Source organism: Rosa rugosa, chromosome 4 (genome assembly GCF_958449725.1).
Source record: "Rosa rugosa chromosome 4, drRosRugo1.1, whole genome shotgun sequence".
Classification (NCBI taxonomy): domain Eukaryota; kingdom Viridiplantae; phylum Streptophyta; class Magnoliopsida; order Rosales; family Rosaceae; genus Rosa; species Rosa rugosa.
The window spans coordinates 42048756-42170570 of record NC_084823.1 but is presented as its reverse complement, the minus strand read 5'-3'; the positions used below and the strand labels follow the sequence as shown (position 1 = coordinate 42170570).

The 121815-nt window shown below is 39.2% G+C and overlaps 13 protein-coding genes, 3 long non-coding RNA genes and 1 pseudogene across 21 annotated transcripts; 8 read left to right on the top strand and 9 right to left on the bottom strand.

Annotated features, from left to right (window-relative positions):
* Positions 1–4446: 4446 nt before the first annotated feature.
* Positions 4447–9847, bottom strand: LOC133744839 (heat shock cognate 70 kDa protein-like). The gene is made up of 2 exons (XM_062172873.1): positions 9634–9847; positions 4447–6092 (listed from the first exon to the last, which is right to left on the bottom strand). Exons 1-2 carry the CDS (start codon positions 9845–9847, stop codon positions 4447–4449), a joined length of 1860 nt encoding a protein of 619 aa, XP_062028857.1.
* LOC133743475 (uncharacterized) lies at positions 6607–9272 on the bottom strand. 3 transcript variants are annotated; one of them, XR_009863138.1, is made up of 5 exons: positions 8446–9272; positions 7790–7873; positions 7343–7599; positions 7067–7136; positions 6607–6915 (listed from the first exon to the last, which is right to left on the bottom strand). It is a non-coding gene; the product is annotated as an uncharacterized LOC133743475 (long non-coding RNA). The 3 variants fall into 3 exon arrangements; XR_009863139.1 differs by having other exon boundaries at positions 7343–7522; XR_009863137.1 differs by having other exon boundaries at positions 7343–7873.
* Positions 9848–10442: 595 nt separating the features above from the next.
* Positions 10443–13094, top strand: LOC133745964 (uncharacterized). The gene is made up of 8 exons (XM_062174121.1): positions 10443–10832; positions 11089–11148; positions 11259–11341; positions 11887–11951; positions 12037–12070; positions 12227–12297; positions 12419–12554; positions 12678–13094. Exons 1-7 carry the CDS (start codon positions 10580–10582, stop codon positions 12507–12509), a joined length of 657 nt encoding a protein of 218 aa, XP_062030105.1. The 5' UTR covers positions 10443–10579; the 3' UTR covers positions 12510–12554; positions 12678–13094.
* A 57-nt stretch (positions 13095–13151) lies between these two features.
* Positions 13152–14363, bottom strand: LOC133745965 (uncharacterized). The gene is made up of 2 exons (XM_062174122.1): positions 14113–14363; positions 13152–14023 (listed from the first exon to the last, which is right to left on the bottom strand). Exons 1-2 carry the CDS (start codon positions 14170–14172, stop codon positions 13427–13429), a joined length of 657 nt encoding a protein of 218 aa, XP_062030106.1. The 5' UTR covers positions 14173–14363; the 3' UTR covers positions 13152–13426.
* A 5434-nt stretch (positions 14364–19797) lies between these two features.
* On the bottom strand, positions 19798–20369 carry LOC133744838 (ras-related protein RAB1BV-like). Its single transcript, XM_062172872.1, has one exon. The coding sequence runs from the start codon at positions 20293–20295 to the stop codon at positions 19798–19800; it is 498 nt and encodes a 165-aa protein (XP_062028856.1). The 5' UTR covers positions 20296–20369.
* Positions 20370–26624: 6255 nt separating this feature from the next.
* On the top strand, positions 26625–29838 carry LOC133742500 (putative transferase At4g12130, mitochondrial). Of its 2 annotated transcripts, none has more exons than XM_062170180.1 (6): positions 26625–26813; positions 27390–27894; positions 28345–28598; positions 28704–28802; positions 29075–29233; positions 29318–29838. In XM_062170180.1, the coding sequence occupies exons 2-6, from the start codon at positions 27443–27445 to the stop codon at positions 29554–29556; spliced, it is 1203 nt and encodes a 400-aa protein (XP_062026164.1). In that variant the 5' UTR covers positions 26625–26813; positions 27390–27442; the 3' UTR covers positions 29557–29838. The 2 variants fall into 2 exon arrangements, with proteins under 2 accessions (XP_062026164.1, XP_062026163.1); XM_062170179.1 differs by having other exon boundaries at positions 26627–26813; positions 29312–29838.
* Positions 29839–29946: 108 nt separating this feature from the next.
* On the bottom strand, positions 29947–33272 carry LOC133742499 (somatic embryogenesis receptor kinase 4). Its single transcript, XM_062170178.1, has 4 exons — positions 32622–33272; positions 32004–32264; positions 31005–31898; positions 29947–30802 (listed from the first exon to the last, which is right to left on the bottom strand). The coding sequence occupies exons 1-4, from the start codon at positions 33052–33054 to the stop codon at positions 30324–30326; spliced, it is 2067 nt and encodes a 688-aa protein (XP_062026162.1). The 5' UTR covers positions 33055–33272; the 3' UTR covers positions 29947–30323.
* Positions 33273–38409: 5137 nt separating this feature from the next.
* Positions 38410–39171, top strand: LOC133706861 (probable calcium-binding protein CML13). The gene has a single exon (XM_062132411.1). The coding sequence runs from the start codon at positions 38521–38523 to the stop codon at positions 38962–38964; it is 444 nt and encodes a 147-aa protein (XP_061988395.1). The 5' UTR covers positions 38410–38520; the 3' UTR covers positions 38965–39171.
* A 1708-nt stretch (positions 39172–40879) lies between these two features.
* On the bottom strand, positions 40880–46951 carry LOC133745284 (uncharacterized). Of its 2 annotated transcripts, XM_062173341.1 has the most exons (8): positions 46720–46950; positions 46232–46357; positions 45199–45297; positions 44345–44487; positions 43300–43408; positions 42300–42407; positions 41506–41646; positions 40880–41383 (listed from the first exon to the last, which is right to left on the bottom strand). In XM_062173341.1, exons 1-8 carry the CDS (start codon positions 46789–46791, stop codon positions 40946–40948), a joined length of 1236 nt encoding a protein of 411 aa, XP_062029325.1. In that variant the 5' UTR covers positions 46792–46950; the 3' UTR covers positions 40880–40945. The 2 variants fall into 2 exon arrangements, with proteins under 2 accessions (XP_062029325.1, XP_062029326.1); XM_062173342.1 differs by lacking the exon at positions 42300–42407 and having other exon boundaries at positions 46720–46951.
* A 1157-nt stretch (positions 46952–48108) lies between these two features.
* Positions 48109–51180, top strand: LOC133745285 (uncharacterized). 2 transcript variants are annotated; one of them, XM_062173344.1, is made up of 2 exons: positions 48109–49738; positions 50092–51180. In XM_062173344.1, exon 1 carries the CDS (start codon positions 48292–48294, stop codon positions 49393–49395), a length of 1104 nt encoding a protein of 367 aa, XP_062029328.1. In that variant the 5' UTR covers positions 48109–48291; the 3' UTR covers positions 49396–49738; positions 50092–51180. The 2 variants fall into 2 exon arrangements, with proteins under 2 accessions (XP_062029328.1, XP_062029327.1); XM_062173343.1 differs by having other exon boundaries at positions 50085–51180.
* Positions 51181–53410: 2230 nt separating this feature from the next.
* LOC133745283 (UDP-glucuronate 4-epimerase 3-like) lies at positions 53411–55295 on the bottom strand. The gene has a single exon (XM_062173340.1). It carries the CDS (start codon positions 55089–55091, stop codon positions 53781–53783), a length of 1311 nt encoding a protein of 436 aa, XP_062029324.1. The 5' UTR covers positions 55092–55295; the 3' UTR covers positions 53411–53780.
* A 22450-nt stretch (positions 55296–77745) lies between these two features.
* On the top strand, positions 77746–80984 carry LOC133746361 (amine oxidase [copper-containing] gamma 2-like). Its single transcript, XM_062174542.1, has 4 exons — positions 77746–79166; positions 79374–79487; positions 79841–80388; positions 80503–80984. Exons 1-4 carry the CDS (start codon positions 77793–77795, stop codon positions 80717–80719), a joined length of 2253 nt encoding a protein of 750 aa, XP_062030526.1. The 5' UTR covers positions 77746–77792; the 3' UTR covers positions 80720–80984.
* A 615-nt stretch (positions 80985–81599) lies between these two features.
* Positions 81600–84896, top strand: LOC133746362 (amine oxidase [copper-containing] gamma 2-like). The gene is made up of 4 exons (XM_062174543.1): positions 81600–83095; positions 83340–83453; positions 83819–84366; positions 84529–84896. The coding sequence occupies exons 1-4, from the start codon at positions 81767–81769 to the stop codon at positions 84737–84739; spliced, it is 2202 nt and encodes a 733-aa protein (XP_062030527.1). The 5' UTR covers positions 81600–81766; the 3' UTR covers positions 84740–84896.
* A 4540-nt stretch (positions 84897–89436) lies between these two features.
* On the bottom strand, positions 89437–102848 carry LOC133746363 (labd-13Z-ene-9,15,16-triol synthase, chloroplastic-like). The gene is made up of 2 exons (XM_062174544.1): positions 101845–102848; positions 89437–90265 (listed from the first exon to the last, which is right to left on the bottom strand). The coding sequence occupies exons 1-2, from the start codon at positions 102799–102801 to the stop codon at positions 89633–89635; spliced, it is 1590 nt and encodes a 529-aa protein (XP_062030528.1). The 5' UTR covers positions 102802–102848; the 3' UTR covers positions 89437–89632.
* On the top strand, positions 92829–95022 carry LOC133746371 (uncharacterized). Its single transcript, XR_009864097.1, has 3 exons — positions 92829–93053; positions 93607–93685; positions 94734–95022. It is a non-coding gene; the product is annotated as an uncharacterized LOC133746371 (long non-coding RNA).
* On the top strand, positions 99009–101718 carry LOC133746372 (uncharacterized). Its single transcript, XR_009864098.1, has 3 exons — positions 99009–99755; positions 100309–100387; positions 101448–101718. It is a non-coding gene; the product is annotated as an uncharacterized LOC133746372 (long non-coding RNA).
* Positions 102849–121022: 18174 nt separating the features above from the next.
* LOC133746364 (flavonoid 3'-monooxygenase CYP75B137-like) overlaps positions 121023–121815 on the bottom strand; it is a 1926-nt pseudogene continuing 1133 nt past the window's right edge.

The following is a 121815-nucleotide window of genomic DNA, read 5'->3' as shown; positions in this document are numbered from 1 at the left end:
TAATATATAGTAGCTATCCTAAACACCAAACAACTGAGCATGAATGAATGCTCCATTATAACACAATTCCATCACTAAGCAACCAATAACTGCTAAGTATTCTTCAACTCAAAACATCTGCATATCCAACTAATGGAAAGTATCACAACTACTAGTCAAATACTCGTAACGACTTTAGATACAAGCATTGGTCAAACACCATGACCCCAACAACCAACGACTACAATGCACATAAGGATACTGTTTTTTTTGTGGAAACCATCCTCAATAACTCCACCAGAGTTTAATCCAAAGGTTCCCATTCCTCAAAGGTTATAACTCAAAGAAGCTACACAAACTCCACCACTTCACTTACAAAGTCAACCTATGCCATGATCACTTAACATACTACCCTTATTAAAGGTAACATAAGTATCTCCCAAATTACATCACTACACTCGTACACCAATATAGTCTTGAGAATTCTGTCTCATAATCTCTCACACTCCTATCATCTTGAGTTGGTGAGATCAATTCTCTTTTCAACTATTCCTAGGGTCTCAATCTCTTTCACCATTTCAACCCAAGAATAACATCCATCACATCAACTACAGGTAGACTAGGCAACTCAACCTCTAATGCCTCCACCTCATCCTCAACTGTCTCCATAGAAAGATCCTGTCCCTACATCAGACTCGACCTCTACCTCACCGACTCATCAGAGTTAAATCCAGAGGTTCCTATTCCTCGAAGATCACAACTCGCGGAAACTAAACTTATTCTAATACGAGCTTAGTAGACAACTCTACCGTCCTACGGACTTACACGTTGTCTAGACCCCATACTAAGACATACCCAATGATTATACCAGTACCGAAGAGTATATGATGGGGATCCGCTGCAGACGGGCCATCACTCGGGAGGTACTGATTATCACCAAATATGTACCTTACGCTCTGATACCAAACTGTCACGCCCCGAATTTTGAATAATCAATTCAAATCCGAAACATGAATAATAACAAATTACAACTAACATCCTGAATTTTTTTCTCACAAACAACCACACTTCACAACTCTCAAATTTACAATAACCCAAATCCTCAAGTTGTTTATTACAGCACACTCCCACCAAATCAAATTGTAATGCTCAAATGAGCTTAACTCGCCTCACTATTACAATTGCTGTAAAACTATAACCATTGCTCTAACCGCACGATCACCGTCCTGGTTCTCCTGTCCTGTAGGATTACCCGCTACACAATTTGAATAGTGTACCGGGAGTTGCAACAACACAAAACCCGGTAAGCTTTTTACAGCCAGTATGAGTAAACAAGAAAGAACTGTTGATTTATTAAATTACAATTCAAGTAAAATTCAACAGTATTACGTCTGCAAAGAGACATCAAACCACTCATGGAAAACCACAAGGAATACATTTTCACAATCCTCAAATCACAATACACCACACTGGTCCTGCAAACACCCAACCCACATAACACCACTCTGGTCCATCCCAATAACACGTTAGAGCTCTAACTGCCTCGTTACCTCTGACACCTTGGCCTAGGGTCAAGCAACGGCAAAAATACTTCGGTTAACACTATAACCGTCGCGCTTTGGACATCCCCATCCTCAGCACCATATACTTCGGTTAATAATAAACCGTCGCACTTTGGACATCCCCGTCCTCGGTACACAACTTCGGTTAATAATAAACCGTCGCACTTTGGACATCCCCGTCCTCAGTACACAACTTCGGTTAATAATAAACCGTCGCACTTTGGACATCCCCGTCCTCAGTACACAAACACTCCGGTTATCCATAACCGTCAAACTTCGGACACCTCGTCCTCAGAATCCTACATTCTCCAACTCTATACATACTCCAATGTAAATCATGAATATTAACAAGAACTCATCCATCATGATCATCACATATAAATATGATAAGTCAAATTTCAAACCATAATAAATAAATCATCACAATTCCACACTCTTCAATGTCACACCATTCCACATATAATCACGTAAATATATATATATATATACGTAATCACCCACTCAGGAATGACCACTAATACCAACTATAGTTCACACAAGAAAATCATGAAATTCATTTTGTATAATTAAATCATTTTACTTACCTATGGACCGTAGTTGATCAAGTCCATATGATTTAAAACAAATATTTATTCCATAAATATTTTCACACAATTACTACAGAAAATAAAGTAATTAAAGGTACTCGGTTCGTAATATGAACCACGTGAGGTTTACTCACCTCTAAATTCCCGCTGCGTCTTCTTAACAGCTCAAAATACAATTTCACGAATCGTCCGCCAAATCAAACCGTCGATCACCTAATCAAACATGACCTTAACTTAGCCAATAACTCAAAAACATAATCAAACGACAATCCAACGGTCGGATTGAAATTACATGATGATCCAACGGTCGGATCCTCACGGATCGCCTTCCTAATCACTGTTTTGCATTTATACGAAGATCCAACGGTCGGATCTTCGTCCATGACCACACAAAGCCACTGGGACAGTCATAAGATCATCATATCAAAACTACAAGTCCATCTGACGGTCCTAACTTCACAGATCACAAATCTAACGATCGAAATCGATCTAAACTTAAAAATTCATAACTTAATCATACGATATCCAAAAATTGCGTATAATATATCGAAATGATCGTATTGAAATATAGAATCTGAAAATGTACAGAAACCATATTTTTGATCCCCGGAGGTGGCCGGAAAGGGCCGCCGGAGTTAGTGGCAGAGCCGCCGCCGACCACCACCAATGGTGTCGGGGCCGGGCTGCTCTTCTTCCTCTCATCATGCTTGACAACTTTCATAACTAGCACGAAGTCTGAAAATGACCGGAAGGGGTCGAAAATTACCTTGAACAGTATGAAGGTGGCCGGAATTTTCCAGAAACCGGCGAGAAACTGCAGAAAACGGCGAGCTCCAATTCGACGTAAAAACGTCAATTTAAGGCTTCGATTCCTTCTGAAGAGTTGTTAAGAAACTCAAGAAGAACTCACTGGTTCAAGAATCACAGAAAAATATGGTCTGTAGCTCGAGATATACCGATCGAAAGCTTCGGTGGTCGGAAAAATTCCAGAATTTTGCAGAATCCGGCAAGGCTCGATTTCGGTTTCGGTCGAGCGAGAGAGAGAAAGAAGAAAAAAAAAAAAGAGAAAAAGAAAAAGAAGGAAGGAGACCCGGAGGAAAGGAAAAGGAAAAGGAAAAGGAAGAAAAAGAAATTTCTAAAAGAGAATCCGAGGAAAAGAGATTATAAAAAGAATCTCATATTTCCAAAATTCGTAACATAATCGTACGAACTCCAAAAATTTCGTTCGACATATGCACGCGATCATATCGACGAGCTCTACAACTTTTATGAAGGAAGTTTTTCCCAAATTCCGTACGTAGAAAAGTCGATTTTTCTTGAATCGCACAATTCGAGCTTTTGTTAAAACGAATATTTCGAAACTTCGATAATTCAAAAAGTTGAATTATTTCGGGTAATATTCGTGCAAAAGCACTTTAATCAATTCGCACAATTTCACGAGACGAAATGGAAAATTGCGGGTATTACAGAGATTGAGTAATTTGTACGTTGGTTTTTAGCTTGCTCTCTAAACTCTGCTATGTTTTTGCACTAAATATTTGACTCAAGTCAAAAATATTTTTTGTAAGCATAGTTTAGGTTTAGTTTTGGCAAGCTCTTTGAATAATTGAGCAAGATTTGTAACAGTGAATGATACCGGGTGTCCATATGAACCGTTTGTATGTGCCGTTCTGGCCATTCTATCAATGGAATGGAATTCATTTGAACTAAAAAAAAAAAAGTAACGGAGGAGCTATAGTACGCGCCGTAGTAGAGTGAAAGACAAAAAGTGACTATGACATATGCTAATCTCGGAAGGTTGTATTATTGCCTGCTTAATAAAACCAGGACTAGCCTCTCTCGCTCTCTCGGCCTCTATTCTCTTAACCTACTCCATTTGCTATCATCTCTCTCTTGACAAAGGGCAGTGCAATAAAGATTTGAATTCACGTACTGGAACTATTTGAAATGGAGACTGGTTGCTATCCTTACTCTATATAGTCCTCTTCCCCTTCTTAAGATTTGATTTGACGCAGTTAGCACAGACGAAGCTCTCTAGAGAAAATTTTTGGCACATAAAACCCATGACTTTTTCCAAATTAAATTCACTAAGATGTGATCAACCTGACTTCACAATATATTTTTCAAAAAAACTGTTCTTACTATTCAATTCATGGCTACTGGCTAGAAAAGCTACTGATCGAAACCAAATATCACCCCCTAAGAAATATCAAGCTACGTACTAAGAACATCAAAATAAACGTACACGTACTGAGAACACCATAACTAATTAGAGAGTACTTTTTATCATCATCCAATATCCATAAGCACCCTAGCTACTACATATTCTTTGCAATTATTCGATTGTAAGTGTTTTCAAGCTTTTGCCTCTTATCCTCATATTCTTCACATTCAGCAAGTTGATCCTGATTCTCTTCAAGCCAATGATGAACCTTTCTAAGCGCAACTTCAATTTTCTTCTTGTGCCCTCGACTGAGATCTTGGAGCTCATCAGAAGAAACCATGTCCTTAATTGTATGCATATAGTCGACCAATGCAAACTTAGCCTCCATTTTCTTCTTATTCTCCTCGTCCTCTAACTTGTACTTCTCTGCCTCCTGCATCATCCGCTCGATCTCCTCCTTAGATAGGTTGCCTTTGCTGTTATTGGTAATTGTGGTCTTGCTCTTATTCCCTGTCGATTTTTCCGCAGCAGACACAACCAGAATTCCATCGGAATCGATCTCCATGCAAACTGTGATCTGAGCTACTCCCCTAGCAGCAGGTTGGATCCCTTCGAGCCTAAATGTACCCAACAATCTGTTGTCTCGGGCTCTTGGTCTTTCACCCTCGTACACTCTATAATTTATACATGTTTGTCCATCTTGGACGGTTTTAGAAGCTCTTTCTTTCTTGGTGGGAATGGTACTGTTTCTTGGGATCACAACCTTCATCTCTCCGGTAAAACGCTCTGTACCAAGTGAAAATGGAGTGACATCCAACAAGACCAAGTCCTGTACCTTCTCAATATTGCTTTCACCACTCAAAATTGCAGCTTGTACAGAGGCACCATATGCAACTGCTTCATCCGGATTGATGCTCTTGCAAAGTTCCTTGCCATTAAAAAAGTCTTGCAATAGTTTTTGTACCTTTGGAATTCTAGTAGAGCCGCCCACAAGAACGACATCATCAATAATGCTCTTGTCCATTTTAGCATCCTTCAAACATTTATTCACAGGTTCCATACATTTTTTAAATAGATCCAGGTTGATCTCCTCAAATTTTGCTCTCGTTATTGTGGTGTGAAAATCAATACCCTCGAAAAAAGAATCAAGTTGAATGGTGGTTTCAACTGTGGAAGAAAGAGCTCTCTTTGCTCTCTCACAAGACGTTCTCAATCTCCTCAATGCTTTGGGATTATTGTTAATGTCCTTTTCATGCTTCCTTTTGAACTCTTGCACAAAATGGTTCACCATTCTATTATCAAAATCTTCACCCCCAAGATGTGTATCTCCGGCAGTAGCTTTCACCTCAAAAACTCCCTCTTCAATTCTGAGAAGGGAAACATCAAATGTACCACCACCAAGATCAAAAATAAGAACATTCTTTCCATCAACAATGGATTCTTTTCTGTCAAGACCATAGGCAATGGCAGCAGCTGTTGGCTCATTGAGGATACGCATAACATTCATGCCTGCAATTACACCTGCATCCCTTGTGGCTTTACGCTGAAGGTCATTAAAGTATGCTGGGACAGTTATAACAACATTATTGACATCCAATCCGATGTAAGCCACTGCAATTTCTCGCATCTTAACGAGAACCATTGAAGATATCTCCTCGGCCGTAAACTGCTTCTCTTCATTCTTATAGTTGACCACAATCATTGGCTTGTTCTCCACATCACATACCTTGAAAGGCCAAAATCTCATGTCACTCTTAAGAGAAGCATCATTGAATCTCCTACCAATCAAGCGCTTTGCATCTAAAACAATACAAAAGAAACAGTTGGTTACCAGAATGTTAGTAAAATGAAGTAGTTATGTGCAGGTTGAGAGTATATGCTCACTACAAGAAAAAACATGTTTAACAACTTGCAATTCACGTTGTCAATCACTTTTGACAACGTTTGGCGCATGTTGTAGATGCCAGAGTCATTAAAAGTCCACAAGTCCTTAACATCGCGCTTTGCACGTTGTCAAAAAGAGGCAAAGCACGTTGTTGTAATTATTCAACAATGAGCTCTACACGTTGTCATAAACTTTCGACAACGTTTTAAGCACATGTTGTAAGTTTTAACAACACTCTCAGCATGTTGTCTTTAGTTTTCGACAGCATACATGGTATGTTGTCATATTACTGAATACGTTGTTATAATGTTTCAATATATACTATTGCACCCAATTTGCTGGGTTCTTTCCTTTACCTTTCTCGATAATTCTGTAAACATTCACCATTACTGAGCACATTCCCATGCCAATATTAGTAGACTAACCATGTAAAAGAAAAATATACATTTCATTAAGAGTACCATATTGTCTAATACATATATTCCTTACAAAAAATGCAAGACATACATATATTCCTTACAAAAAATGCAAGACAAAGTACTGCATCCTTTGTGGATCATTGGTAATTGACAAAACAAGCATTGTTATGACTACAAATATCAGAAATTACGAGGAAGTTCAATAGATCCTATCGGGTTCTAATGCTCTGTGCAGTTTTTCCAGCAACTTCAAGAATCCTAGCAGCTGGTTTGGCCAACGAAACCTGTAATATCTAAAGCTACGCCTGCGCGATAGATACTGAAAACATGAAAGCATTGTCCAACAGTCAGGAAACTAACACCAATCATCTGTGGGTTTTAGGTTATTAAATCGATTAACCTGTGGAGTGACATTTAAAAGGAAACAAAGATAATTAGTTTATTATTACTGCAGCCCAGCAATAAATTACCTTAGAGCACAACAGGAAGACCATGATTCTCAACTCCATTGATCGGTGGTTGAAGAAGACCTCTGAGTCCCTTGAAATCGATATATTGAAAACAATTAAATAAACATTTGCATCTAATAGACTAATCCACAAACTGATATACCATTTACATACCTCAATGACTTATTTGATTACACATTTGGAGTGAGATGCTGTACATCTCATGAAGTAGTTGCCTAGCAGATAAGTTTTACTCACTCACTCAAGAAAGCCTAACAGATAAGTTCTAATATGTACCTTAAACATCTCATGACGAAGTTGCGAGTATAATGCCTCATAAGGATCTCTTGTAGAGACTCCAAGCTAGCAATTTTATGTGCAATTGTCAATGGCATTCTGGCACTGCCACTGTGTACAGAGACTTGAAACGTTGTGCCTTATGATATCACAAAGTAGCTTAAATCTGTAGTCACGACTCTGGAATGACCCACAACAACCCAATTGACATTAGTGGATACAGTTTCCGAGCTCCATCTAGGGAGGTGACGCAGAGACTTCAAGAACAAGATAATAGATACAGTTCAAGAAAGTTATAATGTGAAGCCAAGTATAAAAGAACACAATATAAAAACTATAAAAACGGACACAAAAAGAACCAAAGCAACAAAAAACTGTAATTTCCATAACCCAGAGATTGGTTCAAGAAAGTACAGTAGTACAGTAATGGGTGTCACTGGGCAATACCATTTCAAAGTTAAGGGCATTCAGTTGCCGAGGCCTGTTCAATGTCAACGTCCTCGCAAAGAAATCCTCTCGTACCAAAACCACCTATCAGAAAACAAAGAACAAACTACAAGCTTCAGAAACCAAACACAATAGTTCAATACAGCACAGATGGCAAATTGCTAAATTACTTGGTAACCATTGGAAGTAAAAAGTACTAAATAACCCGAAACCTCACAAAACCTAACCTACTCTAGCCGAATTAAGTTACCAACACGTGGAAATTCAATGATTAATTGACAACAGCAGCAAATACAAACACACACATATGTAGTCGAAATTCTACGCTAAGCTATACATGCATTACAAGAATCAATTGTCCACATGAACATCCATTTTAAGTCTGCAATGTCTCATACTCACATCCTTTAATCGAATTTTTACATAAAATTCACTATCTAGCATGAATCATCTTTATTTTCAATGCACGCCAAGTGTTCGACAAAATGCCAAATCAGGAAGAACAAGCAAACATGAACAAGCAAATGAATAGCAGTATTTTGCATCTGCGAGACTAAAACCTGAGTTCTTCAAACAATTTTCAATCTAAACAATATGATGATGAAATTGAAGGTGCGAAACAGTAGAACAGCTAATATGAAGAAAGAAAGAAGTACCTTCGTAGCCGTAACACCGGAAATTTGGCCGTCGAAATGCGTCAAAGATTGACAACCGAGGTCGGCAACTAGAGTGGAGTCGGTGGCGCGGTCGACGGAGCCGAGGCAGAGGATGAACTGGTAAGGACGTAGCCGACGCTGGGCGGCGCGTGGGAGGTACTGAGGGATTGGAGGAGCACAACCAAAGGCAAACTCGACCCTACCGTCGGCTGAGCGGGACGTGCTCGACGGCGGCGACGCCGGATAAGCAGTCTTGCTCCATAGAGAAGTCGTCGATGCAATTGAGAGTGACGACAGAGGGAAGCGATCGTTTCGGGTGGTTTAGGGTTTGAGAGTTGAGAGCTCCAGAGCTCAATTCTTCAAGCCCAGGATTTTATATGTTTTGGGTCTCTGATGGATCATCACCTTTTTTTTTTTTTTTTCGAGAAAGATTGAGATGTGTTTTTACTGACTTCAGTCAACGGGTCCTTTTGTTTTTCGTCAATTTTTTTTTTTTAAGGGCCTTGACAGTTGAGCACAAATGCACAATTGTCTGCTATTTTTTTTCTTTTATCTCAAAGTTTCGACAACGTTCACTGCACGTTGTTGTTTTAAAAATATTTAACAACGTGCACTCCTGCTTGTTGATACATTAATTGACAACTTGCAGACAACAACGTACAAAGTGAGTTGTCGATAACTAAATTAACAACATGCAAATGACGCATGTAGTGGTAAATAATTTAATACAATGCTCTTTCTGCGCATGTTGTAGAAGATTAGAAGTGACAACGAGCATTTATAGCATGTTGTAGATATGATGTTGTCGTAGACTATTTTTCTTGTAGTGGCTGGTCCTAGGTAGGATATATATCCATCAGTGCAAACCTTGATATGCAGGTCCTAAGTTGATTACTTCATATGTATATATGCATATAACATGGAAGCATAAAAATATAACTCAATATATAATTACCGGTTATGAAAGAATTTATATCTCTGGAATACACTTTACATTAATATTAAGCAAGTAAAAGAGGTAACAACCAAAAACCCAGACAAAGTGATGAACAACTTATAATTTGGAAGGCTATCAACTTATATGAGCATATTAAGTATAATTGAAACCACAACAACATCATTCGAATTAATGAAACTGCGTGGGTATATATTAGAGGTAGTTAATTATATTCGTAAGGAAGAACATACCAAAAACAGTGTTGATAGGGTTCATGGAGGCTTGGTTTTTGGCGGCATCACCAATTAAACGTCTAGTGTCTGTAAAAGCAACATAAGATGGTGTCGTTCTGTTGCCCTGGTCATTGGCTATGATCTCAACACGGCCGTGTTGCCAGACACCAACGCATGAATAGGTTGTTCCAAGGTCGATACCAATCGCTGGACCCTCGCCTTTTGCAACCATAGCCATTGTATATATGGTGAAAGCTTAATCAAAGAAGAAACCAGCTGTCTGTGCTACCGCCTATCTGTGTGATGGATTGATATAAGACTATATAAAGATTTGAGAAATCGATGCAGCATGTATTACTCCTGTAATACATGCTTAGTCCTAAAGCATTTAGGATATAGCAATTATATTCCCCTTTTTCACCAGAACAAAAGAATCCTAAATGACACAAGAGAGTTATATGTTGAAACAAATTATACAGAATTCGAATTTTGCTCCAAGTTCTATTACTTGGTTAGCTTCATGTACTAATTATTTTTACTAATATTTAGCATAATTTATTTGCAACGATTTTATGCTAATTTGGAAAACGACATTTAATGCGTGATTTAAATGTTAACATCCAACAAAAATCTCAGATTTTTCACGCAATTGCTGGTGCAAAAAAATTCCTACAACATTCTCTATTATACAAGAGAAGTTGCAACATCAAACCATACCATATTTCCCCAACCTTTTCAGACCAAAAAAAAAAAAAACTATACCATAAATTTTAAATAAAAGTAATTTTATTTTAGATAATTTATTGTCTAAACGTACTAGTCAGTAGTGGGCGTTTGTTATTAGCCACACTATTCACTAAAACCCAGACCCCAAATTTCAGTTAGAACCAGAAGAGTGAAGCCAGAAAAACCGAAAATCGAAGCCACACACTATAAAAGCGGTTAGGGTTTCTTCACAGCAACAATGGCGGTTCTGAGAACCGCAACGGCCATGATGCTCAGGCATTTCTCTCACCCATCCATGTTCTTCTTACCATCAAGCCCCACCTCTCTGCTTCGCTCCACTGCCGGAATCAGCATCCGGTGCGCCGCCTCCGACTCCGGCGCCGGGGGGAAGAAGGTCTCCGCTCGGCTCTCTCAGGTCAACCAGCTCTTGCAAGAAGCCGAGGAGCGTGCTCTCTCCGCCGATAACCTCCCCGCCCCTAAAATCACATTAGGTTGGTTAGATTACTACTTCGCTCTGTTTCTTTCAAAGAAATTGATAGGAATCGAGGTTTTGGATCATTTTCTCTTCGGAGGATTTTAGTTCTTGTTGTAGAATTGTTAATAAACTTGAAGATAATGGAAGCGATTCAACTAAATTGAGTAGATTACTGTGTAATTGCGTTCTTGATTTTGGTTTAATTTAGAGAAAATGGTGCAGATTAGTGTAGAAGTTGAGTTTTCTGTGTTGTGTGTTTGACATGTGTGAAGATCATGTAACTGTGAGTTTCGCAAGAAGTGGAGGACCTGGAGGACAGAATGTGAACAAATGTATGTAAACTTCTATCTCTTTTATGTCATGGATTGTATTTTTGAATTTTCTGTACCTTCGACTCGGTTATGATCGAGTTATTATGTCATTTTTGCTTTTGATTGTACAGTGAACACTAAGGTGGACATGCGATTCAATGTTAAAAATGCGTATTGGCTAAGTGACAGGATCAAGGAGAGGATTTTGCAAATGGTTTGTTGCTATCATTTCTTATGATTTTGTTCTTATGGAAACTGAGATCATTATGTTTGTAGGACTGAGGGTAGTAGTAGTAATCATTACTAACTGGTCATGGATATATGATTTAACGGATAAGAGTGGCGGCTGTATTATGCTTAGAAACATAAGAGGGACCTGGAGGAAATTCCTGCACTAGAATATCACTAATTTGGAAAAGAAATTAAGAACTGATGTAATGGTCCTAACCTGACCAATGTGTTCTTATCAATTTCAATGATGATTGTTGTTCTCTAGCTTTTGTGATGTGTGTCATGTTTACAACATCTGCTGCCAAAGGTGTTTCATACATTAAAACACATACGCTAACTTTGAGAGAATCCAGGGGAGCGAGAGGTAGAGTGAAGGGGTTAGGATAGTGTACTCTAGAACTGTTATGCAGAGTTGATTTTTTATGTGTCCCACATCTTGACTGTGAATGTCTCCTTTCTGTTGTGAATGATTGGCAAACTGTCTTTCTGTCCGTCTAACCTCAATTTCTTTGGCCTGGTAATGAACAGGAGAAGAACCGAATCAACAAGGATGGGGAGCTTGTGATTTCTTCAACCAGGACTCGTACACAGAAGTAAGTTTCTTCCTCTTCCCTTTATGTCATAATCCTCTCATGTTTTTTTCACTGCATATGGCTTGATACAATCTTTCTTCCTTAGGGGTAACATTGAAGATGCTTTGGAGAAACTTCAGGTACTAAACATCGATGTCTATCAGTAGTGTTCATGTGAAATGGTAAATTATGGCTACTGCTTTGATGCTTGAGCATAAGATGATTGGCTCAATTTGGGGAAAAGTTTTCCTAGCTTTCCCCATTCCCCAATTAAGTCTAATTAATCAGTAAAACAGGCAATTATTGATGCTGCTTCGTATGTTCCACCTCCTCCCTCAGAAGAGCAAAAGAAGAAGATCGCTAAAATGTGAGAGCTTAACTGTCTTTGCAAATTCTTTACCTCTAGTTTTGTCCCATATCTTTCAAATTGTACTGTGTATTTTTATTGTGCTGGATGTGGGCTCTGATTTTATAGTGGGATTTTGCAGGGCTGCTATTGGAGAACAGAAACGCCTCAAAAGCAAGAAGGTACTTTCAGACAAGAAGGCATTTAGAAGAACTCGTGACAGTTGGGACTGACTGGTCCATGCTGTGTGATCCTCTTAATATGGGAAGTTTGTATATGTGAGTGCACTCTCTCCTCTCTCGCAATTTAGTATTCCACATCATTCATTAAGTTATTACTATCTTGCTTTGGTGACTAAATATCTGATCTGCCCTGCATGTTTGAAATTTTGATTGTTGTAGAGGGCTATATGGAGAAACAATTCAAGTGATGGAGAAACAAATCAAGAATTAGGAATACATTGTCCATGAGTGACGGTTCAACAGCAAAGGTTTTTTTTAATGTTAGAATGTTAGATGACTATTGCTAAGGTTCTTAAAGATGATAGTTATTGCCAAACCCCGTTTCAAAAAAAAAAATGATAGTTATTGGTTGTACTTCCTCTGAACCACCTCTTGTGTTACAATGATTGAGAGTCAATGTCTTAGGGCTTCTATTTGCTTTCAAGAGCCTCATCAAGTACTGAATTGTAAAATCCTGGTGCATGTTCTACGTCTCCAGGACCTGAAATTCTTCTTAATGGTGACCTTGGTTCATTAACAGTGTAATACTTGGTTAATTTGCTCCTGTATCCAACTATCCATTATGATGTCTCTCAATTCTGATTTCTGATTTGATTGCGAAAATCGAGTCCTGTGGTTATCGGTTTTGGAGAATGATGAGAGATTTCTGATTCATTTCTATAAGAGAATTATATACAAGTCTTTGGGAAAGACTGTATGGTACAAAGACAAGTTTATGTACATTGTATCATCAAACTAAAGAAAAAAAGGAATTCTATCCCTCAGATATATTTTAGTGACAGCCTGACAGGTACGTGTCACTATAAGTCCTTCAGGTTGAGGTTGCAGGCTTGCCCCGGCAATGGTGTAGCGTAACCAAGCTCTCACCTAAACTTTTGTAACCAAAAAAAAAAAAAAAAAGATATATTTTACTTTCTGATAACATGTTCCTCCCCAGATCGTTGATCGAAATGTTTGATCCATCTCTTCTTCTCTACCTTGCTTGACCCCGAATTCCCTCCACTGCTGGATACATGAGCCATATCTAAACCCTTCCCTACAGGCAAGAACACAGTACGGACCACCCTTCTTGATCCACAATCAATAACGCTCCTCCATCTGAAACTAGAATCGCTTTTTGAATTGGCATTTTTGCAAACCAAAACCGCACCACTCTGATTCAACCTCGCCTGCCTTAGAACCCTAGCATAGTCTTTACGCTTGCAATCCACAACCATGAAATCTATTCCCGCAAGCTCAGACATGACCTCCTCTGGCTCACCCACAAGCACTTCTGGGTTCATGTCTGCTGCTTCTTTCATGGCTGTGATGAACTCTGACCTTGCGTTCTCGTCCGCGACTACACACACGTGCCGTCCGCACGTGTGCCGGCTGGCGATTTCGAGGCCAATGCTGGTGGCAATGGCTCCTCCTTGTGACCATGTCTCGACTATCAACTTAGCATTCCAGCCTGCTGCCATGGCTGAAACAAGCTCTGCCACCCCGGATTCATTAAAAACTTGGCACTGCAATCAAAATCCAGATCAAATCAATCAAAAAATCCAAAACCCACATCAAATATATAAAAAAGAAAGACAAAAATCAGGTTGCTTACCGATCGAACGGTGTCGATGTAGGCTTTAGTGGCTGTTTCAGGGGACCAAATTAGCTTCATTCTTCTTATTCTTCTTCTTCCGGGCTCTGGAATCTTCTGGGTTTTCGCTTTTATGAGGGTTCTGTTTTGTTTTGGTGAAATGGGTTTTTGTTGAAACGGAGGTTTTGGTTGTGAAGATGTGCTTTTCTTTGTTGGCAAGCTATGGATATATGATTATGGGAATGGAGGAGCAGTTCAAGTTGGCCTTTTTATCATAGAGAGCGAGAGCGAGAGAGAGAGAAGGAAGGACAGCAAAGGTCCTACAAGTACAAAGGATACCCGTTGACCATTGACTTTGTTAGCCACTGACGCGCATGACCAACGTGTGAGATTGGAATTGGTAGCTAATTAGCTATGGATTTCAATGAATTACTGTGTGTTTATCTGCTGGTGTTGTTAAGCACCAACCTGGTTTTTAGTGGCTTTTCTATTTTAAGCCGCTTTGGATTGAATTCACAGGTTGGAAGAAAAATATTGCAACCTTGGTCGCAATTCCATTTCACATGTTAAGTAACTGAAGAAACGTTTTGGTTCAAACCAAATCCTAAAAATGTGGATGTTAACCGATCATTTTCAAATTTTCAAATGATAGCATATTTTGATATTTAGAGTCGGTGTGATCTAATTTTTATACCATGTAATGCATTCAATCGGTAAGAAAGAAAAAGAAAAAAACATATAAAGCTCTGTGATTGTGGACGATGCTAGTTCAACAATAAATGAGGCGTTTATTCACTTGTATTTTATAATTTATACAAAGAAAAATATAGAGAATTACTTAGTGAGAATACGCAAATTCGTGTTGAGCCTGCAATAGGGACACCTTCTTTTTGTTTTTGTTTTTTTGTTTTGTTAAGGTTTAGTAGCAATATCTGTGTTAAGATATCTTGACAAAGGTTTAAAATCAAATGATATGTTTAGGACCACATATGTTCCTATGAAGGGGTGTATTAAATCGGAGACGAGAATATTGAAGTTTGATAAGGCGTTGAACGAATAACCTCAAAAAAAGTAAACAGCGATGATTCAACAAATGGAAAATTAACATACCTAAAATAAAGTAAACAACGACGAAAAGTAAATAGCGACGATTCAACAAACGAAAAATTGACATATTTCAAAAAAAGTAAACAACGACGATTCAACAAACGAAAAATTGACATACCGCATTTTCATCTACCCAAATCTAAAACAATTTATGGAAACCGCCCACTGATATTAGAAGGACCCCATTTTGCCTTAATAAAGCTGTATCTCACTAATCCCTGATTTTCTTCCTGAAAATGATGGCCGCCCCATAAAATAACCAATGCCCTAACGCTTGCCCTTCAGCCTTCTTATCACAAACCTGGTTTTTATATTCGAAACCAGAAAAAAGTCCATACTTGTACGACACCAAGAAAGCCATTTTTGTCAATTATGAAATACCATGTTGATTAAACCAAATCATGAGATGTTGAATATCGAATTCGATCGCAATTGTTTTTATAATTTTCAATGCCACTGTTTAGCCTCCAAAACTTTCTTAATTCATTTGACTCCCCAAAATAAGAAAACGAAACAATACCAAGTTGCATCAGTGATTATGTAATAGTTTTTGTGCAGTGTGAAAATGAGAGGAAATGGTCAGATATTAGGGGAGAGGAGGAGGAGTTGAGTTTGAGGTCAGTGTCTTCATCCTCCACCTTCCTTTGACGTCAATCTTTATCACTTCACGCTTGTTAATTGGATGGTGTGGCCGCCACGTCACTACTCGACCAGTTCTCTTGCTGACATGGACACACCCTTGCTTGCTATCCAAATCTGTTTCCATTTTTGATCCTTGTGTTAGGTTTTTAGGGTTTTGCAGAGGAGGCCAACTACCCCGAAGGGAAAAAAACGGTTACAGGGTAGTTAATCATCACGAGGCCTCATGACTCTTAAACATCCGTGGTTAAAATTTGTTCTTTGTTTGTCTTCCATACGTTAATTTAGTGTTAAATTATGCATGTGGGTGGCGCATACATACTTAGATTTATCGCTTGAGACTTGAATTTTACTCTCCCGCACGCAACTACATTAGCTAAAAACTAAGAAACTAAATGAGTAAAACGTTTACAATCTAAAATACATGTAAATATCATTTTGTATGTCTTACGTGTAATAAATCATCTTTTTTTATTTATTTATAAATAACAGTTTAATGCGTATAGAAAGCCATTATCTTACCGTTGTACTCTTGAAAAAAAGACAAACGTATTGCAAGGTAGGCCAATTAATATTAGTAAATACCGAATATTCGAACTCAAATATAAGACGATCGCTGCTCGAAATCACTAAAGTTACAAAGATTCAAAAGCTACTACAGAATGTGCTAAAACTAATAAACATAAATGCTTAACTCCTTAGTTTCTTAAGCAATTTCTAGTACATTTACATTTAATTGCAAAGAAGTGAAGAACAGCACGCAAAAGAGTACAGCTAATTAAAAGCACCTAATACGATAAAAAGGTAGACGTAGGCGTGTTGAAAAAATTTTGCAGTCCCCAATACGGTAGTTGTACTTCTTCCACAAGAGAGTGCGCGCCCAAGAAATTAACTGGACAAATCAAGGAAGCTGCAATGAAGCTGAAGCTAGCTCCATATTCAGTAATTTCTGGAGCCGGCCTGAAGTTGAATTAATTGATCTCAATTCTCAAGGTCATGCACACTGCCTTCTAGATATTTTCGAACCAAATCAACCACAAGGGATTGAAGTTTGGAATCGAAGAGTTCGAAGTTTGTGTCCCTTCTTTCATTAATAGCAATTCTCTCCTAGCCTCCTAGGAGGAAATTATTCTATGCACCACGGTGCAAAAGACCCAATACTTCCTTAATATTTATAATTAATATTTTTATTAATAATCTAAGAGTGTATTTAATATAATCTAACCATCCATTTATGTCGGTGCACTGAATCCTCCCCCATGTCTATGCATGATAAGTCTATGACTTACGAGTAATTTCAATTTTCAGGTAAAGATATATATATTTCAGATGTTAAGACAATATTTAAATGTTCTACACTCGATCAATTTTGGGTAACATAAAATTTGTTCACTCAAGTGTATAATACTCAGCGATAGTCATAAAAAGCTTCTACGTGCATCTAACAAAGCATTTTAACCTTTTGTTCTGAAACAAGAAGTCCCACGAACTGGGATTCATTGGGTCATTTTCAAGCTAAAAGGAATATGCAAGAAAATTTAAGAAATTACCACGATCTAAAGTCATGATACCTTTTGGATCAGGTTGTATAATTTTTTCCATAGTTTCTTGACTTTCTTCCCACATATATTGATATCATGATTGATATAAACTTATAAAGTTGGCTCCATCCAATATAGTGATGATTAGGTGAACTTTCCTCGAAATTATAACCTAGATGCAGGTATGGAAAGGATTAGTGCTACTATACTTTACTTGCATTGCAATCTAATATAAGATTTCGTTAAGCACGATAACTATATATAGTTATCTAATTAATAAGGATGCTCTTGTTAGTCAACCCTAGCTTTTAAGGCTCATGCATGACTATAGGGATGAAATCTGCTGTCTCCAAAAATACTGTGCCAAACCAGTCCCCATGCATTCATTGGTCCACAAAGAATAAAATATGGAACAAAAGATTAAGAAAATATTTTCTTAATCTTTATGGACCAATGAATGCATGGGGACAGGTTTGGCACAGGGTATTAGGGACAGCAGATTTCTTCCCATGACTATAGCCCCTGATATGATTAAACTTCTAATTGGACAAAGAAAACTTCTAATTAATGATAACTAACCTTCTCCTTTTTTTTTTTTTTTTTTTTTTCCTTTTGCAGCTTCTACTAATTTACTTTTAAATTATTAATCAGTCGACCTAAAACGTGATATAGAATTTGGTACATGAATGTATAGTTGTATACAGTCCATTTGGATGTCTGATTATATTTAAATATTGAATACAAGGGATTCCTATTGAAATTCAATACAAGCAAACTACAAGCCTCCGAACAATTAGTTAAAAATTCAAATACTAAAAAAATAAATACGGTCATATACAACACAAGATACTAAACTTTTTATGTCCTAATTGGTTATGAGGATTGACGTTTAATAAATTAAACTTTATGACTAACTTTTAGTTAGAAATTAAGAGATGAAGAGAAATTGAAAAAAAAAAAAAAAAAAACTAAGAGTGGAGTATCACAGTATGCCTCAAGAGTCCAAGTTCTGAGGTCTAAAGGAAAATCCACTACGTCTGCACTTCAAGATAAAAAAGATCCCATTTTGAAGCCGACCCAATTAACGTGATCCATCCAAATTAGTTCTCCATCGTGTTATCATGTATGCCTGGTTCATTTCATTTCAGCTACTTTCATCGAAGACCTTAATCTATATAGTTCAAAAATTATTTAGTCCTATTAGATTCCAGCTACATAATATTTTGTGCATGTCTATACGTGATGAGTATGTTAATTACGACTCAAATTCAATTGTCTCTTATTGTAAACGTATATAATAATTGTCTATTTCAGTATTTTTAAATAAGAACAATTAATATCGTCAGAAACTCAGGGTGTGAGACAAAAGAAAATATTTGTAACATCTAATATGTGTTCCCAAGTGTTGTATTACTTTACACGCAACCTTTTAGGTACAGGAATCTCTTTCTCATGAATTAATCCAATTTCATACTACTCCAAAAGGCCTTTTGTTTATTAAACAGATGGTTCATGATTATTCTTTCCATCTTTCTGCATTTCTCTTCTCTTCTATTCTTTCTCAACCTCATTCTGTTTAATAAACGCACTATACGCATCTCAGCTATTTAATGAACACCCTTTTAACTTGAAAAAATTATAAGATCGAGGAATCCACCTACTTTGCTCCTGCGGAGAAGAAAAGATAATTGGTTTCCATAATTGTTTGCTTCTCCATTTAATACCCTTTAATTTGGACCATATTAATGCATGAAGTTGGCAAAGTACCATGCAGCACTTCATCTCTTTCGAGCCAAATATACTTACAGTAAAACATAGCAGGGCCTCTGCAAGGGATGAAATCTGCTGTCCCCAAAAATACTGTGCCAAACCAGTCCCCATGCATTCATTGGTCCACAAGAATAAAATATGGAACAAAAGATTAAGAAAATATTTTCTTAATCTTTATGGACCAATGAATGCATGGGGACAGGTTTGGCACAGGGTATTAGGGACAACAGATTTCTCTCCCCTCTGGAACTCATTCCTCAGTATATTACGTATATATTAGATAAAATTCCCATGCATTTAACTTGCATATCTGTTATGCACTTAACAAGAAATTACTTTAGGGTTTCTTTTACTCTCTTTTTCACAAATCACAATTACTATAAATTTAGCCTTTAAAGCCTTCTTTCCTGGTCTTGAATTCCATATAAGAGAAGCAAAATCAACAGCATTATGTAATTAAGGTATGAATAATTATCATTGTATAAACAGCATTTAGGATTTTTTTTTTCAATTAACAAAAATAAACTAATAAATGCCATTAATTGATGACAACGAATTGTTTGAAAAAAGGAAAAGGAAGAAAAAAAAAAAACAAATTGTTTGAGAAGAGAAAACCAAAGCAACTCAGCAAGATGACCTCTGTGTAATCTTAAGTGCACGAGGCTAATGCAAAGAAAACGTCTTCAACATTCTTGTTCGTCTTTGCACTGGTTTCCAAGAACATGATGTCGCACACATCCGCAAGAGTTTGACCTCTAGCTCTTGATACAGCCCTTTTGCTCTCATCATCCATGTCCGCCTTGTTCCCCACCAGTACCTTCTTCACATTGTTAGAAGAAGAATGTATGTTTTTACGAATCCAGTCTCTAACGTGCTGAAATGATGACTCATTCGTAACATCATACACCAACAAAATACCATCAGCTGCCTCGTAGCAAGCTCTTGTGATTTTTTTGAATAATCGTTCCTGACTGTTTGTGTCACAGATTTGCAGTTTGACCCATTCGTTGTCCATCTCGATGGTCTTCACACTAAGGTCTATCCCTATAGGTATATCCGAGAATCGAAGAAGTAGACTGGTCTTCCCAACGCCACTATCGCCAAGGAGGAGGAGCTTCTTGAAATGATCATAAGGCGGTGCTGCCATTAATATTGAAAGAGAAAGAAGATGACTACTTGTAAAGGTAATTACCTCGGGAGAGCGTTTTATGGAGTAAAACAACTATAGCAAAGAATATGAGAAAATTTGGACTGAAAATAGAATCCAAAGGGTGCCCTTATTTAAGCGTTCACATAATCATGAGTAGACTTGGAAAAGGAAACTAACCCATTTCCGAAACCTATTCGAAATCCTACTCTCACATGGAAAAATAAACCTTAATAAGAGAACATTAATAAAGAAAAGAAACTTATTCTTGCCAAAAAAAAAAAAAAAAATCTTATGCTTGTAATCGGTTCTCATTGCTTGTTCGGAACTCTTCCTCCACCGGCCATCTCGTCTTTGACAAAGCTGGCAAGCTAGGAGAATCCTCTTAGGCTAAGCATCCGAATTCTAAGGATGATAGAAAAATCAATGATCTTTCCTTTTCTAATTGTCACTGGCTGAATTAGGGTTTTCATTTTAGTTTTTTTCTACTTGGGAGCCTCCATTTCGTGTTGCTGTTGGTTTGCAGACATGCAAGACGGTGTTCTGATCTCGACATGTCTTGGCGGTTACAGATGCTGGTTTGTGGAATTCGCAAGCTGGTTGCCGACGACACTTGTCTCCTTTGTTTCATTTAGATTTGCAGATGATACACCACGAGTTCTCAATTTTGAAACTCGATCGGTCATATGATCATACCCTTGTTCATTTGGATCCGGTGGAGGATTGGTGGTCTTCCGAGGGTGGCGGTGGACAGCGGCTGTTTGGCTTGAATGAGATTTTCGAAATACAGAAGATGCATGGTTCCATCATTGCGGTTGCAGGCGGTTATGCTCATTGGGGTTCCATCATTTCCAAACTAGGGAATTGGAGGTCGGACTTCTACTAGGTGATTGACAAATTCAGGGATGAGAGTTGAGGACACCTTCATGTTGTTTTGGCCAGCTGCAACACTGTAATGCCAACATCTTCCATCTGATAGTGATGAATCTTCTAGTACCACCTGCTAATTTGTGGTTGATCTCTGAGCTGCACTTGGTAATGATTTCGAGAAGTTTGTGGTGATTTGATTTGGTAATTGCTCTCACCAAAGTTAAGAAGGAAGCAGTTCAGGACCCAATTAGAACACTGGAGTACTTGTTTTGTGGTTACAAGGTGGGAAAGTTTGTTTGCTTTAACCAAAAGAGGAATTCTGTTTTGTCACCACCAAGTCACAATACCAGACAAATTAAACCCACCATGTCACTCCGACACTCCACTACTTCTTTGTGATCAATTGCTCCACGTACTCAAATCAATATGATTTCTTCTTATTCCTCCACTGCACTTGTCATTAGAATTGATTGCATCAATTGATTCATTTTACTCCGGCCAGATATCATTGATGTTCCTCTTCCTCATTAATCATTGTTAATTCATCACCTATCCAATCATCTCAAGGCATTTACTCCTCTCTTCAGTACCTCCTGGCCTTTTGACTTTGCATGTTGAGTGGTTTTCTTTCTTGAATATTTACCAAAGTAAAGTAGTAAATTAAACCATGCTTATATCACATTGTCAAGTGCCTTTTGTGGAATTTTACTATATGCACTGCACTTGGATGCCTAACAAGGTCCCGGTGTGCTTTTTAGGTAGAGATTTAACGGCCATGGGAGTTGGTTCATTTGGCACACAATTGATTTTTGGGCGTGTCTTCATACTTTCATAGTGTTAAAGGGAGCTCTTTGCCGCAATGTCGTTGTGCGTTAGGTTATCTGTGGAAGACTTTCTAATGGCCCAGCACAATCGTGAAGCTGCTATATTGAGTTCAAAAATGGAGTCTTCCTCTATAATCATGAGTTCATGACAGACTAATGTTAATTCAATACTTAATATTAATTACAATGACAAAAAAAAAATTTCAAACTTCAAAAAGACATTGATTAACACCAAATCAGTTAGAAATTTCGTATTCTGTCAATTGAAACACAATTTGAATAAAAATGATCTTGGCATGGTTTTGCACGTTGGGAAGTGTCATGGGGAAACCCGTGGAAATGTGGAATGCAAAGACAATTGACATGCTGAAATATGTTAAACCTTGTTAACACTATTTTTTCTTAAGATTCACTTGTAACATAAGTTCACGATTCGTAGAGCATGATTTTCTACAACATACTCTAATTAACGGAACATCAAAGTCTCAAACAAATTTTTATTTTATGAATTTTATTTTATTTTTTATTTTAAAAATTGATAAAAAATTTGGGTTTTTGTCCATTTACCCCATTTCTAAGGATTTTTTTCCCACTTACCCCATTAAGTTTTTTTAATTCTCTCTTACCCAATACACTCTAAGGGAGTCTTCCCTAATACCCCATTAAGATTTTTTTTTTGTTTTTAAATTTTTTTTAATACCATTTTACCCCTTACCCCTTTGTTATTTAGAGAGAGAGAGAAAAAAAATGAAAGAGAGAGAAACCATAGGAGACTTCGCCGGAGCCTGTCACCGGCCGTCTGAATCCGGCCGCCGGATTCCGGTCACCAGCAAAAGTTAGCCGGAATCCGACGAAAATCTCACCGGAAAGTTTTTTTGCACCCAATAGACATCTATTGCCCCCTAATAGACGTCTATTGCCCCCAATAGATGACTATCAGTCATGTATTGCCCCCCAATAGACGTCTATTGCCCCCCAATAGAACTTTCTGTTTGGACCCAAAATGAATATTTTGGTCTGACAAGGCACGTGTTGGAGAAATTGAGCCAATGTCAGTGGCTCAAGCTATATATTGTCGACAAGTTCGAAATATATATTTAGAGGCTAAATAAAGCCTACTATGAAAGCATGGAAGCATGGAAACATGAAAAGTCAACTTTAGCACATTTTCCTACTTCGGCTAGGAGAAACCGAGCTAAACAAGGAAGTAGGGTTGGCAGACTAACCAAATGAAATCGAAATGTGCTGAAACTTTCCAGATCCATTCTAGACAGCCCAAGGATCATTTATTATGAAGAGTGCAAGAGCTTTTTTGAGTGGAAGGCCTTCAAACAATCAGCCCAATTTTCTACAGAAGCAAAACTGGAAAACTGGACCTGTAAGAGGTCCAGCAGCATTTTCGGCCCAACCACATGGAATAAAAATCTGAAAATTTTTCAGGATGATCTACACTCATAGTGGAACATTTCATATGAAGAAGTCGAAGGCATATAATGAAGTCTTGTTGGAGAAATAATTGAAGGAATAAAGGGGCAGAAACTGACCTAAAACCAGCTCAATATTCACATGTTCATGTTTCCTACCCACATGAAGAAAGCTAGATGCTTTTCTCTTTTTCCTTGGATATATTTTTCTTCTACAATCTCTTTAATAGATCATCACCACTTCCATGTTGCTGCACCTTCATGCTTTGCTTTCATTTCATCTTTTCTCTATCTTTTTCATATTTTACAAGTGAACTTAGATCTACTTTCATTATTTTTCTTCCACTCATCATTTCACTCTTCTTTTTCTTCCCTATATAAACACCTTCTCCTCTCATTCTAAAATAGACATTCACATTCAACAACAACATCTCTAAGACGATCTAAGTTCTCTCTAGAGCAAACCTCTCTAAGAGCAACTCCTCTCCCTCTCCTTCTCTTTCTCTTACCGGTGATCACACTCCTAGTCCTAGTCTTCTCAGAAGCCGACTTTCAGTGCCACCAAACCCTCTGTCAACGTGCTTCGGTCCTAGTCTCCTCGGGAGCCGACGGTAGTGCCGCGACCACAACGGTTACGGAACCAGCCAAGCAAGGGTAACGCCCTAGCAACCCAGCCAAGCTAAAGTCACGCTTTAGCAAGTTCTCCTCACTTCCCGGTGGCTCTCGCTCTGCTCGATCTACAACATCGAGTATCGATTTGGTGATTTTCAAGAAGCTCAGCAAAAGTCCTCACCACGAGGCACAAAGAATCCCACGACGAGGTTGGTGCTCTCCTCGTCCACAATTGCTTGAAAGAAGTCAGGTCAAGGGACATCCCCGACGACCGCACCCAAACGGTGCTGGCACGCCCGCGCAGAAAAGAGACTGTTGACCAGCTGCAACACAATTCTGGAGCCAAACACTTTCCGTAGCCGGAATAGGAACTAATCTTCCTAAAATTAGACAGATAAAACTTTGATTAAAGAAAAAAATGAATAAATTATATCAATTTTAAGACGTCTATTGCCTCCCAATAGACGTCTATTGCCCCCCAATAGACGTTTCGATTACCGAAATGAGAACTAATTTTTCTAAAATTACACAAATATAACTTTGATTAAAGAAAAAAAAGAGGAGATTACATCAATTCAAAACGTCTATTCCCCCCCCAATATAATCTTCTTTTTTTTCTTCCTTTTTGGACCTTCTGCCCCCATTGAGAGAATAGCCCAATATTATACAATCAAAGATGATTAACAATAGCCCAATATTCAGGAGAATCCATTAAGAGACAAAGCACAACTGACAATGGGAAGCTAGCCAATAGATAATTAAGCAATAAGAGACCTGGGCATTAAAGGTGCAAAGTACCAAATAAACTCTTTCTCCCCACCAAACTCTCTCTCCATTTAATCACGAAGGCCACCCAGAGAAAAAAACCAATTTGCCGCCTACATTTTGTCAGCAACGAAATCACACACACAGTCACACACTTGCAAAAGCCAAAGCAGCAATGAATAGAATCACAGACCAAGCATGAACAAGCTTCTTATCCTCCGGCAGATCCTCATTCAAAAAGCTCAACTTCCTGCGCAGCTTCATCTCTCTCTTCCCCAAATACGACTCCTTCACCTTCTTGAAGCTTCGCCGAGCACCGAGTCCGCTGAGGACGACGATGACGAGGAGATGGTGGTCTGAGATTCATCAGAGTCTGTGTCCTCCTCCCCCGATGAAGACGACGCCGTCGCCCACGACATGGTGACGGAGAGAGTCTGCCGGTGACGGATCGTGTTGGGGAGAGAGAGAGAGATTTGTACACCGGTAGGATGGAGAGAGACAGAGTGGCAGTGGTTGTAGATTAATAATTAGATTGAGGGTAGAAAAGTTATTTTGCTTCAAATTGTGTTAGTGGGAATAAAAATCTGTTATTGGGGTAAGGAGGATAATTTTTGCTCATTTTGGTGATTTGGGTCAAGAACCCAAAAAATTTTGCATCATTATTTTGAGTTTCTTGAGTTCAATAAGTGCTTAAAACTCATTATTTAAGGGTGGAAAAATTTTGCAGAACAAATATTAACATGCTATTTTGGCAAAAAAATTATGTACTATAATCCGCAATTTTGGGTAGAAATCATAGTTCTAGAGAAGATTTTTGTTTCCTTTTTTCTTTAAATTATAGAGTTAAATTTTGTATGCCTCAAGACTAGAGGTGGCAAATGGGCCACTAAGCACGAGCACGGCACGGGCCCGGCACGCTTAAAAGCGGCCCGGCACGGCTCAAGCCCGATAGTGGCCCGGCCCGGCCCGAGCCCGTAATGGGCCCGGCACGGCCCGAGCACGACATATTGTGGGCCGGCCCGTTACAAACACAAAATTTCATTTTGTTTTTAAAAATATTAAAAAACTACAATGATGAGATTTGAATATAAGACCTTTTATTTAAAATATCATGACAATTCCACCAATGCTTTCTTTTATATTGTCAAAATAATGAAACAAAACATTATATCCTTGTTTTGACATAAGTATTTTTTCTAAATATTAAATATATGTTTATTAATAAAGACTAATCTCATAATAATACAACTATAGAATGAAGGAAAGAATAATAGATACTAAATCTTCATTATATTAATAAAGATTAATCTCACAATAATATACTAAAAACAATATATTTTGAGTTTTTTCTTTCTTTCTTTCTTATAGTGGAATATAAAAAATTATTTGAAATCTAATCTTAAAAAACTAAGATTAAGAAAAACGTTGTAGAACTTAATTTATTTTAATTTTCTAAATAGTTAAATAAAATTAATTTTTATTCGTTCAAATTAAGATTTTTAAATTGTGCTTTATAGTGGGTAGGCACGAGCACGGCCCGTTATTGACCCGGCACGAGCACGGCCCGACACGATATGGGCTCGAGCCATGGGCCGGGCCGGGCTTAATGTTTAAGTAAATGGGCCGGCACGAGCCCGACACGATAATAAATGGGCCGGCCCAAGCACGGCACGGAGCACGACTAGGCCCGCTTAAAATGGGCCGGGCCGGGCCGGCCCGTTTGCCACCTCTAACTCAAGACTTTGAGGTTCGAAGTCCACAACGTCTCTTCTCAAAAAAAAAAAAAAAAAAAAGGAAGAAAAAAAGAGAGAGGTCTACAACGTCTGCAACCAAAGAAGCCCATTTTGATCCAACCACTCTTTCCCTCTCTCTCTAATCACCTGGTTCCATTCACCCACGACTCCCATCGAACACCCACCACCGCCTTTTAACTACACGCGGCAAAACCTCCATAGCCCACCTGTGACCACCTCTTCTTCTTCGCTATTGAAGCTTTCTCCCTCTTCCCTCAGTCTCACGCCTTGTAAGTTCTTTTTCTCTTTTCTTTGCTGATTGCTTCAAATTGGGTGTTTCATTTCTGGGTTCATTTTATTTGCTGGTTAGTTCTATGTTTGATCTTGGTTCAGTTCTGGGGTTTTAAGTTTGGTTTTAGCTTAGACTGCTAGTAGTAACATTAGTCTAGTTTCAATGCGTATGTTCGTTAATCAGGTTTCATCTATTTTTCTATTCGCATTCAGATTTCGCTTCATACAAATTCATAGTAAGTTTATTCACCACTGGAATTATGGTGCTGGTTAATAAAAACAAAGAGGGGATTGCTGGGGTTTAAAGATTAATGTCTATAAGTTTGTATATCTTTTAAACTGAGTAGAATGTGTAACATCTACTCCCGGGGTTTTAGTTCTGTGTCCCCATGTTGTATGGCTTAGGCTCCCATTGGATTCCAGCCCCAAAAACATGTTTGCATAAGTAGGAAACTTGAGCTTACTGAATCACTATTGTTTTTTATGTACTTAGTATATTCGTTTCTCTGTATGACATTGTATAGTTCTAAGAAACGCTGCCAAAACTTCAATAATCTTTTTTTTTTGTTTACTAGGGAAAATAGTTAGCTTAGAAGTACATTCCATCTGATCTTGGTTGCCCCTGAGGATGCAGCGTCTGAAACTTCCACTACGGTTTCCCAAATCCATTCCTTATGGTTACAGAGCCTTCCACGATAAGACGCAGCTGGAGAATGTCGGGCCGCTGGCTTCAATCCTCAAGTCCCGGGCAGTGGTTCGGTTCCGAGGTCCAGATACAGTTAAGTTCCTTCAGGGGCTGTTGACAAATGATGTAAGGAGGTTTGGTGAACCCTTGAGTGAGAAGACCTCAACATTGGTCACACCCAATTTATCCTCGGAGTCCATACCACCTATGTATGCCGCGCTATTAACACCTCAGGGAAGATTCTTATATGATTTCGTCTTGTATGGCCTGCCTAGGCCGGATGCCAAGCTTAATAGGGCTGGGTCGGGACCTGGGGCAGACCCAGATGAGCCGTTGGAGGTCTTTGCTGATGTAGATGCTTCAGTCTTGGACGAACTCTTGAGCACCTTAAAGAAGTGAGTTTGTGTTCACTCTACAGCTGTGCTTCACTTAATTAAACTACTTTTATTCAGGTTTTTTTACATGCTTTGTGGTTTTCATTTTTAAGTTAGTTTTGATTAGAATGTGGTTGCATATATATATATATATATCGTATGCATGATAAGTTGGAATGGCTATTCAGAGGTCATTTGTGTATCTCCAAAACTTGATCTGTTATACTGTAACCAAAAAAAGTCTGTTAAGAGGGTTTGTCATCAGTCTAATCTCTTCATTGTTAAGTTTTATTGAATTTCGCCTCAGCCAATATAGCTTAGAGCTAAATAATGATTACTTTTAGTACTGATTAAGTCATGCCCTATGCTTAGTACTCTAGCTTAAATACTTGAGAAATATGATCCAAGCCAATTCACATTCGTTTGATGCTTCTGATTTATGAGCCTCACATGCTTCCCTATCTTTTGCAGATACCGTTTGAGGGCTAAGGTTGACATTGAGAATGTGGCAGACGAGTTACATTGCTGGCAGCGTTATGGGGGAAAGCTATCTAAGAAGGACTCCTCTGTAGAAGAACCAGAAGCTGCTAGTGTTGGCTGGGGTGCTGGTGTTGATCGCTTAGGCATGTCAACTTCACGTGGAGAGCCTTGTGGATGGCAGTGGTTTAAGGATCCGAGATTGGATTGCCTTGGTTTCAGGGGGATCTTCCCGTCTAATACAACACGTGAGCTTTGTAACCCTTGATGCTTTGTAGAGTTGATGTGTTTAAACTTTATAGCATCACAAGCTTGCTTGTTGGCTAAGCTACTCTTTTTCCATTTCATTATAGCACCTTTGGTTGAAGCTGACAAAGAAACAGATGAACAAAACTACCTTCTATGGAGAATAGAAAATGGTGTTGCAGAAGGATCAACCGAGATCCCTAAAGGTACATTTTTTACTTTCTGTTGAGGACATTCTTGATTTTCCAATAACTGCAAGATCTCTAACTTATTGTGCGAAATGCAAATATAGTTGATTGCTAACTGTTTGGTCCATGTTCTGTGTCTCCTTGAAATACCGTACCTGGGATTATTCTATTGTGTTTGAAATTGTCTAGCCAAGTTTGTCTTAACTACATATCGATATGTTTGCTTGTTACCAGTTTCTGCTTCTACTTCTGTTTGATATCCAGTCTGAATTTGTTATCATCATGATTAGGTGAGGCAATTCCTCTAGAATATAACCTGGTGGCTCTAAATGCAATTAGCTTTGACAAAGGGTGTTATGTGGGCCAAGAGCTTGTTGCTCGAACACACCACAGAGGGGTCATTCGCAAACGCCTGCTTCCTCTAAAATTTCTCAAGGATAGCGGAGAAGGTAATCAAACTTCCTGTAAAAATTTCAAATTTTTATTTTGTCCAAATATCCCAGCCCTTACCTGTATATGTTCTTCAGAAGCAGAGCAGAAGGTTGCCCCTGGCTCCGAAGTGATTGATAGTGTTTCTGACAAGAAAATTGGTACTGTCACAACTCAACTTGGATGTCGTGGACTTGGTGTCTTGCGTTTGGATGAAGCTTTTAAAGGATCAAGTACATTAACCATACGAGGCCAGGACGACGTGAAGGTCGAGCCTATTAGACCCGATTGGTGGCCGCCTGAATGGTTGCAAGAACATCAGCGTCGAAGTGCAGCTGCTTAAAATTAGTCGCTTTGTATGGGCTTCCTTGATCCTGCAAGTCGTTGTTGTGGTTCTAATACCTTCATTGATTTTGTTGAAAGAAAATAAGGGACGTGTTGTCCTGTTTCAAGAAAGATGAGGTTGTATATTTAAGCTTACTCATCTTTAGAGCTTACAACAATGGAGTTTCACAGTCGATATGCCACTAGTCAGTTGATTTCAACTCATTTGTTGACTACACAAGGTTGTTAATGATTAGTGCTGTTAGTAGTTTGAGATAAAATGCTAGTTTGAAAACCCCGATTCTCAGTTTTGTATGTTTACTTCATATGGCAGTTCCTTGTTCACTAAAGCTTTTTGAATTCAGGCGACGTCAAATGAAGTGGTATCTGTACATTCTGATCAAAAGCATGAAAAATTATCCCACATAACTAGGAAAAAATTCTCCGTAGCTAGCAAGATCACGATTTTATTAGTAATTATTTAAGCACAGTGATACATACATATTAGGCAATCAGCACCATCCTAAAATGAATGAGAAACCATGTTATAGGCGTTTTACACGAGTAACTAGCAGCCAACTTCTTTTCTATGCTTTGAACATATTACAGTGATTTCAAGGAAGTTCTGTTTCCCAAGATCTGCTTTCCACCACCTCTGGTTTCGATGAAGCCTGTATATTGTTCAACCTGCTTACTGAGCTCTATTCTCCACTGATGGTGACACTATTGAGGCCGAAGTTTGGTGGTCAATACCTGCATTGTGTGGAAAATACAAGTAGGATATCACTAACTTGCTGTAAGGTTGCTCAGCTCCTGGATCACTGTCTGCATTGTTGGCCTTTGGTCAGGATGCTCATGGGTGCACACTAGTCCGAGTTTTCCCAGTGCAGCTGCTTCAGGTTCTGAGAATTGCCCTTTTAGATTGGTGTCGACAAATTCTTCATATCTGCATGATTCTGCAGCCAGTCGCATCGAAGTGTTGAGTTGTAGATTCCCTGATATAACTTGGAGGACAATGACTCCAAATGCATATACATCACTTTTCTCAGTGAAACGACCAGTGGTGATATATTCAGGAGCTAGGTATCCCATTGCAGCACTTGTCTTCAGAGTGGAGAAGACAATGTCATCAGCTAGCAGCTTAGGAAGGCCAGAGTCCGAAATCAATGGCTTAAATTGCTTATCAAGGAGAACCTTTTCAACAGAGATGTTTTGATGAATCATGGCCGGTTTGTTTTCTTCACTGCCGTGCAAGTATCCAATACCTGGTTGCAAAAGAACCAATACCACAATAAACACACTGAATGACTAAAACTGGCAGGTCATTCTTTTCCCTGGACTCACATGGAACTCAGTTTTCAAGGTTTTCAGAGAGAGAACAATGAATGAAGTACTGATCATGAAAATATAAAGAAAAAACATAATAACATTGTAGATAAAATATTATTCCAGAGATACATGACTCACCTTTTGCAATGCCATTTAAGACAGAAACTCTCTTGGACCAGTCAAGGACTTGGTTCTTTCCATCGATTACATCGAGATATTGAGAGAGGTTTCCATTAGGAGCAAAATCATAGATAAGGAAGCATTCACCTCTGCCCCTAGAGCAGCAGAAACCTTTCAGCTTGACAAGGTTTTCATGAGTTAGCGAAAATACTAAGTGCAGTCCCTTCACAAATTCAGCTTCCTCAGACTTGCAGCTGGTCACATTAATGCTCTTAACAGCTACAAGAGAACCATCTCTCAGAACTCCTTTATAGACAGAAGAGAATTTGCTCTTCCCTAACAGGTTCACCTCGGAGAAGTACTGTGTTGCAGACTCCACATCTTCCATGTTGAACCAATAGCTTTTGAGATACTCCTGGGAGAAGGAGAAACCAAGGCCATTTTGCCCATCGGCCAAGGGATCCCATGCATTAGAGTACTCAAGACTCACTAGTGGAGAGGGACTTCTCCTGTAGAACTCCTTGGCCTGATCAGTGCTAAGCTGGCCATCAGAAGGATCACAAGTATTCCCAATCTTTTGTTTCTTTCGTCTGTTCCGCACAAGAGCCAGAAATACACCCCCAGCCAATGTGACAATGAGTGCAATAACTCCTGCAATTACAGCAGCTTGCGGAAATTTGGTCGACTTTTTGCAATTGTTTTGGTTGCAATGGGTGTTGATATCTACTGACTCAGGGTTGGCATTTGGAGGAGCAGTAACAACTGTTTTATTCAAGTTTGGTCCTAGTGGTAGTCCATCATCATTCACTCTGTCCGTGTCAAAAGATGTGCAAATTCTCAGTGTAGAAAATCCAACTCCACATAGGCCTGAGTTGTTTGCAGACTTGAATCCTTCATTTAATCTCTTGAAAGCTTTCATTGGAAACAATCAAAAATTCAATTAGAAAAAAACAGACTCATGTCAAGAAAAAAGCAAAACTGAAGATGAAATTGAGTGAGGATGGAATGCAGTCTTACCAGGAGAGACCACTCCAGAAAGAGAATTATTTCGGATATCTAAGAGTTCCAAAGATGGTATACTAGCTAGCTTTGCAGGAATTGTACCAAAGAACTTATTGAAGCCCAGATCAAGCCTTTTGAGCATCCCTAAGTTCCCCAAGCTTGCAGGAATCTGACCAGATATTCTGTTATACTGCAAAGCAAGAACACTTAACCTCTTCAAGGACCCCATCTGTGTAGGTATGCTCCCATTCAGCTGGTTACAACATAGCTGTAAAACTGCAAAGATCAAGAGACAAATTCATTATATGTAGATCGCTAAACCAATAAGAACGTAGATCTAAATTAACAATTGAATATTGTAAATCCAAGAACATGCATATATTGAATGACTCATAACTAGATACAAATCATACAATACAAAGTGAAAACAGAAAAGAATTCAAATAAGCAAATTGAGCTTAGAGCCTTAGAAATACATGGCAAATTTTCTTTTTCTCAACTTCTGGTCTAAAGGAGAAAATACATTTAAAAAACAACCCAACTATGCTAATTACTGTATTCTCTTTGGGAAAGATCAAAGCTTTTCACCACTAAAAGCTTAAAACAATATGTGCAAACAGAGTAACCACCAACCTTGAAGACTAGTCATGTTCCCAATCTCACGGGGTATACCCCCAGAGAGATTATTCACATTGAGATAGAGATCAGTAAGCCCAGTTAGAGCTCCAATCTCTTTCGGAATCTTCCCTGACAAGTTATTATAATGCAAGTACAGACCGGACAAGCACCGGAGCTCGGCCACCGCCGGCGAAAGCCGACCCGAAAGACCCTTCCCCTGCAAAGAAACATTAGCCACTTTGCTCTTCTCATTACACGCCACACCTTCAAATGTTCCACTACACGGATCACCATGTTCAGTCCATGAACTCAAGTACTTGCCTTCTGGGTCAAGAGAGGCCTTCAGCTGCAGCAGTGCTCCGAGCTCTGCATTTCCACAAACTCGCGGTGGAGGGGTAAAAACCCCGAGCACAACAAACAGAGCAATGAGAAAACGAATCGAACCCATTTGCGGTTTCGGCTCAAAGACTCGGACTTTCTTTGAGATTCTTGCTTAGTCAGAGTGAGAAACTCATAAGTCGGTGAAAGCCAAAAGCTTTGGGTTTCTTTTTTGTCAGGTAGTATATTTCTCTGTCAGCAACTTATTGCCAAGAGGACGATGTGAGATGAAAAAGAGGAAGACTAGTTTTCAAACGGAGAGTGCAATAACTGGAACCTTTTGAGTTGCTGACAGGTTCACATTTGAGGATCGGATTTGGGATTACAGTTGTCCATGGTAGGCGCGACCTTTTGGCGCATTTTCTATCGTAGATTTTTGGAGAAAGGTTCATGATTGGTTTTTGGTCCCGTGAAACCTCCATTACTGTCTCCTCCTGCTATAAAAAGGAATGCAGTAATTTCTTTTCCTCATTTCCCTCTCTTTTTATCTTTCGATTAAAAGCAACTTTTATTTTCTTCGGTGATAAAGGAATAAATACATGCATTTCTAAGCAAATAATTCTAGCTGGCTATCTTTTCCCGATTTCTCTTTTATACCCTAATTGATTTAGAATTTATGCAAGAGTTAAAAAAGGTTCTGAAATCGAGTTAAGTAGTTGGCATCTCATTAAAGCACATTTCAGATATTGAAAACAAAATGTGAAAATCTTATATGATTTAAATTGTATGTCTTATAAGAGCATCTTTAGCAATGCTAGTCATTTTAAAGTTAAATATTAGCCAAAGTATCTAAAAAGTTATTTTGACTAGCCACTTTAGAAATATGTCTGCATCAGTGCTCTCTATTTTAACTAGTTTTGAATTTATATTATTTTTTAAATGAAGATTAAATAGTTTAAATGTATTTATAAATTACATAAAATAACTCGAAAGAAATGTTTTAAATTATAGATAGCCTCATCTCGCTCTCTATATTTAGGAGCGAGATAGCTAAAAGTTATAATAGAGAGCCACCATAATTTAAAACATTCATTTTTAGTCATTTTATGTAATTTATAAATGCATTTAAACTATTTAATCTTCATTTAAAAAATAATATAAAGCACTGATGCAGACATATTTCTATAATGGCTAGCCAAAATGACTTTTTAACTACTTTAACTAAAATTTGACTTAAAAATAGCTAGTAATATTGCTAAAGATGTTCTTAGGAGTCTGATGCAACTGCAAAAATAGTTTTCTAGCTAAACATGCTCTTCAAAATAGCTAAGAAACCAAAATAAAGAGTCTGCTAAACATGCTCTAATAACCACACATAAGACTAAACCGTGGATCTCTTGCTAAACAAACTTTTTCAAATCGTCTACGACAGCCAGTAAATCTTGAAAAGTGGCGATCATGGCTGTAATGAGTAAAGTATAAGGCAGTTGCTTTCTTTAGTGTGTTTAGACTCACTCACTGACCCCATCATCATGCTAACGTAATATTATATGTCACAAAAATTTAACAATGCATGTACTCATGCTTTCCCGCGTTATATGCAAACAGAGAACTAATTTTAAGTTAACCCAGATTTCAAACATAGAATAATCATTGTTCCTTCGTCATTTAGGATTTTAGGGTTTCGTTATTCTTTGTTCTTTTGGCGACTTGAAATTAAAATGAGAAAGCTAGTTACAGATATTCTCTTCCAGTTTAAGAAGTACTGTGCTAATTGCCTCACAAGTCAATAGGGCGAGACCTAACTCTATCTTACAACATGATTCTGCACATGGCCTATAGCCTTGTTGGAATAGACTAATCTCTATCTCAGTGCCTCCTACACGTTTCGAATGAAGAATTCAAAACCCAGATTGGGGAAAACGAAATGAAGAAGAAATTAAGTGGGGATTGAATTGAAATGAAATAATAATGCTGTCAATATATAGCCAAAAACTTGCTCTCATGCAGCATCATACAAGTACAACTAGGTAAGTAAGGAGGTATTTTTATATAACTTGTTTTTACGGTTGGGGACAAATAAAACACTTTCCTAAACCTTGGATTCCCTTTTCCTCTACTCTTTAATCATAGATAGAAATTTAGCGCATCAAAATCTTGATTTTAAAAATACCATCTACGTACCTACAGAAATTATAAACTAAAAGAATTCTCTTCTTTTTGTTCTTTGTTAGTACAAAGAACCGACAATGATATCTGAATCTTCATCCACATATGGATCAGTAAGTTGTGTCATTACATTCACAGTACCTCGTCATTGAAACAATAAACAGAGAGGAATAGGATTCAGAGTTTGAATGTATGGTTTTTCGGGGCAGTGAACAGGAAGAGAAGGAAGGCAGAAACATTATGGCTTAGGTTGGAAGGTTGGAGAGGCAATATGTCTAAACTTGTGGATATGCAATGTCCAGCAATGTAAAGGCAGGAAGATATATATATAGCTATTCAGAATCCCTAGCTAGCTAAGTAAATGGAAGAGATAAGGGCATGGTTGCACGCGGCTGCCCCCATTGCAAGGGTGGTCCAATAAACCATATGATTGAGCTGTGAATACCAGAAACCGATAAAATCAAAAATTGTTTAGCTGTGTTGTCATTAATGTCATTGTATTTTGTACTAAAATCGACTAGCACCATTAAGGGTATTGTACGTAAGTAATTGTACGTAGGATTTAACTCGTCTACGTACGGTCTATCTTAAGAGTCTATCATATTGTATCCCCGCAAGTGTTTATGTATGTGGATGAAGTATGTAGTTGACTCGTAGAAATCAACAAGTAAGAAATACTTGAGTATGACTGAATAAAAGCATCCATTTTTCTAGAACTTGTAATGTAAGTTGAGAAGTGGGATCACTCTCTAGTCCAGGTTGCTTTCCTTCTTCATATACAAATTACCAGTGCAATAATCACGGCTCCAATCCTCCTATGAAGTCTTAGAAATCTAGGATTTCAATGGCTTGTAGAATATTTTGCTTCAATTATCTGTTGCTTCCTGATATAATCCACTTGACCCGTCAGAGCTTGTTCTTGGAAAATAGTACTGTCCCGCTAACATTCAATCAATACCTTCTGCATGCTTGAAAGTTTTCCGGTGACCACCTAGAATTGACTGACTTCAATGTATAGTCTTCTTAAATGCTCATTTGAATTGTCATTTTTCCCCGGTCAAGATTTGACTTGGCTAGCCCGCAGCCCCACACATATATATATGACTCATCACTTCCAGTATCCAATAAGTGAGAAACAAAGAAAAAGATGAAAGAAAAACGAGCGGATGACATCCCCAAGAAGCTGCAGAGGTGTTTCTCAGAGAGAGCTCGTTCGACATGAAGGTATTTTATTTACACCGTGGGCATGCCTCACCACCATCATAAGTGACTATCGAATACAAGACTTCTCTTGCACAACATTCACAAGCTCACTCAAGAGATTTGCTTGACACCTTACCATCTCGACACTTTTCAAGGATGAAAAAAAAAAAATAGTAACAACATTTCTATCAGGGTCGATCTTGGTGTAGCATTTTAAGTTTAAAGTAGATCATTATGTTCAATTATTCAATGATGAACAAAGAATGAAGGAATAAATCATTTATGCTTGGTAAGAAAATAAAAAATAATGATCCAAAGTGACAGTACTCGAGTAGCCACTGCCAGGTTGCTAAAGTACTTATTGGATCTGATCTTTAGAGAGATCGATATGTGCCGAAGTTTTCATCTTTCTTGTTACCCTCCTTTTCAATATTGTGCTTTAACCTTTTAACACCCACTTAGAATTGTCTCTTATAAATTATATGAGGCAGATAGCCGGTGACCGTTGTTGGAAAGAAAATACTCAAAATAGTGCATGTCCATTTTGAATTTTGATTGAAGTTTATATACTCAAAACTTGTCCGCAATTTGCGATATGATCAATTGAGATAAATAGAAAAGCATGGGGGCAGTGGGCCCACATCAGAAAAACAATTTCTATGAGAATGACAGGGATCTAATTTTTAACCAAGTCAAATGTTGTGTGATGATCTATCTATATTTTACAGTTTGCAAGTTCATATTGAATTGATAGATCATACATAAATATACGTCACATCACTTATATTTAATAGGTTAAGGGATTTGATTAGGCATAAAGAGGAAAAGGTCCAACATGAAAGCTATTTCTCACTGTTCCTTCCTTGGGTGGAGATAGTATAGTCACTATAGTGCATCAAGAAAACCCAAGCATGAAGCATATGATTGAAAGAAACAATTGGAACTCTTGGGGCACTTGGGCCTAAACTTCAGATAATTGGGTTGGTTAGCATCTACATCCGCTCATTTCATTTTCAAAGGTCCACCACTCTTTAATTCAGGATGGAGTGGGATAGAGATTCTAAATTCAAATTTTTGATGAGTGTGGTGTGCTACACCACAACTCATCATAACATAAAAGAGTAGTTTAAAGGTTAGTTCCAATCTTAGAACTCATGGATGGTGCTAATTTATTATCTTATGGCCTTATGCTGTTAATTGTTTCCACACACAGTCTAGTAGCATTTCTCTTCCTCTTTAAAGAAAAATGGTGATTCAAATGATATATGAGTAACAATTATCATGTATTATTTAACAAAATACGATATAGAGTTTGTCGGGTTTAATCATTTATTCCTATAAGCAAGTTTTCCAGTTTAATTTCACCGTCTCGAAAACTCATTTGGTAACACTTTTATTTTTTGCTTCCTTTGTGTTTTTTCTTTTTCTCATTACCATGATGACATAGGAGAACTATGAAAATAATCATACTTAACAAATATTTCAGATGATTTGTTATGGTGAATACTTGTGGAAAAGATTGAAGGGTTAGTTGCAGTAAGATGTGACCATAGTCCTCAAGTTTTTGTAGGTAGGAGCTTCAAAATAATTGATTGACAGTATCAACATTGTTTGCTCAATTCCTTGCCGGAATTTTGCCAAAAAGAAAATAATCCTTAGCTGATTATACTATTAACTGTTCAAGATACTAATTAAGAAGTTGGCAGCTGACTTTCAAGTCATACATGTTTATTGCAAGATGAATTCTGTTGATGACGCTATTGGTATCCGATTTCACTATGCAAATAACTCGAAAGATTTCAGTGCAGATTTCTTTCAAGTATTTACTATTTAGCGTTCAACTTTGATCAAACAGGAAAGGAACTGTGCTCGAGTTTATTTAATAGTTATTTTTGTTTGTTTTCTTTTCCACACATATAAGTAAACCATGATGGTATAATCAAAAAAAAAAAAAAAAGTAAACCATGATGGTGTTAAAGTAGTTCATCGTTGGAAAACGGTGAACGACGTAATTATTCTATATGGTAATTGGCCCATCCTGGTCGAAACGACGCCGTTGGAAGCGCTCTCTCAATAATTTTCGCTTCCCTGTTCAAAATCCCAAAAAGGCTTCCTGCCATTCTCATTTTTTTTCCAGAGAGAGAGAAACTGAAACAGAGAGAGGAGAAAGAAAGAAAGAGAAACGACCCGAACCCGAAAACCCGAATCGGAAAAGCTTGGAAAAATGGGGAAGGATCTGAGCGACGATCAAGTCAACTCGATGAAGGAGGCCTTCACGCTCTTCGACACGGACAACGACGGCAAGATCGCCCCGTCGGAATTGGGGATCCTAATGCGGTCCCTGGGCGGCAACCCGACCCAGGCCCAACTCAAATCCATAGTCGCCGAGGAGAAGCTGACGGCCCCCTTCGACTTCAAACGCTTCCTGGAGCTGATGGGGAAGCACATGAAGCCGGAGCCCTTCGATCGCCAGCTCCGCGACGCCTTCAAGGTCCTCGACAAGGACGCCACCGGCTTCGTCTCCGTGTCGGAGCTCCGGCACATCCTCACCAGCATCGGCGAGAAATTGGAGCCGTCGGAGTTCGACGAGTGGATCCGGGAGGTCGATGTGGGCAAAGATGGCAAGATCAAATACGAGGACTTCATCGCCAGAATGGTCGCCAAGTGAGGATCTTTTTGACGAATCGAATCTTGGTTTAAGTGTCTCTCTGTGCTAAGTAATGTGTGCGTTTGTTTCTGAATGTTGTGGAAATGTTTAGGGTTTGTTTTCGGTTTTTTTTTTTTTTTTGGTTTGTGATGAATTGAATTGTGTATTGATGGCTTTATGGAATCTAATCTGGATTTGATGGAGTATAATTGTTGATTGCTTTTTGTTTTTGTTGGTGTTTTGGTTAAATTTGCAGATCATTTACTGGTAATGCATGTAGTTTGCATTAGGCATTAATGGTAGAGATTCGCAATGCTGGATTGATTTAATGCATGTGGAGTGTTATAGGGTAGAGAATGATGAAAGAATAAGACAGTATATTGGGTTTCTAGGATTTCATTTCTGGACTAGTGTGATTCAGTAGGCATGTTTGTTCTTTGGTTATTCTGGAGTTATTGTTCACTATGCTATTAAGTTTTTCCTTGTGAAGATGGCATTGGTTTGGATATTGGATCATCCATCTAGTAGTTGATAGACTGATGCATGTCCCTGTTTATTTCGCAAAATGGAAAGGATTCAATTACCCAATGGAAGCGAAAAGCGAACCCCGAGAGTATCGGGGGTTTCAATTTCCTTCTTTTTGGGGCATCTGCTTTCCGTGGCAGTAGGTTTCTTTTTCCCAAGTTTGCACTCACCAAACACGGGAGGAGAATCAGCCTGCAATTTCCGTTAATCAGCCTTCAATTCCTTTCCGATTCCTGCTCTTCTAATTTGTGAACCAATTGCAGGCCCTAAAAGCCTTCAATCTGGTGTTTATTGCCTGTTATGGACAGTGGAAAATATTATGTGGGTCACCGGAGGACCTGGAGTTGAGTCATGGGTAGGTCAGGTGTTAGACAGAGGTTGTAAGATCTTGAATTGAAATTTTGAAGCTTAACGTGTCGATTAAGTGCTAGGGTGTAAAATGTTGTATACTGCTTGCATTGAATGTCAATTTTAGGTATGGTGTGCTTGAACTGAAGAGGGGGATGTGATATGAGTACTACTGTTTGTGAGATTAGAGGAGGGGGAATTCAAACTTGGAAATCGGATAATAGGCTAAATGCACTTTACATACTGAGAGCATCAAGCCCCTGTTGTACATTTGAAGTTATAGTCTGAAGAAATTGTCATAGTCTGTCAAAGTCATATCTCAAAGAATTGCCTCATTTTGGTTGTTGTTGCTTTACATTTCAAAACGCCGCCCTAAGCCTGAACAAAACTACAAGAGAATGAGGTATATGGAGCTTCCTTATATGCTCATATGTGGTTCAACTTTATACATCACTCAGACAGCAAGTCTCATCCATATCTTGGAACTCTGCAGTACGTTGAATACTGTTTGAACATCGATGCACAAATATTAGAGGCTTTTAGACCATCCCAGCTCAAATGCCAGGAGATGAGTGCTGGCTGTGAATCATCTAAAGGCATGGGGCAATAAGTAGCTTTGGCCCCAAAACCCAGTTTAAAAGTTGAGAAAATAAAGAAGAGACTTTCTGCTTCTATGAAACAAATAAACAAAGAATGAAAAGATTAACCAGAGCCGCAATGGAGAGACCATGAAGCTCTCACCCGTTTGGAAATTATCAGTTAACCACGGAAACAACTCTGGCTGCACAGACTTGCGTTCTACTCATCGCCTTGGGAGGCATATCTCATTCATTTGTAGTTCAGTTCGTAGAGGGAAAGCAACAAAACAATATATTTACACCTTTCTTGCTACCCCTAATTCGACAGATAGCTTGACTTGTATGAATCTTGTGCCAATGTGCCATGATCATTTCTCTCCAAGGTATTTATTTGTAAATTTGCCCTCATACTAAAGAACAAGAGATAATGAAGAGAAAGCATTCAAAGAAATACTTGTGTAAAGGAAGAAATGCGACAGCATCAGTGAGACCAAACTTATCTTGAACAATTACACAAACAAGAAACAGCAACAATGTCAAGATGTTCCAATTTACAAGACTTGTCTAAGCTTCTGATTACAGTTCAAACTAATGTACAACGATCCCACACATAAAGAAAGCAAATGAATAGCAAACGTTTCCCATAATCGCATTACTATTTCAGGGGGTACAGTGTGTTGTTGCTTAAAGAATTCAGAAAGCAAGGAAACGACCACGTCTTCATTACTCAAGGGGCAAAACTTTGCATTGTTGACAAGCTGGTCGTCTAAGCTATGAGATTCTGAACTTTCTGGGGGTGGTGGGATCTGACTTTCTTCATTAGAACTTTCTGAATTTCCCTGATCATCCTTGGATGGATCATCCGGATCTTTTTTGTCCTGATCTTTTTTCTCATTCTCTTCACTGGAGGTCCCACCACCACTACCTCCCTTCGAGATGCCCGGAACCAAGTCAGGTCGAGCTTCCACACCAACTCGTCTTAGGTGTAGCTGTCCGTGTCAAAGACACCAGTATAAATTAGGGTAATATTGATAAATAGTTAAAGGTAACCAACAAAAAGCGAGACTTGTATAAGCACGAGACTTGTACAAACAACATGGAAATTCTTTACCTGAAGATGTAAGTTGACTTCATCTGGGCGTGAAAGAAATGGAAAATCTCCCCCCGTCTTTAATTGTGCACGCCTTGCTTCGGGGTACCTTTCACTCAGTTGATCTTTGAGTTGTTGAGGAATCGCACTGTAGTCATTTGTCTTCATTTATAGGAAGGAACAAAAAGTTTCAGCTGTCAGCTTGAACTTATAAACTTGTCAAGCAAGCTAGATAAAAGATAACCATTTAATAGTTACACCATTAATGCAAGAAAGTCACAGAAGGGATTCAGCATATAAACATGCATGCAAAGCTGAAATTGCAGCCATAAAGATTCGTATTTAACCACTGACGTGATATGCACAGCTGGTTTCTTTATGTTCATATAATCAGGATGAAGTCCAAAGATCAAATATAACGAGATTGTTGCACAGATGGTTGCAACATTTATTTAATGATTTGTTTCCATGCTAACTACTTAACTGAGCAGGCTTAGCAGCATGTTGAGATATGTATTTACCATGACAAACTTGCTATGAAAAAGTTTCTATCACAAGTAAAAAGGGCTGGAGTAGGTTTTCTGGTGAATTTGTTAAGCTACTCCCAGTATACAAAAAAGAATAAAGTAAAAAATTAAAAAAGTAGGAGGGGAAAGAATAGGAATTTATACAAAATTTTAGAATCCTAGCAAAAAGAGAACAAAATTTTGAATCAGTTGAAAATCAAAGGGATACAATACCTAAACAATCACTTTTTCTAGAAACAAGAATCGTAAATGCATTCATATGTGGCAACATAGATCCAGATAACATACATCCATTATAGTGATGAATGAGTCTGTGAGCAAAAGAGGTCCAACTTGTGCAGCATCAGCTGTTAAAGTCAACCTGGAGGCCAGGTCTTCCCTTGAGAGTGTTTCAACCTGATTTAAAATTAGTTTAGTCATAAATTAAACAGCTTAACAAAACTTCAGCTTCTATAATCTTCTTTGTGCAATTAGAATAACATCCCTGATATTGACTTTCAACCACATAATCACATGTAAAACTTCTTCTTTTATTTTTTGAAAATGCATAAATTTGACCTTTCATAGCACAAAACTAAAGATATCAAACTTTAAAAAATCATCACACTCATTATACATTTTTTATGATATTTATAAGCTTTCATCAGGAGCTATCATCTATTATTAAGCAGGACAAATGGTGGATGCTGAATATTGAGATATCTTTTCAAACAAAATTTCGTAGTGAAATTCTCTTTGCAACTTTTACTTTCAACAAACATATTTCATAATGTCAATTTTAGGGTTTATTTGATTATTATATAGAGTAACACTTAAAATAATTAACAGAAACCAGGGACATAGCTGACATCAGTGTAGTTTTCTAGCTTCTTTTCATATATGTTCATATAAAATTCAATCAAATAAAATACTAAAAATTAATGAGGGCAAACTGAAAGTTATGGAATTATTTAAGGAGTTGAGTGTGATTTGGGTGCAATAAAACCACCTAATCTGCCTACAGAATGTCAAGAATTTTATCAAAAACCAAAGTGGAGCTTAAATCCAAAGCCTAGCACAAGATTGCTCAGTTCTATTGTTATCTCAGCATTTTCGCTTTGTCTATTGAATCAAGGCCAACTAAGTTAACAAAGAGAATTGCTGAGCAGACAGCCTGACACTAGAGGAAAAGCTATCTTTATAAAGAACTACGGTGAGAAAAAATGAAATTTACAGAAGAATCCAGAGCAGATTGCATTTAGGACTAATATGGACAGCCATAATGAACAAGATGAGAAAGCCTCTCTACCTGAGAAACAACAAAGTCCACTGAATCCGCAATAAATGGCTCGTGGGGGCCATCACGAATTCCTGATAAGACGTATCTTTTCAGCAAAAAAGAGGGGGTCCAACTGACGCTGCATAAGACAATACTATAATCAGGCAAGTTATATAAAGCTTCCCAGTATGATTTATTCAAAACTCAGTAAAACTATCCATTAGAGTGGGTATATAGATAGTTTCAATCAAATCAATCCCTTCAATCAATTTCCTTTTAAGGTGAAATGCAAATTAGTCCATGAAAGCAGGGAGGAGTTAAAAGGTAAAAGATCAGTAATTCCCAGTCCCCCAAGTCTCCAACACACTCTACCCTCTTCACTAAAAGAAAAGAATCTGGTTGCATTTCTACAAAAATAAAGTCCACGGTATGTTGCTAGATATGTTTATCTAAGTGGTAGTGGTACAGAGAGCCAGGTCATCATGGCTTGCACATCCAGAAAGAATGTGAGAATTGGCATGCCTAACAAGTAACAACACATTTAACAAGAAAACCGCAAATTTATTTAGTAAAATAAAATTAAAAATTTGTTTGAAGAGAATCCAATTGTATAATCAAGGAATCGTTTGTATTGAAATTGATGAATCTAACTAGAGAAGATAGTGCCAGGAAAGTTTTTACTGTTCCTAAAATAGAAAACTAACCTTAAATCCAAAACCACAGGATCATTTCATATTCAATTTTGAAGAATTATGACTAGAAAATGAACTTCTAAATGCCAAACCACACTTCGAGCACCACTACAACCCTTGCCAGGTCATCCCAGGGTCTGATGACTAATAAAGAACCGGAGTACGGAACACTAAATCATAAACATAAAGCTTAACGTTCAACCTATTGTGTGACCACTCATAAAAAAATTTACAAATTAATAGCAAATTTTGGATTCCTCGTAGCCTTAACAAGTTATCAGGATGTATATTGCCCTACCACCGTTCCAGTATTGGAACACAGCAAAAGTACTTATCTCCACCTATACTGATTAGTGTAAAAAGTTCAAATATGAAACACATACATGGGAGCCCATGGCATTGCTGCAGAGAAGTCGCGTGTGTCCAGAAAGGTATTTGATAGTATCAACGATCGAACCCGTCTTGGACGATGCTGAGCAAAAAGTTGAGCCAAAAAGCCCCCAAGGGATGTACCATAGAGATGTATCTGTTAGAAGTTGGAATAGGATTGATCAGTCAACCTAAGCTGAGTTAACATCAACTAATGCCACATCAAATTTCACACTTAGCTCAAGTAATGTATCAAGAATATATGCACTGTTATAAAGTAAAGTTCTTCAAGTAAACAGACTACATTGTCATGCACAGCATCTTTTAACTTTCCCCAATCACATTTCACCCATTTAGATAAGCATCCAATATACAGTGCATCACTTTTTTTCAATGGTCAATCTTACAAATTTCTCTAGTGATCTACTTCTACTTTACGAGATCAGTTGATTACAGTCAATAGTATTATCAAACATGCTTCCCATCTGATATAAATTGAAGTAATGCATTAATCTGGATAAATCATTTTGTTTAAGCTTTAAAATGTTAGTGGATGATATTTACTAAAGAATGATGTTATTTGGCCTAGAAACCAAGACATTGTTAGCTGACACCCAAAGTCATAATCTACCAACCCTCCACAAGCTACCAATCAGAGATCTCCTTAGTACTTTACAGTCTGGAATCGTTCGTATAATCCAAAAGTACTTATTGACAAGATGCGGAAGCTATTTTTGAATCAAGAAAGTCAGACATTTTCTTAGTGAAACCAAATTGAAGATATCAGTGATATCAGACAAAATTACACTGACAGGAGATGGAAAATTTGGCAGAATTTAAGTGCGCTAAAAGTAAACACAGTGCTTACATGATGAACATCAATAGCATCCAAGAACTTTTCAAATGCTTGAATCCATTCTTGATGATTCCATACACGTGGAATATCAACAGAAATGACCCTGTAACCCTGCATAATTGGACCCAAAACAAAAAAAGTTTATACGGATGTAAAGATTCATTATACGGAGCTTGAGAATGTTTACTAGCTACACCATGCATATAGACAAAGCGGTGGGGAGGGGGATTAAATACAGATAGTTTTTGTTTGTACAGGTAAAGATCAATGTTCTTATAAGGGGAAAAGCAGAGTACACAGAAAGTATAGTGAGACAGCAAAATTAAAAGGAACTAGCTACTCTAGTTGTACAAGTAACTCAGCTACACAAGGAAACAAAAGGAACTAGCTAGAATAGTCATACTTTATAATATATGGTGGAAAATAGAACAAACACACGAGCTGAATAGAAGAGACACCAAAAACAAGGCCTGAGGTTTAGCAGAAGTAATTTCATCCATAGAAGGCAACAAAGTAAGTAGTAACCAACAAGACAAATTCGAATAATACATACTGCATAGGCAAAACATATCATCAGAGAGTACCGTACACAAATTATAGGTTGGTAGATTAGGGACAGTTAATGATATATTCAACCACACTACTGTTATGATCTGATAGTGGATATATCTCAGCTGAGACATCGATTGCCAAACAACTCTAGATATATATGAGCCTGTTTGTTCTACTTTCTATTCATTTGTGGATGCAACTCCTGGGAAAAATTATGCTTCTCGTGCAATATATGCATGGATTGAACGTTTAACCCAAAACACAACTCGTACATGAAGTGATGAAACTTAATGTATACTGGCAAGGTAGCAACTAAACTGCCAAAACTAAAGCCCAATGGAAGTCAAACGTGCATTCTGGTCGATGAGTACTTGAGAACAAAACGAAAATCTAAGTGCCTCTTTTAATGAAGAAAAGAAAATCAAAGTCAAATATGCTTTGTAAAGACTTAAGTGACAGATACAATGAAGACATCATAATAGACGACGTATACCTTCATGGACAATGCCATGATCTGCTTGTAACAGACATCTGCTGTCCCTGCTGTTCCAGGAAGACATATAAGTGGAGTTACTGCTTTCGGACCAAAATCATAGTATCGCCACTGCTTTGTGCCAATCTGCAGATACACACAGTAATTCAATACAAACCAACACATCAAGTCACCACCAAAATTGAACACACCAATAATTCAATAAGCAGAAAGCTCTACAGATAAAAAAGGAGAAAACTTTCCACTTCAAAACCCCACAATTCGACAGAATTAAAACCCTTCACATCAAAAAACACAAACTTGACGCAAACCCATGTCACATAGTTCTGACAATTACAAGAAAAACATAAACTTGATTGCAGAAAGTGAGACTAAAACAGTAATAGCAAAACCCAATATGAAAATGAAGCTAAAGAGTCAACCTTTACATAAAAAATGTGGAGAAAAATGAAAAGGGTGATCGAGAAGTAGAGGTTTGAAGAACATACTGGGATCTTGTGAAGAGGGACCTGGGACTTGAAGTAGATGTAATCTCCGGGCGCCGAGTAGACGCCTTTCATTGCTAGTATCTATGTGAGCCCAAACCCAAAGCCTCCCATATCACAAAGCAAGACCCATTATTCGATTCTGATCGATCAGACTCTCTCTCTCTCTCTCTCTCTGTCTGGTTGGTTTGTTTGGTTGCTCGTCCTCGTTCTCGTTGTTGTTTCGAATTTCTTAGAATTTAATTTGGGGATTTGACCTGTAGGAGGCTGAAAGATGGAGGACACGTGGCTGGACCCCACTGGTGACAGTCCAATCCAGTGGTTCGATGATCTTCAACTGCTCGTCAGAGTTATGATGGTAGGCTGAGGCTGGAATTATTGATTGTTTGGTGCGTCCAATTGTATTGCTAGCTTCTCCCTCAATGTTTATAAGAGAGATATTTGAAATGATTGAGTTTGTAATTAAATAAGTAAAAAGATATTGAATTTGCTTAATTTTTGTTTGTTTATTATAGAGATGAATGGTTTGGACTTTGGACTATGTCATATGAATGATGTGGAAGGAAATAATACAGTAACGATGACTGAATATGATGTTACTAACCTCTTGACATGCCCTCGTCATTTAGCTTTTTATTTTTAAAAATTTATGAAAAATAGTTTTATCCTCTCTTGATAAAAATGTTTTTCTTCGACATATTAATAAATTATGGGAATAACATGAAGCTTAAAAATTTAACAATTCAAATGAGAATTTGCTTAATTATATAAGATTTTAAAAATTAAAATAAGAGTCATTATCTATGTTATTTTCACTATTGTCTAACGCAACCAGTAAAAAAAGAGCAGGTCCTGAATTGTCATAAATCCAAGGTCTGGAGCTTTCTACGTTGTACTACCTTGTCTTGAAAGAGGTATGAAAACTTCTTTTTCCTTTTGCATAAGATAAAGGGCTGATTATAGTAATTATACTAATTATGTTAGAAAGCCTAAGCTAACACAACTCTGAGAAAAAACATGCTCCGATCATCAAAAATAGAAGTAGTACAACATGAGTAAGAATAGGTACAACAACAGCGAAGCTGATAAAAGATCTCGGTCAGTTACTGACCATGTGAGCACCACTGTTCGAATAAATTCAGTGACTCAATTAGAAATATCATACACATGATCTACACCATAGCATAGTAATAATTAGAGACCTAACTTATCCGGCTCGAAATCACAAACTTCACTCCGGCCAAAACCACCAAAGCTAGCCAGACCAAACCAAGAGGCAAATTCCCAATCCAACAAGTGGTCATTGAAAAATTAATAAAAAGAAGGAAAAAAAAAAATTACCAGAAACTAATAAGATGGTAGGAAAAAGCCCGCTAAAAACCCAGCATCGCTGGGTAACGTCCCAATTTATTTCGGTGCTCGCTGGAGCTCTAACTTTCAAGTTCACAAAGCCTCTCATTTCCAAAAAAAAAATCACAAAGCCTCTATATTCCTTTTATTTTCCCAATTATCTGTTACTGGGTTCTTGATTCTTTCTGCAAGTTCATTGCAAATCAAAGTGGGCAACCTGTAGCGATGGTTATACATCTCAAATTTCGCAACTTTTCCTTCCCAATTCAATCGAAAAGGTCAGAAACCCTAAACCCTTTTACGCTATTCATCAGACATTGTCATTTTCAATCGAACCCACCTTTCAATTCTCCATCTCCGGCACCACCCAAAACTTCCCAAACCAGCGTTGCAATTTTCTGGGATTTAGAAACCAAACCCCCAAAATCCGTCACGCCGTTCGAGGCCGCCGGCAGGCTCAAGACGGCGGCTTCGTCGTTCGGGCTCGTCAGGCATATGATCGCATACGCCAACCGCCACGCGTTTAATTGTGTTCCTCAAGTTGTGGGGAAGATAAGGAAAGAGAGGGATAGGGAAGTGATTAGGGATGAGCCCAACATTTGTAGGGTATGTGGGAGGAGGTTTTATACTAAAGAGAAGCTTATGAATCATTTTAAGCTGCATGAGAGGGAACACATGAAGAGGTTGAGTCAAATCGAGTCGGCGAGAGGGAGTAGGAGGGTGAAATTGGTGGGGAAGTATTCAATGAAGATGGAGAAGTATAAGAATGCAGTTAGGGATGTGATGATACCAAAGGAAGGGAATAGTTTGGTTAGTGAGCTGAAGCGGGCGGGGTTTTGGGTTCGGAGTTTGGCTGATAAGCCACAGGCTGGATTTGTTGCATTGAGAAATGACATTTTGGAGATGATGGATCAGAGGAGGTTTGAGTGTTTGGTGCTTGTTTCGGATGATTCGGATTTTGTGGATGTTGTGATGGAGGCGAGGAGGAGGTGTGTGAAGACAGTTGCTGTGGGGGATTTAGGTGATGGGACTCTGAAGAGGGCTGCGGATTCAGGGTTTTCTTGGAGGGAGATTTTGTTGGGGAAGGCTAAGAAGGAGGCAGTGGCGGTTGTGGGGAAGTGGAAAGACCGTGATATATTGAAGAGATTGGAGTGGAAATACAAGCCAGATGAGGATAGGAGGGTGCATAGCTTGGATGGTGGAGTTGATGGTGAGAGTGAGGATGAGGAAATTGGAAGTATTGTTAATGGTATGAATGACAATTGTTTGCGGAGCGATGATACCGGCAAATGGTGGGAGCTTGACTCTGATGCTGATGCCATTTCATAACTTGGATGGCGAAGTTGATGGTGAGAGTATGGATGAGGAAATTGGAAGTATTGTTCGTGGGATGAATGACAATTGTTTGCGGAATGATGATACTGGTAAATGGTGGGAGCTTGACTCTGATGCTGATGCCATTTCATAACCTGGATGGTGAAGTTGATGGTGAGAGTATGGATGAGGAAATTGGAAGTATTGTTGGTGGGATGAACTACAATTGTGTGCGGAATGATGATACCGGCAAATGGTGGGAGCTTGACTTCTATGCTGATGCCATTTCCTAACAATTGTGTCAATGACTGTTTCTGGTTGATGGTGATTATGTTACTGAGATTGAGATTGTGCTTTGGTAAGGCTGACTTATATATTCTTGGATAGTTCATGTTCTATTTTTGACAGTAAATAGCTGGCCTGGATTATAAATTCTGCAAGCAAATGGTAAAAAGTATTCAGCTCATTTCTGCTGTTATTCCATGCAACATATCAATGATAACTTGGACAAAGGATTATAAATCATGCCTTAAAAATACATTTAGATAAAATATCATGTAAATCTGATTGAATGAGGAAAATGAGGGCTCCTCTTCTCATTTGGAGAGTCATGCAATTTATTTTTGTGCCAGTGTTCTTTGTTCATTGTTCTTGAACAAATAAATTTTGAGATGATTCTAAATGGAAAAAATCTTTTTAACCAGTGACCAGCTTGCAAGTAGAAGGATAGTATCATTGAGGGTCACCCAGGTATTGGAAGTGTATTGATCCAATTGATATGGACCACGGTCTAAGGCTGGCTTAGAGGGAGGACCGGTAAGTTATGTTGAGCATGTGGAAGAAGAAATTAGAAATGAAAGCCATAAAAAGATCCCTGTGAAAAGTCTTGCTCTGTACAGTGAACCACTTCCAGAAGGCGTGCGATTGAAGTACACTTCTTACTTCAGATCAGATACCATGGAGCGAATGTGTGCTATTTCCCTACTTTCTGTATAGTATAGCACAGCCAGAAGGTGCAAGCAAATTTGCATCATGGCATTGGATGCTAAGATAAGCTATTTATGGTGCATGGTGCTTCACTGCATTGTATCATTGGAGAACTTCAAACTCATATTCAGAGGCTGTATGGATCTGATTTTCTTGGTCGTATTGGTAGAAGGTTTTGGCATTCATACTTCATAGTGTTGATTTCTGTTAGCTTGTAGCAGTGATAGAGGATTGAGAGATTCTGAGTACGAGAGTTGCAGGAAAAAGGAGATAGAGTTCGCAAATTTTTGCAGGGCTATACTTCTGAACTTTCTGTTTATAAGGTATTTGACAGAGTGGAGAAGGAGATGTGGAAGTTGTCTTCTGTTGTTTCTTAGAAATTGGTAGTTCATATCAAGGGATAGAAGGAGCATTTGATTTGAGTGTTTGAATTTCATTGCTTCCACCAGACGTACATCCGCTGTGCCATCAATCCATCCATCTTGAAGAGTGACTGGTCATTGTTTTGTAAATGTCCTTTGCTGCCTAAAACTGGGAGTTGACTTTGAGGAGAAGATGAAAGACTCGGAATATGCCCCAAATGACATGTTTGTTTCCAGTACATCATATCCTTTCTTAGAAACAAATGGTGTACTATATTTTGACATGTTCATCAATCTACTTAGCTTTTTCCAGAACGGTTTTCCATTTTTGTCTCAGTTGATTGATTTGAATCCATTGTATTTATTGATGCACATTGCAACCTTCTGTACAGGACTTGTTTGCTAACATTCCCATTTCCTTTCCGTGTCTGATAAGGCAAGCGTTGCAAAATGATTCTTACTCAAAATAAATAGAGGGAAAATTAGATCTTTCTGTTTGTCTTTCGCTTGAAGGGGGATCAACACTTGCTGCCAAATTTCAGAATGAAATTGTCATCTAGAAACGTGAATGGAAATAAGTGTATTGGAAACAATTTTTCTTTCTTCTTTCTCGGAGTTTTGCCAACGATATCAAACACTATTGAATTTTGCTTTCCGATTCCCCAGAAGAAAGCAAGATAGAGAATGTGCTTTGCCATCGTAATTGTTACTTGCACTCCAGTTACACTTTTGATGGTAGATTTTTCTGTACTGCACAATCTCTGAGCATCGGCAGGATTCAAATCTAGGTGTGGGGATTCCACACCTGGAGGCTCTACCAACTCGATCATCTGCGGTGGTTACAATTTTATATTCTTATCTAACCAATTAAATGCCAACCCGTCCGTTAAACAAATTATTACAGGATTTTCTGTATTATCATCAATTAACACAAACTTGTTATTAAACAGCTCACAAATCATATTGTATTTATCACACTATCTTGGCCACGAAGTAAAATGTGCATCTCTGCCTATCTGGGCAACATTTCTGGCGGTTAAACAAATGATTACAGGATTTTCTGCATTATAATTAATTAACACAAACTTGTTATTACACAGCTCACAAATCATATTATAATTATTACACGATCTTGGCCACGAAGTAAAATGTGCATCTCTGCGTAGCTGGCAACATTTCTGGAGCTGTGTTGAATATAGAAAGGGAGGCATTTATTTACCAAAAAAAAAAGCCTCATTTGCATATTAATCCATTTTACATACATAGCCATGAGCATAAGTTTCCAGATAGTGTTTAGAGACTCATGCAGCCTTTCTCAACTTCACTGTCTGATAGTCAGATTAGCAGCCAAGAGCATAAACTCAGCTAACTCAGAAAAATTATTATGTACAATCTCTTTCATCAAGTGCTAGGTGAGGGATTTATGAGATAGACACATCACACACGGTTATTAAACCCGGTGATGCAAACAATTTCTAGGGTTAGTTATCTGCAACTTCAAAGAACAGCATATAGGATAAATGAAGGTTGTTCCTGGTAAAGTATCAGGTATTTGAAAGAAACCTAGTCATTCTGGAATTACAGTCAATCAATTAAACCTTTCAGAAGCCACAGACAAACATTAGTTTACAGATTCTGGTGTACCATGCAGGCATAAGAAAAGAACAACATGAATGAGCTCCAAATGTGCAAAAAAGGTGCGATATTGTCCAAGTAAAACTGTAAAAGTGAGCAGCATCAATGCAACAGATAAACAATATGCTGACCAATCCATGAGAATGATAGATGTCCAATACATTTTCTTACTATGAAAGTCTGTGGCACATACGATAATCTATCTTAAATCTTCCAAGATCATATTAGAAGTATGCCACTTTGATAAAATCAAACTTACTTAGAGAAAGATGGCATACATAGTTTAGTTGTTAGTCATGCCTCTCCTCTACATAAGAGGTTCCTAATTCAAACCCCTCCTTCCCAAAATTATAATAAAGAAAAAATTACGTGAAAAAATGAAGAAAAGAGGAAAGCAGAAATCTGTAGACATCAAATAACATCATCTGGTTGAAAACTTGAAAAAAAAGACTGCCTATACTTCTGAAACAATACTTATAAGCTTCACAATTTCTAGTAAACTATGATCAGGATTTAGGAATTCAAGTGGCAGGAGCATCATACAGATAACTAAACAATAGAAGGAAAAAAATCCTAGGGGCTAGGGCACAATGAAATGCATTCTACAAGAGTGAAACAAAACTGCACCCAAACTGCTAAAACAGACACAAAGCCAATACCGCTATGAAGTAGCAAAACAAGCTGTGCCAGAGAGAAATCCTAACCATTTTTCTATAGACTAGCGACATTACAACATGAATGACACCAAAGGGCCCAGGACAGAAAACCACATTTGCATGAGCTCTAGCATTAGCCAAAGAATCAAAAGTACATCCATGCCAAAGGTAAATATAACGTCATTGTAAAACTCCAAGTACAGCAATTTCATTAGTATGTAGTTATGTACATATAAAGGCAGTATGCATCATTACGTGCAAGAACACAACAGTAGCAATTGAAAATCATTATTTCCAAAGCATAACCACAACACATGGTGAAATAACCAACTCCAAAGAGAAGTACTGGAGGTGAATTACATAAGTCGAGAACTAATATAAACATCTCAATTATCCAATGCACAATGTCATTTTATTGGAATTATTTAAAAATGAAAATTAAGTCCACCAATCAGCAAATTCCTTTGTTCTATGAGTCAAGTGCTGTACAGCAAACACTAAAAATGAACATCCTAAAGGAAAAAGGAAGCAGCATGTGGAAAAACATTTGAGATGCCTCCAGTATTTGTTCTTGGTACAACTCAAGTGTGCCTGCAGCGGAAAGCCCTCAACCGACAAACCAAAATATCCATCTTCTGTATCACTCACTATTGTGACAACTCGAGTGTGCCAAGTGTGCAAAACGGTTGGAGACAAATATAAAATCAATGATAACAACAATTACAGTGACTCAAAAGCACTACATGATGAGACAGAAATATCACCAGGCACTAATCCTCTTCTTAGACCCATGATAATAATTGAGGTACCACTTCACAAACTTCTTCAGCCCCGTCTGCAAATCTGTGCTAGGCTTGTACCTGAGCTCCTTGTGTGCTAAGCTTATATTGGCATGCGTAAACATCACATCCCCATTCCTCGGCATTGGCAACACCTTCTTTTTCGCCTTAACCTTCAAATGCTTCTCCAAAATGCTCACAAGGTTACTCACCGGCACAGGCGACGTGTTCCCCAAATTGAACACCCTCAACTGTGCAGGACCCTTCTTCTTCCCACCACTCCCTGTACTCTTCTTTGCTGTATCCAACGACGCCACACAACCCTTCACAATATCATCAATGTAGGTAAAATCTCTGGCCACAGAGCCATGACCAGGAGCTTCAAAGATCGTAATCGGCTTCCCTTTCAAAATATCCTTAGTAAAAAAGAAGTAAGCCATGTCAGGCCTCCCCCACGGCCCGTAAACGGTGAAAAACCTCAACCCGGTAATCGAAAGCCCGTAAATGTGGTTATAAGTATGAGCGATCTCCTCTCCAGCCTTCTTTGTAGCAGCATAAAGACTCGCCGGCTGGTCAGTCCTGTCCTTCTCCGAAAACGGCACCTTCGAATTGAGCCCATAAACCGAACTCGACGAGGCCCAGACAATCGCCGGCTGCGGATTCACCGATTTACACACTTCTAGAAGATTCACAAACCCAGCAATGTTGCTGTGAACATACGACCCCGGGTTCTGCATTGCGTACCGAACCCCGGCCTGAGCCGCCAGGTGCATTACGTGAGTAAACGGCACGACGTCGAACAGCTTCCTCAGCAACGACGCGTCGTTTATGTCCCCTTCCACGACGAAGACGCCGTTCCTTTCCAGAAGCTTCTGGCGATCGCGCTTCAGGCGAGGGTCGTAGTAGTGGTTGAAGTTATCGATTCCCAAGACGCCGTCGCCGCGGCGCTTCAGGGCCATGGAGACGTGGGTCCCGACGAAGCCGGCGGCGCCGGTGACGAGGACGGTGAGCCCATGGGCCGAGGTCTTGGCGGAGCGGGTGACCCGTTTCTCCCAATCGGGGCCGCCCCAGGAGTCGTTGAGGGACCGCCGGGAGGGGAGAGACGGCGACGGCGAGGAGAGGACGTAGTAGAAGAGAATGAAGACGAGGAAGAAGGAGGACCAGAGGGTGAGCTTGGAGAGCGACGCGTGGAACCTGAGGCGGTGAATGTAGGGCTGGGATTTCTCGAGCTTGAACTTGCCGGGCGTGGAGGGTATGTCATCAAGGTGTGAAATTGGCTTCAGCTGTGACATTGATGAATCCCCCAATACGCAAAACCCTAACTTTTTCCAGGTTTTTGAATTTAGGGTTTGGGTGAATTGGGGGAAATGAGAGGTTTTTTGGTTCTGGGTTTGAAGGGGAGAATGGGAATTGAAGGTGGCTGCAGAGGGAGGAGGGTTTTATAAAGGGTGTGGGTTGGCTAGTGGGAAAGAGAGTTCTGGAAATCTGGCACGGAAATTTGCCAAATAAAGAAGAAGAAAGGAGGAGGATATGCCGGGTATTCTGCAGATTGGTTCGGTGCGTTTTGGACTTTTTGACCTGCCTTTTGACCCCATCACTCATCTAGATAAAGTGTCTTTTTCATTTTTTTTTTCTTTGGTTCTTCTTTGTTATGAGCTCATCATGAATTGTTGAATGCTTTTCTTTGGAGATAAATCTTGCAAAGTATAAGAAAATTTTGAAAAAATATTACAAATTTAATGAGGTGTGATATTGTTACTATCCCTAGTTTAATTCAAATTTTGTATCTTTATGACCCGAATCGCACAACATCACAATAATTTTTCTCACAAATTATGTTGATTGAAATTTTTTTTTTTTTTTTCACCAAAAAAAAAAAGAAAATAAATTATTTTGTTTTTAATTATTAGCTTAAAACTAAAAAGATTAGCAAAATAGGAATATCCTCTTCCAGATTCTCTCGTTATAAGATCAAAACCATGTTTAACATGTTAGGAGACTAAGTCATAATTCAGTGCATGCATGATGTTCAGCCACTTCATAATATGAGTTGGAGGCAAATCGCAAAAACAAGAAAAACTTCTCCAACTCATGTAAACACCGGCATAATGTACCCACCTCCGTCTAGCAAAAATTTTTGTTTCAAATATGTTTAATTACTTACTCATTTTACTACTTGAATTTTGTTAAATTGGTTATTACAGCTTCACACATATTTAACTAGTTTTTACGGGGGCAAAAAGTTTTTTTTTTGATAGTGTTCTCACCATATTTAGAAATAATGTTGATAATAATTGCTCTTATCTTAATCCGTAATTAATTCTTCGTTAGCATTTGTATGAAAATTACATGATCACTTGGTGAAATCATGGCTGGAGTTCTAGCAATAAATGGTAATTTTGTTTAGACCTAACTATTTATTGTAGAGTTTACCTAATAAAATTAAATTATATTGATAATTATGAGTGAAAGTTGTCACCAAAGTCAAGCTCTAAATTGATGTCTGCCATTTAATTTAGTTTTGAAAACGTGTGCACCGGCCATTAATAGTAGTACGCACTCTCTTAAGCATGAATGGGATGAGAAAACTTGGAAAGAAGGCAAGCCAAGTCTTATAAACACAATTGAGATGTCTTGTTTTGTAATTTAAGTTAGGTTGTCATGTTTTGTAATTTAATTGATGAATCACACTGAAGAAGAACAAGAGCTCACCTAATTCACTTTACTGCAAAAAAACCCATCATGAAGATTATAGTTGAAGACATGTGCAATCACTCAAACAGTTAGTTCTCTACAATATGATCGATCTCTACAACATCACGAACACTTTCATTTTAAAATCTTGAAATCTAGCTCGTTCATATCAATCTGAGTTGATGTAATGGAAGTGAAGTCTTACATATTACGACATTTATTTTATAGCTAGTTTGGCTGTGAAGTAAAATATTTAACGAAATTATAGATCTAAATTGCTTGTTAATATGTTTTAACTTTTAAGTGTTGCTATATATATTGTACGTTGAGTTATAAGATTGTCTATTATTTCATAACTAATTATTTTACACACAATCCTAAATTCGTAAAGGTCAATTTTTAAATTGCTAACAAACGTTATTTCAATCATACATACGGAAGCTCAGTACCATTTGGTTTAGTGGCATAGTCTCCCATTTGAAAGTGGGAGGTTGTGAGTTCGACTCACAAAAAATTAATTGTAGCATTTGAGTTGTTTATCTGATAAAAAAAAAAAAAAATCATACCTACGGAAAAAGTTCAAAAATTTAGTATAGGACCAAGTATCGATTTGATGAATTACCTATTGAGTGACGAGAAACATATATAAATAATTGAGATCGGATTCTAAAATAGCAGTACCAAAATCTGGTAAAGATAGAAAAAAGGTAGCACTATAAATTTTAAAGCTGTAATACAAGTCATGCATGAACCAACAGTGGCATTTAGCTTTGTCTTTTGCTTTTGTAAAGTCACATTCACATCTTGTGGGAAATTACTCAATACTATGATTACTCACATGTTCATATTCACCGCCAATCTTGTGAACTTTCTTTTCTTTTCCATTACTTTTCACCTCTGGGAAGTTTAATCTAAATCACCTAATTCCTGTTATCATTAATCTTTTTAGAGATATGAATATTCATTAATATTCACACGATTTTATAAAGTCACTGCTAGGATATTATATACACCAGAGCTTAAGCTCCCAAAGGACTATAAACGATGTTTTTGCATTTTCGGCCTGACCGGGAAACAATCTCTAGCAAATAATACTCATTCTTAAACTGCCTTGCACATTTAAGAAAATAACTACTAGCCTAAACTAACTAAACCTTGACCGAAATGAAGTTACATAATCCAATCAATCAACTAAGACCACAATTGGTATACTTTCGTAATGGCCACTGGACTAAACTTGCTACACATGTAACATTACAAAGATCAAGGTATAACAAAAAACACACAAAAGTGCCTAGCAACACCGAAGGCTACTGAACCCACCAACAAAGGTGAAGTCTTATTGTAAAAAAAACCTAACTACAAACTCTTAACAAACCCTAGCCCAACATGACCTGGCCCAAATATGCCCAAAACCAGAGTCCAACCGCATACCATGACAGATATGCGTCGCTGCAATCCAGCCATTAGCCGTTCGTCGCCCACCCAACACCCCGAAGCCTGAGAAGGCTTCAATGCCACCGCCGCCAACGAAACATCCTGGCCTAGCCTCCACTCCGCTAGTGTAGCGCCACCATCAGAGAAGCCCACCATTGACCTGGATCCAGAAAGGGCGACCTGATTGACTAACTATTATGAGAAGAAGGGATGATATTCATATGGTTTCGGAGTTGTTGTCCAAAACTGGAGCTTGCATGGGATACAGGGTTGGTATAGGACTGTTTTGATATTGAGGATGCTGCACTTGTTCTTTCAATACCTCTCAATTTCTCAATAGGAGGCATGTGGATGACATGATGATTTGGCATTTCAATTCAAAGGGTGTTTTTACAACTATAAAGAGTGCTTACAGGTTGGCGTTTGAGGCTTTGAGCATATACATGCTCCTGCTGCGTCTAGTTTAGCGGACTCTTAACTTTTATGGAAGTCAGTTTGGAATGCACTATTCTCCCAACTATTGATAACCTTACATCTAAAAGAATCTTTGTTGGAGAGGGGAGTTGTTTTTGTGATAGTGGAGATAAGTTTATTGCTCATATCAGTAGTGATTGCAACTTCGCGTGTAATTTGATTGGTAGTTGTTGAAGTTGGAATTGGTGATTTTATGTTGCTCTTGAAGATTGTTTGGAGTCTTTGGAAAGAAATAAATTGTTGGGTTTGATCTGATAAATTGTTGCCTCCGAAAATCATCTCAGTCTAGATAGCCGAGAGATCAAGGAACAAATGTCCTTTTCGATAAATAGATTTTTCGATGAATAGATTGCGGGGCGTGCCAGCATACGGGCAAAAGGCCAAGTGTGTAATTGTAGATGTAGTGCACGTGATTCTGACTTATCAAGCAATTGAAAGCCAAGAAAGGAACAATCTTGGCTGAGGGTTCGATTCCTTGTCTCGGTTCGATGCCTTGGAGACAAGGACTTTCAGGTTGTTCAATGGATGAAGTAAATAGTGATTAGTAACTGAACAATTACGTTAAACTACTCCTACTGCAAGAGAATAAACACTATAGTAAAAGAGCAAGGAAGTAAACTCTAGATTAAGTGCAAAAATGTAAAGAGCAATAAAGTAAATCACAGGAAAGTAGATAGCGATAAAGTAAAGAGCAGAAAAAGAAAATAATAAATGGCTTGAAGAATAAAACTATCAACTATTATAAAAAAGTAACAAATGAAACAAATCCTGCTAGCCTACAGTACGATTGATATCAAATTCTGACATTCATATGGATTGGTTTGTTCAAGCTCCAGAGTGTGTTCTGGATGCCCTACAGTACGATTGTAATCGTATAAATCATTAATACAATTTCATCTTTACCTCAAAAAAAAAAAAAAAAAGTAACAAATGAAACAATTGAAATATCGATACTAGATTACAAGAAAAATGAAGGGAAATGACTTGAACTAGTAGAGCCAACAACTAAAGAATTGAAAAGACAATGAAACTAATCTGGAGCTAAGAAAAATAAAAGGAAACCCATAATGGGGTTTTGACTGAAGATGTGTGTGTCCCCTCTGTCAATGCTTCTTTATATAGAGGCCGGTCATTGATAATCAAGCCGAGGTGGTCTTTCTCTTAAACTCAAATTGCTCGCTTCAATCTTATTAGGACTCCTAATGCATGTTAAGTAATTGATACACATGATGTATATCAAGGTCTCACGTCATCAGCTAGTATGTATGACTTATCAATGTTAATCATGCAATTAGTTTAGCGTTGTACCACTGTCATGCAACAAAATCCTACTCCAATTCAACAAGTATTATTGCATGATTACATTAATTGGTTTGGACAGTTTGACACAACAACCTAGCAGCTTGTTTAATCAAATGAAAACTTATCTTTAAGTCCCACTTCATAAGCTGCTCTCCTTACTCGTTGCGAATACACCCATGCATTACCAAAGAGATAAAATCTTTTAATGAACACTTATCTTCCAAATCAAGATAATTATCATCAAAATAGTAATTAAAAATTTACCCATAATTATCTCAATCTCTTCATTCATTAAACAGCCACGATATGATCGATAGGCCGATATGCTAATACTAGGTATAAACATAAATATCTTTCTATGAATCAGATTTTTTTTCAATTGAATCCTCTCTTCATGGCTTTCAAGGCATTTAGACCTGTGCATGTGAAGGCCACTAGGGTGGTGTTTGTTACATAGGACTGGATAAGATTGGACTGTCTTATATATTAGAATAAGAGTTATCCCATGTTTGGCTGAAACAAGGACTCACTTAAATGAGACTATGCAGTCCCTGAATCTGCCTCCGCACCTTCTTACATAGTCTCCCCAAATTTCACCGGACTGTGGAAGCAACGCTCTCGTTCTTCGCTTCTCGTCGCTCACTCGCATCTTTCGCTTCGGTCTCCTTCAACTAGACCAGGTTCAGTTTCTCTCTTTACTCGATCATACTCCCTTTCATGTGTTAATATATCATTGTTCACTCTTTCCTTCAATCCCCTCTACCTTCTTCTTCTTCTTCTTCTATCTCTTTGGTGTCTGGGTAGCTTGATCTGCTAAGATTTTGATCAATTTGTTGTCTGAGTAGCTTGACCTGGTAAGAATTGTGATCAATTTCACGTTTTTGCTCTGCTCTTTCTTTTTTTTTTTTTTTTTTTTTTTTTTTTTTTCTGGGTTTAAGAAATGTTTTTTGTTCAAAGGCTAATTACTCACCAGAAATTTGAGTTCTTGCATGCAATCCGATTACCACAAATTTGAGTTGGGTTCCTAGTCAGTGGCAATAAAGACATCTGATTTAGATTATAAGAAGAAATAAGAAAAGAGAGTCGGAGTACAGAACCATTGAAGCAAGAGCTGGACAAAGAAGACATATTTGTAAATTTGAGTTTGATTTTGATTTTTGCTTTTGGTATTTGAGATTTGATCTAATGTTTGGTAAATTGTTCAAACTAGTTGTGGTGTTACGTGATAAAGTCTAGGAGAGCAGAGAGAGAGATTGGGGGATTGGTTTCCTTGCCAAACCATATGTTTTGTTTTCAAAAATTTCAGATAAGTTGAGATCTGTCTCTATGTTTTTTGGATAGTTCATCAAGGTTTGGTTAATCCTTAATCGATCAGTTGGTTCTTTGTTCTTTTTCTACTCCACCAATCATTCTCCTGGTGTTCTTTCCTGTGTTGTTCTTTCTTATTAAGAGTTCGTTCTTCTGTTGTAGTCCTACAGAGCACCAAACATGGATCAAGATTAGTTTAGCATAAGCCAAGCTTGAGAAGTCCAAGACTCTCATAGAAATTAAGGTGAGGCATGGTAGTCCCGTGAAACAAATATGCCCTAGGAGTGTTAGGGCGTGGCAGCCTCCACAGGTTGGTTGGTTTAAGGTCAATACGGATGGGGAATTGGGGTGTAGTGGTGTGTGATAGAACTGGTTTGGTTGTTGGAGAAGCTTGTGGTCGATGTGCTTTTGTGTAATCTGCAGTAGTGTTGGAGGCACTGGTTGTGAGGGCAACTTGCAGTTTGGTGGAGGAGTTTCACTACACCCTTGTTACTGTTGAGTCTGATTGCTTGACTGTTGTGCTTGGGTCCAAAGGTCCATGCAAATGGAAATGAGGATCTCTATGAATTGGGAAGATTGATGTCTTCTTTTCCTTCTTCTACATTGTCTTATGTTGGTACTTGGTATAGAGATGCTAATGTAGTAGCTCATAACTTAACAAAAGCTGCTTTAGCTTTAGATTTTCACTTTGTTTGGGAAGGTTCCATTCCCCCAGCTTTGAGTAACGTTGTTACTGAGTTTGTACTTGGTAGTTTGCATGAACAATCAAAATTTGTTCTCTTCCTTAAAAAAGTAAATTTATTAAATTTTTGTGGTTCTACTTTTACACTATGTTTCACACGAAAAATTATGTGAATATAGTTTTCAATATATTGCGAAGTTTCTAATACGGATTGCTCTGTCTGAATATCTGTGTCATCCTCATTTATGTTGAATGACTACTTCTTCTAGTAATGCAAGGACAACAAGCCAGGCAAGCAAACAAAACCCGTTATGAACTATGTGAGGGTCCTTTTTTATTATGTTGTGGAATCAAGTTAAAAACTTGGAACCACTTACACATAAATTAACAGGTTAGTTTAGGCTTTTCGATCATATCTACTAGGTTGCCCAAGTTTCCCACAGAGGAGTGTTAGCGTGAGTCATAGTTCCCTATTAGGAATAGACTACAAGGGAATATATCGTTGTAACTACTTACCTTGTATATGTAGTGTAGTACAGTAGTACATAATAGTTGTAGTACGATTGTAATCTGTTTATATACACCACAGAATGGGTTTAATAAAATATAAGAAAATTCATTCTCTATATCTCGTCTTATTTGACTTGGTATCAGAGCAAAGATCCGACAGGACTTTGTCTCCTTAGTTATCGAATTTTTTCCTCAATCCGAGGAATTGATACAAAAAAAAAAAAAAACAAACCCCTTTGATAGGGTTGTTTTTGTCGTTCTCTGCCTTTAATCCAAGATTGATCTTCGTCTCTTTTAGAGACCGACCTTTGTCAAGTCAAACCGGGTCCTCCGCTGTCGCTCTCCTCTGCCCCACTGCCCAGATTGACTTCGCGTCCGTTTCTGTCCAGAGACGCCGTCGCTTGCCCAGATCGACGCCGCACCTGCTTCTGTCCGAGAACGACCCATCCTTCAGTCCAATCAGTCTCCGGCCTCATTCCTTCGGTCCGATCGATCCTTCAGTACCTCCGAACTCGTTTCTTGTTCCCGGCGTCGTCCCTTGATCACATACCAGACCGGCGCCGCTCCTTCTTTCCGACCGGCGTCAACTTCCTCTGTTCAAAACCGAAGTCCCTTGATTACCAGATCGCCCAAGCAGCAAGTCAACCCGTGCAATAGGTCAACCCTGCAACAGGTTTCACCAAAAAAAAAAAATCAAAAAAAAAATCTGCACGTTCTATTATTTTTTTGGAATCTTCTGTCTCTTTCATTCCGCTGCATATTCTGTGATTGTGTGATTTTACTGCTGTATTGTTGCAATGGGTGGTGATGATAGTGAAGGACAGAGTTCTAAGATCAATGAGATCCAAAAGATTGAGGTTTCTGTTCGAAGTTCAGATGGTGGTTCTTTTGGTGGTCCAAAACTCAATGGTACCAATTTTCGAACATGGAAGAAGATTATGTCTGTCCATCTTCGTGGCATACACAAGATGGGGCATGTAAATGGAACAACCAAAACTCCTAGTGAGGAAGATGTGGATGCCTATGCTAAATGGGAGGATGATGATGGATATGTGATGGCTCTCTTGTTCAAAGCCATGACTGAAGATGTGTTACAGTTGGTGGAAGAGTGTGAGACTGCTGAAACAATATGGAAGACATTGGGGGATTTGTATACCAACGAGTCTGATTTTATCCAGGTTCATGAATTGATGTGTAAAGCTGCTAGTATGCAACAGAATGGGCAACCAGTAGCTGTGTATTTCACCAAGCTGAAGAATGTATGGGCTGAAATTGATCAGAAATGTCCTTGCAAGATCAAGAATCAGGAAGATCTTGTGTGGTACCAGAAGGAGAAGGAGCTAGAAAGGGTTCATGTATTCCTGAGAGGGCTTGATGAGAAGCATAACAGTGCCAAGGGAGAATTGCTCAGAATGACAGACCCTCCTAGTTTGAACACAACTTTTACATACATCCACAAGGATGAGTCTCAGTAGGAGAGTGTCAAACATGCACAGGTTGAAGTATCTAGCCTAGCCATTCAGGCCAAGTCACCGGCACCTTTCCTTCAGTAGCAGAGTTCAGCCCCACTTCATCAGCAAGGTTTCCCACAAGGCTTCACCAACCGCCCTCGTCCTCAATGTTCTTATTGCAACGACCTTGGGCATGTTCGGGAGACTTGTTGGAAGTTGAACCCACACCTTAAACCTAAAAAGCAAGGTTATCGTCCTAAGGCAAAAGCAGCTGTTGTTTAATTGGTCCAAGAACCGGATTTCTATGGAGTGGCTGGCCAAGATCATCATACAGCAGGTGGAGCTACTCCTACAGCCTCTATAGCTGGTCGAGGTAAAATTGGTATGGCTTTAAAGGTTTCTATCTTTGTTGGTTCTGATACATGGATTATTGATTCTGGTGCCTCCGATCATATGACTTATGACAAATCATATTTTACTGAATTGTCTTCCCCACCAGTGTCCTATGTAACCAATGCCAATGGTGAGGCCTTTCTTGTATTAGGGTCAGGGTCAGTTCGTATTACTCCCACCTTAGAACTTCATAATGTGTTATATGTGCCTGACTTGTCTCACCATTTGATATCTGTTCCCCAGGATACTGAGTCTAAATGCTCCGTAACCTTTTATCCTATGTATGTGATTTTTCAGGATCTTCTTACCAGGGAGATAATTGGTCGGGGGTATCTGAGGGGCAGGTTGTTCCATCTGGATCAGACATACGCAGGAGAGAAACCAGGAGCACAGTCCCGCGCCGCTTTGACTTCGAGTTCTGATAAGCTAAGTGAAATTTGGTTGTGGCATCGCCGTTTAGGGCATCCCTCTTTTAGTCTTATGAGAAAAACCATGCCTACTTTGTTTATTGGTGTGGATGAGTCTATTTTACATTGTGAAACATGTGTTTTGGCAAAGAGTCATCGTGCTACTTATTCTCCTAGTATTTCTAATAAAAGTGTTGCTGATCCTTTTGAGTTGATTCATTCTGATGTTTGGGGGCCATCTAGAGAACCCACTGTGTCGGGTATGAGATACTTTGTGTTGTTTATTGATGATTGTACGAGATTGTCATGGGTTGCTCTTCTTGTTTGGACCCAAAATGAACATTTTGGCCTGACAATGCACGTCTTGGAGAAATTGAGCCAATGTCAGTGGCTCAAGCTATATATTGTCGACAAGTTCGAAATATATATTTAGAGGCTAAATAAAGCCTACTATGGAAGCATGGAAACATGAAAAGTCAACTTTAGCACATTTTCTTACTTCGGCTAGGAGAAACCGAGCTAAACAAGGAAGGAGGGGTGGCAGACTAACCAAATGAAATCGAAATGTGCTGAAACTTTTTAGATCCATTCTAGACAGCCCAAGGATCATTTATTATGAAGAGTGAAAGAGCTTTTTTTGAGTGGAAGGCCTTCAAACAATCAGCCCAATTTTCTACAGAAGCAAAACTGGAAAACTGGACCTGTAAGAGGTCGAGCAGAATTTTCGGCCCAACCACATGGAATAAAAATCTGAAAATTTGTCAGGATGATCTACACTCATAGTGGAACATTTCATATGAAGAAGTCGAAGGCATATAATGAAGTCTTGTTGGAGAAATAATTGAAGGAATAAAGGGGCAGAAACTGACCTAAAACCAGCTCAATATTCACATGTTCATGTTTCCTACCCACATGAAGAAAGCTAGATGCTTTTCTCTTTTTCCTTGGATATATTTTTCTTCTACAATCTCTTTAATAGATCATCACCACTTCCATGTTGCTGCACCTTCATGCTTTGCTTTCATTTCATCTTTTCTCTATCTTTTCCATATTTTACAAGTGAACTTAGATCTACTTTCATTATTTTTCTTCCACTCATCATTTCACTCTTCTTTTTCTTTCCTATATAAACACCTTCTCCTCTCATTCTAACACAGACACCCATTCACATACAACAACAACATCTCTAAGATGATCTAAGTTCTCTCTAGAGCAAACCTCTCTAAGAGCAACTCCTCTCCTTCTCTTTCTCTTACCGGTGATCACACTCCTAGTCCTAGTCTTCTCAGAAGCCAACTTTCAGTGCCACCAAACCCTCTGTCAACGTGCTTCGGTCCTAGTCTCCTCGGGAGCCGACAGTAGTGTCGCGACCACAACGGTTACAGAACCAGCCAAGCAAGGGTAACGCCCTAGCAACCTAGCCAAGCTAAAGTGACGCTTTAGCAAGATCTCAATACTTCCCGGTGATTTCGCTCTGCTCAATCTGCAACATCGAGTATCGACTTGTGAACAAGAAGAAACTTCAGCAAAGTCCTCACCACGAGGCACAAAGAATCCCACGACGAGGTTGGTGCTCTCCTCGTCTACAATCGCTTGATAGAAGTCAGGTCAAGGGACACCCCCGACGACCACACCCGAACGGTGCTGGCACGCCCGCGCAAGAAAAGAGACTGTTGACCAACTGCAGCAAAATTGGAGCCAAACACTTCTAAAAACCAAAGATGAAGTCTTTCCAGCTTTTCAAACCTTTCGTACTCTCGTTCAAACACAATACCATAGCACTATTAAAGTCCTTCGTTCTGACAATGGGGGGGGGGGGATATGTTAATCATGTTTTCCAAGAGTTTTTTACAACCCATGGGATTGTTCACCAAACTACATGTCCACAAACACCAGAACAAAATGGAGTGTCTGAAAGAAAAAACCGTCATTTACTTGATATGGCTCGTGCCCTTCTCTTTAGTGCTCATATGCCTAAGTATCTTTGGGGCGATGCTGTACATGCTTCCTCCCATCTTATCAATCGTCTTCCATCTAGCGTCCTTCAGGGAAAAATTCCATTTGAGGTTCTTGCATCTCATGTCTCCTTACCTTCCTTTCATAATCTTCCAGCTCGTGTCTTTGGTTGTGTTGCTTTTGTCCATGTTCCTAAAAACCAGAGGTCTAAGTTGGATGCCCGGGCACTTAAGTGTGTGTTTGTTGGCTACGGAGGGTATCAGAAGGGGTACAAGTGCTATCATCCACCTACCAGGAAGTACTATGGATGTTACTTTCTTTGAGGACATGAGTTATTTTTCCTCTTCAGATACAGCTCTTCAGAGGGAGAATTCATATTTTGAAGAACTGTATCATGGAGAGGGGGAGAAATCAGAAGGAGGAGAAGAAGAAGTCACACAGGCAGGAGGTATTTTGACGGATCCAGTTGAGATCATCAACTCGCCACCTCTTGAAGCAATAGCTCTAAACATCCAGACACTAGTTTCTATGGCTGAAAATGAAGATGAAGACACAACTGCCCCTCCTGCCATCGCTTCTACCCCTGACCCACAGCTTCCTGGTACTGAAGATCACTCATTTGAGGTATGTCCACCCACTAGTACTAGTAGTAATGAGTCTAATGTTGAGCAATATGTGTTACCAAATAGGACCACTCGGGGTCAATCAGCAAAAAGATATGAACCTACTCTTACTGCCAAATCAAAATACCCAGTAGCCAATTATATGTCCACTAGGAGGTTGTCTAAGTCATATGAATCATTTGTGAATCAGATATCTGTTGTATCAGTACCTAACAAAGTGCAGGATGCGTTGGGGGATCCAAAGTGGAGGAAGGCAATGGAGGAAGAGATGGAGGCGTTGCAGAAGAACAATACTTGGCAACTTGTGCCTCCACCACAAGGCAAGAAGGCTGTAGGTTGTCGTTGGGTGTTTACCGTGAAGCATAATGCAGATGGATCAGTGAATCGGTACAAAGCACGCCTTGTAGCAAAGGGGTTTACTCAGACGTATGGTATAGACTATGATGAAACATTTGCCCCTGTTGCCAAGATGAACACTATTCGGGTTCTGCTCTCATTTGCTGCTAGTTTAAACTGGCCACTCCGACAGTTTGATGTCAAGAATGCATTTCTTCATGGAGAGTTAGCCGAGGAAGTGTACATGAGCCTTCCACCTGGGTATGTAGTTGCTTCTCGTGGTGATTTTGTCTGCAGATTGAGAAAATCTCTGTATGGTCTCAAACAGTCACCTCGTGCTTGGTTTGGAAGATTTTCACAATTCATGCGAAAGGTTGGTTACAGACAGAGCAACTCAGACCATACATTGTTCCTCAAGCATCAACAAGGGAAGGTAACATCTCTAATTATTTATGTAGATGATATGGTAATTACTCGCAATGATACTGTTGAGATGGATAGACTACAGAGACAGCTAGCCTCTGAGTTTGAGATGAAGGACTTGGGTGAACTTAAGTACTTCTTAGGGATTGAGGTAGCTAGGGGGAGAGAAGGAATCTATCTGTGCCAGAGGAAGTACGTTCTTGACTTGTTGACAGAGACAGGTTTGTTGGATTGCAGACCGGTTGATACTCCTATTGAGCAGAACTATTGTTTAGCGGAGTATCCAGATCAAGTACCTACTGATCGAGCTCGCTATCAGAGGTTGGTTGGGCGCTTGATTTATTTGGCTCATACTAGACCAGATGTTGCATATGCAGTAAGTGTGGTGAGTCAGTTCATGCATAATCCGAGTGAGAGTCACATGAATGCTGTTATGCGGATTTTGAAGTACTTAAAGTCAGCTCCAGGAAGGGGAGTACTGTTTTCTAAACACAACAATATTCTTGAGGTTTGTGGCTTCACAGATGCAGATTGGGCTGGAAATATTACAGACAGAAGGTCGACATCTGGTTACTTTACCTTTGTGGGAGGTAATTTGGTTACATGGAAGAGTAAGAAACAGAAAGTTGTGGCACGTTCTAGTGCTGAGGCTGAGTATAGAGGTATGGCTCACGGAGTGTGCGAATTGCTGTGGCTGAGAAATCTGTTAAGTGATCTGGGTTTCAAACTCAAAAGTACCATGCAGTTGTATTGCGACAACAAGGCATCTATTGACATATCACAGAATCCAGTACAACATGATCGTACTAAGCATGTGGAGGTTGATCGTCACTTTATAAAGGAGAAACTAGATGCCAAAATTATTAGTTTCCCTTTTGTTCCAACTGAAGAGCAACTTGCAGATATACTTACCAAAGGAGTTTCCAGGAAGGCGTTTTATGACTCACTAAGCAAGTTGGGCATGGTTGATGTATATGCGCCAACTTGAGGGGGGGTGTTAGCGTGAGTCATAGTTCCCTATTAGGAATAGACTACAAGAGAATATATCGTTGTAACTACTTACCTTGTATATGTAGTGTAGTACAGTAGTACACAATAGTTGTAGTACGATTGTAATCTGTTTATATACACAACAGAATGAGTTTAATAAAATATCAGAAAATTCATTCTCTATATCTCGTCTTATTTGACTAGGAGAGTTAGATGGTAACGGGCCCAAGCTTCTGTTGGTATCAACCATCAACCAATATTATACATACGAGTCACATCAACAAAAATGAAGCTAGTCTCTTTATGAGTTGTACATAATCAGTTGCAAGATCTTCCCCAGCTACTTCATAGAATGTGGATGTGGATGTGGATGTAAAGAGAATGTGGATAACTTCTATATATGAATCCAACGGTAGTTTCTGATCCAATTGAATTCAACTCAGAAAGTTAATTTCAACAGTATATGAGTAAATAATTGTTGAAGTATTTACCAAGTAGCATGAAATACGTACAAGTTAGAGACTAACATACAATTTGAAGCTAACACTATAAATGATACTATTTGAACCTGATTAAAATTTGATAAACACCATTTGATAAAACTAATCCAAATTTTTACTTTTTACATTTGATCTATAAACAATATATGTTATCATTTTAAGTCTGTAGGTCAATATGATCTAAAAACTTAGTACAAAAGATACCATTTAATGTACGTATATGATACAGTAATTGGATCGACTACTATTTTTGGGTCTGTTTTGCGCCTAGTCACGGACCTGTAACAAGGCCTCTAAAGGCTTTTATAAAAGGGCAAGCACTAAACATGTTTCTGTCTCATGGATTAATACCTCCATTAAGAACCAAAAACAAACAAACCCCAACTCTTTAATATGTGCATTTACAAAAGAACAAATCAGACGAAACTTTAAAAGTCTTTCGCAACAAAGCAAAGCAAATTATTGATTGATCCACCATTCCACCACATCCACTCCATCTCCTTGAATATTGAAAACTGAAAGTATCTTCAATTCACGGCACTCTATCATTAATTTATTGGGTGCGTGGTCATGTGATTGCTCAACGTCTTTTGTCTTTTCCCTCTACTCCGACTCGATATGATTTTGATAACGACTTATTCAGGTTTCTGAATATCAAAGTCATTTTCTAAGGATACCAAATTGATCGAATCTGCAGAGTGCAGAATATCCGAATCTCATTGTTTTATGATCAAATATAATATAATATGTTTCAACAAGTAAGACCCGTGACATTGTTAATCTATTTTTTTTTTTTGGTAAGTAAGGGGTCAAAAGACCCAGAAACAAAGAAACAGAAAAGAAGGCTAACTAGCTTGGCCTATCATCATGCCTGGCAGAGATTCTTCTTTGCCGGGTTATACCATCAAGGTCATCAAGGTAAGCAGAAGAGGCATGAGTGGGAGGGCTATCAAACTCAATTATCCCATAATCATGATTGATGCTCTCCTTAGCAAGGCAGTCTGCAATCATATTACTTTCTCTATAAATGTGCTTTAGGGAGAAGCAAATGAAGTTTCTGATCAAATTTTTGCAGCAATAAATAAGAGAGCCCATGGGATGAAGAGCGACATCAATATGAGAGATCAAATTTGCCAGGATTGCAGAATCCGTTTCTACTTCAACATGAGTAATGTGAGCTTCAAGAGCTTGTTGGAGACCATAGTATAGGCCCCAGGATTCAGCGTCTAAAACTTCACCTATGCCCAAGTTTATCTGGAATCCCTTGAGCCATAATCCATTAGAACATCTGATAACCCCTCCAGCACCAATTTTTCCAGAATGTCCATTTCTACTGCCATCAATGTTTAATTTATAGGTTCCATGAGGAGGTTTCATCCAGTTCAGAAGCTTAAGACAATAAGTTCTGTTCAAATCAGATTTCAACTGAGCATTGTTCCATTCAGAGATAGCAGCATTAATGACCATACCTGGATAATTTGGTTTTCGAAAGTGAGCCTCAAAAATATGTTTGTTTCTCCATTTCCAGATAAACCAGCATATGAAAACAAAGGTAGAACACCAAAGATTTCCGGCATGACATTTGGCTTTGCAAAAAAGATTCGCCTGTAACCAACCTTCCCAACTCATGGAGAAAGTAAATTTCACAGGCTGAGGCAAGGTGAAAGACTTCCACACATTAAGAACAGCATGACAATCTTTGAAAAGATGAGAGAGGGACTCACTAGTGCAGTGGCATATAGGGCAAGTATCATCATCAGTGAGGTTTCTTTTAACTCTGTGAGCATTGGTGAGAAGTTTACCATGACAAAGGACCCATAGGAAGGTCTTGAGCTTTGGGGGAATTTGCATTTTCCAAATAAATTTCCAAGGAGAGTTCATTTGGTCATAGTCCTCAAAGAAAGTGCTGTAAGCTGACCTGACAGAAAAAGAACCATTGGAAGTGCATCCCCAGATTTGGATATCATCTTCACAACCATCAAAACCAGGAGGGATTCGCAAAATTTGATCAGTGATAGCAGTAGGAAGACAAGCAGAAAGTAGATTCAAGTCCCAACCATTATCATTCCAGAAACTACAGACAGTAGCCTCACAATTAATAATAGACTCTGGCAGAGCATGATTGATGAGTGCAGTAGGAGGGAACCATACATCAGTCCAAAACTTAATTTTCCTACCATCACCAACCCTCCATATAAGACCTTTTTTCAATAGGTTGACACCATGAAGAACACTTCTCCAAGTACTGGAGCAGTCTTTAGATTGTTGATGGTTTAGGTCAAACAAATAGCCATGCTTCAAATACTTTTCTTTATAAATTGAAGCCCACAAACCAACATCATTTTGGAATAACCTCCAGCCGGCTTTAGCAAGCATAGATTGATTCATATCCGAAGCTTTCTTAATTCCTAAACCACCAAGGTTCTTAGGCAAGCAAGCAATATCCCAGTTCACCAAATGGATTTTTTTTTTATTTTCAGTATCTCCCCACAAGAAGTTCCTATTCATTTTGTCTAAGTCATCACAAATAAACATGGGCAATCTAGCAGTCTGCATAGCATAATTAGGAATAGCAGCAGTAACTGAATGAATTAAAGTTACTCTGCCAGCTAAACTTAAAACTTTGCATTTCCAGCCAGCCAATCGACTTTGAACTTTGTCTAAGATGCTAGCATAAGTAAACTTAGTAACACGAGAGTGGATGAGAGGCATACCCAAGTATTTTCCCAAGTCGGTGGTAAGAGGAGAGCCACAAGTGGAACTGATATCAGAAGCAATCTCATTGCTAGTGTTAGGAGAGCAGAAAATGAGAGATTTCTCATAGCTGACAGCTTGTCCAGAGAGAGAGCAAAAATTATCAAGGCATTGCTTAATAATACAGGCTTGGTCAAGGGTTGCTTCAGAGAATAACATCAGATCATCAGCAAAGAAGAGATGCGAGATTTTAGGACCTGATTGAGAAGCTTTTACAGTTTTCCAAACACCAATATCAACAGCAGATTGAATCAAGTGGGACAATTTCTCCATGCAAAGAACAAAGATATAAGGTGAGAGAGGATCACCTTGTCTTATTCCTCGTTGAGCATTAAAAGATTGAGTTAGTTCACCATTAAGACAAATCTGGAAACTTGTTGATGTAATACAACTCATAATAAGCTTCACAAGAGGCTGAGGAATGAATGATTCATATAAAACCGACTCAATGAATTGCCAGTTGAGACGGTCATAAGCTTTAGATAAATCCACTTTCCAAGCAAAAAAGCCTCTCTTTCCAGTAGACCTTTTGAATTTGAAAAGAACTTCCTGAGCAATCATTATATTATCTGAAATCTGTCTACCAGGGACATAACTGACCTGATTAGGACTGACTAGCTTTTGCATGAGCGGTCGAATCCTTGCCACAATGATTTTTGAGATTACCTTGTAAACAGTATTGCACAGGCTTATAGGTCTGAATTGCATCATACTTTGAGGTCCACTGACCTTAGGAATTAAAGAGATAATGGTGTGGTTCAGACCACAAGGAATTTCACCAGAAGTGAAAGCATTCTGCACAATCAAAAAGACCTCTGTGGCATAAAGATTCCAAAACCTTTGGTAGAAAACAGCAGGAAATCCATCGGGTCCAGGAGCTTTTAGTCCTCCAATTGAGAACATGGCAGTTTTAACCTCACACATATTGATTGGCAGACATAAATCATTCAGCTCATCAGGTTCAAGAGAAGGAAACAGCCAAGGAATAACAAATCTAGAATCCTGTGTGATGGAATTAGAGAAAAGCTTTTGAAAGAAAGCAACAGCCATATTCTTCAAAGAATCTGTGTCAGTTTGCCAAACCCCATTATCATCAAATAATCCTTCAATCTTATTTCTCCTCCTCCTCACAAGGGTACTCAAGTGGAAAAATTTTGTATTTCTGTCACCTCCTTGTAACCACTTGTTCCTCGATTTTTGTTTCCAAAAAATATTTTCCTGGTCTCTCAACGTTTCATACTCAATCAAAAGCTTAGCTTCAAGTTTGAGAAGAAAGGGATTGCTGTACCTATCAGTAGCTTTCTGAATTCCACCGATGCGAGTAAGTAACTGTCTCTTTTTTTTGAAGACATTACCAAAAGTGTGTTGATTCCAGTCCAGAAGAGCATGGGATAGATCTTGAGTTTTTTCAACAAAAGACCCACAAGAGTTTTTCCAGGTATTATCAACATAAGGGGCAAAATCATTGTGAGTCAGCCACATAGCCTGGAATCTGAAGGGGATAGCAGCTCTATTCACAGAATTGTTAGAATGAAGCTGTAAAAGAATAGGACAATGATCAGATTTCATTTTAGCCAAATGTCTTATAAAAGCTTCAGGAAAGTACGATCTCCAATCACAAGTGCAAAAAGCTCTGTCAAGCCTTTCTTTAATTCTGTTATTAGACCAAGTAAAGTTGGACCCAATGAAACCCATATCAATTAAGGCGTTATGATCCGCCCATTGCTTAAGCCCTCCAATTCTTCCACGCATAGAACCAAAGTTTTTGTCAGCAGAGGAATAAAGCTCATTATAATCACCAATAAAAATCCAAGGCAACTGATGTGTTGAAACCATGTGATCAAAATAATTCCATAGATTGCTTCTAACAGAGTTAGTAGGACTAGCATAAAGCACAGTAAGCATCCAATTAATACCACCAGAGCGAGTCACTCTAACTGTGATTGATTGACAATTTTTATCCACAAAATCGACCTTTAATTGATTAGATTTCCAAAATAGCCAAATACCACCAGAAAATCCATTGGCTTCAACAATGATATAATCAGAGAATCCAAGAGATAAGATTGAATCTTTAGCTCTAGAAAATTGGACACGGGGTTCACAAACAGCTAAAACATCAATTGAATGTAATTTAACAAGATCTGCAATGTCAGATCTAAATTTCTCACTTCCTGCACCTCTAGAATTCCAAAAGAGAGCTTTAATCATTGGAAAGCAGATAATAAGAGGGTTGAGACCCAAAATCAGTTATCAACCATATCCTCCATATTTGAGGATAGGTTAGTATTCTCACCAGAGACAGTAAATATCATGTTGTTCAAGTTATCAGAAGCAAGGACAGAACACACCTGGCCATTGCTAGTAGAAACCTCAGTAGTCGAATCCATTTCAGCGCAAGTTGACTCCAAATTTGAACCGCTTTCAGGAGGGCAATTCCCAAATTTGGCAGAGAGATTGGGTGGAGGATGTGGGTCTTGAACTGGGCTGGAAGAAACTGAGGACTGATTTTTATCCGTGGGTATAGGCTGAGATGTTACTTTAGACTTCTGTGCTAAAGATGTCACAATGTATTTTCCAGAAGGTTGATTGGATCTTCTTCCCAGGTTGAATTTAGGAGCAAATGGTCTCGAACTAGACTTTCCATTAGTTATGTCTTTGAGAGGCTTTTTCTGGGATCCCGGAGGTTTGCCAATTGAGATGTTTTTGTTGGAAGTAGAAGCATGCTGCACATTGTCAGTAGTGATCATATTGGCTTTTTTTTTAACTTGTTTCCACATACGCACCGCTGCAGGTTCAGAATTGTCTTGACCATCTAAAGAATCGACAGGAGTAGGTTGTACCTCATTCAGATCATTGTTCTCACCTTCAACAAAAGTCTCAAGTAAAGCGAATCTCGAACCAGGTGGAACAGGGGCACTGTTAGCTGGGATCTTACTAGAGTTGGCTTTCTTGTTTTTGTACGACATGAGCATCCATGGTCCGTGGCCGGTTCGAGTCGCTTGCACATTCTGATAAGCAAGCTCCATGCCATTACACTGATGGTTGGTTTTAGTAGCCAAAGCAGCTTCCGTAGGATGCTGAAAAGAGTTAGTTGCAGTAGAACCTAGGGAAGTGGGAGTTTCAGAATTCATGTGATTTTCAGCATCAGGAACAGGCTTAGAAGGAGCAGACTGAGGGCAATTAGCTTTGGCATGTCCATAGCAACCACAATTGAAGCAAATTTGCGATATTCCCTCATAAACAATTCCATAGGCAACTCCTTCAATCTCCACAAAAGGTTTCAAAGGTGCCTGCAGATCAATTTCAACACAAATTCTAGCAAACTTTCCTCGAGCTTGAGCTAGAGTTAACTGGTCAATTTTGATGACAGTTCCCAGAATTTTCCCCACCACCTTAAGTGTATAATCCTTAAAGTATCTCACAGGAATACCCAGAATTCTCACCCATACAGCCATATTGTTTATTTTTTCATTATTGGGATCAAATGCAGGGCGCCACTTTTGGACAACCAAGGTCTGTCCAGCAAGAATCCAAGGACCTCCACATAGAGCCACATTAAGATCAGCTTCCAGTGTAAATCTAACTATGTAGAAGTCGTTGGGCAAGTCAATGAGCTGCCATGGACCTTGAGGGTTCCATTTTCGTTTGAGGCCACTATGCATAAATGTATAGGCATTCTTGACATTTGGTTTTCCCATCAATTTCACAATAACAGCACACCGCCATTCAACATCCAATTTATCATTAATTCGCTTAGAGAAGCAGATATTTGGAGCAATCGTACCTTCGGTGATAGTGTAGTCCTCTTCAGTCATTGTAAAATCTTCAATTGCAGCTTTGCCATAGTGACTGAGCGGGTTGAGAAGACGAGCCGCATAGCTGTTCGAATCAGGGGAAGAAACTGGAAGCGGAGGTGCAGGTTCTGCATCGGTGGTTTGCGCCGCCATGAATTTGTCGCAGAGGGTATCGTTTGCTCGGCTTCGTTTATTTTGATTTGCCGACATCGAGTCCTCTCCGCCACTTCCCGGTGGGAGGGCGGAGAAAGTGAAGATGGGAGGGGCCGCCGTTGCCAGAGAAAGAGCGAAGTGCTCAATTGGTGGAGAAATCACCGTCGGTGACGGTGTTGCAGTATAGATCTGTGAAGGAATTGCAGGGAAGAAAAAGTCGCCGCGCGTGAAGCGCGTTATCTCGAAAGCACTTTTGTTTATAGTATCAAAATCTTTTATATTTTGATACATTGTTAATCTATTATGATGTGTGAGGTTGTCTTTAATGTTTTGTTTGGTTCTTGGAAAGAAAATAATTTTTTTATGTCTTATAAAAATAAAAAATGAAAAAATTAAAATTACTATAAACTTTGGTGTTTGGTAATATTGAGAATGTTGTCTGCAAAAATTTATAATTTAATGTAAAAAAAAAATACAAATTGAGTAATTAATACAAGTAAAGAGTGGGAGAAAATAAATCCCTTTGGGGTATGAGACGATTCACTTTTCCAAATTTTTTCCGTTCCGTTGGGAAACTTGTTTCTTTCTCTATGCTTACCAAACATAAGAAATGAATAAATTTTATTTCCCAAACTCACAAATCGATGAACTAAACGAAACTTATGAGTAGAATTCTGTCACTTCGAAACTATGTCTCCGTGTAACAGGTGATGACAACCTACTCTTTAAGATAGAACAACTTTGATCTTATAAGTGTACACTTACAATATTTTGGATTTTATTGAACAACTTGAATCTTTCTTTTGTTGAAACTGTATAATTAAAGAGCAAACTGAAGAATACAATCATCATAACACTAGAAATATATAGCAGAGAAAATCTTTGTGTTGTACATTGAGCTAGGGATGTACGAGTTTATACGTAGTGTAGGAATGATCTCCTGCAATAAAGATTTGATGACGACAATTAAGTTTGTATAAATGTCAAGGGGAAATTATACAATATATTAACGTATGACATGCATACAATTACCTTAAAGTTGTAAAATGAATCCTCAAAATAGTAATATTAGTCCTCAAAGTGATAACATAAGTCCTTGGTAAAAAAATTTAGTTACCACATGAGTCCTTAAAGTGATAAAATGAGTCCTCAAAATGGTAAAAATAATTGATGTATGAGAACATAGCATAGTCTTATCCAATGTAAAGAAAATCAACATATCATAGCTAGCATTGATCAACAAAAATCAAAACCTCTCAAAACAGTTTCCCCAAAACCAATCAAAATGTTAAACATTTTGAAATCTAAAGATAACTGATGCAATTAACATGCAAATTAGCATAGACCAATATATATGATTGGAAACTTAACTGTGAATCAAATAAATGGTAGGAAATATCAATAATCCATATTAATATTGATATCGATCACAATTAATAAGAATCAATCAATAACTAATATTCAAATAAATTACAACATAAGTACATAACAATCATTTTTAGCTTTAATTAAACAAGGTTCTTCTCCCATTTGGGTATTCTGTGCACCTGATTTATGTAACAAGGACAACAATAGTAAATATCGTCGTCAAAATCTCTATAGTCCCCAGTGGCATCCATGAAAGATAAAGGTATAGGTCATCATGCACTTGTGTCACCCTCTAATACTTTTTAATATGTATGGTAATGGTTCTCCTTGTTGTCGCACCAACAGAGTCCTGGACTCTATTTTTCCACTTGGAATCTTTCTCTTGTCACCCTTATCTCTCCCTATAATTATATGATACCCACATACCCTTAACCTATGTCATCTACGATCACACTAAAAAACAGTCGAAACTCTGAAACAGTGACCGTAACGATGGAAACCCCAAACTTCTTCCGCCTCTGCTTTCTCTCTATCTGCGCCGGACTCGTCCTCCTCTTCACTTGGTCTCACTTCCCTTCCGGACCGGACCTCCTCGACTGCACCACCAACTCTGCATGGTGCACCTCCAAGAACCGCTTCCAATCCAAGCAACCAAGCCACCTCAAAAACCGCCACAACAACCCCACGCGCCACCGCAACCACGCCTCCGACACGCCCCACCACCCGCTAGACCCCCTCACGGTTCAAGAGATCAACAAAATCAGAACCATCATCTCCTCCCACCCGATCTTCTCAACTTCCGCTGGCTACGCGCTCCACTCCATCGAGCTGGAGGAGCCGGAGAAGCCTCTCGTCCTGAAATGGAAAAAGGGCGACCCGCTGTTTCCGAGGAAGGCCTCCGTCGTAGCACGTGTGAAAGGCGAGTCGCACGTGCTGACCGTCGACTTGACCACCAGCGAGGTCACCGTGCATCAGACCGGTCCCCATTCCGGTTATCCTATGATGACGCTGGAGGACATGACCACGGCCACGTGGGCCCCGCTGGCGGACGCGACGTTCAACCGCACGATCATCGAGCGAGGGGTTGATCTGACGGACCTGGCTTGCCTGCCGATTTCGCTGGGATGGTATGGTAAAACGGAGGAGAACAGGAGGCTGATTAAGGTGCAGTGCTACTCCATGAAGGATACGGTGAACTTCTACATGAGGCCAATCGAAGGGTTGACCGTGCTCCTTGACTTGGACACTAAACAAGTGGTGGAGATTTCAGATAAGGGCGCGAACATTCCTATACCAAATGCCGCCAACACGGACTATAGGTACTCGGCTCAGAAGCAAAACCAGGTGATCAAGCTACTAAAGCCAATATCAATAGAGCAACCCAAGGGTCCGAGTTTTACAGTAGAGGATGACCACTTGGTCAAGTGGGCAAATTGGGAATTTCATGTGAAGCCCGACGCCAGGGCGGGGGTGATCGTGTCTCGGGCCAAGGTCCGAGACCCCGATACCGGAGAATTGAGGGATGTCATGTACAAAGGGTTCACTTCGGAGTTGTTTGTGCCTTACATGGACCCTACCGATGCTTGGTACTTCAAGACTTATATGGATGCGGGTGAATACGGGTTTGGATTGCAAGCCATGCCTCTCGAACCCCTTAATGATTGCCCGCGTAACGCCCATTATATGGATGGCGTGTTTGCGGCGGCCGACGGAACACCTTATGTCCGATCGAATATGGTTTGCATTTTCGAGAGCTATGCAGGTGATATCGGGTGGCGCCACACGGAGAGTCCCATAACGGGCATGGAGGTAAGGAACTTGGGTCGAATACTGTGACATTTCTAGTCATACTCATTATAGAAATGTTTTAGTTCACATCGATCTCTTAATAGATTGTGGAGAGTATACTAGCTAGGACAATTACCCATTATTGCGCATATGCACCACACCAAATCCAATGTGTGTGGATTTATTGATCTATAAATTTCTTGATTCAAATGTCTGATTTTTTTACAGATTAGAGAAGTAAGGCCAAAAGTGACGTTAGTAGTTAGAATGGCAGCATCAGTTGCCAACTACGATTATATTGTGGACTGGGAGTTCCAAACAGATGGACTAATAAGAATTAAGGTTAGTGATGATCTTTTTGTTTTTTGTTTTTAAGGTTCGTGATGATCAGTTTACTTTATATAAACGAGTACGTCAATTTAATCAGTTTCTAGTTATCGCAAGGTTAAAGAAAAGGTCAACTTACAGGTTCCTAATTAACCTTTTCTTTAACTCCATGCTATTTTTTTTTTAATTTCTTTTATTTATTAAATAAACGATTTCATTAGATAAAATGATAAATTCAATATCACATCAAAAACTCAGTATAGAGTACTAGCAAAACAACCTAAATTTCAAATTGCGGATATTGACCGTCATCTAAATGTAAGATCAATGGCAATTAGTATTCGATAATATATCTGAAAAATCCACAGGTTGGACTCAGTGGCATTTTGATGGTGAAAGGCACACCCTATCAGAACGTGAACCAAGTCTCTGGCCAAGAAAGTCTCTATGGCACACTTCTATCTGAAAACGTTATAGGAGTTATTCATGATCATTACATCACATTTCATCTTGATATGGACGTGGACGGCTCTGATAATTCCTTTGTGAAAGTGAATCTCCAAAGAGAGCAAAACTCTCCTAGTGAGTCACCAAGGAAAAGCTTCTTGAAAGCTACTAGAAATGTGGCTAAAACGGAGAAGGATGCACAAGTTAAGCTAAAACTCTATGACCCGTCCGAGTTCCATGTGATCAACCCGTCGAAAAAGACCCGAGTTGGGAACCCTGTTGGGTATAAGGTGGTTCCCGGTGGGACTGCTGCTAGCTTGCTTGATCTTGATGATCCTCCTCAAAAGAGGGGTGCTTTCACAAACAATCAAATATGGGTTACCCAATACAACAGAAGCGAGCAGTGGGCGGGCGGGTTGTTCGTCTACCAGAGCCAAGGTGAAGATACCCTAGCTGTGTGGTCTAACAGGTAAGTCATACAACTTTATGTGTGCCATATTTACTGATTACATAATTCATTTTTTCCAAATCAAAATGATACTAAAACAAATTTATTAATCCGCTTGATTGAATTAATTTGTAGGGATCGAGAAATTGAGAATAAGGACATTGTAGTTTGGTATACATTAGGGTTTCATCACATACCATGTCAAGAAGACTTCCCCATAATGCCTACAGTGTCAGCTAGCTTTGATCTAAAGCCTGTAAATTTCTTTGAGAGCAACCCCATACTTCGGACTCCGCCTAATGTTGAGACGGATCTGCCTGTTTGCGAGGCGGCTGCTGCTGCTGCTGCTTAGAGGACGTATTCCATGTTTTCAGATAGAATTTGAATACACGGACGTTGGCTTTGCATAAGCTATTTCCGGTGATCAGCGGGTTGAATTTGAGTTTTCTATGCTTGGGTAGTTGATATGGAATAACAAGTTAAAGAAAAGCGAGGTGACCCAAAAAACATAAAAGAGGGTCAGCAAGTAATTAATTAGCTTTAGCTACTTGTATATGTATTGAACTATTAATGATCGAACTCATTGAACTAGTGGAATCTTTAATTTGCAAAAAGAATCTAGCTGGTGGAAACTGACTCAAAGATTCCAAGATCTTGGCCCTTTTGTAAAATATCAAATAAAAGTCCTTGAGACATACAAAGAGGAAAGTTATTATCCATATGCTAATTTGAAACCAACTAATAACAAGCTTGTTCCCTACCATAGTTACTTGTCGAAAAACATAATATATAATAAATGACTTGCGAAAACTTGGAGGTAGATGTTTGATGTCTTGAATGTTAATGTAAATTCTCCGGGCCGGGGTACTTGATGATCAATGAAAGCTGAAGTAAAAAAAAAATTAATATTTGACTATGTTGGTGCTCTGAGGTGTTTCCAGGTAGTGCCAAATACTTGTGATTAAGTTGGAAAGTGTCCCCCTATCTAGTGTTTGCTGTTTTTTGTGTTTGGATGTTGTATTCTGCTTCATTCTTGTTTTATGTACTGTTTGCTTTGCTTAATGAGATATTTTGCAGACCATATAAAAAGAAAAAAGAAACTAGGTAGGTCTACAATTATGGTGCAGTCTGGGTATAACTATAATGTCGCTTCTGAAAGCTTACCGCCTTACGCACAAGAAAACAAACAGCTTTATTTTGTTCTATTTCTAACGCACAAATTGCCAAATAAAAAAAAAAAATTGAAACTCTCAAAAAATACAAAACGCTGTGCCATTTTTGGTCCGCTCGTTGGTGTAATACATGTACAACGAACTAACCAAGTACTATATCAGTCAATCATCAAAACAAAAAAAAACAAAAAAACAAAACAAAAAGTACTTTATCAGTCTATCTTCTCATGGAAACCCGAAACTTCTTCAGCCTTTTCTTTCTTTCGCTCTTCGTCGGATTTGTCCTTCTCTTCACTTGGGGTCACCTCCCTTACGCGCCTGCATACACGACTGACCTTCTCGACTGCACCACCAACTCAGCATGGTGCGCCTCCAAAAACCGCTTTCAGTCCAAACCGTCCAGCAACCTCATCAAAAACAAAAACCACCGCAGCCACAACCACGCCTCCGACACTCCCCACCACCCTCTCGACCCCCTCACAGTCCAAGAACTCAACAAAATCCGAACCATCCTCTCCTCCCACGCGCTCTTCAAGTCGTCCTCAGCCTACGCGCTCCACTCCATCGAGCTCGAAGAGCCCGACAAGCCTCTCGTCCTCCGATGGAAAAAGGGCGACCCGCTGCTACCCAGAAAGGCCTCCGTCATCGCACGTGCCGCCGGGAAGGCGCACGTGCTGACCGTTGACTTAGCCACGAGCGAGGTGTCCGTACAGCAGACCGGAACCCACTTCGGCTATCCGATGCTGACCATGGAGGAAATAACCGCCGCGATCTGGGTCCCACTTTCGAACGCCAAGTTCAACCGCACGATCATCCAGCGCGGCGTTGATCTGGCGGACCTTGCGTGTTTGCCGATCTCGTCGGGGTGGTTCGATGAGTACGAGGAGAACAGGAGGAGGTTGATTAAGGTACAGTGCTTCTCCACGAAGGACACTGTGAACTTTTACATGAGGCCAATCGAAGGGTTGACCGTTCTCGTTGACTTGGACGCCGAACAAGTGGTGGAGATTTCCGACAAGGGCGGGAACATTCCGATACCGAAGGCCGCCAACACAGACTATAGATACTCCGCCAGCCAGGAGGTCAGTCGAGTGATCAAGCTAGTGAATCCCATTTCCCTTGAGCAACCAAAAGGTCCAAGTTTTACCGTGGAGGACGGTCACTTAGTAAAATGGGCAAATTGGGAATTTCATGTAAAACCCGACGCCAGAGCCGGCGTGATCATATCTCAAGCTAGGGTCCGTGACCCAGATACCGGTGACCTAAGGGACGTGATGTACAAAGGGTTTCCGTCGGAGCTTTTTGTGCCTTACATGGACCCCACGGATGCATGGTACTTCAAGACTTATATGGATGCGGGCGAATACGGGTTCGGGTTGCAGGCCATGCCGCTCGACCCGCTTAATGATTGCCCCCGTAACGCCTACTACATTGATGGTGTGTTTGCCACATCTGATGGAACGCCGTACGTCCGGTCAAACATGATCTGCGTGTTCGAGAGCTATGGCGGGGATATCGGGTGGCGCCACACGGAGAGTCCGATAACGGGGATGGAGGTAAAGTACTTGAGTCCCAACTAATTTTTAGACCCACATCTTTATTAGGTACTAACGATGGTGGATTTTAGTCCACTCCCTCCATATGTGGTGCATTTGGATTTTGGACCCAGAAATTGGTCCCAAATACCTTAACGATCGAGAGTGTTGTCTAATGTGCTTCAGTGCGTGAAGGCAATCGTCTCATCATTTGTCTCATTTCCTACGTTGGAGACGTAATCCCTAATTTAAATGATTTTAACAGGTGAGAGAAGTGAGGCCAAAGGTGACACTAGTGGTTAGAATGGCAGCCTCAGTTGGTAACTATGACTATATCGTGGACTGGGAGTTCCAAACAGACGGATTAATCAGAGTAAAGGTCAGTGGTGATGTGTACTTTTTCTAATACAAAAGGAATTAATTTATTAATATGCTAACTGCACCTTAGCTTATAATTAATCGTACTAATTAGTTGGAAAATATATAAATCCCATGCAAGATGAGAAACCCTAATTGTATGTCATTTTCTGTTCATAACATTATTGCTCGTTAATGACTGACGACATACATTAATTAAGGAAATGAGTGTAATAAGGAAAAGTTACTAAAGCTCAGTACATTCACAAATAATGTTACTGACGCGCTCAATAAACATTTGTACCATTGCCTTCGGTAAATAATCTGTACGTACGGGAATGATCTAAATTACAAGCCAAATTGATATTGAGTTGCAATATGATACAGGTTGGACTTAGTGGTATTTTGATGGTGAAAGGCACACCCTATGAGAACATGAACCAAGTCTTTGACCTAGACAATCTCCACGGCACACTGTTATCTGAAAACGTTGTTGGAGTTATTCATGACCATTACGTAACATTTCATCTTGATATGGATGTAGACGGTTCTGAAAATTCCTTTGTTAAAGTGAATCTCCAAAGGCAGAAAACCTCTCTTGATGAGTCCCCAAGGAAAAGCTTCTTAAAAGCAACTAGAACTGTGGCCAAAACGGAGAAGGATGCACAAGTTAAGCTAAAACTCTATGACCCGTCGGAGTTCCATGTGATCAACCCGTCGAAACAGACCCGGGTTGGGAACCCTGTCGGGTATAAGGTGGTTCCTGGTGCCACTGCTGCTAGTTTGCTTGATCCTGAAGACCCTCCCCAAAAGAGGGCTGCTTTTACGAATAACCAAATCTGGGTCACTCAATACAATCGGAGTGAGCAGTGGGCAGGTGGGTTGTTTGCTTACCAAAGCCATGGAGAAGATACTTTGGCCATGTGGTCTGACAAGTAAGACTAATTTAAATCGTTTTTGTTAAGAATACCTTCGATTGTACGATGATTTGTGCTGAAATTACTGTCTTCATCGTGGATATATTACATCTTTAACAATGGAAATCTATAATTAAACCAATAGATTTACTAGCTGGATGTTTTTATTTTATTTTATAGGGATCGAGAAATTGAGAATAAAGACATTGTGGTTTGGTACACATTAGGGTTTCATCATATACCATGCCAAGAAGACTTTCCTGTAATGCCGACGGTGTCATCTAGCTTTGATTTGAAGCCTGTGAATTTCTTTCAGAGCAACCCCATACTCCGGACTCCGCCTAATGTTGAGAGCGATTTGCCTGTTTGCTCACCTGTTGCTTCAACTTAGGGTATTCAACGTTGATTATGCATATGTAGACTTTTAACTCATGACTAACCTTCCTGCACACGCAGTAGTGTGCAAGAATGGTCTTCTGTATTTAGTCTTTCCGCATTATTTGTTGATATGTTTTTCTTATAAGCAAGTGTTTTTTCTTCCTTTTCAATTATTATGTAGAAAGTTGCTAAAAAGAATATGGGAGTGGAAGAGTCACACTCTCCATTTTACAATCTTTGAGAGTGTAAATTTCATACTAAAAGAAGAAAGAAAGATCGAGTGATTTGCAAATTTAGGAGTCTATAATGAAACATGGGCCAAACCTTGATATAAATTTTATAAAGATTCATGTTCGTCTTACGTGGAGTTTCTAGTATGAATATTGAATAATTATATATAGCATTTAAGACACACTAGAATTTTATGTTTCGCAAAGAAAGGCGGTCCGATCAGAAGAGGGAGCCTATTTGATGGGCTGGATTGGATAGCTATGGTTATGCATAACCAGATACACTCTCCTCATTGCTGATTATGTTGTTAATTAGAGCATCTTTAGCAGACTCTCTATTTTGGCTCCTTAGCTATTTTGGAGAATATGTTTAGCTTTTTATCTATTTTAGCAGCTGCACCAGACTCCTAAGTGGCTCTCTATTATAACTTTTAGCTATCTCGCTCCTGAGTATAGAGAGCGGGATGAGGCTCTCTATAATTTAAAACATTCATTTTAAGTTATTTTATGTAATTTATAAATACATTTAAACTGTTTAATCTTCGTTTAAAAAATAATATAAATTATATTGCTAGTGATGACGCTCTCTCTTCTCTCGAGAGCTACCCTAAGGTCGCAGCCGGCCTTGATTGGCGGCGGCGGTGCTGCAAATTTTCTGACTCTCGGCAGAGAGGTTTCCCATCTACATGATGGCTCTGAACCTTGGATTTGGAAGGGCGGGGACACCTCTCTTTCTCCTCCTCTCCTTGGTGGCGACGGTAATTGGCTTCGACCCCCCTTGAATTTATGCCTGGATCGGTTTTGTCTTCTTGATCGACCGGAGCCTCTGATGGCGGTCATCTTGGCTGCGATGGCGCGAGTTTCCTCGTTCTCAACCTTGTTGCTTGGGTTAGGTGATGTAGGATGGGGACTTGGTGATGGTTGTGTTGCTCAGGTCGATTTGAGTCCAGATCTGATAAGATGGGGTCGATTGGTGTTTATGGTGATCGAGGATGACGACGTCGGTGGCGAATGGGTTTCCTCTTCGGTGGCAAGGACTGTAGCGGGATTACAATTAGACAGTGATGATGGTGATGGAGCCCTCTCTCCAATTCAAGAATTGCACTTTCTTCTATTAGGTCGAAATCTCGGCGGCGGTGACAAAGACTTTTGCGGTGGTGATGGGAAAGACTGCGGCGGCAGTGGTGAAGGTGGTTTTGCTGAGGGGGGCGGCTGCTTGGTTGCTAGGGAGGCTAGGGTTTGCTATTGGGTTCCAAGGTTTTTGGGCCTGGAGTGGACTTTTGCTCATAGCTGGGGTCTTTGGGCTCTATTTTGGATGGTGGGCTCCCTGTGGGCTGATTGGGTCTTTTGTTGGGCTGAGATTGATTGGGGCTCCTTAACTTGGACTGTTCTGATGAATGAAGATGGAGTGGATGGTGACATGTCATCCTCTACTCCAAATATTATTTGATTTTTAATCTTGGTCGCAAAGACTAGTAGCTCTGAGGGTTTTTTAGTCCTGCTTCGGAGTTCCTAGATCTTTGTTTGAAATAATGGTGCGTGGACTTTCTAAAAGGTGGGTGTACTAGGGGTATGCTGGGTTCTTGTTCTTGTTTAGAATAGGAGTCTTAGGGTGCTCTAAGGAACGATTCTTTCTGTCGACCCCTTAGGGGTGTTTCGTTTTTGTACTGCTTGCTGAATTATAATGGGCTGACCTCTTTTGATCAAAAAAATAATAATAATATAAATTCAAAACTAGCTAAAAATAGAGAGCATTGATGCAGACGTAATTATAAGGTGGCTAGCTAAAATAACTTTTTAGCTAAAATAACTTTTTAGCTAGTTTAGCTAAAATTTGACTTAAAAATGGATAGCATTGCTAAATATGCTCTTAGTTCATAGTTTAAGGGTTTTAGTGATTATCTGTTTTGAGAAAGCTATAGTACTTGTCTAAATTTCTTTTGGTTAATATAATTTTATATTTACCAAAATAAGGAACTCATTCTCAAGTCTCAATGAGATATATAGATGCCTACAAAATTGCTGAAGAATCATAGGTGGTAACTGACGAACCAAGTTTTTCACATATATAGGATCATTTCCTCTACAAAGCCAAGATAAAAGAAAATAGGGAAATTATGGAAAATGTCAAATTAGAGTATGAAATGATAAAAAGGTCACCTAATTTCCCACTTGATAAAAAGGTCACCTAAATTTCCCACTTGATAAAAAGGTCCATCATGAATTGTTAGTAATATTAATTTAGTCCTTGTTAATAATGAAGTAATGTTAAAAAAGGTCAGTTTATGATATTTTTGTTTCCGATTTTACCCCTATTAGTAACCTACCCGATTTATGTTTCAATTTCAAAACCAGATCAGTTCTCTCTCTAGGACTCTCCGACTCTCCATCGACCCCCTCGCCGTCTCCGAAGTCGATGTTGTTTTGCGCCGATCCTTCTCCGGCTGGAGTCGAGTCACCGGTGACCATTGGACCTCCATATCCAACTGGAAAGCGACCTAGAGACGAACTGGAAGCCGATGACAATCATGAAGACGACGGGAGCTGCGGTTGAGATTCGGTGCTCGAGACTCGATCTGTACCTACACCTTCTTCTTCCTCATCGCAGATTTTGTTCTTATTTCCCGCTCCCAAAATCCTAACCCAAACAAACAATGGGCCAGAAGAAAGGACCCCCCGCTGACGACACTCTTCTAGCCTAAGAAACGCCGCGGCGTCGGCTTCTCCAGTGTCGGTGAGTCCTCTCAATTTTCAATTGCAGACCTATTTTTCCTTTAATTTCTTGAACCATTTTTATGCGTTCCACTTGTTAATTTTGTTTCTGTTGTTGTTTCTTTTGTTTCGATGCTAATTTGTTGATATTTTGCGTTTGTTTTCATGGATTTGGGAGTAGAAGCTGGAGTGGAGGCCAAAGATTACATCAAAATCAAGGATTCGAGAACGCGTGCTGCAACCCACGGTGTCCTCTCTACACCTTCTCTCTGCCATACCGTTATTTTTTAGTTACTAGATATGTTTAAACTTTTACTCATCACTCTATACACCCTATTAACATGGGTAGGTCGTCAGTGGGTGTGGAGTCATTGAGATATTATCAATTTATCTAGTGTTTCAATAATTTTTTTCCGCATTAATATACCGACTGCACAGTAATAACAATAGTTTATATCTTCTGAGCATAGTCGCTTCCAAGAAATCCGATTCTAAGAGGTATTGGATTAGATCGAAATAATGATGTGTGGCCGATCATATCTTCTTAACAAACTCTAAGTTTGGAAGACTCTACAAGCTCCAAGTTTAGAGTAAGCACGAACCCCCACAGTTTGGCTTTTAGTCTCCCCTATGAAGAAGAAACGGGGGTAGAAGAAGGGAGGTTGCAAGTCCCCGAGGAAAAAGAAGAGAAAAACAATAATAAAAACTTCAAAAATGGGAACTTTTAGTAAAAAATACCTCGAAATAGTGATCGGAAATTCGTCGGAAAAGTGTAGGAAATCTGGCAGGAAAAGTCGCCGGAAATCTCGTCGGAAAGTGGCCGGAGGTTGGCTGGTGGGCTGCCCTTCTCCCTTCTTTTTTTTTTTCTTTTACTTCGGCCTAGGCCTGTTTCCTTTTTTTATTTTTTTTTCTTGCTTCGGCCCAAGCCCATTGAGGCATTGACTTCTTCTTCTGTCTTTGACTGAGGGTGGGCCGCAGGCCTTTTTTTTTCTTTCTTTCTTCTGGGTCGAGCCTTCCTCCTGACTTGGGCCATGTCAGCCTATTTCTTTTCTTTTTGGGTTGAAAGTTTCTTTTCTTCTTCTGCCGATTTTTGTGAAGGAGGTTCAGTCACTGTGGCAGCCGGTTCAGTAACTTCTAGACCAGTGTTTAGGGTTCTGCTTCCAGTTCCTGAATCCTGGGATCGAGACGCTGCTGCTGGCAAAATTTGGTAGCAATTGGAGGTCCAGAAGGTGTTGATCCGGTGAAGTATTTGCTGCAGGTGGTTTGGAGCTTCCAGTGGCCGGTTCGGTAGGTTTCCGGCAGGTTCTGGTTGTTCTTCCGCCAGTTTTGGACTCCTTGTGTCGAGGGTTTCAAGGTGTACGTACGGCAGGGGCTGAAAGGGTTTCAAGGTTTTGGCTATTAAGTTTTAGGGTTAGGGCGTCGTACTGATAACGTATTTTCGGAAAACTGAATTGGGAGAGAATTGAGTCGTGCTTTCATTGATAATAGGGGTCTCTTTATATAGAGGATTACAAGCATAGAGATAGAGTTGTACATGGAAACATAATTGTACATTGATTAGATCTCTACCAAGATTCTCCGAGAATATCTCTAATATAAATCTTATTACAACTAGAGCAAGTGACCTAAAGTTTGGGCAAGACATATATTCTGGATTTACTTGAACAAATAATAATTTATTTACATTAGCAATAGAACCTGCACTCAAGATGCGCATTATCTAACAAAGCATGTTGTCTGAATAAGATTTTAGGAAAAATCACAACACATATCATGAGTGATATACTAGACAAATTAACCACAAAACGTTTATTTTTCCGTACATTCTCCATTTAATTTTACAATATATATCAAAGCACACAACAATTAAGGATTAGGGAACAGTTGGACCAGAAACAGCTATAGCCAAGTGCTTGTTGCATCACTTGCATGCATGGTTAACATTGGCATTAAGGAAATTGATTTTAAGCATAGAGCTCCAAATTGGATAACCTGGGTGTTGGTACAACAATAAGTGGAGCCTTTTTCTTTGTCACAATCCCAAATTTGTCTGAAAGGTCAACCGTTGCGTCATTAGGCAATGTCCACTCAAACGAATGCAAAAATGAAGCTAGCACATAGACTAGTATCCTCTTTGCTAAGGGAATCCCAGGACATATTCTTCTCCCTGAGCCAAATGGAAGATAGTGAAAGTTATTTCCTTGGTACCCAAAGCTATTGCTTGTATCAGTGTTTAGGAACCTCCAGGGTCTAAATTCCAAGGGATCGTCCCAGACACTTGAATCTCTGTGTATGGCCCAAGCATTGAGAAAAACAATGGAACCTTTAGGTATGTAATAGCCACCAATGGTGGTGGATTGGCTTGAACATCGGGGCGCTAGAAGCGGCAGTACAGGGTGCAAACGAAATGTCTCCTTGATCACTGCATCTAAGTAATGTAATTTTGGCAAATGAAACTCTTCAACTAAGTTGTTTATCCCCACAATTTTTGTTAGTTCTTCTTGGACTTTTCTCAATTCATCCGGATGTTGTATCAGCTCCGACATTGCCCATTCAATTATTCCTGCTGTGGTGTCGTTTCCTGCCACCACTATGTCCTATGGAATTTTGTAAATACAAGTTTGTAAATATGAGTGCACATCTATTTAGTGAACGAGAAACAAAAGTTTCATGGGCATTTTAAGATGAGTACTTCTATTCATATCTCTTAGATTGACATTTAGACAATTTTTAATTTTTGAACAATTTTTAATTCTGTAATACCCTCTGAAAAAATAGATGGAAAAAGAAAAAAAAAGTCAATATGCTTCTACACGGGAAAGCCTCTTAACGTTCACCGTACTCTTTCTATTTTTCTCACCTTTATCTTCATCGTTGCACAGTTGCAATTTTCCCACCATCTAGTCTCTCCTCCCATCCTTTATCCCAAATGGCCAAATCCATAATTTCCATTCTCTTTCCTCTCACACTGCTAGTTACTGTTGTAATTAATAATGCGTGTTTTTTGTTTTTAATTGAAAATTCCAAGCAATCAATTGACCATATTTATTAGTAGACCTGTAAATAGACCGGATAGACCTAAATTCAAATCCGTTTAGTAACAAAAAATTCCAACCCGATCCGTTTATAATAATGAATATTTTCAAATCTTAAATAGTAATATTAATTTTTATTATGATATAAAATATTAAAGGATAATATTAAAATAAACTGAAGAGTATCGCAAAAAAATTGAATTACATAACCAAAATATTCCTTACAACGAGAAACTAAGGTAATCAAAATACTAAATTTTCAAAGCAATACTTCATTGATGAACGTCCTTTAGATATCTGCAAAAGTTTTATTTATTTATTATTATTTTAATTTTTTTTATAATATACATATATTTATTATTTTATATTTAAAACAATAGGTATTCTTAATATTTGATATTTAATATTTTGAAAAATAATATTTTAGATATAAAAATAATATGTAATTATTATAAATAGACCGGATTATTAACGGATCGGATAAATCTAAATCCGTGTTTAATCCATTAAATAAATGGATTAACCGATCTGGATTATTAATGGATCAAATTTTCAATTCAAACCCATCTAATAACCATGGATCCGGAGCGGATACGGATCAGAATCTGGTCAATTTACAGGTCTTTGTTGTTTTTTTTTTTTTTACAGGTCTATTTATAAGATGATAGTTTATCATGGTAGAACGTGCCATGATAGGTAAAACACCAACGACGTACTTTGTTGCTTAGAATTGGGCTTTAGTATGCAATTTTGCATAGGGAAAGAGAGAGAAATACGGAGATGGAGAGAGAATTAGGCATAGAGATGGGGTTGGATAGAGTTTTGCCTATTTTTAAAATTTATTCAAGGGTATTATGGGAAATATTATTTTTTTTAATTGAAAGAGGTCTAACTGGTAATTTATGAAAAAAAATTGAGGAAAACTTTTTGTGTACGTTTTTTTTAGATGAACCATATGTATGTACGTGCACAAAAGAGAATAAAATATGCAAGTAATAGAAGAGTTAGTTATGACGTCTCACAAAAATAGTTTAACATAGTTTTAGTGCCTTTTGAAGTAAAATAATTAACTTGTAATTTTTACATGGAATTTTTATTTTTTACTGTTAATACTCACTCCTAGCAAAATTGCTTCTAAGAAAATTGTTCCTCAAGAAAACCACTTCAACTACTGAAGTAATACCAAAATGTCCCTTTGTAATACCCGCAATTTTCCATTTCGTCTCGTGAAATTGTGCGAATTGATTAAAGTGCTTTTGCACGAATATTACCCGAAATAATTCAACTTTTTGAATTATCGAAGTTTCGAAATATTCGTTTTAACAAAAGCTCGAATTGTGCGATTCAAGAAAAATCGACTTTTCTACGTACGGAATTTGGGAAAAACTTCCTTCATAAAAGTTGTAGAGCTCGTCGATATGATCGCGTGCATATGTCGAACGAAATTTTTGGAGTTCGTACGATTATGTTACGAATTTTGGAAATATGAGATTCTTTTTATAATCTCTTTTCCTCGGATTCTCTTTTAGAAATTTCTTTTTCTTCCTTTTCCTTTTCCTTTTCCTTTCCTCCGGGTCTCCTTCCTTCTTTTTCTTTTTCTCTTTTTTTTTCTTCTTTCTCTCTCTCGCTCGACCGAAACCGAAAACAGAGCAAAGGCTCTTCGGTCTCTCTCTACCTCCACCGGCCACCAAACGGCGTCGAACCACTTCCTTTTGCTTCGTCTCAGCCTTGCGCAGCTGCCAGAGGCAGCCTTGCACCGTGACACGGCCACCAGCGGCGGCGGGAAGCTCCGCCCGGTTTGAGCTCGTTTTGGAAACAAGCTTGATATCTCAAGCTACCGGTCACCAATCCTCACCAAAATCCATCCACAAGCTCGCCTCAACTTCCTGAAACTCCCAGAAGCAGCCTCACACGGCGGCGTGGCCCGTAGCAGTGGCTGCAAGTCAAACCCAACCAAGAACGAGACCGGAGCTCGATCAAGATATCTCGAGCTGTAGTGCATCGTTTTGATTGATTATTTTTCCAGTGGGTTCCCCTTGATGTTATTAACAACTCTCTAGAAGGCATCGAGGCCTGAAATTGAAGCTTTGACGTCGAAATCGAGCCTTGCCGGATTCTGCAAAATTCTGGAATTTTTCCGATCACCGAAGCTTTCGATCGGTATATCTCGAGCTACAGACCATATTTTTCTGTGATTTTTGAACCAGTGAGTTCTTCTTGAGTTTCTTAACAACTCTTCAGAAGGAATCAAAGCCTTAAATTGACGTTTTTACGTCGAATTGGAGCTCGCCGTTTTCTGCAGTTTCTCGCCGGTTTCTGGAAAATTCCGGCCACCTTCATACTGTTCAAGGTAATTTTCGACCCATTCCGGTCATTTTCAGACTTCGTGCTAGTTATGAAAGTTGTCAAGCATGATGAGAGGAAGAAGAGCAGCCCGGCCCCGACACCATTGGTGGTGGTCGGCGGCGGCTCTGCCACTAACTCCGGCGGCCCTTTCCGGCCACCTTCGGGGATCAAAAATATGGTTTCTGTACATTTTCAGATTCTATATTTCAATACGATCATTTCGATATATTATACGCAATTTTTGGATATCGTATGATTAAGTTATGAATTTTTAAGTTTAGATCGATTTCGATCGTTAGATTTGTGATCTGTGAAGTTAGGACCGTCAGATGGACTTGTAGTTTTGATATGATGATCTTATGACTGTCCCAGTGGCTTTGTGTGGTCATGGGCGAAGATCCGACCGTTGGATCTTCGTATAAATGCAAAACAGTGAATAGGAAGGCGATCCGTGAGGATCCGACCGTTGGATCATCATGTAATTTCAATCCGACCGTTGGATTGTCGTTTGATTATGTTTTTGAGTTATTGGCTAAGTTAAGGTCATGTTTGATTAGGTGATCGACGGTTTGATTTGGCGGACGATTCGTGAAATTGTATTTTGAGCTGTTAAGAAGACGTAGCGGGAATTTAGAGGTGAGTAAACCTCACGTGGTTCATATTACGAACCGAGTACCTTTAATTACTTTATTTTCTGTAGTAATTGTGTGAAAATATTTATGGAATAAATATTTGTTTTAAATCATATGGACTTGATCAACTACGGTCCATAGGTAAGTAAAATGATTTAATTATACAAAATGAATTTCATGATTTTCTTGTGTGAACTATAGTTGGTATTAGTGGTCATTCCTGAGTGGGTGATTACGTATATATATATATATATATATATATATATATATATATTTACGTGATTATATGTGGAATGGTGTGACATTGAAGAGTGTGGAATTGTGATGATTTATTTATTATGGTTTGAAATTTGACTTATCATATTTATATGTGATGATCATGATTGATGAGTTCTTGTTAATATTCATGATTTACATTGGAGTATGTATAGAGTTGGAGAATGTAGGATTCTGAGGACGAGGTGTCCGAAGTTTGACGGTTATGGATAACCGGAGTGTTTGTGTACTGAGGACGGGGATGTCCAAAGTGCGACGGTTTATTATTAACCGAAGTTGTGTACTGAGGACGGGGATGTCCAAAGTGCGACGGTTTATTATTAACCGAAGTTGTGTACCGAGGACGGGGATGTCCAAAGTGCGACGGTTTATTATTAACCGAAGTATATGGTGCTGAGGATGGGGATGTCCAAAGCGCGACGGTTATAGTGTTAACCGAAGTATTTTTGCCGTTGCTTGACCCTAGGCCAAGGTGTCAGAGGTAACGAGGCAGTTAGAGCTCTAACGTGTTATTGGGATGGACCAGAGTGGTGTTATGTGGGTTGGGTGTTTGCAGGACCAGTGTGGTGTATTGTGATTTGAGGATTGTGAAAATGTATTCCTTGTGGTTTTCCATGAGTGGTTTGATGTCTCTTTGCAGACGTAATACTGTTGAATTTTACTTGAATTGTAATTTAATAAATCAACAGTTCTTTCTTGTTTACTCATACTGGCTGTAAAAAGCTTACCGGGTTTTGTGTTGTTGCAACTCCCGGTACACTATTCAAATTGTGTAGCGGGTAATCCTACAGGACAGGAGAACCAGGACGGTGATCGTGCGGTTAGAGCAATGGTTATAGTTTTACAGCAATTGTAATAGTGAGGCGAGTTAAGCTCATTTGAGCATTACAATTTGATTTGGTGGGAGTGTGCTGTAATAAATAACTTGAGGATTTGGGTTATTGTAAATTTGAGAGTTGTGAAGTGTGGTTGTTTGTGAGAAAAAAATTCAGGATGTTAGTTGTAATTTGTTATTATTCATGTTTCGGATTTGAATTGATTATTCAAAATTCGGGGCGTGACAGTTTGGTATCAGAGCGTAAGGTACATATTTGGTGATAATCAGTACTCCCCGAGTGATGGCCCGTCTGCAGCGGATCCCCATCATATACTCTTCGGTACTGGTATAATCATTGGGTATGTCTTAGTATGGGGTCTAGACAGCGTGTATGTCTGTAGGACGGTAGAGTTGTCTTCTAAGTTCGTATTAGAATAAGTTTAGTTTCCGTAGGTTGTAATCTTCGAGGAATAGAGACCTCTAGATTTAACTCTGATGAGTCGGTGAGATTTGTTTTATGGAAGTGAGGTCATTTTGGATGTTGAAGTGTTGGTTGAAGGCATGATGTTGACCTATGCACGTACCTAGTGTGGATACGAGTATGAATTGTTATAAATTTTGTCTTCTTAAGTTGGACGTACAGATGTTTGGATGGGATGTACGTATCAAGGATTAAATACCTTGTTTTGTAATGAGATGTCCTTGTGGAGTTTGTTAGTAGGGTTGAGGTTAGGGAAGAAATTATTGTGGTTACTTATTCCTTGTGCTTGTAAGTTGTTAAGCAGGGTTTAAGGTGCGAGACAAGAATTTTATTTTGTGCTCGATGGCTAGAGATGAGAGACCATTGTTTTGGGTTGTCGTTGAGTATTATAATTCCTTCAGAATCAGGATTGTTGGTAGAATTGGAATTAGTAGTAGTTTTGATGATTCGGAATTTGAATTGAGTTCGCGAGATGTGTCTTATATACGTGGTTGATGTTGCTTGCATCATTTTGGAACGATACGTTACGATTCACTAGGAAAACTGGATGTGAAATTTATTCATTTGAACACCATGGGTTGATGACCTGACCGTGACTTGTGATTATAGTTTTGTTCAAGTGAATGAAATTGAATTTTGTGTGCCTTTGGTGATTGATTTTAGGTGATATAGTTAAACACAAATTCGGATATTGACTTTAGTGACTTTGTTAGGTATCCATAGTGGTTCAAGTGAATTACTATGTGATATGGAGTTTGATTCGATTTCTGAATCGCTAAATGTTAGGGACTGAATTGTGGTGAGTTTTTGTTGAAGCAATTGATAGATGGAATTATCGAGATTCTATAAGAGTTGTAAGAGTAACTCTAAAGACGTGGGGTTTTCCTAGCTAACTCAGGAAGTGTTTAGCTTTATTAATCCCTAATTCTAGCGACGAAATTATTGTGTTTGGTTTGACTCAGAGGATACTAGCTTGACCTCTGTGTGACTTAATTGATTGCTAGGTTTAGAATGATTGTTTGTGATAAATCATTTTGAAAGATGTGTGCAGCAGAGTTCTCGATGGTTTTGAAAAGAGTATTGAGTGACCAAGGTTCGATCCTTGGTGTTGTTGTTGGTTAAACAAAAAGAAAAGAAAACATGCACACAATCTTATTGATTTTATATTACAAAAAGGGAAACGAGGACTATGCTATACTAAGCCTAGTCAGCAGCTCCGGATGGGTTGAGGCTGAGCTCAAGAGAAACGTTTGAGTCACTGTGGTAACCGCCTGAGCCACCAGAATAGTAACCAAAAGCGCTACCTTCCTCGGAAGTAGTCTTCGGGTTACCAAAGACGTCCTCGCCGTGCACGGGGAACAGAGGAAGAGTTTCAACCTCCTGGTGATCTCCTCCTTGTTGTTGCAGGGATGTTTGGCCTCCTGTTGTGCCAAAAGAGTTGTACTGGTATTAGTGTTGAAGTGTGAGGAAGAATATGAAACAAAATTTAAATCAAGAAATCCTTCATTACCAGTAGAATAGGTGGAACCAAAGTTGAGATCAATGGATCTACCATCATCAGTAGAACTAGTGGACCCAAAATTTATGTCAATGGATCCACCAGCTGGCCCAAAATTGATGTCGATGGATCCACCAACACCAGTAGAACCAGTGGACCCAAAATTGAGATCAATGGATCCACCAGTACCAGGAGAACTAGTTCCCATGGGCACTTGGGCAGCCTGATTACACCTCTTCATCTGCTTCTCTCGAGCCCTGACGTTCTGGAACCAAAAGTAAATGTTCTTGCCCTCAACATGTCCATACTGGTTCAGCTGGAGATAGATCTCGTGAATGTGCTCTGTAGTTGGGCACTTAAATCCCTTGTCGTAGTAAAGATCCTTGAGGATCCTTATTTGATCTGGAGTAGGAATCCACCTGGTACGGCTTCGCCAGAAATCCATGTTAGCACTACTTCCGGCTGCTTGGGTGTTTCCTCCCTCCTCTGTTGGTTGCTGTTGTTGTAGTTCCATTTGTTGCGGGGTTTGTAGCTCCATTAGTTGCAGAGTTTGTGGTTCTTTGGTCATGGGGTGAGAGGATGAGAAAATCGAGGAATACATGGTTGAGTGTTGAGGGAGATTTTGTTGAAAGATTGAAGAATTGTGAAAGAAGGGCTGGAGATCTGAGTGAGAGAAGGATTGAAGATTGGTGAAAGAAGGGCTAGAGATCTGAGATAGAAGGATTAAAGATTTCGGAGGAAAAGACTGGAGATTTGAGAAGAGAAAGGCTGAAGATTTGAGAGAGAATGGTTAAAACTCGGAAGAAAAATTCTTTTCCTTTGGAGTGAACAGTCGCATCTCCAGAATGCACCTATTTATAGAACAAGGTGAGCAGATCTCCACCTTTGGATGGACGATTCCTGTGATTCATTCTACGCGTTGGATTAAAGTCGCCCTGAAACCCGGAAAAGTTGTTGGCGCGTGGAGAGCGTGTAAGGGGACCGAGGGAATCTCGAGGCGCTGTGGCAGACAGCTGTAGCCGAAAGCAGATTTGACTGCCGTAAATCACGGAAGGGATAAGCCGTGACACAAGTGGGCCGTACTTGGGCCTGTCTCGGATCAAGGCATCACTGTAGCTGTGGGTGGAGGCCTGATGGGCCGAGTTTCAGAAACAGTTTTGGACATGATGGGCCGAGTTTCTGAAACAGTTTTGGATGAGTTGGGCCGGATTTCTGTAACAGTTTTGGATACGTTGGGCTGGGTTTCTGCAACAGTCTTGGATGTTTTGGGCCGAATTGTTGAAACAGTTGAAACAGTTGGTTTAAATAAAAGGATTGGTATGGATAATAACGTGAGCAGCCGTGCTCGAGTGGTTGAGTGTAAAGTTCGTGTACAAGAGGTCTGAGGTTCGAACCTCGCCTCTCGTTTATTTTTATTATGTTCGTTTAAGACATAATAAGTTTAACGTTTGTACACATTATATTAAGCATAGCTTGTGCTCCAGTGGTTGGGAGCGAAGCATTGGTTTAGGGGGTCTGGAGTTCGAGACTTGCCTCCACTTATATTTTATTTATGTCGCTTATGACATAATAAATATAACAAGTGAGCATATATTAATGAAAGCAGTTCTTGCTTCAGTGGTTGGGAGCAAGACCTTCGTGTTTGAGGTCAGGAGTTCGAAACTTACCTCTTACATTATTTTTGGAATCTTGTATATACTCAGTATACGGACGTATTTTTATACGTAGAGCAGTAGTTTCGAAAATTTCTACAGTTTATTCTGTATAAACTACAGAAAACTTTAAATCGGGAGAAATGGACTCGCGATTAAATTTCGGGACGAAATTTCTTTAAGGAGGGTAGATTGTAATACCCGCAATTTTCCATTTCGTCTCGTGAAATTGTGCGAATTGATTAAAGTGCTTTTGCACGAATATTACCCGAAATAATTCAACTTTTTGAATTATCGAAGTTTCGAAATATTCGTTTTAACAAAAGCTCGAATTGTGCGATTCAAGAAAAATCGACTTTTCTACGTACGGAATTTGGGAAAAACTTCCTTCATAAAAGTTGTAGAGCTCGTCGATATGATCGCGTGCATATGTCGAACGAAATTTTTGGAGTTCGTACAATTATGTTACGAATTTTGGAAATATGAGATTCTTTTTATAATCTCTTTTCCTCGGATTCTCTTTTAGAAATTTCTTTTTCTTCCTTTTCCTTTTCCTTTTCCTTTCCTCCGGGTCTCCTTCCTTCTTTTTCTTTTTCTCTTTTTTTTTTCTTCTTTCTCTCTCTCGCTCGACCGAAACCGAAAACAGAGCAAAGGCTCTTCGGTCTCTCTCTACCTCCACCGGCCACCAAACGGCGTCGAACCACTTCCTTTTGCTTCGTCTCAGCCTTGCGCAGCTGCCAGAGGCAGCCTTGCACCGTGACACGGCCACCAGCGGCGGCGGGAAGCTCCGCCCGGTTTGAGCTCGTTTTGGAAACAAGCTTGATATCTCAAGCTACCGGTCACCAATCCTCACCAAAATCCATCCACAAGCTCGCCTCAACTTCCTGAAACTCCCAGAAGCAGCCTCACACGGCGGCGTGGCCCGTAGCAGTGGCTGCAAGTCAAACCCAACCAAGAACGAGACCGGAGCTATCGATCAAGATATCTCGAGCTGTAGTGCATCGTTTTGATTGATTATTTTTCCAGTGGGTTCCCCTTGATGTTATTAACAACTCTCTAGAAGGCATCGAGGCCTGAAATTGAAGCTTTGACGTCGAAATCGAGCCTTGCCGGATTCTGCAAAATTCTGGAATTTTTCCGACCACCGAAGCTTTCGATCGGTATATCTCGAGCTACAGACCATATTTTTCTGTGATTTTTGAACCAGTGAGTTCTTCTTGAGTTTCTTAACAACTCTTCAGAAGGAATCAAAGCCTTAAATTGACGTTTTTACGTCGAATTGGAGCTCGCCGTTTTCTGCAGTTTCTCGCCGGTTTCTGGAAAATTCCGGCCACCTTCATACTGTTCAAGGTAATTTTCGACCCCTTCCGGTCATTTTCAGACTTCGTGCTAGTTATGAAAGTTGTCAAGCATGATGAGAGGAAGAAGAGCAGCCCGGCCCCGACACCATTGGTGGTGGTCGGCGGCGGCTCTGCCACTAACTCCGGCGGCCCTTTCCGGCCACCTCCGGGGATCAAAAATATGGTTTCTGTACATTTTCAGATTCTATATTTCAATACGATCATTTCGATATATTATACGCAATTTTTGGATATCGTATGATTAAGTTATGAATTTTTAAGTTTAGATCGATTTCGATCGTTAGATTTGTGATCTGTGAAGTTAGGACCGTCAGATGGACTTGTAGTTTTGATATGATGATCTTATGACTGTCCCAGTGGCTTTGTGTGGTCATGGGCGAAGATCCGACCGTTGGATCTTCGTATAAATGCAAAACAGTGATTAGGAAGGCGATCCGTGAGGATCCGACCGTTGGATCATCATGTAATTTCAATCCGACCGTTGGATTGTCGTTTGATTATGTTTTTGAGTTATTGGCTAAGTTAAGGTCATGTTTGATTAGGTGATCGACGGTTTGATTTGGCGGACGATTCGTGAAATTGTATTTTGAGCTGTTAAGAAGACGCAGCGGGAATTTAGAGGTGAGTAAACCTCACGTGGTTCATATTACGAACCGAGTACCTTTAATTACTTTATTTTCTGTAGTAATTGTGTGAAAATATTTATGGAATAAATATTTGTTTTAAATCATATGGACTTGATCAACTACGGTCCATAGGTAAGTAAAATGATTTAATTATACAAAATGAATTTCATGATTTTCTTGTGTGAACTATAGTTGGTATTAGTGGTCATTCCTGAGTGGGTGATTACGTATATATATATATATATATATATATATATATATATATATATATATATATTTACGTGATTATATGTGGAATGGTGTGACATTGAAGAGTGTGGAATTGTGATGATTTATTTATTATGGTTTGAAATTTGACTTATCATATTTATATGTGATGATCATGATTGATGAGTTCTTGTTAATATTCATGATTTACATTGGAGTATGTATAGAGTTGGAGAATGTAGGATTCTGAGGACGAGGTGTCCGAAGTTTGACGGTTATGGATAACCGGAGTGTTTGTGTACTGAGGACGGGGATGTCCAAAGTGCGACGGTTTATTATTAACCGAAGTTGTGTACTGAGGACGGGGATGTCCAAAGTGCGACGGTTTATTATTAACCGAAGTTGTGTACCGAGGACGGGGATGTCCAAAGTGCGACGGTTTATTATTAACCGAAGTATATGGTGCTGAGGATGGGGATGTCCAAAGCGCGACGGTTATAGTGTTAACCGAAGTATTTTTGCCGTTGCTTGACCCTAGGCCAAGGTGTCAGAGGTAACGAGGCAGTTAGAGCTCTAACGTGTTATTGGGATGGACCAGAGTGGTGTTATGTGGGTTGGGTGTTTGCAGGACCAGTGTGGTGTATTGTGATTTGAGGATTGTGAAAATGTATTCCTTGTGGTTTTCCATGAGTGGTTTGATGTCTCTTTGCAGACGTAATACTGTTGAATTTTACTTGAATTGTAATTTAATAAATCAACAGTTCTTTCTTGTTTACTCATACTGGCTGTAAAAAGCTTACCGGGTTTTGTGTTGTTGCAACTCCCGGTACACTATTCAAATTGTGTAGCGGGTAATCCTACAGGACAGGAGAACCAGGACGGTGATCGTGCGGTTAGAGCAATGGTTATAGTTTTACAGCAATTGTAATAGTGAGGCGAGTTAAGCTCATTTGAGCATTACAATTTGATTTGGTGGGAGTGTGCTGTAATAAATAACTTGAGGATTTGGGTTATTGTAAATTTGAGAGTTGTGAAGTGTGGTTGTTTGTGAGAAAAAAATTCAGGATGTTAGTTGTAATTTGTTATTATTCATGTTTCGGATTTGAATTGATTATTCAAAATTCGGGGCGTGACACCCTTCAATTATATGAAAATAAAAGCAACAAAAAGAATTAGAAATTATGGAACTTTTTTTTTATCAGAAAAAGAAATTGTGGAACTTGAAGCACTTTGTAGATAACGTACCGTGAGCAAGGCCTTCACTTGTTTCATTGTAAGCGATGTTGCACTATCTTGATTTATATTATTCTCCAAGAGGAACTGCAGAAAGCCCTTCCCTTCATGTTTTTTTGGTACTCCCTCATTTTTATCCTTATTCATCTGAGTTTCTATGATCGAATCGAACATGTTTTCAGTTACTGACTGAAGCTTCTTTGCTCGGCTCCTAATTCCCTGTATATCAAACCTAGCAAGCACAGGGAAAAAGTCCGAGACGTTTGGTTTCTGAAGTAACCAGATCATTTCCATCACTACCTTTCTAAACTCGGATCCAACATCAGATGCCTTCTCTCCTTGTAGAGTCCCACCCCATAACATGCACGAGAATGTGTTGGAGGTTGTGGACATTACAAACTGCCCAAAATCAATTGGGGTCCCAATTTTTTCATTATAAACATGCCTAATTGACTTCACAACCTCTTGTTTTCTCAGAGCATAACAATCGTCAAGGTTGGTTTTGCTTAGCATTTGACTCGCGAGCATCTTGCGCATCTTCCTCCACTCTGGACCGTGGGTCCCAAAGACTATATCGGATCCTCCATATGAGAGAATTCGTTGTGCCACTTTAACGTTGCGGTAGAAAAATATCGTGTCTTGGTCACGAACCACTTCTTTCACCAGCGATGGTGAGCTGACCACAATGACTAGTTTGGTACCGAGTTGGATCCTGTAAATAGGGCCATAAACCCTTGACAAATCTGTGAACTGGTGGTGATGGTTGGTACCTAAAAATGGAAGGTAACCGAGTAGTGGAACACCATGAGGGCCAGGCGGCAATGGAGCTGGTTTCGAGTTCCTCGAGTGCTTATTCCAAGTCTGGAGGAACCAGAAACTAACAGTTGTCATGATGATGGCGAAGATGGTGAGAGCTGCTTTGAGATCTCCATGTTTCTCACTGCTAGTATCCCACATTGATGACCACATATGGCACAACTGTTGGTACTAAGCAGGTTAGAGAATGAAGTTGGAGATTTTTGTTGGTTTCTTCGATCAATTTATAGGAACCAACTAATAAAGTAATTTGAAGTTTACATCCAAAACCAATTAGCAATGGATGGAGTGATCCAAACCCTTATAAACCTATTTGCAAGGTCTCCAATTTTTCATGTGGGATTCATACTCTCAACACGCCCCACACGTGTGGCGAATTGTCAATCCATACACGTGGACAACTTATATTGAGTGACGTGGGGCCCGTGTGGCTGTAACGAGTACACACGTGGAATAACCTGCTCTGATACCATGATAAAGTAATCTGGGGTTCACATCCAAAGTCAATTGACAATGGATAGAGTGGTCAAAACCCTTATAAACCCATATGTAAGGTCCCCAATTTCCCGTGTGAGATGTATACTCTCAACACCCACAGGGTTGATTGATTCACCGTTAAGTATATAACAATACACAGGTTACTTATGGTGAAGGCAACCTCTTTTGTCTTCATTATGTATTGATGTTCATTCGTATACAAGCGAATATGATTAATTAGCCGACCTAGATTGATTTTCAGCCCACTCACTCTAAATTCAAGGGTCATCTAGCTCAAGTGGTCCGGAATCTATATCTTCACCTTCTCTCACTCAGAAAAAAAAAAAAAAAAAAAAAGAATAACAAGAAGATGAAAAAATTAAAAGAAGAAGTCAACTCTCAGTTTCTCCTTCAATAATATGTTCAAGAGGCAAAATAGAAAAGATATTAAAACTGTAGGAATTGAAACCATAGAGTTAAAATAGAATTTTGAAGTGCTCAATTGTTTTAGGGGTGTGCTTATTTTTTGAGCTAATATTACCTTATGTTCAAACTAATTTTTCAAATTTCAAAGTGATGCTAAACTAACCACATTTAAATCAAATGATGCAGTCAGTACTATCTCACTGATTGACAGTTAATGTGATAGTTAAACATTGATGTAAATCATCTTAATTCTTCTTTAGTTAGCATTGCCACATGTTTAAATGCATTTAATATTAGGTATGTAATTTGATTTGAATGAGGGATACCTAAATCTGTTCTACTTATCATTATTCAACTTGCAACTAGAATGGCATATCTAAATAAGCCAGTTCGTTTATTGAGTCCGAACAAAAATTCAACAAGCCAATCCATGTTGGTTCATATTGTCTCTTAAATTAGGGTTTAGGTAAGGCTTCATGCTAAGCTTAACACTATAATTATATATGGTGTTGGATTTTCTTTTATATTGTTTTATAGTGCCGATAATTCTGAAACGTATGCAACCCATGCCAACCTTTTGGTCCCAGCTGACTTTCTATTTTGAAATCTCCAGAGGAACAATATTCTCTGTCGGTGAGCTGTGACTTGTTGGTAAGTTATAAATATAACATTATAAAGGGCATGAGTTCAGTTCTTACTTGCATATGTATGGGTGGGCGGGCTAAGAAGTTAAAAAAAAAGAAAAAAAAGAAGACCATCTTTGAAAGATGGCCGTGCCTAATCTCAACGTATAGGTTACCAACTCTTCAATCCCAAAACATTTAACAGTGTTTCTTAAACAAGACGTCTTAATGACCTCTTCACTCGTCATAAAAAAATCTCTTGGTGCAATTCAAATCTAAAGACTATCAAAACGCGGACATTTTTCTCAGTACATGCTAGCTCGCACACTGATCTTGACCGTTAACAATGTTGGTAGCTGTTGCGTAAGCAGTTGCCCTAATAAGCCGTCAAATCATTATTCCATCGCCAGTACTGAATAATAATCAATTGATCAATCATTAATTATTCACTATAATGAATGTGAGCATATGCATCGATCCAAACAATTCATCACAAGATTAATAAGAGATGAGACTGATGATCGGCCATTTGAGCTACTGAATGGCGGGTCGGTTATTTTTGTATGTTCATCATTTGTGGTGGTCTAACAGAACAATGTTAGAAGGGTCATTTGACTTGTTCATGATATGTTATATGGTCCTCAGGGTTATTTTGTTAGTTGGTTTGCTTTTTGTTATTTCCGGTTGTGATGGTTCGCTATCTTTTAGGATGCATGTTGTACTTGGTACATTATTTTTGTTTAATTTGTTACTTTTGAATTGCCTTTCCCCCAGGACTAAAAGGCTTAAACTTGCCCATATATAAAGGTTCCTTTCTTCTACAAATTAATTCACCTAAGTTCTCAAGTTCTTTTTTCTCCAACCTTGGAAACAAAACCAAGAAACTGAGAGATGAAAGCTTATCTTATGCTGGCTGTAGTTGTATCCATTCTGCAATTGCTTAACCACATAAGCCTATGTACTGCAACAGGAACTTTTTCGGGGGAAACAAAAACCAACTTCATAAAGACATCATGCAATGCCACAAGGTTTCCTAACTTGTGCTACAACTCTCTCAAAATCTACGTAGGAGAAATCCAAACCAACCCTAAAATACTAGCTCATACTGCTCTCAGCGTGGCTCTTGAATTTGCCAAACAAACTCATGCAACAGTGAAAAAGTTTTCAACATTTCAAGGTTTAGGTCCACTAGTGAGACCAGCAATCTGTAATTGTGGGAAGCAACTTGATATTGCTGTGGAGGAGCTCCAAAATTCTAAAGATCAACTAAGTAAAATAGTTCAAGTCTCTAATTCTGGATTTCAAATAAGCAATATTCAAACATGGGTTAGTGGTGCACTGACAAATGAGAATACCTGCATGGATGGCTTTGGCGAGATCACTCTAAACGGGAAAGTGGAGATTGTTTCTTATAGGCACATAGCTAAAGTCGCACAATTAACGAGCAATGCCTTGACACTCATCAACAGTTATGCGGTATCAATTGAAGTTTCCTTGCATTAAACTCATTTGAGGAAATTGTGAAATTGTATAATGAATATCCATACTAGAGTAATATGGTCAAAATTGTAAAAGTAATTAAAATTATCATTTTGTTGAAGGATATTGACATAATGTGTGCCTATACAAACTAGAGTTTAAAGTTATAATAGAAATGTGTTCTAGGTATTTAATTGTAATCGGATTCTATTACCTTTTTGGATACCTTGTAACTCCCTATTTAAAGGGCTCCTATTATCAATAATAGACACACAATTCCATTCTCTTACGACACATTATCAGCACGAGTTCTAACCCTAGCTGAAAAGAAAAAGAAAAAAACCCTAAAACCCTAAACACCAAAATCTGCCGCAGCCTCCGGCCAGCCCCCCCTGCAACCTCCTGCCGGCCTCCCTGCAACCTCCAGCCAGCCCCCCTGCAGCCTCCTGCCGACCTGCGCCCCCGCGCTGCACACCAGCCCGCAGCCCAGCAGCCCACGCACCTGCACACCCGCCTGCGTCCCTGCACAGCTTGCGTTGCACCAGCATCCCCGCCTGCCGCACCACTGCACCAGCCCAATCACCGTCAATTCCGCGCCACTGCACCTCACCGGCCAGCCGACCCCCGCGCCTGCGCAGCCCACCTAGCGTCCGCGCAGCCTACCCAAATTCACTGCAGCACTCACCCACTGGCTGACAAAGCCTGATCGATATCCAGCCACCCACCTGCAGATTAGGAGGAGGAAGAACAAAGAAAAGAAGGAAGAAAAAGACGCGAAGGAAAAAAAGAAAAAAAAAAGGGGACCCGGCTCAAAAAAAAAAAAAAAAAAAACGGGGACCCGGCCCAGAAAAAGAAGAAGAAGAAGAAAGCCCAAAGAACAAACGGCCCAGAAAAACAAACGAACCTGCTTCAGAAACTGTTGCTTGCTGCTGCCCCAACACGCCTGCTCCAACACACGCGTGTCTTCAAGCCAAGAACAATCACGTAAGTTTTTATAATTAAGGTTGCTGCTTTCTTGTATTTAAATTCCTTTTATTTTCTGCAAATATTGGAATATATGTCGCCAAATGGTTTTGAGTATTTAACAAAGCGGAATTGTGGGGATTCACGCTTAACGAACTAAGAGTGTTCGTATGAACTAAGAGTGTTCATAATTAAACGAACTAAGAGTGTTCGTGTGAACTAAGAGCGTTCACAATGCTTGGACTAAGAGCGTCCGTAAGCATCAAATTGTGACCATATTAAAACATCATGGTTTGGTCTAATCCAAAAGAGATTCTTGGAAATTGATTTCTTGGTAGCATAGCTCGGAAATCTTATTACTTTAGTTTTCGTGGACGTTTAGCTCCGAAACTAATATATCTTCTCTTCTTATTTTCAGGATGTCGAATGAACCTAGACTCGACTTTCCCATGCTTGACTCAACAAGCTCGGAGTACCATAGCTGGGTAACCGATGTTGAGAACCATCTCACTTCAAAGGGAATATTGCCCATAATCCAGGCACCTAACCCGGATCTTGTGTTCATCCCAACACTTGCAAAACATGCTCAAGCAGTCATCTTGATGCGACGTCATATGGACAAAGCACTCAGATTGGAGTATATGTCGATCAAGGATGCAAGAGAGCTATGGGTAGCGCTAGAAGAGCGCTTTGGCAATGTCCAAGATTCCCTCCTCCTTGACTTGAAGGTTCAATGGAACAATCTGCGCTTTGCTGACTTCAAGTCTGTTGCTGAATATAATTCAGAAGCTCTTCGTATACAATCCATGTTGAGGTTTTGTGGAAAACCTATCACAGAGCAAGAGCTAATTGAGAAGACTCTCTCCACCTTCGCCGTTTCAGCCATTGTGATATCAAAGCAATATCGTACTGAAGTCAATGCTGGACGGATCACGAGGTTTCATCAGCTTATCAATATCATATCTGTAGCTGAGAAACATGATAACATACTCGTGAGGAATTATAATTCAAGGCCCATTGGAACTAAGAGCGTTCATGAGGCGAATTATAATGCACCCAAAGGAGGGCGCAAGAAGCGGAACCCTAGGAATAAGGGATATGAAGGACGTATGGGCCCATATAACCGCCCTAATCAGGAAGGAAACCGCAAGTTTGGAGCGGATACACGTGGTGGCAATGCCACACGTGGGAGAGGGGGTCGTGGCAACCCTAGCCGTGGTGGTGGAGCCATGGGTCGTGGTGATGGCGCCAACCCTCCTAGGGAACGACCACAACGTGCACAACGTGCACCTCAATTAAGGGGAGGTAACCACAATGACATGTGTCATCGATGTGGGTCAAGTGAGCATTGGTTCAAGCAATGCAAGGCAAGAGAGCAACTAGCTTCAAGATACAGGGCATACAGGGACCTGAGGGAGCAAGAAGTGTACCTTGCAGAAGAAGGAGAAGAAGATGGTGGAGATGTCAACCTCACCATAGAGGACTTCAAAGCTGAAGATGAAGTGCACAAGGATGCTGCAGACTTTGATTAGAATAGTCCTTTTTATTTTCCAAGTGTTTTTGTAATGGCATAAGCCTTAGTCAATAAATGACAATTGTATCAACTCTTTCTTATGTGGCGCACCCAATAAAATATGATGTCTAGGAAAGTCATTGAGATAATTGGTACTTAAGCGAGCCTCGCTCCACCAACATCTCTCTACTTTCCTGGTCATATTTGATTGGAGTTACCAAACGGATAGAGTGACTACAATGTGTCTCAGTTTGATTTTCTTTATTTTGGATTAGACTTTTTGGAATCTTTGATGTAATCATTGGCTATTTTTATTAATAAAGTATCGTATTCAATGTCATGGACATGTTTTTAATTTCAAACTTTATTATTTTTCAGTATGTTTCCTGGAGAGTTGGAATGCCTTGTTGATAGTGGCACCACATATACTATATTGCGACATAGGCAACTATTTCTATGGATGACGCCTAGTCGATCTTCTGTGACTACGATGGCTGGACCATCACAATTGATTCATGGTCGAGGACCAGCTCAATTTATGTTGCCAAATGGCACAAGTATTAATGTCACCGAAGCTCTATATGCTCCTAGGGCTGGAAGGACCTTATTGAGTTTTAAAGATATAAGAGCCAATGGTTTTCATGTGGAAACACATTGTGAGAATGGACAAGAGTTCCTTTGCATCACCTCTAATGACTACGGACATAAACGAGTATTAGAGAAACTTATGTGTCGCTCTAGTGGGTTGTATGCAACCACTATTCGAGTCGTTGAATCTAACCATGTCATGAGAGATGACTTATGGGATTCTGACACATATAGGCTTTGGCACGATCGTCTGGGACACCCAGGTCGTGATATGATGATTCGTATACTAAAGACTTCACACGGACATCCATTTTTCAAAACGAAAAGAAGTCAAAACCATAATTTGGTCCAAGGTAGAGCCAAAACCGCCTACCCCCTGCGGCCCAACATTGGCATTGACACCACTAATGCCTCCTTGGTTCCTTTTTCGACTTCTAAAGTCAATTGTGACTTCGTGGTACAACCAAATTCTTCCTTGGTTGCTTCCAAAGCCCATCATTCGTTTTGCAAAGCCTGCTCATTAGCAAAGTTAGTATCTAAACCATCCTATGCAAAGGACACCAAAGAAAATATACCATTCTTACAAAGAATCCAAGGTGATATTTGTGGACCTATCCAACCAACTTCCAGACCATTTAGATATTTTATGGTGTTGGTTGATGCATCGACACGCTGGTCACATGTCATGCTTTTGTCCACACGAAATGCTGCATTTGCTAAACTCCTAGCACAAATCATTAAGTTAAGGGCTCACCACCCTGATCATCCCATTAAGTCAATTCGTCTTGACAATGCTGGAGAGTTTACATCAAAAACTTTTGATGACTATTGCATGTCCATTGGGATTGAGGTTGAACACCCTGTTCCTCACGTTCACACCCAAAATGGTCTAGCAGAAGCTGCCATTAAAAGACTTCAAATGGTTGCTAGAGCATTGGTTATGCGCACCAATCTCCCTGTTTCTGCTTGGGGATACGCAATATTGCATGCAGCTGTGCTTATTCGTCTGAGGCCTACTGCCAATCAACCATTTTCTGCGTCCCAGTTGGTTACTGGATATGAGCCTAACGTCTCACACTTACACATATTTGGGTGTGCAGTTTATGTGCCAATTGCGCCGCCACAGCGCACCAAAATGGGTCCTCAAAGACGATTAGGCATTTATGTTGGATATGACTCTCCAACTATTATCCGCTACTTAGAACCCTTGACAGGCGATCTATTTACCGCTAGATTTGCGGATTGTCACTTTGATGAGACAGTCTTCCCGTCGTTAGGGGGAGATAAGAACAATAATGTTCTACAGGAACGACATGAATTGTCGTGGTCTGTCCCCACTTTGTCTCATCTTGATCCCTGAACCGCACAGTCCAAAATTGAAGTGCGGAGAATTCTCGATCTTCAGAACGTAGCAGACTCTATGCCTGACGAGTTTTCTGATATCGCTAAAGTGACAAGATCACATATACATGCTGCAAAAGTGCCTGCAAGGATTGATGTCCCCTAAAAATCAAGGACATGGCGCCACCCCTAGGGGTATTGGGCATGGCGCCGCCACCACTAATAGTGATGGTAATGTGGCTCAGGCCGGGCTCCCAGCAAGGAAACGTGGATTCTCGCCCAAGAAAGAAAGCGAGTTTGGCACAAAGAGATCCATTAATCATCGACACAAATAACCCGTCTCATGAAGATATTCCGGATTATGGTTATGTCCAAGAGACATCATTGGGGGACGCTCCAATGGTAGAACCAATTCCAAGGAATAGGGAGATCTCCATGAATTACACTAGTGTACATGAGACGTTGAATCGAGATTATACTATCCTTGATGATGTGTTTGCATATTCTATTGCTCAAGGAATTATAGAACACGATGATATCGAACCTCGCTCTATTGAAGAATGTCAACGAAGAGCAGATTGGCCTAAATGGAAAGATGCGATCCAGGTTAAATTGGATTCACTAACAAAGAGACAGGTATTTGGGCCTATAACGCTGACACCCCCAAATATAAAGCTTGTTGGCCATAAATGGGTCTTTGTTAGAAAGCGTAATGAGAAAAATGAGGTTGTTAGATACAAAGCCCGCCTTGTGGCCCAAGGTTTCTCACAACGCCCTGGAATCGACTACGAGGAGACATATTCTCCCGTAATGGACGTTATAACGTTCCGCTACCTTGTCAGTTTGGTAGTTTCCGAAAAACTTGACATGCAACTTATGGATGTGGTTACTGCATATCTCTATGGGGATCTAGATTCAGAGATATATATGAAGGTTCCAAATGGACTTCAATTACCCAAATCAAGTGGCTCTAAACCACGGAGCGCGTTTTCAATAAGATTGAGACGCTCACTATATGGATTGAAACAATCCGGACAGATGTGGTATAACCGTCTAAGTGACTACTTGATTAGGAAGGGATATGTCAACAATGAAATATGCCCATGCGTGTTTATAAAAAGGACAAGTTCCGGATTTGCAATTGTAGCAGTTTATGTCGACGACATGAACCTAATTGGAACTCTAGATGAGTTAAAGGAAACTGCTCAATACTTGAAATCCGAATTTGAGATGAAAGATCTTGGGAAAACACGGTTTTGTCTCGGACTATAGCTCGAGCACCGTAGTAATGGGATTATGATCCATCAGTCAGCATATACTCAAAAATTACTAAGGCCCTTTGACAAAGATAAAGCAAAGCCTGTGAGTACTCCTATGATCGGCCGTAGTCTTGAGCCCGGAAAAGATCCATTTCGTCCAAGGGATGAGGACGAAAACTTATTAGAGGCTGAAGTGCCCTATCTAAGTGCAATAGGCGCATTATTGTACTTAGCTCAATGCACAAGACCGGATATCTCATTTGCAGTGAATTTGTTAGCTCGACACAGTTCTGCGCCAACACGCCGCCATTGGATTGGTGTAAAGACAATCCTTCGATACTTGAGAGGTACGATTGATATGGGCTTGTTCTATCCCTATAGAGAGAAAAGAAATAATGGAAGTGTGGGATCGGACTCCACAAGGCAAAACGCCACCTTCCGTGCTCCTCCTCTCCTCCATCAAAATGACAACGATGTCTTGATGGGTTTTGCTGATGCAGGGTATCTCTCTGACCCTCACAAAGGTCGCTCCCAAACGGGTTATGTCTTTACCATGGGAAGCACTGCGATATCTTGGAGGTCTACAAAACAGACCCTTGTTGCTACTTCCTCAAATCATGCAGAGATTATTGCTCTACATGAAGCTGTGCGAGAATGCATATGGCTAAGGTCTATAGTTAGACATATTCGAGGAACTTGTGGTTTGAAGTCTACCACAGATGAATCTACATGCATTTATGAGGATAATGCAGCTTGTATTGAACAAATGAAATTAGGTTCCATCAAGGGCGACAACACCAAGCATATATCGCCTAAGTTCTTTTACAATCAGCAACAACAGACACTTCTAAATATTGAAGTGAACCAAATCCGATCTGAGGATAATGTAGCGGACTTATTTACTAAGTCGTTACCAAAGTCCAACTTCGAGAAACATGTGAAGAGCATCGGATTAAGGAAGTTATCCGAACTCCCATGATTGTAGCAATCAGGGGGAGATATGGACATCAGAGGGAGGTATGATGTCTACATGTTAGATCTCGAAGAGTGAAAGACGTGTTGTGCTCTTTTTGTCCTTCGACCAGGGTTATTTTTGTCCCACAGGGTTTTTGTTACCTGGCAAGGTTTTTAACGAGGCAACAATCAAAGCGTCATCACCAAGTTTGAGCGGCACAAGGGGGAGTGTTGAAGGATATCGACATAATGTGTGCCTATACAAACTAGGGTTTAGAGTTGTAATAGGAATGTGTTCTAGGTATTCAATTGTAATCAGATTCTATTACCCTTTTGGGTACCTTGTAACTCCTTATTTAAAGGGCTTCTATTATCAATAATAGACACACAATTCCATTCTCCTACAACACATTTTATTTATTTATCAAGTATTACTTTTCTATTTTAATCTATTTTCTTAAAGGAAGATTTTATTACTAGATATGATTAAGATCGTACATGAGGGCATCTAGTAAGAAATCTGGAGCATTTACAAACCACTCAAGTTGAATGTATAAGACAACTTATCCTATTTTAATAAGTTCATTATTGTCCTTCATTCAAAAGAAGAAGAAAAAAACTTCTCTTTAATCAACATTTTTGTTAGTTATAAACTTATAATCATTTGATTTTTTTTTTTTTGAGTAAAGATATAGATAATATTCACTTAAAAACCAGAATGACACTTGCAATAATTTTCTATGCTCATAAGAAAGACCAGTACCAACCACTGTTACATTGAAGCTCACTTATTCATCAATAAGCCTACAAGAATATGACTAGTCCTCTTACACAAAATTAAAAATGAGTGAGAATCCCACTCAATTGTGGTATCCAGAATCCTTTTTAACCAAGTGTAACAACACTTCATAAAATGTAGGCTTCAAAACTCAACTAAGAATAATTGAGGCCTTGAGGGTGACAAAACACCTTTAATTTATTGGTCCAGCCCAAATGTAGGTGCAGGCCTAAGAGAAAACCTAATAACTATTGCAAGGACAAGCCCATCCTTGACTTCTTGCAGCCCTAAAAGGTTCTCCAGTCTTCGTGAGAGTTGCCATAATATTTTCATCTTGTCACTATAATGATGGCCGCACTCCCAAGTGTTCAATCAAATGTTTGAATGAATATCTACAATTCTACATATATACTACAAAGTAACCATGCTTATTCACATGGACAAGTTTTTTGCCACCCCACCAGATAAGTCGACCGGCAGAGTGTGGACATAGCTAGCCAACTACCAAACTGTATTCTGAAGCAACTATGGAGTCCCCTCTAGTCAGCTGATCAATCTTGTTACTTGTTGCAGAGTCTTTGAGTACATGTTTGGCTACTTAAAGCAAGGATAGACTCGACCAAGGCTGCTCGGGCTATTTTTGGGCAGAGTAGATTGGTCATGAACAAATGAGGTTCTGCAAAAGCAACCAGTTGCTGACTAGAGAACCATGTAAGATTAATATGGACATCATCATTTTAGTTCAATCAAGCATTTAACAACTTGTCAATCTACTCGCAGAATAAGCAATGGAAATCTTGTGGTTTAACTCCAGATTGCCTATCCATTCAAGTATCGGAATGTGTTAAGGCATGGAATCTGATAAACATTGGTAACAAAACCAATTTGTTAATGATATACAACTACAATCAAGTGATTTTGTTTTAAATGACTTCCTTTATGGGAGGGAGTCAAAGCCTAGACTGAATCATATTTAAGCCTGGTCCCTGCACTCTCATTTGATCATCAGACATTCATACTCGTCCCATAGAGAGCTAAGAGAAGTGAGCAGTGCAGAAGATCAGTGTCTTGAGATCAATGGCCTCTTCAGGTTTGTTGATTCTCTAAAGAACACATCATATGCATATATGTATCATTGTGTGTGTTTATTATAGTTTGATTGATATTGTATTTATGTTCTCTTGTGTGTTGTTATACAAGTTACTTTTTCAGTTTACATGTGGTATCAGAGCCACACACACAAAGGCATAAATCAAATATGGCTTTCCTAGAGAATTTACGTATACATGCTTCTGGGGTTTTCATTCTTCAGAAATTTAAATAAGTAAAGTGATTGCTGGGGCCTAGTAGTAGTTTTTTTATTTTATTTTGGCCTGTTTCGGTTCAACACCATCACACAAGACATGGGCCCAATAAGCCTGAAGGTTTGATTTAACCGAGAGATTACCTTCTCTCTAATATAACCGCTATAAGCCAACGACCAATTTTCTGAAACCATTTGGGGCTTAGGGTTCATACATGTCTCAGGAAGGGGTTTTTCGATTCGATGTCTTCTGAGCCAAATTGGTATGATTTATGACTTCAGATTGTCCTGATTGTATGCTGCTATATACTATTTGCTTCCGCTAACATGTTTTATGCAGCGCGGGATAGCGATCGGGTCAGTTTCCTTAATGCCCCTAAAGACTATTGCTTTCCGTCAATTTTTGTTTTTTTTTCCAGTATCTGATTAGAATTTTGGCACTTATAAAATGAATGGATGATGTCTTAGTTACGTACATTACTTTCCTTGATGTTATGTTCATATCTTATGAACTATGGGATTCTGTGAATTAATCAAAACTATTGATTAATGATTGTACTTGTGATGAATGATTAAAAAAAAATATATAGAAAATGTGGTTATAGAAAATGTCTCCCGAATCATGTGCATACATTTTTGGATTGAGTGAATAATTTGGTTCATCAAAGGTACAGTTGGTGGTCTTTCAAATTTTGATGGATTTCTAGAAGCCAACAACTGATTTTGAGTAAGTAAGGGTTCTAGGGATACATGTTGCACAAAGCAACCTATTTCTGGGATTCGCACTGACCATGTGGATACAAAAATCAGGAAACTTGTGTTTATGTACTTTAGCATGTAAATGTATCTTACAAATAAGGTCTAAACTTTTATATACTAAGTTACATAAACAGCACATTACAAGATCAATTAAAATGCATCAGGTTGCTTAGGTCTTTTCTTCTTGCCAAAAAGGTGTTGACTGATCTATGCAAAACGCATTTTTTATTTATTTTGGTTTTGTGATACAGAAAATAAGGGATGTTATATTATTCTGCCATTAAAGGTATTATGTAACATTGAAACTTGTGGGATCTTACGTGAATGTCTGCTCTGAATGATAGTTTTTGCTTGAGTTCTATGTGTTGAGCATTATGTTTTGTTTTAAACACACCCCATAAAATTAAGCAAAACAGAAAGACTTAGAGATTTTTTTTCTTTTATTACAGCTTTGGCAACCTCTGGCATTAGCCTTGCCACCATTGAACCACTGACTGGTTCCAACTTTAAGAAGTGGAAGGCAGACATTGAGATCTATTTAGGGCTGCTGAATATTGACATTTGCTTAACTGAAGATGCACCTGCACCAATTACTGATGATATTCCTGACCTCGACAAGGTGCATGCACAAGAGTGGCTGAGGGCTGATAGAATGGCCAAGCTCATTCTAAAGAGGACCATGAGTGAAACCGTGAGAGGTAGTGTTCCTGATGAGGGCACAGCTAGGGATTACCTGAATAATATTGCCGACATGTATCAAGAAAGTGAGAAAGCTGAGATTGGACAGCTTTTGGACTCTCTGATCACCATGAAATATGGTGGTTCCACTGGAGTGAGGGAGCACATTATGAGGATGATTGAAACTGCTGCAAAACTTAGAGATTTGCAGATTTCTGTTGATGATTAGTTCATTGTGCACATTGCACTTAACTCACTGCCCCCAAAATTTAGCCAACTGAAAACAGCTTACCATGCTCAGAAAGACAAGTGGTCTCTCAATGAGCTGATTGCAATCTGTGTCCAAGAGGAGGAGTTCCACAGGAAGGAGGTGAGTGTGAATCTTGTGGGTAAAAATCAGGGTAAGGCATGGAGGTTCAAGGGAAAGAAGTTTGTTAACTCTAGTGATGTGTCAAAACCTAGTACCTCAAATACCAAACCAACTGCAGCCTTGAAACCCAAGAAGAACACTGTCTTTAAGTGTTATTTCTGTAAGAGAGAGGGTCACATGAAGAGGGACTGCCCTAAGTATAGGGACTGGCTTAAGAAAAGAGGTAATTACATAGTCTTGTCTATTGAGATTAATTTAATAAATGTTTCACCAAAATCTTGGTGGCTTGATAGTGGATCACCAATACACGTTTCCAATTCTATGCAGGGATTTCTAAGGTGGAGGGAGCCAAGAAAGAGTGAACAATGTGTCTGTGTGGGGAATGGTCAGAGGGTCACTGTGAAAGCAGTGGGAGTAGTTCGACTAGAGTTAGGACCTGGAGTCTTTTTAGATTTGAATAATGTTTTTTGTATTCCTTCCTTAAAAAGGAATTTAGTTTCTGTTAGTCTCTTGATGAGAACTGGTTATTGTTTTTTACTCAGCTATGATGAAATAAAAATCTCTTTCCATTCAAATTATATTGGTTCTGGAATTCTTATTGGTGATTACATTCAATTGTGTTGTTCATATCCAAAAGAAAAATCAATCTTATTTTTAGAATCTGCTGAAAATGTCAAGGAAAGAGTAGGAACCAAGAGAAAATTTTCTGAAAATTCTTCTTTTCTGTGGCACAAAAGACTTGGCCATATTTCCATTGAAAGAATGAAAATTTTAGAAAAGCAAAGTCTTCTACCAAACTTAGACTATTCTGATTTTGAAACCTGCATTGAATGTGTAAAAGGGAAATTGACTTCGACTAGAAAGAAGAGTTCAACTAGGAGCTCAAAATTGTTGGAGATCATTCATACAGACATTAGTGGTCCATTTAGAGATACAACTATCTGTGGAAATAAATATTTCATAACATTTATTGATGATTTCAGTAGATATTGCTATGTATACCTCATGAATGACAAGTGCCAGTCTCTAGAAAAGTTTAGAATTTTCAAGGCAGAAGTAGAGAAGCAGTTGGATAAAATGATCAAAATAGTGAGGTCTGATAGAGGGGGAGAGTATTTTGGGAAGTATGATGAGTCTGGACAACACATGGGGCCTTTTGCAAAATATTTGCAAGAGAATGGGATTACAGCACAATACACTACCCCAGGGACGCCCCAACAAAATGGAGTGGCTGAGAGAAGAAATAGAACTTACCAAAACATGATCAGAAGCATGATGTGTGCTTCTGGTCTTCCCAAATACTTGTGGGGTGAAGCCTTGAAAACAGCAAACTACCTCACCAATAGAACCCCAAGCAAGGCCATAACCAGTACCCCATTTGAACTTTGGTGTGAGAGAAAACCTAGCTTTCATCACTTGCACGTCTGGGGATGCAAGGCAGAGGCCAAGCCTTATAATCCACAACTTGGGAAATTAGATAGCAGAACTGTCAGTGCTTTCTTCATTGGGTATCCTGAAAAATCAAAGGGTTTTAAATTCTATTGCCCTTCACATAGCACTAGAATCATAGAAACCAACAGGGCAGTCTTCTTTGATGAGATGAGTGAGAACCAATCTGTGGAAGAGTATACTTTTGAGTGTGAAGGGAGTTCAGAAGATGGAAACACACAAACCACACCAAATGCTGTGTTAGAGGCTGTTCTGCCACAAACTCAAACACCATCCCTGACTGCTATTTTACAAGAAAATCACCTGGGACATGAAAATCACATAGAAGAGCCTGCAGAGTTAATACCAGAACATGAAACCCAAATTGAAACTGAACCACCAATTCAGCCAGTACCCCAAACACAAGCTGAAATCCAAGTTCAACCTCCACCACAACCACAAGACTTGAGAAGATCTGAAAGAGTGAGAAAACCTGCAATAAATCCGGATGAATTTGAGATTTATTTGCAGGAAGCTGAAACTGATTTTGGGGAGGATGATGATCCTTTGAGTTACAAGCAAGCTATAGAGAGTGAGAATGCACAGAAATGGAAAGAAGCTATGGAGGCAGAATTGCAGTCCATGAGCGACAACAATGTGTGGGAATTAATTGAGCCAACTGGAAACCAAAAGCCAATAGGATGCAAGTGGGTCTTCAAAACCAAGAAACATGCAGATGGCTCAATAGAGAGATACAAGGCAAGACTAGTTGCAAAGGGCTTCACACAGAAGGAGGGAATTGATTTTAATGAAACATTCTCACCTGTTTCAACCAAAGATGCCTTTAGACTGATCATGGCTTTTGTTGCCCATTTTGATATGGAATTACACCAGATGGACGTGAAGACTGCTTTCTTAAATGGTGACTTGGAGGAGGAGATATACATGAGGCAACCTGAGGGCTTTATCATACCTGGAACTGAACACTTGGTGTGTAAACTGAATAAATCCATTTATGGATTAAAACAGGCTTCAAGACAATGGTACTTGAAGTTTGACTCTGTAATTAGCTCATTTGGTTTTGTAGAAAACATGGTTGATGAATGTGTATACATGAAGGTCAGTGGGAGCCAAGTCATTTTTCTTGTATTGTATGTTGACGACATATTGCTGGCAAGCAGCAGTTTTGGCCTTTTAAATGAAACCAAGAAATTCTTGTCAAGAAATTTTGACATGAAGGATCTCGGTGAAGCTTCATATGTTTTGGGGATTGAGATAAAGAGAGACAGAAAGCGATGCTTACTTGGATTGTCTCAGCAGAGTTATATTTCCAAAGTGTTGAAGAGGTTTGAAATGCAAAATTGTTCTGGAAACGATGTTCCAATGGCGAAAGGTGACAAACTGACAAAGCTACAGTGTCCATTAAGTGAGTTGGAAAAGGAAGAGATGAAAGACAAGCCTTACTCCAGACTTGTTGGCAGTCTGATGTATGCACAAATGTGCACTAGGCCAGATCTTGCTTTTGCAGTTGGCATGCTTGCAAGGTTTCAATCCAATCCTGGCAAAGCTCATTGGATAGCAGGGAAGAAAATTCTTAGGTACTTGCAGAAAACTAAACATCACATGCTTGTATACAGGAGGGTTGAAGACCTAGAAGTCACAGGTTATACTGACTCTGACTTTGCAGGAAACTTTCCATCATCCAAGTCTACTTCTGGATACATTTTTGTACTTGCTGGTGGAGCTGTGGCTTGGAAGAGTGTGAAACAAACTCTCACAGCTACATCAACTATGCAAGCTGAATTCATTGCTATTTATGAAGGAGTATGTCAGGGTCTATGGTTAAAAAATTTCCTGCTGCAGACCAAGATAGTGAACTCCATTGTAGCTAAGCCCCTAAGAATTTTTTGTGATAATACAGCTGCTGTGTATTTCACAAAGAATAACAAAAGATCCACAAACTCCAAACACATTGACCTGAAGTACTACAGTGTCAGAGAGAGAGTGAAGCACAGGGAGATTGAGATTGCCAATATAGATACTTTGTCACAATTGGCGGATCCCTTCACCAAGGCCCTGCCAATTATTGCCTTCCAGAAACATGTTAACAGCATAGGAATTTTAGCTACTTTTGATAGCTGAGAACAGTGGGAGTTATGCTTGTTTTCCTTGTTATTTGTCTTTCATACATATCTTACATCTTGTAATAAAGGCATTGGCATTCAGTTCATCCAGAATAAAATTTCAGTTCATATCCAGTTTTGATTTAATTACTGAAGTTTCAGTACGTAGCTCATTTGAAACTTCATTGAACTTTCAAGATTGAGTGGCATGTTTGCTTGTTCATTGCATACATGTGAAATGGCTATTTATCAGGTTGTTGTTTGTGTTTGAAACAACATGAAGCATTTTCCTTCTTACAGATATTAAGAAACACATTCGGTTTGCAGTCCAAAATTAAAGGCAATTGTGTTTCTTGAGGACCACAGCATTAGAAATCATTTTGATACACTCTGGAACTCTAATGTATTTACAGGTATATTATTGTTGGTGATTCATGTAATCTGCAGCTGCTGCATTAGTAGTTGTGCACGTCTTCTATTCTGTTGAATATGAAGTTCTTTCACAGCTCTATGTTTTGGTTATGGATTGACAGAATCTTGCATCAGATTAATTAAGCACTTGATTTCAGAATGTGCACTAAGGAACTTATTGCTATATCTGATCATCTTGACATTCTTGTTGAATGAACTTCATGATGTCCAAGTGGGAGAATGTAAGATTAATATGGACATCATCATTTTAGTTCAATCATGCATTTAACAACTTGTCAATCTACTCGCAGAATAAGCAATGGAAATCTTGTGGTTTAACTCCAGATTGCCTATCCATACAAGTATCGGAATGTGTTAAGGCATGGAATCTGATAAACATTGGTAACAAAACCAATTTGTTAATGATATACAACTACAATCAAGTGATTCTGTTTTAAATGACTTCCTTTATGGGAGGGAGTCAAAGCCTAGACTGAATCATATTTAAGCCTGGTCCCTGCACTCTCATTTGATCATCAGACATTCATACTCGTCCCATAGAGAGCTAAGAGAAGTGAGCAGTGCAGAAGATCAGTGTCTTGAGATCAATGGCCTCTTCAGGTTTGTTGATTCTCTAAAGAACACATCATATGCATATATGTATCATTGTGTGTGTTTATTATAGTTTGATTGATATTGTATTTATGTTCTCCTGTGTGTTGTTATACAAGTTACTTTTTCAGTTTACAAACCAAGGTTTCTGAAGGTATTATTAGATCAACATCACACTTTTTTCTTATGTTTTACATTAGGGACAGAACCTGTAATCAAGTAGCTTATCATCTGACTTGGTGTATTGTCTGAATAAGATTTTATAAAAAATCACAATAAACATCACTCATGAAACCAGAGAAACCACAAAATGTTTATTTTCGAACTTCCTCCGTTTATTCTTACAATATATATGGAAGCACACAATAATTAAGGATTAGGGAATAGTTGGACCAGAAAAACCTATAGCTAATATAAGTGCTTGCTGCATGTTTAACATTGGCACCAAGGCAAATGTTTTTAAGCATAGAGCTCCAAATTGGATAACCTGGGTGTTGGTACAGCAATAAGTGGAGTGTTTTTCTTTGTCACAATCCCAAATTTGTCTGAAAGGTCAAGCTTTTAGTCATTAGGCAATTTCCACTCGAACGAATGCAAGAATGAAGCCAACGTATAGATCGGCATCCTCTCTGCCAAGGTAATCCCGACACATACTCTCCTCCCAGAACCAAATGGAAGAAACTGAAATTTATTGCCTTGGTAATTAAAGCTATTGCTTGGATTTAGGAACCTCTGGGGTCTAAATTCCAAGGGATCGTCCCAAACACTTGGATCTCTGTGTATGGCCCAAGCATTGAGAAACAAAATGGAACCTTTTGGTATGTAATAGCCACCAATGGTGGTAGGTTGGCTTGAACGCCGGGGCACTAGAAGGGGCAGTGCAGGGTGCAAGCGAAATGTCTCCTTGATCACAGCATCTAAGTGATGTAATTTCGGCAAATGAAACTCTTCAACCAAGTTGTTCAACCCCACAATTTGTGTCAGTTCTTCTTGAACTCTTATCATTTCTTCTGGGTGCTGCATCAGCTCAGTAAGAACCCATTCCACTGTTGTTGCCGTAGTGTCAGTTCCACCCACCACAA

Coding starts and splice junctions, on each gene's coding strand:
- LOC133744839 (XM_062172873.1), bottom strand. CDS start 9,847: ATGGTTGCAAAAGGCGAGGGTCCAGCGATTGGTATCGACCTTGGAACA. Junction 6,093..9,633: donor CCCTATCAACACTGTTTTTG/GTATGTTCTTCC, acceptor GTATTGTTTTAG/ATGCAAAGCGCTTGATTGGT.
- LOC133745964 (XM_062174121.1), top strand. CDS start 10,580: ATGGCGGTTCTGAGAACCGCAACGGCCATGATGCTCAGGCATTTCTCT. Junction 11,342..11,886: donor AGGAGAGGATTTTGCAAATG/GTTTGTTGCTAT, acceptor GGTAATGAACAG/GAGAAGAACCGAATCAACAA. Junction 11,952..12,036: donor ACCAGGACTCGTACACAGAA/GTAAGTTTCTTC, acceptor TTTCTTCCTTAG/GGGTAACATTGAAGATGCTT.
- LOC133745965 (XM_062174122.1), bottom strand. CDS start 14,172: ATGAAGCTAATTTGGTCCCCTGAAACAGCCACTAAAGCCTACATCGAC. Junction 14,024..14,112: donor ACATCGACACCGTTCGATCG/GTAAGCAACCTG, acceptor TTTTGATTGCAG/TGCCAAGTTTTTAATGAATC.
- LOC133744838 (XM_062172872.1), bottom strand. CDS start 20,295: ATGGCAGCACCGCCTTATGATCATTTCAAGAAGCTCCTCCTCCTTGGC.
- LOC133742500 (XM_062170179.1), top strand. CDS start 27,443: ATGCAGCGTCTGAAACTTCCACTACGGTTTCCCAAATCCATTCCTTAT. Junction 28,803..29,074: donor ATCAACCGAGATCCCTAAAG/GTACATTTTTTA, acceptor CATCATGATTAG/GTGAGGCAATTCCTCTAGAA. Junction 29,234..29,311: donor TCTCAAGGATAGCGGAGAAG/GTAATCAAACTT, acceptor TATGTTCTTCAG/AAGCAGAGCAGAAGGTTGCC.
- LOC133742499 (XM_062170178.1), bottom strand. CDS start 33,054: ATGGGTTCGATTCGTTTTCTCATTGCTCTGTTTGTTGTGCTCGGGGTT. Junction 32,265..32,621: donor GAACATGACTAGTCTTCAAG/GTTGGTGGTTAC, acceptor TGATCTTTGCAG/TTTTACAGCTATGTTGTAAC. Junction 31,899..32,003: donor TTCTGGAGTGGTCTCTCCTG/GTAAGACTGCAT, acceptor TTCCAATGAAAG/CTTTCAAGAGATTAAATGAA.
- LOC133706861 (XM_062132411.1), top strand. CDS start 38,521: ATGGGGAAGGATCTGAGCGACGATCAAGTCAACTCGATGAAGGAGGCC.
- LOC133745284 (XM_062173341.1), bottom strand. CDS start 46,791: ATGAAAGGCGTCTACTCGGCGCCCGGAGATTACATCTACTTCAAGTCC. Junction 44,488..45,198: donor ATGCTATTGATGTTCATCAT/GTAAGCACTGTG, acceptor AACTTCTAACAG/ATACATCTCTATGGTACATC. Junction 41,647..42,299: donor CATTCATCACTATAATGGAT/GTATGTTATCTG, acceptor CTATAAATGAAG/ACAAATGACTACAGTGCGAT.
- LOC133745285 (XM_062173344.1), top strand. CDS start 48,292: ATGGTTATACATCTCAAATTTCGCAACTTTTCCTTCCCAATTCAATCG.
- LOC133745283 (XM_062173340.1), bottom strand. CDS start 55,091: ATGTCACAGCTGAAGCCAATTTCACACCTTGATGACATACCCTCCACG.
- LOC133746361 (XM_062174542.1), top strand. CDS start 77,793: ATGTCATCTACGATCACACTAAAAAACAGTCGAAACTCTGAAACAGTG. Junction 79,167..79,373: donor GTCCCATAACGGGCATGGAG/GTAAGGAACTTG, acceptor ATTTTTTTACAG/ATTAGAGAAGTAAGGCCAAA. Junction 80,389..80,502: donor CTAGCTGTGTGGTCTAACAG/GTAAGTCATACA, acceptor ATTAATTTGTAG/GGATCGAGAAATTGAGAATA.
- LOC133746362 (XM_062174543.1), top strand. CDS start 81,767: ATGGAAACCCGAAACTTCTTCAGCCTTTTCTTTCTTTCGCTCTTCGTC. Junction 83,096..83,339: donor GTCCGATAACGGGGATGGAG/GTAAAGTACTTG, acceptor TGATTTTAACAG/GTGAGAGAAGTGAGGCCAAA. Junction 83,454..83,818: donor ACGGATTAATCAGAGTAAAG/GTCAGTGGTGAT, acceptor AATATGATACAG/GTTGGACTTAGTGGTATTTT.
- LOC133746363 (XM_062174544.1), bottom strand. CDS start 102,801: ATGTGGTCATCAATGTGGGATACTAGCAGTGAGAAACATGGAGATCTC. Junction 90,266..101,844: donor AAGTGAAGGCCTTGCTCACG/GTACGTTATCTA, acceptor AAAATTCCATAG/GACATAGTGGTGGCAGGAAA.